We start from the raw sequence: 144179 nt of genomic DNA, 5'->3' as shown, positions 1-144179 counted from the left end.
TAAATATCTATTTAAAATAAATTTTTAACATATATTGCTATACATATATATATATATAAAAATTATAAGTAGAAAATCGAACTATTTAATGTTTGTAGATAAATATTGTGTATAACTATGTTTGAGTCCGTGTGCATAAGTAAAAAATAGTTATTATTTTGACAACAGTTTTTTTGAGAATACTAGGATTAAATGGAGAATATATCACACAAATTACTAGTCGAATAAAAAAAGCCAGGTCATTGAACCTTTGAAGTCGAATTGACCCAGTGAAGTGGAATCATTAATTTAGATCATTAATTATAATTTGGTTGTATAAAAATGTCAATAAATTTTATTCTCTTATCAACAGAATTATTTTACTTTGTTTATTTTTTAATTTATTTATTTAGTTTTTTTCTTAGAGTGGTTGTGTCCAGCTGTTTTTCAGTGGTATTAGAAAACAGTTCAATCGGTTACCTGATCCTACAGTAATCTGGTAACAGGTGACAAATGTTCCTAGACACTAAACTGTCTGTCTACTTGTACGACAAATGTTTCTCCTTTTGTTCCTTCCGTGTAATAGATCTTTCTTGTCATCAAATCGTTGATTAATCGTTCCGATTGTGTCTGTCAGTCATTCTTTTGTTTTGGTTTTCTTTAAGTTAACCAGAAAAGGGTAATTTATTGTGTTGTTATCAAATGTATTATGATATTATTACGGGGCTCGCTTATCTGATATTATTACGTTTTTAACTTTATTAAAACTAACAGTAGTGAAATTTGTTTTAAAACATTAGAAATATTACAGTTCAATGATAAGTCCCAAACAAGATACCTGAATTTTTAAAATAATATTTTGCATACAAATTTTATTGACTTTTGGCTCTTAGGCACTAATTAAAATTTTTAGTTTTGAAGTAACTAAAAAGTAAGTAAGTTTTAGTTTTTTAGTAACTTGAAAAGCTACAAAACACAAAAAAATTTAGATTTCTGTGATTAAAAATATTTAAATATGTTCAAATTATGACTACTGTCGATATTTGAAAAGCAATTCTTGATACCTAAAGCTGAACAAGATGAACTGTCGATTATAATCGACTTACAGTTTGTTGCAAGAACTACATTCCGGACGAAAAAAAAATTATATATGATGTTAATTGCTTTATTAGCAAATCAAAAACAATTAAAACAAATATTACATTACTTTCCCAGCCAATATAGCAAATATATTAAAGGGGAGAGTATGGTGATCGTGTCAAAAATTGCGTATCGAGTTTTTTGCAAATCTTCACGTTTTTGAATCCAATTATTTCATCTAAACTAAACATACGTACATATCTATATGCGTACGTTATACGTACAGAGATTTGTTTTTAAATTTTGAGAATTTAAATTCGTTTTTTTTGAGATTTTTTAAATCTCAAAACGATTTTCTTCAAATAAGGTTCAAATATTTCTATGTATAGGCCATTAATCATATTAATTTTTTTCAGAATTCGTTAAGGGAGGATATCGTGAAAAAACCAATTTCAATTTTCTTTAGAGGCAATTTAGAGAAAACTTTACTAAATTAAATTTGTTACCTACATTGAATATATAAATATTCCAAAAAACTGTTTTTTTTTTTCAAAAAACAACCACCACCAGTTAAAACTGAAAGATATGTTTCTTGTTCTTTTGCTCTACTCCCTACGCTTTAATTTTTTTTTAAGTTTATCCTTTATATATATAGACAGAGAAAGAGCTATCAAGAAATGTTAATTTCTTTTACTATAGACTCCGAACCTAAAATTCAAAAAACATTTTTTTTTAAGAATTATCTTTTTCTTATTTTAGCCTTTGTTGAAGGGGAATTAGATTTGGATAAAAATTTACTTAGCAACTTTGTTAAGCTTATCCTGTATATGAATATACTGATTTTTTTTATGAAAAAATCACAAAAAAAAATTTCATTAGTGAAAGTCGGGAAAGTCATGCAATAAGAGTGCCAGTTTATATATATATATATATATATATATATATAGGACAGCCCTGACTCACTCATAACTAATTATCCTCTTTTATTCCGAAATAATTAGGGTTCTGAAATTCTAATTACTTCTAACAATGACTTACTTTTCAGTCTTAAAAATTTGATTTTCTCGAAAAAATTTCTTTAAAACAATTGTTTTAAAACTTTTTTTTTTCTAACTTATAAATTTACATCTTTCTTTGTTTTTAGTTTCTAGATTTTTTATGACGCCTATTAATACTTATAGAAAAAAGATCTTAATTGAAGTAATTTTACAGATCTTTAAATTCAAATTGGTGAATGAAAAATAATTAATCAAATGTCTTTTTATGAATATTTCTATGAAAAAAATTTAGTCAAAATTTACTTGATAATCTTTTAAAAGTAATAACTAACTCCATTTCAAAAATTGGATTTATCGACTTATTTTTCAAATGGAATAAAATATAATTTTAATTTTTTGTTTTATATATTTGTTTTATAAATTCACGATATTTCTCTCATTTTGTTTAAAAATTACGTATTTAAAAAAAAAATTATATCTGATTTGACATTTTGTGAAACATTTTTGTCATCTTTAAAGTTAATACTATATCTTTTATCAACTTTAAAAAAAAAAAACGAAAAACAATAAATAAAACAATACTTCTCTCCATATATCAACATTTATAAAAAAAATAAGTTACTAAAAAAATCATTAAGAAAAAAATAAATCAAATGTCTGAAGCGTGACATACATAACTCACCTCCCACCTATTATATAACACAGAAATCATCATTCCACTGATGATCTCCTAACTCCACCCTTAGTAGCATAGCATGACGTAATTTCTGAATAGTAATCTACCAGGGGTGCATACAAACCCCCCAATACAGCATCCACTTACACAAGAACTGAACTAAGATAACTTTGACATACTGTACCCTCAATTCGTTGTCATGGTTACATATTAGTTACACTAATATTACAAGCTAATATTAATCACACTAATGACCACGAATATTACAGTTATAGCTCTCGTAAAGTGATTGACCTAAATCACAAATCACTACCTATTTTTTTATTAATTTTTGAACTATTATGTTCTTAAAATTTATATTATTACCTACTCCCAAGTAAGAACTTTAGACCACAAATTTCACACAATAAAACAATTCTACGTTCAGTAGAACATTAAACTTGATTATTGCACTTGAGTTAAAGTGAAAGGATTTTATTATAATTAGATCATTGTTTATGGACCATTTTTAAGTTTTTAATCTGTGGTTTGTTATGTACAGAGGATTAAAATGAAAAAGTTTTATTAATTGAAAGAAAACATTTCATATGGATCTACTACTTTATATGACAAGCCAGTTGGTCTATATTTAAAACATGACATCATCAATTTTCCCAGGGGTGTTATCCTCGTACAAATTTCTATGATTTACATTTTGAGCTCGATATAATGAAGAATAGAAAATAATTGTTTGTCACGCATGCAGCTCTTTTTAAATGTTTAGTCTTATCTTCTAGTGTTGCGAGTATCCATAATGCTTATAATCAGACAAGTTAAGTTTTGTTTGCAGGTAATGAAATATTATGTAATGAACGTTAACTTCTAAGGTATGCCAGACTTCAAGCGATGTAGAATGATCATTTTTTTATAATGGGCATTAAAGAAAATGCCTTAGAATAATGAGATTTAATTTGTTAAGTAATACAACACTAAAAATATTTTAACAAATGATGCGGCGTATTGAGTGATCAACATTCATTTATGTCCTCAAAGAAAGATACTTGAATAACTTTTATTTTTTTAACTAAAAATTTCTCATGTTTAAATTTTTTAATGTGCTAAACATTTTTCTTGTTATTAGCACTTTTTTTTTGTTATAGATGAGTCTGAGAAATGCCATTTACGCACCCCCTATAAATGGGGGAGTGTCGGACTCGCACGGGTTCGGCTAGATGCTAATAAGAGCCTATGTGTACCCGCACCCTACCGACTAAAACTCCTATCTCACCGTTTCTCCTCCTCCGGGGTCAGTCCTGCAGTTTAAGCATTGCGCGGGCCCAGGAGGTGCCTTTAGGGTCCAGGGATCCAAAGTCCCCGTGCTTCATTACCGTCGCCCATCAGCACTTAAATTTATGTTTCCTGGATATCAGATTGTTTCCAAGGACTCTTAAATTTTCTTTACTTGATGCTTAAACTCTGCAGCTCCTTTCTGTAAAAGATGAAAGATGTAAAATAAAAATTATAACTTTAGTATTTATTTTAAAATAAAAATCAGGTTCTTAATAATAATATAAAAATTAATAATATATAAAATTTTTAATTATTATTATTAATTAATATATAAAATTAATAATAATATTTAGTTCTTCATTGTAGAACTGAGCAATATAAAACTGGGCCAGTAATTATTTTGACAGCCTACTCATAAATTTAGTGATTTATTTCTACATAAATACATGTAAATACATGAAAAGTATATAAAATTTTCTCAATAATTATGGATTTTTTTTTTTTTTGTCTTCAGTCATTTGACTGGTTTGATGCAGCTCTCCAAGATTCCCTATCTAGTGCTAGTCGTTTCATTTCAGTATAACCTCTACATCCTACATCCCCAACAATTTGTTTTACATACTCCAAACGTGGCCTGCCTACACAATTTTTCCCTTCTACCTGTCCTTCCAATATTAAAGCGACTATTCCAGGATACCTTAGTATGTGGTCTATAAGTCTGTCTCTTCTTTTAACTATATTTTTCCAAATGCTTCTTTCTTCATCTGTTTGCCGCAATACCTCTTCATTTGTCACTTTATCCACCCATCTGATTTTTAACATTCTCCTATAGCACCACATTTCAAAAGCTTCTAATCTTTTCTTCTCAGATACTCCGATTGTCCAAGTTTCACTTCCATATAAAGCGACACTCCAAACATACACTTTCAAAAATCTTTTCCTGACATTTAAATTCATTTTTGATGTAAACAAATTATATTTCTTACTGAAGGCTCGTTTAGCTTGTGCTATTCGGAATTTTCACCATTATTGCTATGTGAAAATGCAGAGAGCCACATTTTCTTGGAAAAAAAGCAGCTGTAGTTTTCCATTGCTTTCAGCTGCGCAGTACTCAGAGGACTGAGTGATGTTGATACGGCCGTTTAAGTCGTCCTGACTCACGCCCCTAACAACTACTGAAAGAGCTGCTGCCCTCTTTCAGGAATCATTCCTTAGTCTGGCTCTCAACAGATACCTCTCCGATATGGTTGCACCTTCGGTCCAGCTACTCTGTATCCCTGAGCACTCAAGCCCCCTCACCAACGGCAAGGTCTCATGATTCATAGAGGAGGTTTATGGATTTAGGTAAATTTAATTAAGAGTAAAAACATAAAACATGGGTAAAAAGAGAAATTGGCTGATTGATCACAAATTTTATGTAAAAAAACTAAATCAAAAATCTAAATCAATTTCGCTGAAAAAACGGTCACATCTGAGAAAAAGATTGGTCTACCTTTCCAAAACTAATTTTTTATATTACATATATTTTTTTATTCCTTATTTTATACTACTGATAAAATAATTTAAAAAACTTGAAGTTTAATAATGTCAATAACTGTATTTATTTCTTTAAAAATACACTAAATTCCTTATAGTAAAAAAAAACATAAAATCCACATAAATAATTAAACTGAATAATTATTTTGTGTTATAATTAATTTGGTCAAAAATCACAATTTTTTAAAGGCTTTCTTTCCAAAAACATTTTATCTGATTATATAAATCTGAAAACGGCTGACTGTATGAGTATTATATGTAAATTCATTTATTATTTTAATATATTCTATATATGCTATTCTATATTGAGGTTAATTATGATTTTAGAGTATTACAATTTTGTGTGATCGTCTCATACTCTTCAACAACATTTTTATTTTTTTTTATATTAGGTTTTTATACCCTTTGAATTTTAAAAATTTCCCTTGAAAATTTTTCTGTGACAAGTTTCATGTTTTTAGAAATAATTATACTTATACGACACAACCTTATAGAAATCAGATTACTTTTATCGGTTATGATATTTTAAACCATTTGTTTTTATTAAAATACAGTCAAACATCCCTAAATCGAACCTCCTTATTCGAATAACTTCCTAAATCGAATATTTACTTTGTCTCCTTGAAAAATATTCATTAAATCGAATTAAATCATCTCATTTATTCGAAAATTTCGAGGACTTGATATACATATTATTTCTTTGATGAAAACGTTTTTTATACGTTTTCGATAAAGAATTTACCTTCTGTACACGATTTCCAAAGAAGCATAGATAGCAGTAAATTCAGTTTAATAGTGTATAGCGATCATTAGTGTCGACTGTGAATTTTATCCGGTACTGTATGCCTAATGTTAATCGAGTTCCGAATTTTTTATTTCCTCGCCGGTCGCCTAGTCGATAACAAAATTACGTGCACGGTGCCACTGTATGATGAGTCGGGTCTTATTCCTTACACCAGGCTATGCATAATATGAGTCAGATTTTACTACAGTATGCGTTTTGATTTTACGTAGTTAACGTTAAAATTGTTACTAATATGTTTTACAATTTACATTTACACAGTGCATTAAATTTTCTCGCGGAATTAAAGGTTTGTTTCATTTTAAAATTTACGATTCGATTACGTACATTTTTTGTCTTCTCGGTCCTTTTTGTTTAAACTTTGATAGGAAGGACGTGGTCCAACTGTACATTTTTAATAGTCGCATTTTATAATGAGCGTACAGCGGAAACATAAAGCATTATCTATTGGTGATAAAATAAAGATTAAAAAGGGTAAAAAAAAGACATTTCTCACAAATTTGGAATAACTTTATCGACATAAAGTTAATTTATTGACAGTAAAATCTCTACCTTCCAAACACAACATGTATGTTATAAAAAAAATAAAAAATTTGCTGATCGGACTCATATTAACCGCTCGATTCGTTTCTTAGTTCCAAAACTGTCTTTCTAAAGTTTCATAATTTTTTTGCAAATGTATTTATAAGTAAAAAAAAATAATAAAACCCATTTGTTTTGGTTAGAAGAAACAGAACACTGATGTAAATTATATCCAAACGGTTCATCCAAGATCCGCCTACCAGTCGATTCCTTATTTTTCGTTTCATAAAAGTGTTTGTAAAGTCACGACTGAATATAAAATATTAATAAAACAACTAATATTAATAAATAAAACTGTAATATTTTCTATTCACTCCCAACTTTAAAAAAAAATAATATAACTAATGTACATACCTTTTATTTGTGAAATAAAACATTTAAATACTACTAATTTGATTTAGTCATAATCTCACCTTTTATCGGTTTATATATCATTCTTCGTTGATTAAAATATTACAATTTTGCCATTGTAATACCCAGATAATACGTTTGTAATAATTGTATTTAAAAGTAATAAATATTTTATTTGATTTGAATAAATAATATATTAGATTAATATTTACGTCTAGAAAATCCTCTGTTCACCGTTCATTCCATTCTGTTAAGCATTAAAAATTGTTACAGACAATAAATTTTAATTACGATCACTTATTTTTAATATAATTAATGTTCTATCAGTTTTATATAGTATTTGAGGTAACGAGTTTGCTTAGTTACTACAATAAAACTTTTCTCTTATAGTTTGATTAAAACAATTGGAATAATATTGTGACAAAGTTACAACTCATTATAAATAATCCTTAACAGTTTTGTAATGGAATATTAAGCTTCATAAATGTTTTGTTTTATGTATGTCTATATTTCCGTGCTAACGATTTCTGAAATTTCATAGCTTTTGATCGAATGAATATTATTATTGCAAGTAACATTTATATTGTATTTTAGTTACTAATTGCTGAAATTATGGTCCTTTTTATTTCAAATAATTTTCCTTTTAGAAAACAGGCGGAAAAATTTCATAGCTTGAACCATTATATATTTAATTTAATTATTATTATTTTAATAATTATAACAAGCTCTACTATTGATTAATATGTTTCAAATCGAAACAATAACCATTAATCTTCTTGGAACCAAAACCAATTTGATCATCCCCTGATGATATTTAAGTTTTTACTTTTATGTTGATATTATAATTCACTGTTTTATTATATTTATGAATTTGATTTTTTTGACTTAAGATAAATAAGAAGATTAAACGGGTGTAATGATTTGTTAAACGTTTTATACATTCTGAATAGTATGTGTGGAATACTCAACCTGTTTTCCCAACATAAAACTAAAAATAATCATTAAATTTTGTATTCTTGTTTTCCTATAATAATTATGATGATTGTTTTTTATGTTAGATTTCATTTCTTTTTAGTTTTTTTTTTTTTTTTATTGTTGTATTATTAACTATAATTGGTATCTTTATTTTATTTTAGTTTATAGAACCAAACCAACCGGGTGGTCTAGCGGTGAACGTGTCTTCTCAAATCAGCTGATTTGGAAGTCGAGAATTCCAGTGTTCAGTTCTAACAAAGGCAGTTACTTTTACACGGATTTGAATACTAGGTCGTGGGTACTGGTGTTCTTTGGTGGTTGGGTTTCAATTAACCACACATTTCAGAAATGGTCGACCTGAAACTGTACAAGACTATACTTCACTTACACTCATACATATCATCCTCATTCATCCTCTGAAGTAATACCTGACGGTAATTCTCGGAGGCTATACAGGAAAAAGAAAGGAAGTTTATAGAACCAAAGCTTACAATAAAATCAAATCCCACAGTTTGTGACGATGTGAATAATGTACTAAATTTTTGATATTATAATTCGACGATTTGTAATTGTTTTTTTCTAATCAACGTGTGAAGAGGTTTATTATTCCTTTAATTAGTTGTAGTTAATTTTTTTTCAGGTTTTGACACCAGCTTGCCTCCGTGGCGCGAGTGGTAGCATCTCGGCCGTTAATCCGGAGGTCTCGAGTTCGAATCCCGGTCAGGCATGGCATTTTTACACACGCTATAAATCATTCATCTCATCCTCTGAAGTAATACTTAGTGATGATCCCGGAGGTTAAAAAACGGAAAAAAAAGGTTTAGACACCAACAAATCACAAAAATACATGAAAATATATTTTTTTTTTGTTGCTTTCAGATAAAATAACTTTTAAAATACCAGTTTTTAATAATTAAAAAAATTAATTATTTTACAGGGAAATAAAAATTAGATTCAACCTAAAATTATTACTATTTACTAGCTATAATTTCTAGATAATAGTATTAATTAGTGAAAATAATAGTTTATGAACAAAATAAAGTTGGGATTTGAAGAATTTATTCTCTATTTAACATTTATAAGTAATTTATTAGTATTTAAATTATTTAAACAATATGTTTATAATTAATTTTTTTCTTTAAGAAACACGTAACTCTAAAAGGTCTTATTAATGCTTCTAAAAGAACCTTAACCTAACACAACTTAAACCCAAAACTTAATTTTTTTGCTTAATAGAAAAGATTGATATGTTTTGATATGAAAATTTCATGAACATTAATAAGATCATTATAGTTTATTAGTCTTTATTTCATTTTTATAAATGTCAGCTAATAATATTTGAATTCAGATATTGTTTTTTGCTGTCATGATTTATATTCTTTTTCTGAATTATATTTTATAGTGATTAAGGTTCCGGTATCATGGATGCTGTTGTTCTTTGGTGGTTGGATTTCAATTAACCACACATCTCATGAATGGTAGACCTTCATAAATTTCTTATTAAGCAGAACTTAATGTTAAAGGAGTCGGTAAACAACATAATGAGTGTGGGGATCAGAAAAGCAACACGAATCGGTGGAATTCATACGCAAATGTCTGAATTTGAATGACTGGTGTGGTATCATGGATAATCAAATTTTTGGGTGATTTTTACTTCCTTATTCGAAGTAAAGGAAGTATTGTGATCGCGAACAATTTTGGTTTTCAGATTTCAACAGAAATATCCATTTTGACCATCCCTGAATCCATTTTGACTAGTTTCAGCGTTACGTTTGTAAGTACTTACTATCTCGCATAACTCAAAACGATTAGTCGTAGGATGTTGAAATTATGGATTTAGGACTGCTGTAACATCTAATTGTGCACCTCCCCTTTTGAATGCAATCGACTGAACCAAAAGCGTCCAACAATGCCCAAAATCCAAACAAATTTGGATTTTAGACTTTTTCTTAACTGCAGTATTAAGCACTCATTGAGAGCTTTTCAAAAATATATCATGTGGTACTTATTTTCATTGGTTCCAGAGTTACAGCAAAATAAAATTTTATGCGTAATTAATGAAATATTTGGATCATAAAGGAAGACACATCGGTTCGAATCAGACTTCATCTCCTTTTTTTTAACTTTTTTTTTTAATTTACATATATTGATTTATTAATAAACATTAACCTCTGATTGTAAAAAAAAAATTAGGATGAATAATAATTCAATAAAACAAAAAAAAATAAATGAAAAATATCAGAAGTTGTAAATGAAATAAAATTTTATGTACTTGTCACTTTAAAAAAATATGATGTTGACAACACATAACTTCCTTGTTCGCCTATTGAATTACATTTACACATTTTTTTTTTTTTTTTTAAATAAAAAGTACATAAAATTTTATGTCATTAAATACTTCTGATATTTTTTATTTTTTTCTTATTGAATTATTCATCGTAAATTTTTTTTACAAGGAGGTGTTAATAATTATTAATAAATCAATACATATAAATTATAAAAAAAGGAGATGAAGTCTGATTCGAACCGATGTTCCTTCTCCAAATATTTCATTATTACTCACAAAACTTTATTTGGCTGTAACTCTGGAACCAATGAAAATAAGTACCACTTATGATCGTTGAAAAGCTCTCAATGAGAGCTTATTACTACAGTTAAGAAAACGTCCAAAATCCAAAAAGAAATTGGATTTTGGTTTTTTTTTTGGACATTTTGGTTCAGTCAATTGCAATTAAAAGGGGAGGTGCACAACTAGTTGTTACAAAAGTTCTAAATATCCTTCAGTTCTAAATTCCAACATCCTACGCCTAATCTTTTTATAGTTATTCGAGATACATACGTACATACTTACATGCGTACGTACAGACGTCACGCCGAAACTAGCCAAAATGAATTCAGGGATGGTCAAAATGGATATTTCCGTTGAATTCTATATAGCTGAATTTTTTCACCATCACAATACTTCCTTTACTTTATATAAGGAAGTAAAAATGTATACATGTAATTTAATAGGTGTACAAGTAAGGCATGTGGTGTCGACATCAGATTTGGTGAAACATCTGATTTTTCATTTTGTTGATGGTAACATCACAATAATTTTAAAAACATCGTATTAGGTAGAAGACTTACATTTATTTAAAGAGTAATAAAAAGACTTTTACTTTATCCTAATATTTCAGGTAAGATTGTCGAATTAATAATTATATATATATTCGATGTTAGTAACTAATATTTTAGCAATTGTGTAACTGTCCACTTTATTAGAAAATTGGAGGATCGTATCTCACTTTCAAATAAGTTTAAATGAAGTGCAGAAAAAATGTATGTATGAAATTTAACAGGCGTACAAGGAAGTCATGTGGTGTCCACTTCAGTTTTTTTTTTCTATGAGCAAACTCATTTTTATTCTTTTTTTTAAAGAGGTGGAGGAACCCCATTTACAGGCGCCTAAGCAATGTCAGGCTCGCTAACAGGTTCCGCCAGTTATAACCAAGGGCGTATGTATACCTGCGCACTACCGACTAAATCTCCACCTCTGGCTTCCTCATTCTGGGACTGCTTATAAAAACATTTCATCAGAAGAAGGGGGAACCGCCCACACACACACACACACACACAGTCATAACAATCCAACAATGTCACACACCACACAAACAACACTAATAGAAGTAACACATACAGCACGTCACACACCGACAACAACACACAAGAACTTGCAGAAAACAGAACACGCTACTAACATCCACAATACCCACGCGTTACACACCCACAAAGCCGTCAACACAGAAATCTTAAATAGTCACACCACTTACCAGTAGCCACCATCAGACGCACGTGCCGAGTGTCTCCAGCCTCATCGCACCCAGGCACTCCCCCCCCCACACTTACGGAGGACCCCCTAGGCACTCAGCCGAAGACCTGTCCGCCCCCGCGCCCACCGATGCCATTCTCCTTTGCGGGATTGCTCATATAACTGCAGTTTCCTCATGATCGTCCTCATGAATCTTTCCACAGTCTTCACTGTGCTTCACCTTGTAATAGGACTCATAGGGTATCTTTAGAGCGAAACATGTGCTCACGTCCTCAGGTTGCCGAACATCTCTCTACGCTCTACGGCAAATCGCGGACACAAAATGAAAACATGTTGGGGGGACCTCATCCACCTCGCACTCCAGACAATTTTCAGATTGATCGAGCCCGAATCTATACATATAAGACCTGAATCCCCCATGACCCGCCAGGAATTGCGTTAATTCAAAACTCAGAGTGCCATGGGTCCTCCGGCGCCACACCCTGATGTTCCCAATAAGGTGGTGGGGTTTCCTACCCTTCGTGGCCCGATCCCACCGCTCCTACCATGTTTGTGCAATCTCTTCTTCTAGTTCTTCAGCAGAACGCTTCCTTTCCTCTAATGGGAGTGTTCTCAGTTCCCTAGTTCTGCTACGCCGCATTATCATCAAGTCTACTGGCGGGAATCCAGCAATCACCTCAACCGCCTCCCTGGACAACGTCCAATAGGCGGTCGCTACTCTGATGCAACACCTCCTATGAATGGATTCCAATTTACTCCTGTACTTGGTAAATCTAACAACGCCCGCCCACAACTCGGCGCCATGTAGCAGAGCTGAATAGACTACACCAGTAAGCAATTACCTCCTATGTTGGGAGGGCCCTCTTGTATTCAGGAGTAGGCTAGTAATAAGCCTCCTTGTTTTCTCCGCCTTCTCACAAGCCTGGAGTACGTGAGTACTCCTATGAGCATAATGTGCTCAGAAATATTAGAGAACTTTGTGTTTCAACAGATTAAAAATATGAAGGGCCTAACTTTCCAATAGGATGGAGCCGCTCTACATCATGCAGAAGTAGTGAGGACTGCTTTCAACAAGCTATCAGAATGTCGGATAGGCAGAGAAGCTCCAGAAGTAACGTTCCGTTTTGATGCAATTGAATTTCTTCTTTATGGCTATATATACCAAGAAGAAAAACAGTCACTTGACCAACTGTGCAAAAGAGTAACATCAGTCATGGAAGCGATTCCTGTAAACATGCTTACCAGAGTATGGAATGAAGTGGATTATTGGTTTGACGTCTTAAGAGCTGTAAACGGTGCTCATATTGATTTTCATTAACTGGTAAAAAACCGTTAAATTAGACTTTGTACTTCCATATAATAAAACACATATATTTGTATTCAGACACCGTTCTCTATACATACTGGTTTTAATTTTTACAAATTAAAACATTTTTGTGTTAAATTTTGTTTTGCTTTGTTTTTAGTAATAAAAGTTGATTTTCTTTTGTTTTTCATAAACAAAACTTTTCTCAGAATTAAATTCTCTACAAGTTTTGATGTTAAAATCTATTTAATTATTAGGCATTTAAAAAATGTATTGTATTTCAGATTTAAAAATCATGTTTTTCGTCACTCATATATATATTATAGTACTCGTATTTATTGTGATATTTGTATTTTATTTAGAGTAAAATATGTCTTAAAGTATGCTATTTTATTTTTCTTAGATTAATCTTTTAGTTAATTGCCAGTGAGACATTTTTTTTTTAAACAGTAGTTACTGAATCTGAAAACAATTTTTTTACTGAAAGTTGTATGTATCAATTGATACATACAATTATACAATACAAGCTATTGATACATTGTATGTATCATTTATAAAATATATAATGAACTGGTAAAATTGTATGTAGTGGCCGAATTTGTTAATGTATGAAAATACCTTGAACAAAATTATTTTAATAAAGAATTATACTTGTAGTAGGAACAATTTTTTTCTTAAGTGAATTATATTACGTTATTAATATAATCTAACTATCTTCTTTTCAAAAAGAAGATTTTTTTGAAAGTATTAATCTATATAAAATAAATTCAACAAATAAAGATGTATATATATATATATATATATATATATATATATATAACTGATGGGAAAGTAACAGGAAAGAGAGAGTGCGTGAGAAAAATAAAAAAAGAGAAAGAATAAGATAGGGGCGAACGAGGATAAAAGTCAGCGATGTCAGTAACAGTACTACTTGGCAAGTTGGTGATGCCCGTCTCCATGCTTCCGTTTTCTCAATCCTTGTAGTAAGTTATCTTCAACTTTCCCATCCCTTTATGAACTTTGGCTGCAACTTTTTCAGATAAAAACTGCTATCATACCACTATATATTGCCTTATTGATTTATCCATTTTAACCTCTGCCACTCACCCTTATTCTATCTCATTCTTTGCCTTCATCTCTCTCGTCCTATCACTTTCTATCCGTCTTATTTTCTCTTTCTTTTTTTTTGTATTCCTTCCAAAACGTGAAGAGATTAAGCTCAACAAACCAAGGGTAATTTGTTCTGTGGTTCATATACTAACATAGTATTACTCTGAGTGCTTGTGGTTTGTTACAAATACCATATTATATATATATATTAGTATTCTATAAACAGTAATCATTCAACAACAAAAATAAGATCCTTTATGTAACATAATATTATCATTGAGTTCAACTTAGTTTTTGTTATTTTCAATATTGTTTATCTTGTTATGTCTTTAATTATTTCTTTGGGGTTTAATAATTAGCTTCCCTGTAACAATAAAAAACTGAAGGCCATTAATTTTATATTTCATTCTTTTTTCTGTTAACAGATGTAATTTAATTTCATTACTGATGTTTTTTTTTTATGTAATAAAGGAAATTTAAAAAAATTACTTTTTTTTAATATTACTCGAAATTATGCCTATATAAAACACACAAAAGTATTCTAAAATATTCCTTATCTGCCTTTGTATGTTATTTTTTAGTATCTTCTAACCTTAATTTGTTATTTCAGTTTTCTCTTATTATATATCTGTACAACTGTTATCTACTCTTCCGCTGATATGTAGACTTCCTGATGGAATATTTCAGATAAATATTTAAATTGTAACAATAGATCCAGATTAGCAAAAATTAAAAAAAAATATAGTATTTGTTTAGACCTATTGAAAATAAAGCAAAAATAAAAAACAAAATGTTTTAACTAGATAAATGTTTTAAATTAATATAATATTACGTTCTATTGGAAAAAATTATCTTATTTTTGAATGAAATTTAGTCAAAAAAATCTCTATTTACTCTTAAGAAAATGTTAACAAATTCAGTATTAACTGTAGTGATGAATTAATACTGCAGTAATTGATATCCTGTGTTACCTGACCCATCCGCATATATTACGTACTTTTGCTCTATTATACAATTGTGTGTAGTCAAGTAAGTGTGTAATAAAACGATGTTAATCAAGGGACAACTTTATATACGTTTTTATTCAGTGAAAAATTACTTCATAATCTTATTTAAAAAATCACATACATATTTGATACTTAAATCTTTATTATTTGTCAGGAGAGTAGTTACGTTGAGTTGGCAATACTAGAATGATAAGTAAGAACTTATGTTTAATTCTCTTGGATTGTATGTCTGTAACCTGCTCTCAGTAAACATATATGAGGATATTAAAATCAAATCTAACAGTAACTTTTATAATTAATTTTTTAGAACCTTCTCTTCACAAGTGACCTTTTTTAAAAAAAATGTAAACAAAGAGAATTACAATAATGAGATATGCTGAAAAGTAATTCTGACATATTTAATTTTTCCTGAAATTCTAGTTACATATTTGGAGATTATACGTTTTGATTTCATAATGTTAACTTTTTTTCCTTACAGAACAATAAATCTTTGAAACAAATTTCCTGTTATGTGGACAGAATGATGCATTGCCACATAACAATAAATAGCAACCAATTATACTTGTAGATGTTATAAAATATTATCAAGTTAATGAATGCTTTTCTATTATAAAATTTATTAATAAAATAATTGTATCAGCAGAATTTAAAAATAAGAAAAAAATATAAACTTAAGTATCTTAAGAGTAATTTAAGTATTATGTATTGGAGAGTTAACTTAACCATTAAATTACTATTTTTTTAATTATGTATAAATATATATATATTTTTTTTTTAAATGACTACGATATGTTGTCTATTCCCGATTCAATTTCAAATTGATTGGTATACTTGTAGTCATTAAGTGTTAGTGATCGTTTGCATAAAATATGTTGGGTGATGGCCTACTACAGAAAAAAAGATCAGCTTCTGAAATGAAACATATGAACTACTGAAAGACACATTCAATGAAAAGAATTTGTAACACATTTCACTGGCAAGCTGCATTTTTGACTGGTCGAGAGAGGGTGAAAAACGGGGCGAGAACTCGTTGCAGAATAAGTCGATTACAATGTTGTGGCAAACATAGCAAACGATAAGATTGTCATATTGAGGTTCGCATTTGGAAGAACTCCTATATATCTCAAAAAGCAGTACACACAATATTCTGAGCGAGTGAATGCATATGAAACGCATGTAGTGCCATTGGGTTTGGATCTCTCAACGCCTGACATATGGAATAACACGTATTCATCTGTAAAGAATTATTGGTTCACAACAAGAGCTACAAAGAATTGGTTCACTACACTTTCTACATAGCATGGTAGTCATTGAGAAGTTCTGGATATTTCATTATAATCCTGAGAACAAACAACAAAGCTCCAAATGGAAGTCAATTTCTTCACCACCTCCGAATAAAGCAAAAGCTGCATGCAATGCAGGTAAAGTCATGTTGATCATCTTCTTTTATCATGAATAATTCATCTATTAACATTAGGTACCCACAGAGATGACTGTAAATATAAGTCAATGTACTGAAAATAATACTACCTCAGTTGAGAAAAAAAAACCTGGAAAAAATTAACCATTTCTAGTTGCATCACATTAATTTGCACCCCCATGACACTCAGATAGTCTGCAAAGTTTTGAATGGAAAAAGATTAAAATGGCTCCTCATCCATCATGCAGCCCAGATGTAGCTCTGTACGACTGTTACCAGAAATAAAAAACTGAAATGGTGAAAATTTGAGTAGAATCTTGAGGTCGTAAAAGTTGTGGAGGTGAAATGAAAAGTGCTTTCGAAAGATGGCTTGAATTTCCCATTTAAAAAGTGGATCAAGCACTGAAAGCAGGGTTTTGCATTTAATGGAAACTATTCTGAAAAGGAACATGTAAATATAGATTAAAATGAAATTTTTATTGCCTCATTACTTTTTGGATCACTCTCTTATTTAAATTTTATATATAATCTTATTAAATGTTCTTTTGTATATCAAAAAGAAAGAAATGGACGTACATTTAAAACCATCTCAACATAATTATTAAAGGTCATATTCTTACATTTTAAGTAGTAAAACAAAATTGTATAGTAAAATTTGTATAACACATATTGTATCTTTTTTACATAGTAAAAGAAAAAGGCAATAAAAATTATGTTATGATAACAATAAAGGTTCTGTTGGTGGTTGCTAAATTTAATTCCAATTGCCGGCCTCCGTGGCACGAGTGGTAGCGTCTCGGCCTTTCACCCGGAGGTCCTGGGTTCGAATCCCGGTCAGGCATGGCATTTTTCACACACGCTACAAATCATTCATCTCATCCTCTGCGAAATTAAATGCTTGAGTGCGGACCCGGAGGTAAAAAAAAAAAAAAATTTAATTCCAAATTAAAAAAATTAAGATAGTTATGTTTGAAGTAATTTTTTTTCATTAAAAACTATTAATTTAGTTATATTTGTTTTTGGTAAACATAATAAACTATTGTCTATTTAATTGTTGTAATTAAATTCATTCATATAAGCACTTGAATCTGAAAAAAATTTGAAGTTACCAGGTATGATATTACCTGCATTTACATTAATTTTGTCACTTCATCTGTAGAACACCATTTTGTATATTAATAATTCATTTTTATAGAAAGTATATATTTATTGATTTTAATCCAAGTAGATGCAAAAACTATACCAGTTAGTTTTTTGTTTATCTTTTTTTGTTTATAATCAGTTTTTATCTAGCTATTTACTTTGATGGTAAATAGAATGCACATGAACGTTAGCAAGCATAATACTATAAGATAACGACATTGAGAATCACATAGAGGACATTACACGCTGTAAAGCATGCTGAATCGAATTCCATGAGATTGGATCAGAACTAAACGGGTGGGCAGGAGAAAAACATTTTGTCCGCTCTTTCCCCAACCTCTCCTGCTTTTCCCCTTACTCCTGTTCTTTCCTTGCTATCATTCTTTCACTCTAATACCATTAAATGTTGAAAGGAACGCAGAACGCTGAGTAAATATCTGCGAACACATGGAACTGAAGTTCAGAATTGCCGGAACAAATTGATTACCTTAAATTCGAAACCCTAAAGGAAATTGTATAAAAAAAAGTAGATTGTAGGTGTAATATACAACAATTTTACTTTAACCGTAATTGTAATTTATTTTTATATTATTTACATGATTTATTTATGTAATGAAATAAAGTAACTTGTTTGATTCACCATTTTAATTAAGACTTCTTGCTATGTTAACATATTTCATATCAAAACTTGTTAAATTAAATTAAATGAAAATTACAATTAAAATAACATCTGGTTATTTTTCATTAATTCATTGTTAAATTGTATTCATAGTTTCAAGTAATTTAACTTATTTTGTTGATCTTCATACCTTATTTCTGTGATAACAAATAATTATAAGATATTGTATGTTTTCTGAAATACACTCCTTTCTTCCATTTATATTATTTTATTTGTGGTTTACAACTGTAAAATATTAGAATTTTAATAATCAATTTCATACATTTGTTCGATTAAATTGCTACTAATCATGCGTCTTCTAGTTTCTTTAGGTTAAAGGAATAATACACACCTTTGGTTGTGTTCTAATGGGAATGAAATGCACTTAAACTTAATGACAGATAAGATCACAAGCTTGGATGAAACACATATACAGTGGATGTAAACAATACAGACAGATAATTTTCTCATTCTCAGTTGGATTATTAGGTAATCATTCTGAGATTGTGTTGGGGAACAAATAAATCCCACTTTAGTTCAATTGTATAATAATTTGTATAACAATTTATTCAAAAACATCTTGTCTTAACTTAATTGAACTGAATTTTGTATTGTATTAACTATTTTAACCTCATTATGTATTATGTTCACTATATGAATTACATCTGAACTGGCCCGTCAGCTGTACGTGTTATTTCATCAATTGTCCACAGGGCAACACTCAACAACACACAGATTGATCTATGAAAAGATGAGTTAATGAAGTGCAATTGTCATGGTATTGGAACAAAGAAATGCATACATTATTCGCCCTTCACCTTTCACAATCAAAATACACCTTTCATAATTGAAATTATACGTTAAGTTCAATTAACATTAAACTTCAGTTAGTTGTATCTTGAGGAAGAATTAATTAAAATATGTTCATTAATATACATAATTCTCTATTATTGTTCCTTTTTCTATTTTATCCCAATATTTCTGTAAAGTTTTATGTTATCAAGTTTTTTTTTACTACACAATTGTGTGGTATTAATAGTCTGTTTCTGTTTTATTAATGCCATTTGTTTTGTATATGTAAGTATTCTTTAGTTTATTGAACTCTACTGTGTATATCCATTCCAATCTTTTGTAGTACTTCTTTTGTAATTGTGTCTAGTCCTAATCTGAATATTGCTATGTATTTTATGTTATATGTTGGTCTGCAATGTTTTAGATATTTTAGTGTTAATTCTATTGGTTCTCTGTCAAATTTTGCTATTATTAAATTTTGGACTGTTTCAAAGTCATACGAGTATGTGTAATAGTTTTTTGATCCCCCTGTAAGAGTCTTTGTCTACATATTGTGTAACTCAATTTTTATTTCTCCCTTTAACCAAGATATATACCTGTATTTATTTCATTTATTTTTTTCTTAATATTGTTATTCTATTTTTTTTTTTTTTTTTGCTATTTCTGTTTCTTTCCAATTTCTACCTAGAAGTTTCGTGTATCATATGGTATTGGTATTGATCCTTGAACTGAACTGAAGTCTCTATCTAAATATATGCTTGTTTTTACTATGTGGTTTATCTATTATCCTCCTTTATTCCAAATGTTCTCACTTGTAGGAACAAATGAATTTATTGGTATATTATTATGTAAATCTAACCCTGAAATAAGAAATAAAATGTTACTATTTTGTGAAATAGAATTTTCATTTTTGTAATATAGTAATTATGTATTTGTATCTACTTTCATTTCTGTGATGTTATGCCCACATCCACCTCCTGCTGCTTCTCCTGGTTCTTTGGTTGATCTGATTCCTCCTGCTGTTTCTTTTTTTGTTTATTTCTGTTTTCTTTTGATAGATCTGTTTCCATTGGCTTAGCATTTCTTTTTCAATTTTGTTGTTTTTTCTTGATCTATTTTGTTATTTAAATTTTATTTTCACTAACCCCGATGGGGAATCTTACTTTTAAGACTTTGGGGGTTGGCATCCTTACAGCCCTAACCTCTACAGCTTTTCTTCCCTCTACAAACCAAGCTGCTGAACCTTTATACCATACTCATATACCACACAACAAACACTATACCAGTTACATCAAAACCCTTACACAACAAAAAAAAACATTTTACTCTCTTTCTTCTTACACTTACATTCAATGCTTTTGTGACATCTTACAAAACGCAACTGCATTTTGCTGGAATTGTCTGTTAAATTGACGATACTCATGGGAGCTGTATGACAGTTCCAAATAATAATCTTTCTGTGGTTGTTGGTCCACTTAAAAAACCAACAAACTGGGGAGTTTGAAAAGACTTTGACCAACATTGTCAGTCAAAGTTGTGTCAGGAGATTTGGATAAAAGAATTGTAACAAGCGATGCTAAATTATCTGTCTACGGTTTTATATAGTCAAGTATAATGAGGAAGGTAAATCTATCTCTAAGGTTTCTCCATTCCTAATAAACGAATGTAATAAACGAATGGTTTGCAGCTCTCCTTAATGTTTTAAAAAACTTAGGAGCGGTGCCCTGATGATTGATGATGAACAGAGACGAATCTCGTACCCCTTAGGAACATAGGGAAAGACGAGGTAATAGTAGAACCCCACAGTACACTAAATTCCAGCAAGAGAGTGACCATTTGCCATGATTTGGCTGGTATTTAATTAACAGAAAAGCTATCACCGAAGTCAGTCACTTCTGTGCAGAGGATAATGAGGAAGGAGAATATTGTTGATGTACCTACATCATTACTTACGCTAACCTTTTCTACTCCCACTGTCCTTGAGAGAATAAAAATTGGCTACCTCTCTGTCCATGTGCAACCATATACACCAAATCCAATATATCAAGACATTGCATATCAAAACAAACCATATAAACTAAGGTAATGCTTTCATTGTCAGGGATTTGTTCACAACAAAATTGATTGCTCAAAGGAAGAAGTTTGTGTACAGGCGTATGGGTCATGTTGTAAGAACATGCACTGAGGTAGAAAAAATGTATTAATTGTAATGGTCTACACAGCAAGGTGTCAAGAAAGCCCTCTTTATGAGGAAGAAAAGGCTATATTGAAGATATGTACTGAGCAGAAAGTATACTTTCTTATGGCTCGTTGGGAATACAGAAAATCCCTCAACATGAAAAAAAAACCAAAACATAGCGGGCCTATCCTGTACAGCCTGGTGTTAAGTGTTTTCCAGGAGTTCGGATATAGGTTTCTTTAATTTTTAAATAGTCTTTACATATTTATAGTTTAAATGTTTGAGTTTTAATGTATTTAACAAAATTTTTAAATTAAGTATCTTCGGCTTCCGTCGGTTTCATTCGGATATTTACAGTACACTCGGCTCCTTTCGTATGAATTCGACTGCTGACGATTCAGCGGCTCCTTACACGTCACTCGGCTCCTTTCAGATACACTCGGCTTCTGACGAGGCAACGGCATTACAACATTATTTAATCACGTCCATCGTCATTGTTGTGATCATTCAGTATTCATTGTTAAGTCGTCACTCTTTTTCAGTTCCATCCAGTCGTCTACAAACGGCAATCGCATTATTCTTGTACAATCGCATTCAGTAACAGTACCAGTTCATAATTCAATTATAATAAATATTTAATAATATATAAATAATTCATTTAATATTTCAAATATATTAAGCAATCAATTTATACATACAAAAGTATTTTTAAATATAATAAATAACTGATAATAACATCAAATTGTGACTTTAATTATTTAAGAATCAGCGCCGAACTTCATCTTTTTGTACACCAGGCACTTTCTAACTATATGCAAAACCAGAACGAGTGCGCATCGTGTAAAGAACTGATCAGATTGGTGCAGGCTTTTTCAGATCAGGTAAAATCCCTCATTTTTGCTATTGCAACGTTGAGAACTGGCTAGAAGGGTACATTTGTTGCCGCAAAGTGATTTACCGAAAGCCACTCCAATTGGTATCGCCAAATAAAAATCCTGCTGCAACAACAACGCAGTAAACTACTAAGATCCTAATGAAGAGATCGACCAAAAATATCTCCTGATACGGTGTCTCCGGCTTCCCAGTCTTTACCACTATCTCGAGACCTCTTCAAGGATGTAGAGGCCAATGATATGTCATTAAGGAAAATGCAAAGCATTTTCTTAAAGTTATCAATATCAAAAAGAAAAACCGAATTATATTTGACAAATAATCTGCATGCAGTTTTGTATATAAAAGAAAAAGAATATTTTTATGGGATATTATTCAATGGATGTTTACGGTCTTCATTCTCGCGGTAGGATTGAAATCCTACTAAAGGAAAAAATCCTGATACTGTGTCTGCAGGAGACTCGCCTCCGTCTTCAGGATGATGTGCTCTTTCGCGGTTACGACTGCGAGAGATGCGACTGTCAAACTGAAGGCAGAACAAGTGAAGGTGTTTTCCTGAAATAAATCGTATTAGCCGCCCGTACTCCATTAGCAACAAATATCTCTGCAGTCACAGCGAAGATATTGGCGCCATTCAAAATGAATATCTGCAACTTAAACTTTCCCCTAAATTCCGATAGCGGTAAGGATGATCTGTAGAGTCTGTTTTCACCGATTTCTTTACCTTGCCTAATTATTGGTAATTTCAACGCCCATCATTATTTATGGGGCTCATCATCATGTTCTTCTCAAGTTATTGCAGTAAATCAACTGCAGAACTTGGATTTCTGCTTATGGAACGGTGGGTCGTACACGTTTTTATCATCTTCATCAGGTACGTTTTCGTACATCGATCGGTCCTTTTGTTCAGCGTCCCTACTCCCGTCTTGCCTGGTGCATCTCCAAAAACTTCCTTGGAAGCGATCACAGACCAGTGGGTAATAGTAATTTGCCTCAGAGTTAGCCATGCAGATGGGTGGTTTGGAAAGCGAACTGGATTGGATACAAGGATTCCTTTGGCCAATACGACAAGAGTGGTAACGTGATCCACCAACTTTACCACAAAGTTTACACACCACAATCCACCAAATTTAACATCTGATAACTCGGTAGCGTAAATGAATCTATCTCTGTTATATCTGGAAACCCAAGGCGGCCTGCTGTTTCATAGTGGGATGAGGGCTGCAGAAGTGAACTAAGGGATCGGCGCAGGGCTTTACGTAATTTCAATCGAAGAGCTACGACTGACTTGCTCTACGCCTTCCGCCAACGCGATGGCTGTTTGCCGTCGAATGTTTCAGTCTGCTAAACGAAAATCATGGTTGGTACCATTTCTTGAGCAACTCCATCATCATCGGTTGCGTGGAGAAACTTTCGGGCCATGTGTAGATCAGGAGTCACCGCAGCCGATTGGACTGAATAACAACGGCATCCTCGCAACGACGCCAGTAGATATGGTGAACACATTTGGAAATATGTTTATGTCAGTTTCACTTACATCATCATATTGTCATGAGATTATCAGGAATAAATTGCAGATAGAAAGTGTTCAATTTGTTAATCGGAAGTTTGAAAAATGAATTAAACGTTCCTTTTTCTTTTGATGAGCTAAGTGCCTTAGATAATTCCTGTGCCACTTCCCCTGGAAATTATAATGTCAGGCTTAGTATGTTATCTCACTTTCAGGATACTGCATTAGAACATCTTTTGTTTATTTACAATAAAATATTCTCTAACCAGGTGTTTCCCGATTCTTGGTCAGTAGCACTGATTTCTGTACTGAAACCTGTTAAAGATAAATCATGTTCCTCAAGTTATAGTCCTATTTCCTTGACTAATACCCTGTGCAAGTTGATGGAACAAATGTAAACTGTCATCTAGTGTAATACCTTGAGAGAAACATCCTTATTGCCTTTAAACAATGCAGTTTCTGCCAAGGTAGATTGTCTAGTAATCATGCATTTACTCTTGAATTTGTTATTCAAAACCACCTTCCTACTTCACCAATGCCTCATTGCTGTATTTTTCGATATGCAAAAGGAGTATGACATGGCTACACAGATTGGAGGAAAGAATTCCTAAATAAACTGCATGAGTTGGATATATAAGGCAATCCTTGCATTTATTTATTTATTTTGAGGTTTCCTTAGTAATCGGCCCTTTTGAGTTCAAGTTGGAACAAAGATATCTGAAAACTTTACACTATTGAAAACGGAATACCACAGGGAAGTGTCCTAAGTGTTACCTTGGTTGCATTAGATATAAATGCTGTAACAAACTGCGTGTGAAAACCAGTTATGTGTTTGTGTTCTTTATTTGTAGATGATTTTTCTGCTTACAACATTTAGAACTTTAGCTACTGGTGAGATGTTGCTTCAAAACACAATAACTCATTTAGAATCGTGGTGTAAAATGACTGGATTCTTACTGAATGAAAAAAAAATAAAAAATAAAAATATTTTCATTCACTGTATAATGTTTATCATTTCTTCTAGCGTTTTTTATTATGTCTGAAAATGTAACATATAGTATTGAAAAATATATTGGGTTTATTACCTGGTGCTATTTTTTTTAATTTTTGTGCGATTGGTTTTATTTCTTTTTCCAGTGTATGATTGTTTACTTTTTTGAATTTGAAAACTTTTTTCTTGCTGTTCATATTTTCTCTCTTTTTGTCTATCTGGTTTGTTATTAACATTCCTGTGCTAGATATATGGACACTGGTCCTATTCCCTCTTTATCTCTGTATTTAATATCTGTTTATTGTTTTTCCTTCTAGTAATAATTGCCATGTTACTACATTTACTGATGTTATCATTGGTTTTTATCACACATCAGTTGTGGCTGCTTTTACATGAGTAAATTATGTGAGTTCAAAATCATAAATAGAACGGTTGTTATTGCTGGACTAAGTATTATTTTTTCAGTTTACTCTCTTATAAACAAACCAAGCACATACCTAGTCATGAAAAACACTACCCAATAACATACAAGACTGCCCAATAACATACAATTTCTTCTTCTTTTTTTTTTTTTTGGTTGATATTGTCACATAAAATTGAAGCTTGTGTGTGAGATATGGAAATGGAATTTTGTTGCATATGAAAAATGCCATGCCTGACTGGAATTTGAACCAGGACCTCTGGATGAAAGGCCGAGACACTACCACTCTACCATGAGGAGTGACTATACTCACCCTTTGCAATCTATCACACAATACCAGAGAAAGTAAAAATTAAATAATTATGCATTCACTTGTCCTTGTGTATTCAAATAAAATATTAAAGAAAAAATCATCATATAAAATTTATTTTTCAAGCTTTCAGTAATTTCATGAAATTTTTCAGTTCTTTGTATTGCATACTAATCTGTTAATCACAAAATATTCATTATAACTTTACATCACCATTTATTTGTTTCACTTTTTTATCTTCGTCTTCTCTTAAACAATTTACTACTAAAATTAACAAATCACAAATGCCTGAAAATGGGCTAGCATTACCTTAATATAAAGAGATTTAGTTCAAACTACATCTTTATTTCGAATAAGGTGATGTAAACCATGATCAGTTTTGTAGGAATTAGATATTGTTCTTCGTATGAAGTTTATAAATATAGATACTTATGACTGAATATTTCTCACTTTCAATAAAAAAGAGACTATTAAGAAGTTGGCTAAATAATAAGAAACAGTTGTGCTTGGAAAAAGGCTAGGAGTACTACTCTTAACTACAATCACTCTTGAGTTAAAAGCATGATTGGTTAGGTTGTTATTTTTTAACATCCTACAGAAAAATATCTTTATTTTAAACATTAACATGTTACTAACTCATTTTCTTTTAAATTCTTTTATTTCAGGCTACACATTTTTCATAAATCTCAACATTTCCTAAAAAATCTTTTATGGTTTATAATTGGTGCCAAAAAGTAATACACTCCATACAAATATTTTTAAGTATTTCTTTTCAAAGGAATTTTTCCTTTTAAGAATTGCTAAATATATGTAATGTAATAGCAGTATACTTCTTTTCTGCATGTCAATATACATTTTTTTTAATTGTGGTAACATGTCTTCAATATTAAACTCTTCCATTCTTTTAAATTTTATTTCCAAATAATAATATTTATACTTCTGATATATTGGGTAATTTTTTATTAGCTCCATCATTCCAGTAGATTATTCTGCATGAAATTACAATTTTTGGGAATAGAAATGATACAAAGATCTGCATAAAAAGTCAGTCGGTTGCATCATCTTCTCATGATTTATCACTTTCATATTAATAGAATTTATCTAAATAAAATTATTAAATATTGTTAATGTGTTGTATTTTGTCAGTTTCCATGTAGAAACACTGTAAATGTTAAAGCACTGGAATGCTGTAAACATACCCATCTTATTATCATCATTATACTTACCATGTACAGGACCATGAACTACATTCTTCTCTACCACAAACTAAAATTTTAACATCTTAAAAGTTTCAATTCCATTTTAGATTGTCTATAATCTTTACTCTTTTCAACCTGCCTTTTTTTGTACCTTCTATTAATATTTTTTTTTATAATTGCAGAAAATTAATGGAAATAAATACTATTCACTAATTAATGCTTTAAACTCAACCTCTTCGCTTAGCTGACTTGTAAAATTATGAATCGCAATCAGAACCAGACTCTTACAACACCAACCTCTAATTGGCCATAATATGCTACCTAATAGACGATCAGTATTATTGTATGCTATCATTATCACAGCTATAATCAATAATATGTCTAAAGATTGCATTGGATGGCAGAAGTTATTACTCTTCATTATTTGCAGTATATTTTCTTTTCTTTATGTGAGTATTACAATTATATACACTGTATGTGTATATAATTGTAATATACACATATAGTAGCAGTACATAGATTTCAAAGTCGAAAGTTCTAATGTTCAATTCCACTAGATCGTGGATACCGGTGTTCTTTGATGTTGGGTTTCAATTAACCACACATCTTAGGAATGGTTGACCTGAGACTGTACAAGACTACACCTCATTTACATTCATACATATCATCCTCTGAAGTAATACCTTATGGTGGTTCCAGAAGTTAAACAGAAAAAGAAAGGAAAGAAAGATTTGATTAAGGTTCAAATAGTTGCAAGTTTGTTTTTCATCTATTCATAAATGCTGCAATTATCAACAGGAAAAAACTTTTAATAATTCATTGTAATCTATCAGTTTTCATGATGTAACTCACAAGCAAAATAATATTAAAATACAAGCTTCTTTTAGTAACCAATGATTAATAATCATTGTAATCTTTTAGTAATCTTGTATGATTAATTTGTTTTTCTTATTTTTAACATAATGCAGCATTATAAAGAAAAATGTTAACGTTAACTCTTCATCCATTCCTGTTAATTCCAAGGAAAAGTACTGAAATTGCAGAAAAGATGACAAGTGAAACATTAAATGCTTATGAGAGGCTTTGTTTACGTTTTACCTCACAGCTTCAAGTGGTCAGAAAAATGTTAGGACATGGACTTTACAATGATCTCAAAAATTATTCAGATTTTTATGCTGGTTTATTCAAGTATCAAAGAATGAGAATCAAGACATTAGACACAATCTGCAGTATTGATTCAGTGTTCACAGGTAGCAGAATTAGTCTATAAGAGATTTTGTTATTTGTAAATTATTCAAAGAGCTTAGGTGATTAAGGGAAAATAAAACATAATGTAATTAAATAATTTAACAAATACCAATAATAATTTAACAGTAGGGTATATTAATCTATTAAAATTAATGAAAAATGAATTTCTTATTACTTTCTTCTTCTTTTCTTTGTTGAATAAACCAATCTGAGGAAAAAGAGATCTCTTTGAGATCGCTCCTTCCTCAGACTGGGTTATTTTTAAATAATCTAGAGAATAATTCATTCTATTTTAATGATTGTGGTATTAAAAATGTCTCAGTAGTTTAAAAAATTGTCTATGTTTTAGTTCTGTCTAAGTAGAAATCTTTGCAAGGATGCTTGAAGGAAAAAAAAGGAAAAAGTGATAAGTGGCAAATATTTAATTAATTTGATAATAATCACATGAGTAGTTGTTGTTGTTACTATCTGCCTAATCTTAATAAAGACAACATAAAAAATAAGTTTAAAATAATAATAGTGAAATAAAGCTTGTTTAGTTTGGATAACCTAATTTAAATCCATAGGTAAAATGTTACATTATTTAAAGAGACTGGAAGAGTTTTTAAGCCATAAAATTTTGTTGTTTTGTCTTAACTTGAATAGATCTATTTTAAACAGTTATGCTTTATTACATACTACAATTTAGAATGTTCATACCAAACGCATTCAACTGAAATAGCACTACAGATTTTGAACTAAGGGTTGGGTCTAAATCTGATTTATAGCCTTCAGTTACCTCATTCAGGGATGTGAGTAGTGCAAAAATAAAAAAAACTGATGAGGGCACCATATGACTTTCTTGTACGGTTGTTAAATTACATATACATATTTTTTTAAATGCAAAGAATATAAAATTTTATTTTACTAATAACTAAAAATATTTTAAAGCCAATTTGCTTGTCAAAATCAAAGGTCCCATTAGAAGATCAAGTATAATAACAGGATGGCTCTTTGATGGCTCTTTGATATTCTTCTCACTAGGAGGTTGTCATTAAATTATGATTGTTTTACCCTTAAGCTTTTCAGAAAATATTAAAAAACTTTCTTGATACTTAAAAATTATTATACCTTTATAATGTCTTAAATTAACTACTATTTATTTATAATAACGTGGGGTAAAGCAAGATTTAATAGGGTATAGAATTAAAATTTCCTGTCAGGTGATTACAAAGAACAAATTCCACCAAAAAAAAGCTTTTTTTCTGTGAGGACTACAACATTACCGTTTGTATACATCTCAACCCTGTAGGGGAAGATGCCTAGTGACATTCTGGTCATCACAACCCCCCCTGAATCTGGCACTGTTGGGCTTTAACAGGAACCGTTTGTATACAGTAGGTTTTTTGTAATTTGAAATATTCCATTAAATTTTTTGGTACTCCACCCATGAGGATTAATTTTTAAAATATAGTCTAACTAGCTGAAATTTTTGAGATGAATAACTGATAACTGGTAAATAACTTATAACTCACTGGTTCTTTGATTACACTGAAAACATATTTTTCTTGGATTTTTTTTATGTTAGTAAAGAAAAATATATTTTAATATTTATCTTTTGATATATTATAAAAATATTCAGCATAATATTATTTTATCAAACTAAAATAATCTTTATACGGTGAGATTCTGTGGTGAAATATTGTGATCTCCTTCAAATGTAATGATGACTGTAGTCAGGTGCACTTGAAGATAAGTTTTTTTTTTTTTATTTGTGTGCAAGTTTGTAAATACTTTTTGCATTTTTTTTTAAATGCTTACTAGTATGTTGTGCATTTAGTTTCTCCAGGATGATAATTGTTATATATTCAAAATTACTTTTGCTTTCAATACAAATCATTATCCTTGGTATTCGTAATAATGAGCATAAAATAAAATAAATGTTTTAAGTGCTTAAACAGCTAATCTAATTCATCTTTTATTATTAAAACCTTTTTTTTATATATTATACAAAGTACTATCATTGTTTAAAACATAATAAAATATCTATTATGAAAATTATAAAATAATCCTCAACATATTTTTTTAAATCTTATTTTTTGTAAGTCTGCCTGAAATCTTCAGTTTTTTACTTAAATTATTGTTCATTATTATTTTTTTAACTATAATTTAAAATGCGTTCTCTCCATATTATTATTAATTGATAAATATATTTTTTTTTAAACTTTTTTTTCAATTTTTTTGTATAACTGAAGATTGCTGCTTAATACGTTAAAAAAAAATGCATTTGATATGCTGTTTTTTAATGGCTCAGTACTAAGTCACAATGATCATAAAGATTAATTAATACTTGTGAAAGTGATAATTTCTTATTAACTTTCACTATACATGACATATTGAAATCAAGAGTTCTAAGGTTCAAATCCTAGTAAAGTTAGTTACTTTTTTATGCACTTGAATACTAGATCGTGGATCCAGTGTTCTTTGGGTTTCAATTAACCACACATCTCAGAAATGATCAACCTGAGACTGAACAAGACTACACTTTATTTACGTTCATACATATCATCTGCATTCATCCTTTGAAGTCATATCTTACTGAATTCTGAAGGCTAAACAAAAAAGAAAGAATATTGTACATGACATAATCAAATTGTATCATTGTTTACGCCATTCTGGCATAAAGTTTCCGTTATTTTCTACGAATTCCAAGCTAGGGTGGGTCCCGTTGTATTATTACTGGAATGTTAAACTTCGCTTTGTTTCGAATTTTTGTGTCTGTCAAATCTATCTGTTTTTATTATTTGTTCTTGTGTTCGACCCTCCCTCCGTCATACTTAGCGACTGCGTCCATTCTTCTATAGAGTTATTTCTGACTACCCCTTTTCATACACCCGTTATTCTTTCGTCCCCTTACTAATACATGCATACATCTCTTGTCTTTTACACACACTCTCTCCTGTCCACTACCTGGATCTGGTTTCCCCCTTTTTCTTTCGCCATCTTTTCGGCAGAGTAGATCCAACATCTCACCAGTGCAGTCGCCTATGGCCATACTCTCCTGCAAACTTTGGGGTAATATTCTCATTCAAGCAGAATCTCCAAACTCGTCACTACACATCTGAGATTCTACGCATCATTCTACCACCAAACCACATCACACCTCTGTATTCCTGATACACCGTGCGGACTACGCCCAGGATTACTTAGGTATTCATCTGTACTTGCTTTTACGAGTTCATCTCTGGCTAATATTTGTGTGTGATACAGGCAAGTGTAAATTATTCATTATTATTCATATTAAACGTTTATGTTATCCTTGTTCATGTGTAGCCCATTTTATGGGTTATTAAATGCAAACTATCGTTCTTATCAAATCTACTTTTAATTTAAACACTACTTCAGAATTATAAAACTTATGTGCGATATATTTCATATATTATTATTGATAACAATTATTATATTTCGTGTTGTTCATCAAAAGTTCGTGTTCAAACGTCAGTTACTCAGAGCAAATTACCTTTACTTGAAAGGTTTATTGCAACCAACTCTCTCATTTAATCTAATTTAACTTGTTAATCGCTGAGATTAATTCTTACCTATTCATGCACTGAATTCATATTCTCTTAAATTAATCTAAAGAGAATTACTCCGGATATGAAGTCATGTTTTTGTGCTTCTTTGTAACTTAATACTTTCAAGAAAACTTACTATTAGAATAAATTCTATTTATGTTATTATTTATTTTAATGTGTTTATATTGTGATTTAACGCCTTCTATACTGAAATTATTGTAAACAACTCTCTTATTTTTCGACTCTGTTACACTGTGTATTTATAAAGGTTTATTCATGTATTTTTGTATTTAACAGCATTATTCATTTGTTAATTCAGCTGATATATTAAGTAGTATTAAGTCTAATTTCACAATTTCCTGTTATGTTTTAAGATTATAATTATAACATAAGTTCATTTGTTACACTAATAAAGTCCAATTTCTTTTGGCAAATACTAGCTGTGTGTTTTTTGTTAACTTTACCCAACAATCATTCTGTGGACTTCTATATATGTACTTCTTCCAGTTCTTGTTATTTAATAATGAAAATTTAAATTTATTTTAACATCTTTCTGTTGCTTTAACTATTGATCGTTGGTTAAATAACGAAGAGAAAAACCAAAAAGAATTCTACATCTGTTGTGTAACAAATAATATTGTGTTATATAATATGTTTAATTATTCATATTTTAAGAGAATATTTACTGAGTTCATACTTCCTTAAAATATGAAATTTCTTACATAGCTTAGATTAGCTTACATTTCTTACATTAGCTTATAGTGGTTTTCTTACATAGCTTATAAACTCCTTCTAAATTCTGTTTAAATGACAATATCCTCAAATCAGTCATCATGTTTTACCTAGATTATAATATATGATAAATTGCTTTCAAAAATTTACCATCACCAAGCCTAGATATTAGTGTAACAGTAAAAATATGTGAGCTTATTCCATTGCAAATATAATGTACATCTTAATCCAAGAGTGGTTAGTCAATAATTACACTTAATTAGTACTGTTACTTAACATTAGAATACTGTTATTTTATTTTTCCCCTATTTACGTTTTTAAGTTTATAAGGATTATTTGTCATCAGTTTACAATTACTTTTCTTTTGTAATAAATAAAATTAATTCTTTTTTTAATATTTATAATCCATTTGGTTAAATATCTGTTAATAATATTTGTATTCAACTTATGAGAACCATTTTATTTAGGATATTATGACTATTATAAGTCTTTATTACATAAAACAATTAAGTAAAAAGTAACTTATTTTTCAAAATGCAATATTTTCATTTATGTAAGTTTTGAAATGTATTTTATTTTTAATATAAAATATTTTTCTTAACTGTTCGTGTCCCTTTAAAATTTTGTTAATTATTTTATGTTAAGTTCCTTTATTTATGTATCTTAACATTCACAATGAGTTTTTAAATTTTTAATTTATATCACTTTTTTTCTTAATTATTTTGCTTTGTTAGATAAATTTGGTTTATTGTTTTACCACGCTCTGTCCATAACACTCACAATATGTTCTTATTCAATTGATTGTTTGTTCTATGCACAACTTTATGCAGTCATAAAAATTACATTTCATTCTCTCTCTCTTTCTTTCTCTCTCTCTCTCTCTCTCTCTTTTGATTTCTGAATTATAAATAAATATCTTTATTTTTCTCAAGAATTTATTTATATATTTTTTGGAATTATTATTTGTTTTGAATGCTTTATATATATATATTTTTTTTTTTATTTTAAATATTTTTATCACTGAAATTGAACAACAAATTTTAATTATATTAAAAATTATTAAGAAAAAAATAGTAAAAATTGTCCATACATGTGCGCACGTGTTTGTGTGTGTTGTGTGTGTGCATGCATGCATGTGTGTGATAAGATGATTTGACTGCATCCTACAAACATATACATGTTCTGTATATGTGTGTACAGAATATATATTATAAAGTTTACATAAGACTTTCATAACCTATTCTATTTGTGAAAATAATGGAAAAAGTTCATATAAAGAAATGTCCTAAGATGCTTCATTTACAAGTAATGGTTAGTGAAAGATTTCACTCGAATTTCAGCTACCCTGGTGAAATGAGGTCATACTGAAATTTTTAGGTAGTTAATTATGGGGCCAAATTAGTGATTTCTTATGGTTTTAGACTTGAAAAATCTAATAAAATAGATCCCAGAATCATATCTACAGTAGTTTTTGAGAAATCTTTGGTGAAACCCTTAAATTAGGGTAAAAAATCCAGTTTTTTATGTTTGACATATAATATCTTTGTTAAATGGGTAATAAACACATAATAGAATGGGTAATAAAATTTTTTTAATCATATTTTTTAAATTCCTTTATAAATATAATCTGAAATTGTGGATTTATCCATTTTATCTATCCATTTTATATTTTTCAAGATTAAATTGACATTTATTAATTTATTTATGTCCTTTATATTGCAACCATTTTTGATTGTTGTAATATTTTATTAAATTAAATTTTCCATTTAACTCAACATTATCATCTGTATTGTTTAGTGCTCTATTAGTCACACTGTACTAAGTCGTTATTTTTTGGTGGTATGGGTGTATTGATTTACTGTTAATTTTTGTTACTGGCATTGCAATATTGGTTTTCAATAAATAAAAAAGTTATTAATAGTTAGTTTTAATTTAATTTTATCCTCTTCTGTGTTACCAAGTTATTTTTTTTTAAATACCTAGGTATTTATATGTTGGAAAAATCTTTTTAAAAAAACAATATTAATTTATGTATTCTCCGTTGTCATAAATACACTTTCCCACATTAAAAATACATATTAATTTGTTTTTTTACGCAATCTGCACAATCTGTCATGTCTCTCTTGTGACTGTGAGACATGTGAAGCACCTGAGATATGAGAACATAATCCAGAGTTGCTTTCTCTGAGAATAAAGTTCATAATATAGCCACATTTTGTGATAAATAGTGAAGCTGTAACTTTTACGGCTGAATATCATATGTATTTTAGAGGGCTCAACTTGTTGATGCATATATAATTCCAATGAATGAATTGCTTTACTAAAAACAACACAATTCATATATCCTTTCATTAATAAGGCTAGCATGAGTACTAATTATGGGGGATGATCATACTATTTTTGGGGGTGATTTTGTATTGTGTCAGTTAACCTTGAGCCCAGAATAGCTGTACATAAGAACTCAGTCAGAAAAACTTATTAAACTGTTACAGGAACTTTTTCTAAGTAGAGTTTTCAAAAAAAATATGGAAAACTACCATGGTTTTTCCTTCTGTTACTATTTATTCTTTTGATAGATTCTGGTTCAGACAAAAATTTAATGCGGGATTTAGAATTTTTTAATATATGAAGTAAATAGGTTTCACTTAGTATTCAGTGTGAAGAAAATTAGGTGTATTAAACAAAAATTATACTGAGTAATACCTATAATACAAATAACAGTGCAATGCAGTTGTTATAATACAGTAGATGAACTATATAACACACTTTCTCTATTACAAGAGCAGTTCAAATCCCCCAAATACAAAATAGCTTTGTTTTTAATAAATAATTAAGGACAATTTTTTTGTTTATGCAAATTTTTAATAAATACTAACTTATTTCTTTGAATTTTACTATGTTGTTTATTTATAATTAAATTATTTATATTAAAAATAATATACTTATTTAAAAAAATTATGATAGTTTAAAAATTAAATATAAAATACATTGTTAAATTTAAGAAATAAAAATGATTTGCGTGTTTCCTGTTATATAATAGCTTTATATAGTTATTGGTGCTATTACAACACTATTAAACTTTATTTGCCAAAGAGAATAAAGGAAATGTGATATAAATTATTTTATTAGAGAATTAAAACATAATATTCTGATAAATCGTTTTATGATGTTGAAAAATGTTATACTTTATCTTTATAATATATAGTGAATGATTTTTTAACGTAGGCCTACTTATAAATTTGAGATAAATAGTTTAGATGTAATTTGCAATTTAGAATGATCGTAACAGTTCAAATTTAGGTAAGATTCTAATTTAAATGTAACTTTTTCTGACAATTCATTTTCATTTTGAAATCTGTAGAAACGAAAATTTTAAAATCAGAAACAAACAGACAGTTAGTTGGTGTAGCAGTTTTGAATCTGACTTCTAGATCTTAAATATTGCTTTTTGGTTTGATCTCCAGCAAGGATCTAGGATTATTATTTTATTCATCCCATCTTCCTTGTTAAAATTAATGCGGACCATCAAAACTAAACCTTAGTACACAAGACTTTCACTTAATCCAGACTTGTTCAGGATAATTGTATGAAATTTTTCACAATAGCTTCAAGAAAAAATAACAAATTTAAGTACAAAAAAACTCTGAATTAATTTTTTCATAATAAATTTTTTAAATCTAAGACAACTAACTTACTCATTTACTTCTCAGTAAATGTTCTAGTGCTGTGCTTGGATCAAAATAATGTAGTGACAGTAAACAAATATAATTTTTTATACAGCTAAATGTTTAATAAACTAATGAACTTTAACACTAAAGAAGAAAAATTTAACTTGTAAAGAATATTTGTACTTAGGAAGCATGCTAATAGAAGATTGCAAAAGTGAAAAGGAAATAAAACCAGAATTTTAATGGCTAAAGAACCATATAATAGAAAGAGTTATTACGTAGTAAGATGGAGTTAACTAAAAATCTTGTGAAATGTTATGTTTAGAGTATACTTCTTCATGGGTCCAATAAAATGATTTAAGAAAAGGAAAAAAAACTGGAGGCATATGAGATATAAGTAGAAAAGAAATTAGAAAAAATTAAGTGGATTAACCGAGTGAAAAATGAAGAGAGCATTGAGATTAGAAGAATTTTAGCCATAATAATTGAGAATAGGAAACCAGCTAGCTAGGACATAACATGAGAGGAGAAGAGTTAATTAAAAAGTGCTTGAAGGATTAATAGAAAATTCAAAAAGAAAGGATAAAAAAAAATTTTAAATTATGGATGATTTTAAAGGAATGGGTGTCATTAGAAACTCAGACGTTCAAGTGGAATTAGTAGAGAATGGCGATGGATATGTTTCATCAGGGCAAATAATCAAATGATATGAAACAAATGGTAACGAATAAAGAAAATGAAAAGTGATCCAAAAACTTTAGTGCAAAAGAGTAGTCAAAGATAATTATTGTTAAAAATACAGTAAAATAAGTCATAATTTTTCCTTTAGTGTATGCTTACTGCACACAGTTTATTTTTTGACAGATTATTTTAAGTAATATCTTTTAGTTTTAGTCAAAATTTTGTATAACTAGTCCTATAAAAAGTAATTTTTGGATAATCTACAAAAAAAAACTTTATTAATTAGCATCAAATGCAGCTTGTGAATTCAAGATTAGTGAGTTTCTACTATAGATCATTTAATCCATAGTTTCTTTTTTTTCTAACAGGTAGAAATGAAGTATACACCATTTATTTTATTTTATTTTTTATTAATAATTAAAATTATTTATTTATTCGCAAAAGACTAGGGATCTTTTTATTTTGTATATGATACATACTTTATCCATACAAACATAAGTGTTGCATGCAATCAAGAAAAGAACAGAAATAATAAACACAGACCTAAAAATTGCAAATAATAACCAAGTATGAAAAGGAAAATTACATTATTTATATACATTATAGATTAGTTTATTGTTAATATCTTTGGTTTTGCTAGAATGTTAAAAAAAGATTATAATTAAATATAATGTAAATTATAAGCTACTTTTGTTTATGATGTAAAAGAAACAGGATCAGCGGCTTTATTATGTAATAAACAATAGCAATCATGACTTTTCATCCAGTTATCAATTTTATCCCTCATTTTTTTCCATGCAACTTTTTTGTACATTTGTTTCAAAACAATTGCTGTATTTTTGTTTGAACATTCACAATGATTTTCAAAATCATCAAAACTAGTAACATTTTCAATTAATGCTATTTCAGTATTAATCTCTTGAATTGCTGGAGGTTTTGCATAATAACTAGAATTTCCTAAAGCGAATGGTGGTATATTATTTGTTCTTAGATAAAATTTTCCTCGAGCACTGTTCAAAACAAAATACAAATCAATTAATAACAATAAGAAAACTAAGATATAGACCTACACACATTGTTAAACATCTTAAATCTGCTATTAAAATGTATACAAACATAACAAGATGTATTTATATACAAATTTATTAGGTTATCATAAATGAAATTTGAAAAAAATTCAAAGCAAGTGCAATCGTATAAAGTTCACATAATTTATAACTAATATTGCAATTATTTTAACATTGTATTGCAGATGACATTATTTCTAATTGTTTTTATTTGTCACTAAGACATACTTGGGATGTGATTAAAGAAAGTGAAAGCATATACAAATTTAAGATGCAGTTACAATCCTATGTTCATTAGGATTGTATTGGATATGTTTACTTCGTATTATATTATTTGAAATGTTGTATTTTAGTGGACTTCTTACTTCATCCTTTTTAAGATAAAAATTTTTTGTTTGTATAAAATCATCAGAAAATTCAGCTGAAACTACAATAAAACAATAACAGCAACCCAAGCACTAATGAACATATATTTGACCTAAGTTATAAGATTTTTTTTTTTGTGAAAGAGCTATGAACACTGGCCCAGTGAAAATTGGTAGCATATGAAAAGATGACATGCCTGACTGGGATTCAAACTCAGGATTTCCACATGAAATGTCAAGATGCTACCTACTCAACCACAGAGGTCAGAAAAATCTTCTTTTTTTCTTTTAATATAATATTAGAAATAAAATTAAAATAAATGTAAGATACTACTTATATAAAAACATTACATTGTTTCAGGAGAACATTAGTTATGTACTCCACACGCCCTGTTGTCTGTGACATACAACCTGTTATCTCTGAAATGACTCAGCGTAACACAACAACCAATTACCAATGTCAGCTTTGACTAGATCCCTAGTCATATTGGAATTTCAGTCAATGAGTGCACTGATCATGCGGTAAAAAAGGTTTGTATGCGACCTCCTTTCATTAATCACATTTTTTCAAACAACCTTGTCTGTTTTCTGAAGAGGATGGTTCTTGTTGAGTGCCAGAGTGAATAGAGTGCTACCATCAATAATAAACTTCATTCAGTTAAGAACACTATGTCATCAATGAGTTCAACAAGAGGAAGAATAAGAAACAAGAGGAGATTATTATTTGCTGTTTACGAGTAAGGTACAATAAACTTACTCATGGACACCTAATGAATTAGATCAATCAACCTGTTTGTGTTTGCTGTGACTAACGATACACAACTAATGATACACTACATCCTTGTGGACTGTGTGGTATTACATCAGAAATTTAAAATAGGAGCTAACATCCGAGGTATTTTAGGAAACAATATGATGATGTTATTGAATATCTTGTTGTTTCTTAAGGTCATCTACCTGTCTTTGAATATTTAATAATTATTGTAATATGTTTTTTTTTAGTTTATTACTGTTTTCCCGTGTTGTTGTGCATTTTGTTTGTTAATTTTATTTTTATATTACTATTAATTTATTTATATATTTGTGATATTTATTTTTTATTACTGAATTTGCTTATTTATTGTAGAAGTATTGCTTCTGGGCACTAATAATGAACCTTCATTGTACGCCCCAAAAAATAAAAAAAAGGAGATCATTACAGCAACTAATAATCCAAACATGCTGTTCCATACATAATATTGTAACAATAGAGATCATTACTTTTAAGAATTTAATAGGGGGTGAAGGAACAGTAGCAATATGTAAAACATATTCATACGGCCTCTTCTATTTTGTTACATGGATACCTTTTATCTGGCTCTATCATATCAAAATGTATATAAATATTGAAAAAATATTATGCATAACTGCCAGCTCAAATGTAATTGGCAGTATTAGTTAATAATAGTTTTACTTTATTAAATCAGAATAAAATAAGCTAAAATAAGAGAAATTAAACTGTCAATATTAGAGATATATCAATTTTATAATTAAAATCAATTTTCACATCAGTAATAAAAAATGTATATGTCTGAAAAATTACACTTAAAGAAAACTATAACAAAAATTCAGTAAATAAATAAGTGAAATATGATGATTTTCATTTGATCAGTAGAATTACATATTTTATTTAATTATTCATTTCAAGTTTAATCATGTTTAAATAAATTACCAAAATAATTCTAACGTCATAATAGTTTGCAATACTAGCACTACTAAATAAAACTCTCTATCTTCCAATCAAAATGACTGGAATGATATTAACTGGAAGGAAAATGACAGGAAGGATATTAGTAGTATTATACGATTTTAGATATTCCCCAATAAAATTTCCATAAAATTCCCAATAAATTTTTTGTAAATAATTTTTTTTTCATTTTGATTAAAACTCTATGTTGGCAGAAATGTATGAACTGCTTAATATCACAAAATGTTTAAAGTTAGTAAGAAATTTAACGAAACGTAACACAGAACCAAAATAAGTTAATAAATACTTAAATAATAATCACTTTCTCTACTTTCTTATTTTAATCAAATCAGTCAGATGACTGATAACAGTATTTTTTCTTTCAATTATTTCAAATAAATTTTTGAGACTTTCCATATATTTAACATATATTGTTTAATCATTTGATAAAGAAATATTGTATTACAAAAGTGCTTACAATAAAACACATGGCAGTAAAAATGAGATTATATTTAAACAATGAAATTATTTCTCTTTAACTTTGTAAACCAAGATCACTGTTTACAATGCAATTGAACTAAGAATATGATGTTAGCTGATTCCTTGGGTGGAAGCAGAGAGTAGAATACCTCTGCTTATTGTAGAAGGAACTAAAACAAACTTAACCACAAGGTCCTATTAGTGTCAACAGGTTGTCAGTCCCATTTGAAAGTGCTTCTAGAATATCAAGTGACATATTTAGCTTTTCCTGTGTTTACAAGACTGTAATAAGAATGGCTGTTTTATTTCTTAGATTATTATGGAATAATATAAAAGAGCAATTAAGTATTGTACTGACATTAAGAAGGCAGTGAATTTTCATTTTTGTAAGAAGCTATCTTCAAAGAGAGAAAATCTTTCCTAAATTTTTAGGTTGGCTATCTTTCCTTTATATTAACCCAGATCATGTTAATCTGTAAATGATAATTTTACAGTAATTTATTCAGTTAAGAGGGAAGACAGTAACAGAACTGAGCTGGCAATAAGGCATCATGTCAAAGCCAATTCACTCCTCAGATTAGCAAAATAAGCTTAGAATGTACCAGCTGTCAAAAGCCCACCAATCTTATCTTCCTAAATTAATTTTTTATTTGCATGAGAAGGAAACTCCTCTATTATTTATCTTAGAAGGAGAGGTAATTAAGTTAGATCTACAACAAAAGCTAATCACATGTGTGGTCATTTACTCTTACTAGGTAGCAAAAAATAAAGAAATAATTTAAAAACTCTGGCCAGTTTTATGGGCAAACATTAAGGTAGCAAAACTAAAACTGTGAAGTGTTTTTACAATAAAGGATCCAGATCTAGCTGCCATCATGAGGGGAAGTTTTAGTGCCTATATGAATATATTAATGTTAGACTAATTATAGTTTACAATTACTTTTTCATAAATAAATAAAAAATTCACAGTTTACTCACTTTCTGTCAACATATTCTCCCATTAGAATTTCATGATCACAATCTAAGTGTTTGTAATGGCTCCAACTATTACAGCTTGTTGCTAAGAAAGGCCTTTCATTTAATATTGACTCTGCATACAGCCAGTATGATCGTTGATGACTACAGCGACCTAAAATTTGATAAAGAAAAATTTACTCTAACTTAAACAAAAAATTTATGACCAAAAATAGATTAGTAACTGTCAGAAAAGATTAATATTCCTTAATTTAAAAAAAATGGATCAAAGCAAAGAAATACTTTTAACAGTCTATTGAGATTAGACTATAATTTCGGAATTAATGAGATAAGAGTGATAATCAGTGACCATTTACTTCTGCCTAGGATAAAAAATTAATAATTTTTTTTAATTTTTTACAAAAATAATAAATCATTTACTTTGTAATAAATTAACTAAATTTTAAAGTGTTATTGCAAGAAAATAGTTTATCATACATATATCTCATTATTTGTGTCCAGGAAGAGGATTATCGCCAGGTCTCAATTAATTTGTCACTTATCTGACATATTACTAACTTTGCAAGTTGTAATTCTTAATGTGTTGAAAACTCTATCAGTTTTTTTTATTTGTTGTGTTCTAAGTTTTGATAGGTTAAATAATATAAAGTAACTTTTGCAGTAATTTAATTTATAAATACACACGTAAACCCGCACTGGTAATGTAGTAATGCCCTTAATTACATGAGTCACACCGTTATTAGGATTATCTCATATTATTAAGACAATGATTTTAAATTAATTATAAACTTAAATCTAATATTAGAAGTGTTAAAAAATGTATAACCTTTTTCTTCATTTTGAAATTAAAATTTTACAAAAGCTTTACAAAGAAGACAGGAAAAATGTTTTCCAAGTTACATTTTTATGTTCAGAGGAAAGGAGTTCCATACATTAGAAAATCAAAAATCAATAAATGAAAATACATTACTGCCTCATATATATATATATATATATATCAATCAGTTAAATATCCCCAGAAAAAAATATTTTGATGTTGCTTCACATTTGAAGGGCATGTTCATTATTTCCAGTGTATAGTATTTGAAAAATGATTGATAAATCAAGATTCTGAAGGAAAGAGTTGACACAATTTCAAAACAAATTCCCACAAAGCAATAGAGTGTTCCAACAAAATTTGGTACCAAGCTACTGCCAAAAAAGTGAAAAGGTTTTTGAACAAAACAAAGTGCTCCCATGGCCAGGAAACTTTGCAGGCTTAAACCCAATTGAAAATTTTTGGGTAATAGTCAAAAAACTACTCTCAAAAATGAATTGTTCCACAAAAATTGACCTCATTAAAGCAAAAATATACTTGTTGAACTTATGCCAAATCGTGCTCATGATGTGATTAAGAATAAAGGAGGATCTATTAATTACTAGATATTCACAAATTGTACAGATATGATTTTTTTCTAAATAAAGTTACTTTTTATTAAATAACATCTGTGTTGGATTAATTTGCATGCTGTTGTATATAAAAATATAACTAATATATTTAAGAAAAGAAGACATGTTAATAGAAAAACTGCAAATTAAGAGCTTAAGATTGTGTTGTAATGAAATGTGTGTTAAATTATGTTCAGAAAAATATGGATTCTCTGGAAAAAACTTACACAGTAACAAATAAATTAGCAACCAACCTATTAACCACAGTGTAGTGTAGAGGTAAAAATCCATTATTTATCAAGTTCAGAAGAATTCCTTAGTCATAGATTTTTCTCACCAACAGTAAATCACATTCCGCAATAGTTTCAAAACATTTATACAAACACTTTCTTGCATAATAAAATTGTAATTTACTAGCTAAAACAGTCAATGCACTGACCAGTGGTTCTCAAACTTTTTCGAGTTGTGGCACCCTTTTTCAATTAAAATTTTTCCATAGTGCCCTACCCTAAGTAAAAGTACAACTACTCTTAAATAAGAGATAAAAATAAATAAAACTTGTGTATCTTAATTATCTTTTTACTTTATTAACATTAAATTAATAATAAATGTATTGGTTCAATTAATTATGAGGCTTTTACAATATTTTGCAGTGCCCTGTGAAGAGGCCATGGCTCTCCGGGTCACTGTGGCGCACAGTTTGGGAATCACTGCACTAGACATTTACATTCAGATCCATATTTAATTTTATTAAACCAAATAACTAAAAGGATTACAAGATTTTTCACATGAAGACATTTGTGTAAAATTTGCCATAGAGTTGTTGTTTTGTGAAATAATTATAAGAAGAACTGAATAAAAATTTCACAACATTGATTCATAATTATTTGAAATGACTATAGGAGTTCCATAAAAAAATACCAATCCTGGCCGTGAAATTATGTATTGATCAGATTCAGAATGTGATATACACAATGGATTGATCTCTGTATTCAATAGAATGCTTAGACTAAGAAAATAATAGAAGATTTTTATACATATTGCATAGATTTAAAATTCTGCAGTACGCATTTTTAATCAGGCTAATGCATCACATATTAGTTACTAATATACTTTTTTTAGAAGGAATAAAATTTGTCAATATGTCAACTCACAGGTGAAGATACTTCTCTAGAGCTGTTTCAAAACTGTGCAGCAGATAATAGTTACAGAGATTACACTAAAGCAGCTTTTGAGTTGGTGGCCATGCATAAATTAACAGGTTTTTAGTTTTGTAAATGAATTGAAAAGGTAAACTTTAGCAATTTTCAAAAATACAATAAATATTATTTATTTGTAAACATTTTATAATTTGTAAAGAAAATTGTTTCATTACCAATAACATCAAGCCCACATCCTGGTTGTACTGGAATACCTCTGTTTGGATAAAAGTCAACATGACCTACTGGAGCAAAGTACCCAAGACATAGTCCACTAGTATGTATCACATCTACAAACTGAGCATCTGATTCATCAAGTCGTCCCTCATTATTGGAGTAAAATAATGGTCCAGCCGGGTCCAATCCTGCACATCACTCGTTAAAACTAAGTACAATTCAAATTACATCGAAAAATACATGATTTCTTAAAGTAACTATGCAGAAACAAAATGGACATCCTTAATTTATGAACTATGATTTTAAGACAAATAGTATAAACAGTTATTATTTTAAACATATAGTGACTAATAGTAAAGTAAATGAAATTTATTTATTATTGATTGCCATTATCAAATCATCTAAAATATTAAGTTGAAATAAAATCAGATTTAGTATAATTTATTAAATTTCTTGTTAACATATTAGCTGTCTGCCTGATTTTATATTGTTGTCTGCTAAGTCACAACAAACATATTTCTATTGAAACAGTACTACAATTTTTTTTATTCATAGTGATGTTTTGCCCAGCTATCTAACTGAATTATTCACCCCATATTTTTCTTTAATTGAAATGTTTTATTAAATGTGTGATATTGTGGATTACCCAGTTTATCTCTTTATTACTGATATTTAAAATAACATCTATTAAATTAATAGAAATGATGAAACTAAACCATTTCCATCTTTATTTGTAGCTACAGTTTTAAATTTACTTTCTTGCTGGTTATATGACCATCACTTTTTAAGTCCTACATTTTCAGTTGTTCAATCTCATTTCACTTTAATAATACTTATGTTTTAATAGTTCTATAATTAAATTTTATGTTCTAAGAATTCTATATCCATCTTTGTTACATTGCCAATCTCCCCTCTAATATTAATTATACCAGAATAATTGGTATAATTTTTAAAACTAATTGTTATAAAAAACTTATTTGTAAAAGATTTTTATTAATTTTCTTTATAATTTTCATATATTTGTTTTTCTGAATATTTTGTAATAAGTTTATACATAATAATGTTTTTCCCATTTTCAAATATACATATAATACTCCTGCATATTCATGACATATTATTTCAGCAGGAAAATAAATCAAGATAGAAATTACAGTCATAAACAAATAAAACCCTAAATTAATTTTATTAAAGTAAAAAATACATATATCTTGGGGTTTATGTATTATATAAGAGTATTTATCAAAATACTTATTGAATAATTTCAAAAAATCCAGTTTTTTATTAAAATATCTTTTTTTTAATAAAAACAAATTAATAATATTATTGCAGTGGAATAATGAGATTAATGTATTCAATCAATTACCCACTAACAAAAAAATAAATATCTGAAATGTTTTAGAATAAATATCTAAAACATTATATACATAATGTTTTAAAATTGACATATTGGAAATAAGATGTGTACTTCTAGCATCGAGTATTTAAGTTTAATTTAAATCTTAAAACTTTTGTAGTATATAATTCTCATGCATATACAAAAAACATTAACAATAACTTGCTTTAAAAATATTTGGTTTCGCTTCCTGGAATCTTTTTGAAATTTGACTTCTTTATAAGTGTTACAAAGCTCATTTATCAGTTGATTTTTAGGTAGTAGTATTGACAGTGGCACCTCTTTTAAAGTGGTTAGTTCATGATGGCATTATTAACTACATTTCTGGAATCCCATTGTCAAAGAAGCCATGCAGTATGAAAAGATCTGAGTATGAATCCACGAGTTATATTCATATATATGTTTTTGAAAAAGTGTTTTTGAATTTGACGTAAGTAGCTGTTTATCTTTGAAAAGTAAATTTTTATGCTTCGTTTCTAAGTATGATTTTGCAAAAGTTGATTTTGTTTTGTATATAGCTTATATATAAAGCCAAAAGTTTGTTTGTTTGTTTATTCTCACATCATGCGAGAACCAGCCGACTGATGCCTCTCAAATTTGCAGGATGTTGTCAATTAAAGATATTCATTAAAAAACAAAAAAATTAATAATTAAAAATTTCATTCATTTCTGTCACCAAGGCAACAGAAATAGATGTGACGTTTTTCTAATCAAAGGTCTGTCTACTTTTGTTACCATAGTTGCTACTATTTTGTCTTCATAATTTAGTTTCTTTTTTATGTTTCTATTTAGTCTGAATATTTAATTGATGTTATCAATATTATTCTTGTAATCATGAGGGTAATCACTGCAGGGATCCTGGCTAGATGGGAATGGGAAATGAAGCGAGCTCTGCAGCCCTGGGGTCAGCTCTGTGACCCTGGGGCTTGTCTGTGCTGACCTGGGCCTTGGGGACCAGGAGTTGTGGAGCCCTCTGGCTAGACAGTCAGGCAAGCAAACAGAGCCCTGACCAGCTAGTGTATATAAGTATATACATGTATAGAGTTTTTTGTGTCAGTGGGTAGGTTTTGTCTATTTCGTTTAGGTAGTTCAGTTCCTTCATTACAGTGTAGTCCATTCAGTCTTATTTAAGATTTGGCATGATGTGTTTTGTTTGAGTTCATGATTGTTAGTAGTACAACGATAGGAATGTAACTTGTGGCATTCGCATCAGTGGCATCCTGGCTGAGGCTAGACTGAAAGAATATCAATGTTGAGGTGTTGAAGCTGACCTCTGTTAAAGACCGTAAGGGCTAGGTATGGAGTGGGAGGTGTGGCGACTGAAACCGTCACATGGAAGATGTCTTCCCTACAGGGTCAGGATGTATCAGTGAGTAAATATGACAATCTACCCAATGCAGTAATTATAACAGTCTCTGCCATTTAATCTGTACAATCCAACTATGTTAGTATGTATGAATGCTTTGCAATGTTAGTCAGAGTATGTTGGTTAGTTTATTGTATGATCTTGTACATTTTTGTTGTTTTCAAAAGTAGCAAAGTAATCTTTCCTGAAAATGTTGCTAATTTTATATGAGTATTAGTCATATATTTTAGTGTACTTTCATCATTTATTATGTTTTTTATTTTATCTTTCTTACACTGTAACAGTTGATTCTGACAACCTTATCATGTTGTCTGTAATTGTGGATGGGTAACCTATGATAAATTTATATTGTATTGAGTTGAATGTACTTTGTAGCTAACAAAGTTATGTGAATTGATGATGTATCATATGTGAGAAAGCTCTGCATATTAATAGTGTATGGAAAGATTTGTTATTATATGTTAGATATAAGTTATGGATATGATTAAGTATATTAGCTGAGGGTTTTTTGTACATTATAAAAGTAAACATGATATTTATTTTGAATACTATACGGTTAAGAAATCTGAGTGACGTGATGTTTATCTATTCTCTACTCTAAGTTGGATTATAATTTGTTGCTGAATATTAGGTATATCACGCTGCAACTTTGTCTTATGTTAGCATGTACAGAATTAGACCACAGTAATGCCATTAGAATATTTTGTATCTTTCATATTGTTTAATATGGTAGTATTTTTGAAGGAATGTAAAAATATTTTAAGCAATAGTTCACAAATAAACTAACCGATTGATGCATGACTGAATCTAATGTATATTTGTTATTTATGAAGTAGTTTTGTTCTGTTGTAGTTTTTATTAAGGGTATGACTTTGGTTATAAGTACTATGAAATTTGTTTTTTAGTGATTTTAGTAGGATATTAATGGTTTCTTTTGCAAGTACGTTAATCCAGAGATTGGTTACATTAAAGGATATCGATGTACAGTTGCCTGGGGTGTATATATCTTTAAATTTGTTGATAAGTTGTGCTACATTCTTTATGTATTATCTGTTTTTAGTTAAGGAAAACCTAATGTTTCATCCATAACCTAATTATTCTTCCATAATATTTATAGCTACCTTGTGTGAAAGAATTGCTGTGTGGTTAATAAAGGATCTAATAACTATTCCTTGTTAAGTTTGGGTTGTACTTTTAATGTACTTGTTTAAGGGGACATTTGTTTCTGATATAATTGTACATTCTTTAACTATTTAATTTTTGTTTACTAATCTGGTTTTTTTCTTTACATTCTATGATTTTGTTATGGAATTTATCAAAATGTAAAAGTTTCTTTTGCAGGTCGAAAAATGTTAGTTTTTATAAAAGGTCTTTGTTTCAGTTTATTGGAAATTATTAAACCATTTTGTTTGTGAAATTTTTTTTTTGTGTAATGATCCTTAACTTCATGTGTAAAATGTATGGAACGTAGATTTTTGAATTTCATTGATGTTGACACTGCTGGTTTTTTTAAAATTAATTATAAGTTCCATGATTTTCAAACTATAAAAATCCTATTCAAATGAATAATTAAAAATATATTCTTTTTTTTAATAAAAATTAATTTAAACAATCTAACATATAAGTTAATTTGTTTTAAAACCTTATGGTACTTAAATTAATGATATAATTTGCTTAAATCAATTTACCTGGTAGTACTAGCATCATAGTATTAGTACAAGATGCCATATAAAAAATTTTACCTCATATTAATATTAATGTTTCATATATCTGAAAAGTAAATTATTTAAAAATTTCTTTAGAGTAAGATTTTCAACTTTATAACCTTGGCCATTCATTTAATCATTTATATTAGAAATAAGATAAATATTAAACACGCGTAAGGCAACCATTATGTATTATGAGCTGTAAATTATATGGTAAAACATTTGATGACAGTTTATATTCAGCAGAAAATTTTACAATAATATCAAAGTAAGAATAATTTGAAATTTTTTAGAAATTATGGAAAGTTTAAATGGAAGGATATTATCTACATTACATTGTTAGGTCTACATAGATTGTTAGATATATAAAAATGGAAAATGTATTGCAGCAATCATAAAAAGAGTTATAAACTCTTAAAATAGCTGTGAAGATTTTTTTTGTAATCTGTTTTTTAAGGAATCATGGAATCAAAGGTTGGCTACTCTGGTTCTAATGTATTTTAGGATGAAAAGAATTAAAAATGTATTTCAAGAATAAATTTCTACAAAGTACTTGTTTAAAGCTAATTACATTTATAAAACTTGAACTCAATTACATTTATCAAGTAATTGATATTTCTTGCACTATTTAAAAAAAAATAAACATTATAAGGAAAATATGACCCTGTATTACTTATCAGTGATGAGTCATTAGCATGTCAGAATATATCATTTTGTTTGGTTGCATGCAGTCATCTATAAATAAATTAATATTTTATTTAGATGGCTTCACAATTATTACACATTATATAGGTCATGGAAATGAAAAGAAAGAAAGGTTGGGTGTGCTACATCATGGGAACTGCCACCACTGCTTATAGGAACTGCCCATCACTTGCCTGGATAAATAAAAAAATATTGTGTTAAAACTTTGATCAAAGCAGCATCATAAATTGGAATTAGTAACTGAAATAAAAACAAAATAAAAAAGGTAAAAAAAAATGGCAAAGTATTGCATGACTTTCTGGGCTATGTCAGTCAAAAAGTAAAATGGTAAAATCATAAAAAAATTATAAAATAAATAAATTCTAGGCAAATCTGAAAAATAATAGTAAAATAAAAAAGTAAAATTGCAAAGAAATAAAATCAGAAAAAATTCTACAAGATTATAAAATAAAAGTTTCTTAAAAAATCGTTATATATATTTTTGCACAATTTTGTCATGTTAAAAAAGACCCTTTTCAAAGATATTTTCCCATTTTAATATGATGAATTATATTCACCAAAATTAATTTTTTAAGCACTAAGATCAGAAAAATAAAAAAGTTTCTGAACCTTTAAAAATTTAGGAGACCAAAAATTAAAGGAACTTTTTCATTGAGAGTAATGAGAACCAAAATAAGTTTTAAGCATCAAAATTCCCAAATTTTTAATATTTTTTTTTTTTGTTTTAGGGACTTCCTTACTCTGTGGGGGAAATTTATGATACCTAAAAGAAAAAATTAATTTAAAAAAGAATTGTTCAAAAACATTGAAAAATAAATTAACTTTTATGAAAGTAATGAAAAAATTGCCTTTAATTTTGGGTTTGGAATATAATATAGGTACCAAAGCTACTTTAATTTTAATAGCCCTTTAAGTTATAAAGAAAATACAAAATAATATTAATAATACAAATTAAAAAGAATTTGAATTAAAATCGAAGATGGGTATATATTAGAGTTAAGGATAAATTATATGAAAGACGTTTCTAAAAACACTCATATAAGTTAAGCCTAACAAATTTGCTTAAGTAAAGTTTTCTCTAAATCTAACAATTCCTTCAATAAAATCTAAAAATAAGAAAATTTTTACATTTGCATTAAAAAAGATTTTAAAAAATTTTAAATTTAAAAAAATTGTAAACATTTCTTGACATCTGTATATGAAGTATAACCTTTCAAATTAAAAAAAAAATATATTTAAACCAAATGGATCAAAAGAACAAAATATTTCAATTTAAGAGGGAGGAATTGATTTTTTGAATTTTGTTTATTACTTATATATGCATTGTGGGTAAAAGATTTGCTTTAATAAAGTTTTTTTCTAAAATACCTCTGAAGAAAATCAAAATTGGTTTTTCAAGAACCCATCCTATTAACAAAGTTTGAAAAATCAATACCTTATATGTTGAAATATTTGAGCCAAATTTGAAGAAAATTGGTTCGTTCAATCCTGAGATATAAAGCCACTGCTTGGCACTGCGACACACATACCTACAAACTAAATATGTGCATACGTACAATAACATGTGCATATGTATGCACATACAGACATATGCTTTTTTGGTGTAGATTAACCAGATGGACCCTAAAATGTAAAGATTTGAAAAAACCTGATATTCCATTTATAAAATGAGTACTATACTCTTTTAGCTAATCTAACTATATTCACCTGAAAAATAAAAGTAGAAGATATTAATGAAAATTATTTGAAATTGTATTATTTATGAACTTAAACAGATATGCTATTTTTAGTTAATGTTATATAAAAATTCATTTACAGAATAATATTGGATCTATAGAAAAATCATCTTATTTAATTTTAAACAAATTGGTGGGAAGATCTTTTGAATGGGTTGGTAATTTATTAAAAATTTCAAAGGAAGTATAAATAAGGTCTTGCTCATACAACACATTATTGTGCTATTTGTTTATGTCCGGTGTGACATAAATAATCATTGTTAAAACCATTTTTTTCTTTTCTTTTTTTTTACAAATGTTTTTATAAAATAAAATGATCGATCTACTAGGATGATTGTATTAATTACATTTTTTCCAAGTTCTAAAATAGGTTTAAAAAAATTAAACCCAGAAACTAACCTTTATTAAAAGAAAGGTTTCTGGTTAAAAAATCAAATATTTGACCACACAATAAAGCAGTTGCCTAAGTACTGCAAAATGGATACCATAAAAACCAATTTTAGATCCCAGATAAGATGGTAAACCTACATATTTTATAACCTGATGGTTCCATAAAACCTAAAATTTCAAGTAATACAGTAATGTTAAAGGATGTGAAGTAAGGTAATATGCCAGTGGTCAATGTTAAGTTTTATAAATTAGTTTCTGTAGGTCATCAGTTAAACAATGTTAGGCACAATTCAGTGCATGCTGTTGACATTTATTAATAACCTCATAAACTACAAAAAAGATTTGTGGAAATAAATTTTTATGTACCATGTTTAGAAGGTGACTTTCAAAAGTTTATCCATTTAATTTTTAATAAAAAAAAAAAATGAACAATTCTATTGCTATTGATCAATGAAAAATATAAAACCATTTAAAACAATTGTTGAACATTTAATTAAATTACTACTAATGTGGTTTATAGATGCAGTAGTCACCAAATTAGTCAAAGTTTAAACTATAATGGTTGGCAGTACTCAAATGTTTATCCTCAAATTAAAAATTGTGCTCACCACTGATTACTAACATCTCATTTCCATTCAACTGATCAAAGTTTATAATTTGTTTTAAATTTGGAAGGAAAATTTTTATAAGAAATCATATGAACTTCAATTTTCTGCAGCTTGTTTAACATATGAAACTTATGTAACTCAAGTTACATATGTAACTTTCTTTAGACTTATGTAACTTATTTCCAAATAACCAAAATTTGGGCTTAATTTACTCCTGAAAAAACCATTGAAGAATAGAAGTTATGAAGTCATACATGGAATTTTCATTGCTTATTTTGTAATAAATTCATTTCATAATACTGTTTCAGAAAATTCATCCCTTATTTTAAATATAGTTAAAAATAATAGTTTTTTATTTTTTTTTACATTTTGAACCAAAATCATCAGTTAATAATCTGGCAGAAAATAAATATCTGTAATGATTGAATTATTGATGTTAGGAATTCAAATATTCAAAATTTGTTTAAAAATAAAAATCTTAAACTAGATGCTCATTTTAACTACTAACAATCATGCTAAGTAGCTGTAGACAAATAATTAAAATTAAATATTTATAAAAATAAAAAAAAAACTTAAAAAATAGATTAACAATATGAATAAAACAAAAACCTAACACTTGAGAATACTACAGAAAAAAAGGATTTATAAATTAAAAATATTTAGGAGTAAATAGTTTATCGGTATTTGTAAAAACCTTCTATAATACATCATTATTTATTTTATTCATCTATTTAAAAGAATCATAACACTTTTTATCAAAAACAAAGTCTTTTTCTTTCTTTTCTTGTTTAGTCTCCGGGAATTACCATTCAGGTATTACTTCAGAGGATGACCTAAGTGAGGATGATATGTATGAGTGTAAATGAAGTGTAGTTTTGTACGGTCTCAGTTCGACCATTCCTGAGATGTGTGGTTAATTGAAACCAACCACCAAAGAACACCGGTACCCATTATCTAGTATACAAATCTGTATAAAAGTAACTGCCTTGACTAGGACTTGAATGTTGGAATTCTCGACTTCCAAATCAGCTGATTTGGGAAGACATGTTCACCACTAGACCAACCCGGTGGGTATCAAAAACAAAGCCACCGTGGATAATCTGTACTGTGAGTTAACAGTTTTAGACTATATTAAGGCCAACTAACACTTAAGACATGGATTGTGCAAGGCAACATTTTATTATTTTTTAATTAAACATTTTTATATTTTTATGAGTACAGGTAGAATTACACATTTTAATTCTTCATTTAAGTAACTTCTAGATCATTATCAGGCCTGATTGAGGTCTAAAAGTAACCCCAAAATTATTTAGTATAAAAACTAACTTAAATTTTTTTAAAAATGCAGATTTTGTAATAATGATCATCATTTGATGATGTCAATATTGCCTGCCATATTGATTGATTATCCATTTAGCAAACAGCTCATTCAGTGTACATTAAGTACCCAGTACAACCACAAAATTAAAATTTGAAAGTAAATTAACAAGATTTATGAACTTGGTTTATTATCATTATAATTAATAAGTTATAAAGAAAAAATACTTTGTTTTATTAAATGATAGTGTATTAAAAAAATTATACATACATTTATACACTCTGTGTGTGTGTGTGTGTGTGTGTATATATATATATATATATTTTTTTTTTTTTAAAAGCAATTTTTTTAATAACCATATTCCTCTGCACCAGTACAAATTAATTTATATTTAATAGATCAATCCTAAGTACAGAACAATTGAAATAGGATGACTTACCTTATTTCATTACATAACAGAAGCACTATCACGAATTTTATTCGCATCATCAGCTGCAAACATTTTATATATATATATATTACAAAACCATTAAAAACTTGCAATCCATGGCACCACACTGCCAATTCCCTTATAATTTTATGCTAAAAATATTTAATTAAAAATTAACAAAGTCAAAATTAAAATGTAAAAATGTAATTAAAATAAAGATAAAAATTAAATAATTAAAACTTTTAAAATATGATTGGGAATAAGCATATCCAGTATCCACAATCATATTTTAAAAGTTTTAATTTTTATCTTTGTTTTAACTACATTTTAATTTTGACTTGGTTAATTTTAATTAATTGATCTTTGTAATTTTAAACAACTTCTATATTTTATGATTTTATCTCTTGTTAGGATTATAATTTAAAATTTTTAATTTTAAAAGGTTTTAATTATTTTGTGGTTTTAAAGTACGATATGTTAAATTTAATTAATTTTTTTTTAAATTGAATTAATTTTAAAAATATTTTTAACATAAATTATAAGTGAATGGGCGTTGTGGTGTCATGGATTGCAAGTTTTTAATTGTTTTGTTATATGTATATATATATATCCCTCTATGAATTATGAGACCTTGTCGATGGTGAGGGGGCTTGAGTGCTCAGTGATACAGAGTAGCTGGATCGAAGGTGTAACCATATCGGAAATTATCTGTTGAAAGCCAGACTAAAGAATGATTCCTGAAAGGGGACAGCAACTCTTTCAGTAGTTTTTAAGGGCATAGGTCAGGAGGACTTAAACGGCCATATCTTTATCACTCAATCTTCTGAGTACTGTGCAGCTGAAAGCAATGGAAAACTACAGCTGCTTTTTTCCAAGAAAATTTAACTCTCTGCATTTTCATATAATAAAGATGGAGGCACCTTCCTTGTTAAAATATTCTGGAGGTAAACTAGTCCCCTGTTCGGATCTCCAGATGGGGACTACTAAGGAAGGGGTCACCAAAAAATTAAAAACTAACATTCTACAAGTTGGAGTGTGGAATGTTAGAAGTCCAAAAAAGGTTGGTAGGTTACAAATTTAAAGAGGGAAATGGATAAATTAAATGTAGATGTAGTAGGAATTAGCGATGGGAAGAGGAAAACAACTTTTGGTCAGGTGATTTTAGAATAATTAACACAGCTTTAAATAAAAGGCAGGCAGGAGTAGGTTTCATAATGAACAAGAAGATAGGGAAGAGAGTAGAGTATTTCAAAATGCATAGCGACAGAATTATTGTAATAAGGATTAAATCAAAACTTAAGCCAACAGTTGTTAACGTCTATATTCCTACAAGTGCCCATGATGATGATGATGAGGTAGTGTGTTTATGAAGAATGACAAAACAATAAAATACATAAAAGGGGATGAAACTTTAATAATAGTTGAAGATTGGAATGCAACCATTGGAAGAGGCAAGGAAGGAAATATAGTGGGTGAATACGGGCTGGGCAAAAGGAATGAAAGAGGGGACCAACTTATAGGGGACCGTCTAAAACCTTGGGTTTCAGACGATATATTGCAGCTGATGGATGAACGTAGAAAATATAAGAATGCTAGTGATGAACAAAGTAAAAGGAACTATCGACAATTAAGAAATACTATAAACAGAAAGTGTAAACTAGCGAAAGAAGACTGGATTAAAGAAAAGTGTTCAGAAGTGGAAAGAGAAATGAACATTGGTAAAATAGACAGAGCATACAGGAAAGTTAAGGAAAATTTTGGGGTACATAAATTAAAATCCAATAAGGTGTTAAACAAAGATGGTACAGCGATTTATAATACGAAAGGTAAAGTCGATAGGTGGGTGGAATATATTGAAGAATTATATGGAGGAAATTAATTAGAAAATGGTGTTATAGAGGAAGAAGAGGAAGTTGAAGAGGATGAAATGAGAGAAACAATACTGAGACCTGAATTTAAGAGAGCATTAAAAGATTTGAATGGCAGAAAGGCTCCTGGAATATACAGAATACCTGTAGAATTACTGCGCAGTGCAGGTGAGGAAGTGATTGATCGATTACAAACTGGTGTGTAATACTTATGAAAAAGGAGAAGTTCCGTCAGACTTCAAAAAATGTGTCATGATACCAAAGAAAGCAGGAGCAGATAAATGTGAAGAATAGAGAACAATTAGCTTAACTAGTCATGCATAAAAAATCATAACTAGAATTCTGTACAGAAGAATTGAGAGGAAAGTGGAAGTAGTGCTAGGAAAAGACTAATTTGGTTTCAAGAAGAGAATAGGGACAAGGGGAGCAATTTTAGCATTCAGATTAGTAGTAAAAGGAAGATTAAAGAAAAGCAAACCAACATACTTGGCATTTATAGACCTAGAAAAGGCATTCGATAACGTAGACTGGAATAAAATGTTCAGCATTTAAAAAAAATTAGGGTTCAAATATAGAGATAGAAGAACAATTGTTAACACTTACAGAAACCAAAAAGCAACAGTAATAATTGAAGAACATAAGAAAGAAGCTGTAATAAAAAAGGGAGTCTGACAAGGATGTTCGCTATCTCCGATACTTTTTAATCATAGAACTAGCATTTAATGATGTTAAAGAACAATTTAAATTCGGAGTAACAGTACAAGGTGAAAAGATAAAGATGCTACGATTTGCTGATGATATAGTAATTCTAGTTGTACACAAGACAACTGCATGAAAATAAACAAGAACAAAATAAAAGTAATGAAATATAATAGAAATAATGAAGATGGACCACTGAATGTAAAAATAGGAAGAGAAAAGATTAAGAAGAATTTTGTTATTTGGGAAGTAGAATTACCAAAGATGGATATAATAATATATAGCAGGAGCGATATAATATACCGAATAGCACAGGTGAAACTAGCCTTCAGTTACATATATAATTTGTTTACATTAAAAACTAATTTAAACATCAGGAAAACATTTTTGAAAGTATATGTTTGGAGCGTAAAGCTTTATATGGAAGTGAACCTTGGATGATCGGAGTACCTGAGAAGAAAAGATTAGAAGCTTCTGAAATGTGGTGCTACAGGAGAATGTTAAAAATCAGATGGCTGAATAAAGTGACAAATGAAGACCTTTTGCGGCAAATTGATGAAGAAAGAAGCATTTGGAAAAATATAGTTAAAAGAAGAGACAGACTTATAGGCTACATGTTAAGGCATCCTGGAATAGCCGCTTTAATATTGGTGGGACAGGTAGAAGGAAAAAATTGTGCAGGCAGGCAATGTTTGGAATATGTAAAACAAATTTTTAGGTATATAGATTGTAGGGGGTATACTGAAATGAAACGACTAGCACTAGATAGGGAATCTTGGAGAGCTCCATCAAACCAGTCAAATAACTGAAGACAAAAAAAATATATTTACATATAATGTGTGTAGTTGATGATGCAAATCAAATTCACTAAAGCGCTTCTGTTATGTAATAAAATAAGGTAAGTCATCCTATTTCAATTGTTCTGTACTTAGGGTTGATCTATTAAATATAAATTACTATATATATATATATATTTTAACACACACAATTAACATATATATATATATATATATATGTTAATTGTGTTAGCATGTGTGCGCGCACGCACGGGTGTGTGTGTGTGTGTATGCATATGTGTGAGTGTGTTTATTATTATTTTTTAAATTTATTCATTTTATTTTAACAGACCTGTTATTCTTGATAAATTGCCAGTTAGTATCTTCTGTCCAGCAATACCAGCAATATGTGCACCAAGGCTATGGCCAATTAAATGTATATTTTGCAAAGGAACACCTAATTTAACAAAGAAATCAACCATTCTAGCGATTTTGTCTCCAAGATTTCTAACTAAAAGACGAGCCACTGGATAAGGTTTTCTAGATAACTGTTCCCAATCAACTGAGATTACATTCACATCACTTACTGTCAAATAAGCTGTAAATAAAACATATAATTTATTTTATGAGAATGTACTTTATGGTTGTTGTTATTATTATTATTATTATTATTATTATTATTATTATTATTATTATTATTATTATTATTATTATTTTCAATATTGTTTACCTTAAAATATTAAAAATTACAAGATATCATAAAATAAGAAATAACACCTATATTTTTTCTTTTTAATTAAAGAAATAACATTAAATTCAATTACTTAACCATTCCTAGTACTATTTTACTGTCTTTGTCATACTACTGACTTCAATCTGTTTAATAATTGTCACTGTTTTGGTTGACTTTTTGCTAGTTTTAATACTGTTGACGTTTTGCTGGTTGTTGTTTTGCTAGCTTTGTCATGCAAGTTAATGAGTTATATTAGTGACTAATGCAACTTGTATTTTGATATTTTTGTGTGAAAGGTCTTTTGTAGATCTGTGAAACCAAGTTTTAAGAAAGTAATATACAAATACAATTTATAAAACCTGATTTCAGTAATATTTGTTGCAACAAATTTAAAATAACTGCCACTAGTCTCTAAAGTTGGATGCGTCTATTCAACTAACTACTAATTTTTTCATGCACTGATAAAATTCAGTAGCCAGTATCTCTTCTTATTCTAGACTTCATCATGATAAATAATCACATTCAAGTTGTGATTAATCAAGTAACCCAGGCTGTGATCTTGTGATAACTAAAACTACATTCTCTCTTAAATCTTTTATTTTGTTTCGTAAACTTTTACATTTCTTTATTATTTAATTGTTACTTTCTCTTCAGGATTCTTCTTTATAAACATGCTAGCTTGAAATTAATTATATGAATTAAATTTTTTTACCATTTATAAATTAACACCATTATAAATTTAATTAATAATTCATATACATCAACATTATACCATTTACAAGAGCTAAAAATATATTCTAACAAATAGTGACACTCAATATTTACAGCAGACCAAAAAGCAAGCAAATCTGATCCTTTGACAATAACACATCAGAATTTGAATCATATTCCTTCAGTACACATTATTAGTTTTTAAGAACAAAGAGATAGAATACAAACAGAATGAAAGAAAATGATGTGAAGTTAAAATACAAACAACATTCAGGCCAGTTACTACTGTTCAAGTAAATTCAAATCTAGAAAAGCTAGGATAATGATAAATATATTAGATGAATGAATGAAGGAAAACAATTAACGTAGAAAGCTGTATCAACATACAAGAAATGTAATCAATAAAAAGGGCAAAGCTGCAAAGCAAAACTGTTTGAAGTGGAGATGAAATGTTAATAATTATCTAAACATAAATATGACATATTGAAAAATGAGAAAAACATTATGATGAAATAAAAATAAAATGTAATAATAGTAGAAATTTAGATGGAAGACCATTGTTAAGGGGAGAAGAGAGAACTAGTAGTTGGCAAAAGTATATATATATATATATATATATATATATATATACATACATAGTATATATAGTATATTTGTACATTTAGTATATTTTATATATGTACATATATTTTTAGTACATATATTTTTGAATTAATGCATGTATATATATATATATATATATATATATACATGCATTAATTCAATCAACCAAGTACAGAATTAATAAAATAAAATAGGATGATATCTAACTTATTTCATAATCCAAGCAAGAGCACTTTTGCGAATACCTCACATCAGTTGCTCTATAATTGTTTTTTTTGCTAACGTGGCTACAGGGATTTCTATTTTATTTTTATTATTAATATTTTAATTTTGACTTTTATTTTAATTTTTTTATTAATAACTTCATATTTTGTATACATGCAATTTTTATATATGCAATTTATATATTTGTATATATATGCAATTTATATATATGCAATATATATATTTATATATATATATATATATATATATATATATAAATATATATATAAGGACTGTATAGCATTTCTGATTAAGTGCTAAAAGAGGAAAGAGAAATTGTTAATGATTTTAAAAAAAATCTATACTATGATTTGAATTTGGGATAGTCTTGAAAGATTTTGAACAAAAATAATGCAGTAGAAATTGTTGATTTACCGTCTAAATTATTAAGTTGCCTGGGAAAAGTAGTACAAAAGGTATTGCACACATCGATATATAAAATTTATGAGACACATATATAGCTACAAACAAATTGTACACACCGATTTATAAAATTTATGAAAATTGTAAAAATATCTATCTGTGTCTGAGCTAATCTCACTCTACATTAAACTGCTCATTCAGTAAGCTTCATATATAAAGGTAGGATATAACTTAATGCAGATGCTTAAAAACGCAATAGTAAAAAAATACTAAAATCCTTTAATTTTAAAGCATAAGTCATAGATATAAATATTTTAACCTTTAAACTGGATTACTTTTATCATACTTAAAAAAAAAAGAAGGAACTGATAAATATTTAGCACAGCTACACTACAACTTTAACATTTCATGCTTATGTATTATTGAATAGAATAGTTTATAGAAGAATAAGATAAGAGATGAAAGGTTAATATCAAATTAGTTTCAAACAAAATCTTGAGTGTAGAAAAAACAATTTTTGGCATTTCAGAGGCAGCTGAAATAATGTAAAAGATTTTTATAAAAATATGACTGAAATATAAAAAGTAAACTACAATATTTACTAGTAGTACAAGAATTGGATAACTATAATGGGAGGAAAAGGCAAGGTGAATTATAGAAAATAATAACATAAGGATTTAGTCCATCTCCTTTGTTTTTAATCATTTATTCAGAAGGAACAATAAAGGAATTAATAATAATAATAATTTTATTTCAAATTAAATAAAACTTCATAAACTAATTATAATTCTATTTTACCATCAAAATAGATTTAGTTTATTAATAATACGGTTTAGACAACACTCCAAATTCAAAATTATTGGAAATTAGGTATCTCTAGAGGCAAGCCTGTTTCAGATATTACCAGCAATATAATTAATTAATTAATATAATAAGAGCAGAAATAAAACATCAATTTAATACAAATTTAAAATAGGTGAAAAGTAGCATTCACCATAAACTAATTGTATAACTTATTTTCCATTAAAAAACAGAAATGTCACTCAATTGACATACTGACACTTACTGTAATCAAATTTGAACATTCAAATATAGAAGACAAATATCATATCACAATTAATATCATCACATCAGTTATATATCAGATATATTGAACAACATGAAAGGCCAGAGCGATTAACATATATTTGTCAAAAACTCAAGTAATGAGTTGATTGGTTGGTGTAATAGTCCAATCAATCAACCTCATAAGAATGGCAATTGGTCAGTCGACAGGAAGGAACGTTCTGGATTATCAATCTCAATTATTTTATTCAAAAGGGATCTTTTTCTCATGGAATAAGTTTCAGCTTCCCTGATATCATCAGGGAGTTAGAAATCTTAGGAGCAATATAATAATACGATCTTTTGAAATATTCTGGAAAGAGTAATACTTTTTCCCTTATTTCTGCCGGACTGTATGATATTATGACCTCCTTGCAATGCATCCTCTTCTTAAATAGAAGTATTTCATTAATTTAAGGATGTATAATTGTCTTATAGGTAATATTTTTAATTCCTAGAAATAGGTAACAATAAATTTAATATAGGTTTATTAGCAATCAACTTCAACTTAGGTTTTTGGATTATAATTTATCTAAAAACCAACTCAATAACTATTTATGTTATGTACCTCCCCAACTTGTTATTATATAATTGCACAAGAGAAAAGTACAACATTTTCATAATACAATTTGAACACAAGTTTTTTATGTAATAGAACTTTCTTATAGAAACCCCAATAAAATACTACTATGACAAGAATATAGTAATAGAACAATTTTGAGAGAAAAGAAACAGTCTTAGAGCAGTAAATAAAAATATTAGAATTTACTAATTAAATTATTGTTTAGAGTGAACTAGTTAAGAATTAGAAGAAATAATGAACAGTTTGATTTTACTGCTGGGGAGTAATTCAGTCAGAAATTAAGCAAGATAAAAAGAAAAGTGACCGAAAAAAAAGAGAATGTAACAGAAGAAAGCATAATAAGAACTATAATATTAAAATCATTGTATGCAATGTACCAAAAGTTGCAGAATTTTATTATTTAGGTAGTAGATTATCAAGTATGAGCAAAAACAGTCTTGTATTTACCAAATTTTTTTTTATGCAGAAAATACATCAGTTTGGATAGCAAACTTATTTTAGAGCTGTAAAGACATTCTTAAAATATTTGTAATGAACGTGCAGTAGCGAAATAAATAAATTGGGAAGCCAGTAGAATAAAGATAATGTTTTTTTTTAAATTTGGTATAACAGAAAAATTTTGAAAATTAACTGAGTTTGTAGAGTGTAAATTGAAGAAAGAATTTATAGCAATTGGTGGACCATATGTGAACACATCCAGGGTTAGTGAATTTGACTAACCATTTTCATAAGAAGGAAGTTCAGAGGGTAAGTATAGCTTAAAAAAGTCAAAGAATAGAATGCTTGAAACAGACTGTTTAACATTAGGATGTAAAATGTATGTTGTTGCTAAGAGATAATTACATAAAAAGGAATGTAGAAGTGCCTCAATCCAATCAATCAAGTGAATAATGAAACAGAAATATAAAAAAATTAAAAATTATGAATTTTAAATTGATTTATTTCTTCATAGTATCTTGATCAAGTTATCATCAGCATCTTTCTCAGTGAAATTCATGTTTCCACTGTTGTTAATAGTACCAGTTTAAAAAAATTTAGGTACCTTTTAATTATGTAGATGAATAATATAATCAAGCTGCATTGTGTTTATTAAATAAACAATATATTAAATTTTAATATACTGTTTTATTAAAAATAGTGTATTTGTAAATTTCATATTATTCAACTGTGTTGAGATTTTTATTTCTATGTGCTATTTGTAAAATTTGCATGTTAGGGTTAATGCCTTAGTATTAGATTCCTGATTCTTTGAGATAATTTAGGAAAGTTGAGTCTGTTTTATGAACCTACATGTCTTCCTTGCACCTATAAATGAATGCATGTCTACCGTCCATCTAATGTAGTATTTAGTGTAATTACTACAGTTTAATTTATATACTTTCAGGTCCCTATGTTTATTAATGTGTGGTTTTTAGTTTGTTTATTGCTACATTGTTTTCAAAATAATAAACAAAATATGCAAGGTCATTAGCCAATTAATAAAAAACATAGAATCCAGAAATATACAAATTAAACAGCAATGATTATTGTACTACATATTACCTTGCAAAGACTGAGTGCATATTCATCCACAGATACATGAAATACAAACAGACCTAGACATAATAGAATTAACTTTTGTTTATCACTCTTAGAAACAGGATACACATATAAAGACATTAATTACAACATGTAAATTTTTACATGTAGAACATAAAAACAAAGATTTCACATTTGAATGTTATGAAATTTACAAACACATTAAATTTGGCAAAAACAAACCAACAATGCATAAATAGAATATATTCCTCAACTAACATACTTAAGGAATTTCCTCACCTTTTAAAATAGAGGTCATGAACAACAGAGTTACCAGCAATTCTGACAAGGAAGTTAATGATATTTAACTCAGAAAAGTCTTCAGAACAATAGGTCCATTAATTTGAAAATGTGTTCTTAATTACTTTAATGTTATCACATTTCATGCTGTTCAAAAAAAATTATTTTCTTTTTTATGTTTAACAGCATTGATCTTGCTGATCAACAGAGTTTTATGTAACAAACTTCAAGATGCTTAGGTAGGGATCAAAGTAAGTTTTCAAGAGCAATACCAGCAGCTGCTATGAAATACAATACATTAATTCAAAATTTGAAATAAAAAATAAAATAAAAACTAGGACATTTTTTTAGATTGTGATAATTATCACAATTAAAAAAATTATGTAATAAAAAATATACCATTCTCTAAGAGATATTGTAGAATGTAACAATGAAATCAACCAGTCACCTTCTAATGATCATTTATCATGGTTTACTTACCTCCTACCTTTTTTTTGTTTGTTTTTGTTTAACCTCCGGGTCACTTATCTCCTACCTTAATTCTTCCTACTTACCTCACAAATTCCTTTTACATCTACTTCTAACAAACCCATTTCTAATTTTAAATAATTTAGCCCACAATATTAATTTAAATTATTAATATTCTATAATCTGAATTACAGAAATTCATTGTTTTTTCACCTTTGAATCATCTTCACCAAGGTCCAGGTCCCTATTCAGAAATCCAACAGGAGGTATTCCATATCAATTACATAAGAACATTACAACAAATTTTTGGCAAATGTGTTTTTTAGCTTACTAATTAAATATTGAAATCAAACAATTAGAAGGTACAACAATTCTACAATAATTCACAAACAGAAAAAAGATAAGTAAATAGTTTACTAATACATTTAGTTCAAAATTCAAAAAACTGTGTAAGTATGTAAATTGATGGACAAACTATAAAGTAGCCACTTTGTGCTTAATACACAAAATATGTATGCCTCAAGTGGAAGAATTTTTAGTGTGTACCTCATCATATTAAACTAAATTAAAAAAAAATATTATTAGGAAATAAAACTTTCCTTATATTTTCTTTCTTAATTACCCCTGGCAATTTTTCCCTTTCCTAAATATTACTTAATATTAGGTTTCTGGTCCCCCTTTCTCAAGGTGGAATCATTCCATTCCACCTTGAGTTATGTCAAGATTCCCATTAAAATGTGCTGTACAAGATCACAAGTACAGGAAAGTTTGGAAAAAAGTTTGTTATTATGCAACTGATGAACAATATGTAGTTTATTTACTTATATTCATAATTTATTTATTATTAATTTTTCCACTAATAGGAGTAAAATAGTATATTTGATTTTTTGGTTTTAGTACTCATAATGATTCATCAAAAAACAAGTTGTCAGTGAAAAGTCTTGTAAGTTTTCCTAAATGAACACATTATTGTTCTCTCAATTATTAATTCATTTCCAACAAAGTTATTATCTCTAACTTCTATTTAACTCTGATAATTACATATTGTTTACGCCATTGCGTAAAGCAGTTTTTAAGTTATTTCAACTGATTTGGTATTTGACTTATTTTCATCTAATATTTAACAGTATTTTGATGTAATGAATATTTTAATTATAAATAAGAAATTTTTTCATACACTGAAATTAATGCATTCCATTCAACATACATATAAATATATGCTCAGTTGATTTTTATTTATGACTTTTGTATTGATTCTTTATTAAGATTTAATTCTGTATTATTTCATGTGTATAATGTTTAAAAAAAAAATAATAAAATAAAAAAAAAGGAAGAAGAACTAAACGTAGACATGTTAGATTCGCTCAGCTCCTTTCAGATGCACTCGGCTCCTGACGATTTAGCGGCTCTTCATCATTCACACAGCTCCTTTCGGATGGACTCGGCTTCTATCGACAGCAGTCGGCTCTTTACAGTTCACTCGGCTCCACCTACCCTATATAAGCCGGCTCACCACTAGAGTCAGGTCACTTTTCACTTCTTCTTCATCACTCTCACTTCTGCTTCGACAGTCTCTCGTTGTGGTCACTCTCTTCTCTTCTTGTGTGTCGTCTCTTCGACCATCGTCTCTCTCCATCCTCTCACTCTGTCTCTCTCTGATCACGGTCTGCAACCATCATTCGAGTGATCATTGGTGCGTCTTGTAACTCTGGTATTGTTTGGTCAAGCTTCACACTTCGTGCGGTTGACATGTTCTGCAACAATGAATCTTTTTATTCTGTGTTAAGGATCCTTTAAACGTTGTGTTTGTGCTTTTTCTTCTCTATAACTGCATTATAAAATATTAACTTGAAGGAACTTATGTAGACGTATATAGGGTCCACGATTGTGAGATTAGGTTTTGTGCGACTGAATATCAACATATTGGTGTTTTTCGTCTGTTGAACTCTTTGTTGTTATAATCCAGATTGCATCCTGTGCCGATGAGTGTCAAGATATTTGTTTTTCACTAACAAAAAAACAGTAACCGTCTACCAAATATTAAGGTAATCCTCTGTTAAACAATAAGATACTATTATTATACTCTGTATTGTTATTACGCACTGTGTTTATGTAAAAGAAATATTTAATGTAATAAGTTTGCCTATACTTTACTTAAGGATTGTTGTATATAAATATCGCACAAGGAGATTTTGTGCAAAGCATTTGCCTTAACAAAATAATAATATGTAATAGTGTTTTTTTGCATTTTTTTGTTTTTATAAACATGGTTATATAATTCTGTTTTTCATTCTGTTAAAAATAAAGTCCAATATTCTTTTGGCAAAAACGAGCTATTTGTAATTTTATTTTTGTAACTTTCCCCAACACATACTACATGTTTTTAAAGTATATTCTTGCATGAGTACTATTGTTTGATTTAATGTAACTGCTATTATAAATTTTGTATAAATGATTCTTTTACAGTTCCCTTAGATCATATAATCATTACTTGAGACTAATCAAATCAGTACTCACATATTATATTAATCATACTAAGTCTTATATGACATTCAGTATCCGATATGATTAAAAAGTTACACATTTTTTTAATTTTAAATAAAAATTTTATTGTTAAATCTGCAGGAGACGTGAATGAGTTTGTTATGGTTTTAATAAATCTCTATTGGGGGTTCTATATATATACTAAGTTAATATTAATTATTTATCTTGTTTTGGCAGACTTATTGCATTTTTTTTTTTTTTTTTTTTTTTATTTATTAAAAAGTTAGTTTTTCTGCCATGTTGGGGGTCTTACACTTGATTTACAAATTTGATATTTATATATTTTATTCATTTTCATAAACCTTACAGTAGTACATTTGAAACACCTTGATAACTTACACCATTATGGCACAAAAATAATTACAAAATTTTAATTTTGGGAGTCAATTTGAGGTGAACCTTAAGGCTGATTGTGGTCATTTATGTATTTTTGTAATCTTCTAACTTTGCTTAACTGAAATCCAAAATCAAAATCTAAGACAAAATGTGTTCACATACACACATCCATATTGAATATGGATAATGGAATAACTAACTGTTCTTTCGTTGAAAATGCTGTCAGTATAATATACAGATTAAAGTGGTATATTAAGTAAATAATCTAATAATGTGACTTTTTTAAAGATAATTTTTTTCTGAATTTATTCAGGTGTAGTACACCGTAAAAATAATTTTTACTGCTGTTAATAAAGGAATAGCTGAACAAAACCTAATTATAGTCCACATTTCAAGTTCTTCTTGAGATGTGCAAGTGAAATTTTTAACATAAAAAATCTCTTTTTCACATAGGTTTTTGAATTTTCCCAAGTTTCTGCTTCTTCTATAAAGAATTAGAAGATACAGCAGATAAAGAAAATTATTAAAACATATTTTAATGTAATTTGTAGAGTAATTGTCTCTTTGCATATTGATTCTTATAAGATTACTAGAAATAAAATATAAACATATCACCATAAAAGATTAATCATTTGAAACAAAATTAAAAGTACTCAGTATATATACTTACCATTTCTTATACTTCTGTTTAATGTAGAATTTCCATGATTTCGCCAACCATGTATAATTATTTTTATTTCTTTAAAAATATCTAAATGTGAGTTTATGATGCTATCAATATCATCTATCCTAAGCTGGTCATATACGTCTGTGTTTCTCCTGGAAAAAGAAGTAAATTAAATTAAAGATTATTATTCTCAGATAAAAAGAAAATAATATATTTATAAAAGAATGTTTATAAACATACCAAGTCTTTTCTAAAAGAATTCAGTTCCTGTCGATTCAGAGCACATTGCTCAACTTTTAAGACAATTTGATTTAGAGATTTAATTTAAAATACTGACCCTGCTTTATTAAAATGAAGCTTCCTTAATGTAACAATATATTATTTATTTCACAGTATAGGAAAACAAAGGAGGAAAGAAAGTAGTATATTTGTGTAATGAGATTTATGAGAAAGGTAAATGGCTAAGAAATTTCTTATCAGTTGTAATGGTACCAATTGGGTGAAAAAAAATCCAATGGTTCCAATTGGGAAGAAAACAATTCAATCAAGTGCGAGGAGTTCATAATAACTATAGGTTTGTTGTCACTTGCAGCTAAAGTGCTCCTGAGAATTATGAACAGAGGGATATCTAGCAGACTTTCTGAATCAATTGCTGAAGAACACTTTAGTTTTCAGAAGGGAAGGGGTATACGAGATGTTATTGGATTACTGAAAACTATTGGTGAAAAGGTATATTGAGAAAGGAAGAAGTGTGTGTTTATAGTTTTCTTAGATATTGAAAAAGCTTTTGACCAAATACAGTGGGATAAGCTACTTACCGTTCTAAAAAATAAAGTGTTGACTGGAAGGTAAGAAAGCTAATAAGTAGTTTGTACCTTGAACAAGAAGTGAAAGTTTGAGTAGGTAATGACTTAACAGAGAGGTGTTAGACAGGGATGATCTCTTTCACCTACCCTATTTAACATTTACCTTGAGGAGATCATAGGAAAGTGCACAAAAGGAAAGGGAAGTATGTGTTTTGGTAGGAAGAACATAGAATACATCAGATTTGCTGATGACATGGTACTGCTAGCAGCAAATATCAAGCCACTTACAGGATTGCTGACGAACTTAGATGGACTGTGTAAGGACTTTTATGAAAATAATAGTAAGAAAACTGAATTCACGGTGATAAAAAAAGAAGGATAAGAAAAGAAGGTTAGTTAACTAAGTAAAGTCCCTTATCTTGGAAGCATTATCTGTGATGAAGCACAAAGGAAATAAAAATTAGAATTGCAATGACAAAAGAACCTTTCATAACAAAAAAAAGCTTGTCGTGTAATATGCTTGATAACATCTGAGGAAAAGACTTGCCAAATGTTTTAAGTGGATTGTAGAAGGAAAGTGTTTTATATGGTGCAGAGATTTGGGTTTTATGCAAGGAAGATGAAAAAAGATTAGAAGCTTTCAAAATGTGTTTCATGGAAAAGAGGATGGAAAAGATAAAGTGGACAGACAGAATTAATAATGATGAGGTTTTAGATAGAGTAGGAGAGTGTAGATCACTACTGCGGACTTTGAGAGATAGAAAAAGAAACTGTATTAGACATGTGTTACGAAAGGACTGTTTGTTAAAGGTTGTTGTAAAGAGTACAATGGCAAAAAAGGGAGATAAAGATGAAAATGGAAACTGCTCGGTTAAGGTAAAAAGAAGTTATGTTCATACAGAATAGTTAGTTGAAAATAGAAAAGAATGGAGAGCCAATTCTGTATGAGGACCTGCAAAATAACAGAATATTGACGTTGATTACAGTATGATTCTGAACCAATTCTTGATGTTAAACTTTTCAAATCGTGTTTGATAGAGTTAGTCAGTATTTTACTGTTCTTAATTACTCCATTAAAATTTGTTAAGAAAACTACAATTTAAAACTATTTTAATTTTGATAAAGAATGAAAGACAAAGAAAATTTCATTATATGCTGAGCCTATGTTTCCAAAATTTCTCTCTCAGAATTTCTCCAAAATGACATAAGAAATTGCCTATGTTGCTTCATCTCAATATAGCCCTAATTTTGCACAGTTTTAGGATGTAAAAAGAGAAATTCATAATTTTTCATTGGCTTTAAGTCATTGATTTTGCATATTTTCATCAGTTAAATAATCATAAATTTGTCAAAACTCTTCTTTTAATAATACAGAATCAATTTAATAAAAGATATTGCAATATTATTATTACTGTTGTAAAATGGCAGTAACTGATAGGTCTGTTGAAATGGCTTCAGATAATTACGATTCATTGATTACAGTAGTTGTGTTTAAATAGAAATTGATTAGAATCCACTACTGCTGATAATGAATGATACTACACAGGTGCTGTTTTCAAACTAATTAATTAAAACCTATTAACCTAATAAACCTAAACATACATTAAGCATAACTACTGTTTAGAAATTTTTCATTGAAATTATTGATATAGCAAAATTATTTTTCTAAATCTGGCTGGTTTTGTAAACAGCATCTCAAATTCACAATTGACTTAGTGACATTTGTAGTAGTAAAATTATTATAAGTAAGAGCATATCAGTACAGTAAAAATAATCATGGCCAAAGTCGTAATGATATTGGCAATCTCCTTGATAGTCTTTGTATTACAAAGAACAAAATTCCAAGTGAGAATTGTGAGCATGTTCAAATGAATATTGTATACAAAGAAAAATGAATTTTTGATTTAGAAATATAATTTTCAGTAAAAATGTGTAAACATATGATATATGACTTTTTTAATGGTAATTTTTTTCTGAATTTATTTGTGTATAATACACTGGACAAAAATGGTTTGTAAATGTTACTGCTCTTAATAAAGGAAAAGCTGGACGAAACCTTAATAATAGTCCACATTTCAAGTTCTTCTTGCAATGTGGAAGTAAAATTTTTAATGTAAAAAATCTCTTTTTCACATAAGTTTTTTGAATTTTCCCAAGTTTCTGCTTCTGCTGTAAAAATTAGGAGATAAAGCAGTTAAAAAAAATCTTATTTCCTACATCACTTCGTAAAAAATTTTGAAGGCTGTCTTTTTTTATTTATCTGACCTAGGGACAACAGGATGTAATTTTCAATTACAGTTGCCCTACTTGTTTTACTTCCTTGTACGAAGTAAAGGAAGTATTGTGATCGCAAAAAATTTCGGTTTTCAGATTTCAACAGAAATATCCATTTTGACCATCCCTGAATCCATTTTGAATAGTTTCAGCATGACATCTGTACGTACGTATGAATGTACATACCTCGCATATCTCAAAAATGAGTAGTTCTAGGATGTTGAAATTTTGGATTTGGGATTGTACTAACATCTAGTTGTGTACCTCCTCCTTTTGATTGCAATTGAATGAGCCATGTCCAATTGAATGTCAAAAAAAGGCCAAAATCCAAAAAAAATTGGATTTTGGACTTTTTCTTAACTTCAGTAATAAGCCCTCGTTGAGAGCTCTACAACGATATATCATAAATGGTACTTATTATCATTGGTTCCAAAGTTATAGCCAAATTAAATTTTAATTAATGAAATATTTGGATCTTACAAGGGGAAGAAACATCGGTTCAAATCAGACTTCATCTCCTTTTTTATTTTTTTTTATTTATTTTTTTAAACATTTTTATTTTTTTAAATTAAATATATTGATTTATTAATAACTACTAACCCTTGATTTATTAATAACTACTAACCCATGGTTATAAAAAAAAATTACAATAAGTAATTATTCAATAATAACACAATAAAAAAAAATATGAAAAAAAAATCAGAAGTTATTAGTGAAATAAAATTTTATGTACTTCTAAAATGTGTAAATGTAATTTAGTAGGCATTATTACATATGTATGTATGTATGTAATAGAGTTGATGAAACATCTGATTATTTAATACTAATTGAAAATTATAATTTAGAATCTTATTATTTTTGGATTTTCTAGTTTAATTTCTGTTTAATTTTATTTAATTATTCTGGAATTTCTGTTTAATTTTATCTTCATTAAATTTAACTACAGAGTGACTGAAAAGGAAACCCTTACAAGAACAACATATACACTGAGACATACATGCCCCAATCTTTAATAAATTACAAAAATTCTTATCTTTTAATTCATTACTCCTCTGATATTGTCGGACAATATTCTCCCCAAGTTGAAGTAGATCATCATTTCGTTTATTCGTTTTTTAATTTAATTTAATAGGGGTACAAGGAAGTCATGTGGTGTCCACATCATTTTTTTAGAATAAGATGAATTTCAAAACAAATTAAAAATGCAATATCTGACAGAGATTCAAACCAAAAACCTTCCAGATGAAAGCCAGAGACACTCTACTATTTCATCATGAAGGCTTTAACGAATAACTTAAGTGAATGTAAAAGCTTTTTCTGTAATCAGAAATAAAATAATGTTAAAAAATAATAAAAGTATATTCTTTTTTTTAGAAGAGGAGTTTATCATAAAATCTTCCAATGGCTAATATGCCATTTGAATGAATAACTACTTATAAACACAGAAAACAAATGATCTCTTTTTTAAGTGTTTAAAATAAAACTAAAAAATTTATTTATTTAGATTATATTTAATTGTAGTTTACTTAGAATATTTATTTGTATTATTATACTGTTGACAAATCTATAGAAATTCATGTGCATATATATATATATCTATATATATATATGTGTGTGTGTGTGTACATACTATATGTATATACACTCACATACATATATATATATATATATATATATATATATATGTATATATATATATATATATATGTGTGTGTGTGTTTGTGTGAATGTATGTATGTATGTATGTATGTATGTAAGAAGAGTTTAGATCAGGAGTAACAGTAAAAGGTGAAAAGATAAAGATGTTACAATTTGCTGATGATGTAATAATTCTAGTTGACAGTAAAAAAGATTTTGAAGAAACAATGAATGGCACAGATGAAGTCGTACGCAAGAACTACTGCATGAAAATAAACAAGAACAAAATGAAAGTAATGAAATGTAGTAAAGATAAAGTAGATGGACTACTGAATACAAAAATAGGATGAGAAAAGACTATGGAGGTAGAAGAATTTTAATATTTGGAAAGTAGAATTATTAAAGATGGTTGAAGCAGGAGCTATATAAAATGCCAAATAGCACAGGCGAAATGAGTCTTCAGTCAGATATATAATTTGTCAGGAAAACATTTTTGAAAGTATAAGTTTGAGCATAGCTTTATATGGAAGTGAAACTTGGATGATAAGAGTACCTAAGTAGAAAAGATTAGAAGCTTTTGAAATGCGGTGCTATAGGAGAACGTTAAAAATCAGATGAGTGGATAAAGTGACAAATGAAGAGCTGTTGCGGCAAATAGATGAAGAAAGAAGCATTTGGAAAAATATAGTTAAAAGAAGAGAGAGACTTATAGCCCATATATTAAGACATCCTGGAATAGTCGCTTTAATATTGGAGGGACAGGTAGAAGAGAAAAATTGTGCAGGCAGGCAACGTTTGAAATATGTATAACAAATTGTTAGAGATGTAGGATGTAGGGGGGTATACCGAAATGAAACGACTAGCACTAGATAGGAAATCTTGGAGAGTTCCATCAAACCAGTCAAATGACTGGAGACAAAAAAAAAATATATATATATATATAATTGTTAATATGTGTAAGTAAGAATAATAATTCCATAGGCTTTATTATGTCCATAACATATACCTAAACATAATACAACTATCTCAGGACAACATTTGAGATGTTCAGGTAAACTATAAAATGTATTTTTGGGATTGTGTGCTAAAAAGTTATTCTAAACTTGTTTTATTTCTTTCACTCACTTGCAGGGTAGATGTACTACAATTTCTTTCTGATGAGTTTGAGCTAATAAAACGTGATTGATGAACTTGTTCATTTATAGTTTTATGCAGAAGTTATTAATAAGCATAATATGTCTTCAAAAACTGTTGTGGATAATTTTGGACCTTATATTCTACTTAGTATTCATTGAACAGAACATCAAGCTTGATTTTGAATGTAATATGTATATTATTCAACAAAATTATAGAAATATTTAGATTAGCTCTTCTTCTCTACATCAGCCAGTTAAAAACTGACTTATGTTATGGATGTTTTAAAATAATGAGCACTACTTGCATCACACACACACACACACACACATACACACCTTCATTTTAAAAACACTTTAATTCTAACTACTTACTTTTATAATAAACAAGCTTTTTGTTACAAAAAAAAAATAATGATAAACAGACATTACCTGGTGTATAAAAGAAATTGTACATCATCATCTTTTACTAAAGTCCAACTGAACTGTGTCATCCCTTTGATTTTTTGCCCTGGATGTAAAAGAAATATGTGAGAACTAATTAAAATTATAGTGATACAATTTTATCAAAGACTTAAAAATATTTATTAATAGGAATAACATTAAGGACTACCAACTGAACTTTTAAATCATAATAGCTGTATAGAATTTTAATGTTGTTGAAAACATAGGATTCCTGCCTGTTTGAAAAGATTTTCCCTAGACCATGTAAGAAGGTTATTATAAATTGACTTCTGATTGGTTGTTGTAAATAATCTGTTTGCAACAGCAATAGCCAATAGTATCTGCAATCTCTTAACATACCCATCTGTTTCTTCTCACAATTGTGAGATATATGCTATGATTAGTATTTTATTAACGGAAGTATACATTGTAGTAGAGATTCATCAACAGTTGTGTTGTATTTAGAATAATAACTTTATTAGTAAAAGTATTGTGCGACGGATTAATATCAGAAATTCAGAAAATGATTGAGGTGCGCATAACAAGGCAGCATATACAAGTAGACACAATCAAACCCAAAAAAATGAATGTTACATTATATTAGTGCTACAATGGAACTTATAGAGATTATGGGAACACAGTACTGTAAAATATTTATTGTAAAACATTGAAGAAGCTTTGGAGATCAATCCAAAACAACAGACGCGAAATGCTTGTAAAGTGTATTGTTCTTCTGCATGTCTATTCATGACCCACTCTCTAGATTGAAGAAAGGATTTATTTGAGTAATTCAAATAGGAGATTGTTCACCTTAGTGACTAAACTTGTTATCAAGTGAACATTTTTACCAAGAAGGTATGATTAGCTATCCATGAAACCAATGAGGAGTTACTGAACGAAATTAATAATTTGGTTTTAATAAGGTTTGGTGCCTTGCTGGTAGAGGACAGTGTCACAGTAATTAATTGCTTGAATATGAGTGCAATTATGTAGGAACCGATTTATATCTGTAGGTAAGTTATATATATCTATAGAATAAAAACATTACTAGTGAATCTTTATTTTCTTGACTAGGGTTTTCCTGCTGCAGCAGGGTAACTTATAAAAATTTCTAGTAGATGTATGTTCATACATGTGTGTGGGCCTGTATTTTGATTATTATCTTTTGATGGATCAACATAAATTATTTAAAAATGGTTCAAAAGATTTCTACATAAAGACCATTGATGGCATTAAATTTTGGTCAAAATTAAACAAAAAATGAGACGGTAATACCATTTTTAAGTTTTTGAATTTTTGTCTGGAGGACATAGAAATTGAGCTTTGGTATCATGAAGTATTTATTGAGTTATTTAAAATTCCACAGTTTTAAGTCAATCAGATTTAGGGGAGGGAATATATTCACCATTATTTCTAAACAGTTTCTCTCTCATATTCAAAACCCATTGTTAAAAAAAGATGAAATTTAGTACAAATATTGGGATATATATATATTTTTTTTTATGCTATTTAAGTATGGAAACAGATTTATACTGGATATCTGAGAGGTATTTGGAGGCAGAAAGAAATTGGGTTATACATGTTAAAAAAAATCTACATTATGGTGGGTTTATAATTTTTATCCGCCATATTCAATCAAACTTAATTTTTTTTAAATTAGGAATGTGGATATATGACACATGATTTCGATTTAAAATTTTACAAGAAAAACAATACTGAAACCCGATTTTCTGTTAATGCCTTGATTATCGAGTTAGAAGCATTCAAATTGCAATGACAGAAATATCGTGTTAACAATAAAACGGGTAAAACGCACTGCATGAACAGTTTTATTGCATTTTAAATTCATAATGCATACAATAACAAATTTAATCAGTGGTATAACATTGATAATAATAAATAACAATAAATAATAATTGACTACAGCACAACAAATTAAATGGCTGTATCAACTGATATTATTTTATAAATAAAGATTAACTTCCTGTGTTAATATCAGCTGATATTTGTTACTTGTCAGCTGTTAATTTACTACAATGCAGTTTGTATTACGTTAAAACAAAGCAACTTATTAACTCCTCATTTTACAGTTTTAATTCAACTTACTTGGTAAAATTTGATAGTGCTAGTAAAATCTAAATTGTAGGCCTAATGGTTCAAATTTGTTTTTTGGTGAAAGTTTTATTATTCGTCTCCTCTTTCTTTTATTTAGTTTTCTTAAATTAAAGGTAAAATAACAATGCCTTCTTTAAGGAAAACCAAAAAAATAACTCTGTTTATGATGTACGGGTATGGTAACAGAGTTCAGCCTACACAAGAGGTATGTGATTTATTTAATAATAAATTTCCAAACAAAGAACCAATAAATAAGTAGATCGACTGTGATCAAGACCGCACGGCGATTTAAAGAAACCGGTACTCTAAAGAATCGTCCTCGCACAGATAAACCATAAACTGTCACAACTAATGCAAAGTCATTATATGTATTGCAGATCTTTGTTGAAGACCCTCATTCATCGATTTGGAAAGCTGTTGTCCAACATGAAATCAGTTATTTTTCAGTTCAAAAATTTCTGAAAATAAATAAATTTCACTCATATAAGCTAGACCTGGTGCAAAAAGTTTCGGAAAATGATTTTGACCGCCGAGTTGAGTATTGTAATATTATAATGTAAAATTCAGACGTAGACGCAAATTTTTCTAATTCAATACTGCTGCTGATTAAGACTTATGTTAAATGGCCATGTGAACAAGCAAATCTGTTGATATTGGAGTGATAATAATCCCAAATGGATGTTAGAAGCTCATACACAGTACCCTTGGAAAGTGAACGTTTGGGCGGGAATCATTGGTCATTGTATTGTAGGGCCTTTTATTTTAGATGACAATCTTACAGAAAATGCTTACTGCAACTTGTTAGGAAATAGGATTTTACCAAATATCCGGGAAAAGTTGGGCAAGAATTAAATAATAAGGTATGGTTTAAGCAAGATGGGGAACCACTTCATTATTGTCTAAGGGCTCGGAAAATCTTAAATGAACAATTTCCAAATCGCTGAGTAGGTCGTAGAGAAGCCAAGAATGGCCTGCCAGGTCCCCAGATCTGTCTCCTCAAAAAATCCTTTTTTAGGGGGTATCTGAAACATAATGTTTAAAAAACAAAACCTGCAGACATTTACGAATCGAAAAGAAGAATAATTGACGAATCTGCTCGTGTACCACCAGACGTAAGTTATAAACGGATATTGTTTGAGCTTAGCACACAGCGAAGCTGTAGAGACTATTCTACAATAAATATTAAACATGATATTTTTAATATTTATTGTAGAATAGTATACTTTCAAAATTTATTTCATTAGAAATTTATGATTGAAAATATTAATTAAACATGTTTAAATAAATATTGAAAGATTTAAAGTACTCTAAATAATATCAGTTGATGTAGTCGTTTAATTTGTTGTTGTGCTATTAATTATTATTGGTTATTGTTTATTATTATCAATGTTATATCACTGATTAAAGTTTGCTATTATATGCATTATGAATTTAAAATGCAATGAAATTGTTCATGCAGCGAGTTTACCTCGTTTTATTGTTAACACAAGTTTTTCCGTCGTTGCAAATTTGAATGCTTATATCTCGATAATGAAGGCATTAACAGAAAAACGGGTTTCACCATTGTTTTTCTTGAAAAATTTTAAATCGAAATCATGTGTCATATATTATCCTTACTAATTAAAAAAATTAAGTTTGATTGAATATGCCGGACCAAAATGGCGGACAAAAATTAAAAAACCACCATAATATAGATTTTTTTTTAACTATGTAGAATCCCATTTCTTTCTGCCTCCCTCAGATATGACTTATAAATCTGTCTCCATATTTAAATATCACCCGGTACGCCAAGTGTATGATTTTCAATCTATTCAGACAAGGAAGGCATCATATTTTTTTTTTCTTTTTATTTTGTCTTTAATGAATAATATTGCATCAAATCGGGTGACGAATTGCCGAACTAATAATTACTCCCTCTTATAAATAAACTTTTAACCCCCAAAAAACAAGAAAGGGTTGGATGAAACCTGTACTTAAAATACACATATTTTTTTTTTTTACTTAACTATCAAGATTGAAAATCCAGTTTGTACTCATGGGACATGACAAGAATTTTAGAAATTAAAAAAAAAATTACTTTTTTTTACTTATGGGACATGAGTCATGGAATTTTAAAAATCTGTTTTATTTAATTATTTTTGATACTGTATTTGTTTTTCAAGATGTGGATATTGTATAAGGTATTATTAAGCAAGGGGTTAAATAGGACCTTTTCAACAAAAATTTTAATTTTTTTTCTAGCATTACATTATAAAAGCAGTATAATGTTGATCTAAATAAAAACATCATTTGATCCTGAGGTCAACTGGAATTCAGCTTTGTTAAAAATCTTTTTTCCAGTTTTATTCTAAATATTGCATAATTAAATTAATATTTAAAAATCCTATGGCGTATTTTAAATAAACATTTGTCACGTGCAAAGTTTGGAAAACTATGTAACTCTTTGTCAGATTTTTTAAAGTGTATCTTCAATTCAAAGTTTTAATAGATTTTTTGCAGTGATTTCTAATCTTTTAAAAGACGTCTGCTTAAAAAAATGTGTGTTGTTAATTAAGAAAAGCGCTTGAAGGTGAATAACAAAGAGTGTGATAATAATGCTCTATGGAGGTTGCTAGGTAAGATAAAAGCAATAAATCCCTACTACCTGATCATTCCACAGTACCAAGAAAATTCAAGAAGTAATATCTTGGAAATTGTAGGCTACAAAGCGAGATAAAATGTTAGGGCAAAGTCATGTTCAATCAACTGATTCCTGTAAATCACATAATTTAATTGTCAGATGTAGCTCAGATTCCTTTTGGTAGTAAATTACAAAAGCTGTCATTGCTATCTAAAAAAAATTCTACTGTTTAAATTATTGAAAGTTATGACTAATTTGACTTGTCTTTTGATTTATTATTCCATCAAAATATCATAAAACTGTGAAATTATTGAAGATTCACATGTACAGATTTGTAATATTATTTTAAGTTCAAATTGGATATGTCAATTTCATACTGCTTCCCTAAACACATGTGCATGCATGAGGTCACGCGCACACACACATACATATGAGAGAGAGAGAGAGAGAGAGTCCTTTTACAGAAAAATCTTTGCTGAATATTAAAGATAATTACAATGGCCTTGACAAATAATAATTGGTTATGTAAAAAAAATACGAGTATAATAAGTATAATTGCTAATTCTATTTTCTTGTAAATCATTTCAACATTTAAATATGTTAATAACAAAACTGAAGCTGTATTGAAATGTTAATTAAGCAGTGAAGCAGCAAACATTTTGATTACTTTCAATCAAAAATATTGAATACACATTTTGAGATATTTTCAGTATATTTCATGAAAAAATATTAGCAAGCAATTGTTTTACTACATTACATAATAAATTCCCTAATTTCTCTATGTTTAGTTCATTTTTTTTTTTTTTAAATTAAATCAGTAATAAAAATTTTCATCTTATCTGTATAGGATGGCTTTTCTTCTCAACTAGTTTTTTTTAAAATCGAATTTAATAAATCATAATTATACATTATCCAGAATTTATTAAATAGCAATTAAAACAAAGAGTCTACAAGAGATAATGATTTAATAATGAAGAGAAGTTTATTCATTTAAATCACTCGAACTTGACAAAAATTATATACTTCACAAGTCTTTTAAAAATTGTTAAAAGTTCCTGTGACAATTTTTCTTTTTTATTTTCAAATAGATTTTTTTTAACCAAGAGGAAGCAATTATGAACAAGTGCATAAAAGGATTTTTTTTATAGGGAGGACCGAAAACATGATTCCCATTTTTATAAATATACTAGCAGACCCACCAATGCTTCGCTATTGCTATATTTGAGCATATATATATATATATATATATATATAGAGATAGATTAAATGAACAAAATTGAAAGTTTGATAAAACATTAAAAATTGAACATTACAGATCTTCACAAAATTTAATCTTTCACTTTTCCTTTTTCCCCTTCCTCGTTTTTCCCCTATTCCTTTTCCCTTTATCTCCTTTTCCCTTTATCTCCTTTTCCATTTCTCCTCCCCTTTCACCATCCCATCTCCTTTTCCCATTTCCGCCTTTTCCCTTTTTCTATTATCCCTGTTTCCAATTTCCCCCTATCCCATTTTCCCCGCGCGTAAATCAGTCAAGTAGTTTTTTCTATAGCGAACATTAAAAAACATTGACTTTTATATACATAGAAGAAGAAAGACAGTTTATATATTTGTTTCGTAATTATCTCGACACCAGTGCCACCTAGTGAGTCCATTTTTCAAATCAGACCATAAATGCAATTTTTCCAAATATCTCAACCCCAGCGCCACCTAGCGGGTCCAGACTAATTCAGAAACCTTTGCGGGCGTGCGCACAACAACTCACCAAATTTCATCGCAATCGGATGAGCAGTTTAGGAAGGCATAAGAGACACACAGACAGACAAACATTCATTTTTATAAATATAGATGTAGAGCCCACTTCAAAAATTATGAATACAATTTTTTATAAAATAATTTTTTGTGGTAGCACTTACATGAAAAGTTTATAAACAGCTGATGAACATTGCTAAAACTACTATAAACAATTAGAAACTATGAAATCAGAATTATCAGACTGGAAGGAAAAATTTGTCAGCAGTTAACCCTGCAATACTATGAAAGTCGGTAAATCTTGTATCTAATTACAGTTATTTGCTGTATAGTAACAGTATTTTTTTAACTAAAGCTGTAATAATTTAGTAATCTAATACAAATTTAAACATTTTGTTTCAGATTTTCAATTAATTTTTTTTACTAAGTAATGTGTAACAGTTGTACAGTTTTATGGACTAGAAGCTTGCACTTCTTTTGCACTTCTGCATCTCACATACTGAAAGAAAATCTCCAGATAGAAAAAATAGAATGAAAGAGTAAAATAGTAAGTGTTTAACTAAATGATAATTAATTAAAAAACAGAAAACCATACGTTTTTGTAGATATGCAAAAAGTTAGAAATGTAAAAAGGAAAATAAACACATTTTACAATAATCCTTTGTATTTAAGTCAGTAAATTGATTTAAAATTTTCTAAGATTAATGTATTTGCTAATAACTTCTCATTAAAATCATATTCAGTCCTGTGACAAATTTTTACAACTGCTTCTGAGAGAATGAGTTTTTATGGCAGCCATCATATTTATGTGGGTTCTACAGTCATGTTTTTTTCCTTTTCTATAAAGAAACTGCCGAACATTGGTCCTGATGTTCTGTATAGGTTAAGTATAATTTTGTTATAGTGAGGGAAAGTGTGTCTTGGTTGTCTTTTATAGAATTTGTAGTGTTACTGCAATTTAAATTTATCCTTGTGTTACACTATGTTTGTTCTGGTACCACATATATTATCATTCATTATTGAATCAGCAATAAACTTCTTTTATAAAAAATTAGGTAATTCTGAGCATTTATTCTTCCAACCTCAATTTTTCCCATATTGCTATCCCATATTTTTCCCATATATGTTATGTTAGAAGTCAACAAGAAGGGAAAAAATTTGCCAGAACGTTTGTAGATAACAAGAAAAAGCAGTTGAAGATTACGAAAAGGGCAATGCTCAAAATTACCTCCTAAACTATCTATTTTATTTACAACAGATAAAAAGTATAGGTAACTTATGTTAAAAGTCATTAAGATTGATATCAGAATCTGTATCTGATGATGTGTTATGCTAAACATGTGGACTTTTGCTGTTATAAACATTTCCTATAGCGCGAAACATGATGTATGTGTTCTCTGTAAATCGAATACTGCCGCTTCAACATAAACTTTGCCAAATGTCCAATCAGCTGGTGTTTCGTGTTTCCAAATCTAGATATTTTCCCCCTAACTTCATGCCACAACCGTTCAATGTGTTGCATATGCGCGCCTGTATCCAGGTCAACAAAATTGTAGCTGTGATTAACAATCACATGATTAAAACCTTCAAACTGAAGACAGTTGTACGTCCGCCAGCAGTCACTTTATGGTTGTACCTGACAAAATGTATTTCTTTATTATAGGCAAAAAAGTCTTGTGGCCTCGAATTGGGACAGCTACTAAAAAACATTTCTTTGTGTGACGCTCTATCCCACCAAACACCCAGCTCCCTATAATAATGACCTAATAATAAGACCCCCTATACTTCCTTTTCCCTATTTTCACTTCATCAGTTTCCATGATTTTACCAATTCCTCCAGCTGTTTACGACTGTTTACAAATTACAACTGAACATACTTCCCTCAAATAACTACTCCAGTCAACAATGGCGTGGTGGGACAAGTCTAACTCATTAAGTAGCAGATTATATCTAGGAGGTAAAAGTAAACACCAATAATCCACAAAGCGAGAAATAGTTTTTTTTAGTTAGATTGTAGTTTTCAAAAAACGTTAATTACTCTTGTGTTACAAATTTAGCACATTTAACTCTTATCCTCTTTCTGTTTCTATCGGTTTTTCCTACCTGATTGTGACATCGAAAGCCACCTTTATCTTTGTCAATAGTCATAGAGTTCCCACAATCTGGACAAGTTTTAGAACATGGAACACATTGTGATTGAACAAAAACTTTTCTTCTGACAAAATAATGAAACTAGTTATACCTTACTCACAATTCCACAAAGAAAAGGATTCACATCAGAACATGACTCCAGCACTACACAGACTGATTACAGCATCTCTCATTATCTCATAACCGAACATGGACATTGCCCTTTTTGTTATCTACAACTGCTCATTCATGTTATATATGAATATTCCTGCAAATTTTTTCTCTTGTTTTTTCTTCATGTTGAGCTCTAACATAACATATTACAGTAGGGGAAAAATTGAGGTTGGGAGAATAATTGCTAAGAATTACCAAAAATTTTACCAATTTTGTATAAATGACGGTTGTACAGGTAGTAGCATTACCTATTTTTATATCAATAAATATGATTTTAGTTGTTATTATCTGAATTTTATGTAATATATTGTCTTTAAGACAAATAGATAGTCAGTAAAATGGGTTAAGTATTTTTTTATGTTGCATAGTTTTCTAATTTCATGAATTCTGATATGTGTTTTTAACGCTGGTGCTACAGAGGGCAATTTTATACAAGGTGATGTTTGTATTCATAATTATAGGTTTTATAACATCTAATAAAGGTATTTTTGTTTAAACTTCTGCTTTTGGGTCAGATTTAAAATTTGATTGTGCTGTTTTTGTGACTATTTCGGAGTTAGTTATGTAGAATGTTTACAGAATTTCTTTTGCCAACTTTGTAGTAAGTTGTTAACCTACATCTTGCAAATCCTGAATAAGATATTAAGCTTAATTTTAAGATATTAAAGCCTTCTTTCCTGAATTAGCATCATACATTTAGATCAGCTACTGCCATAGATCCATCTGTGGCATCATATTGGCATCTTCCGTAGCTGGCAGGAAGGTGCTTCTTTACTATGGTTACTAGAGGTGGTAATACTCTGTGCTTATGAAACTGCAAAGGAATATGAGTATTTCCTACACAAAGAGTTACAGAAAAAGTGAAACGAGCAGCTGAAATGTCTATTTTTAAAGCCAGATCTCCTATTTTACATAACATATAAAAAAAATCTCAGTTTGGTTTTTAAATGATTTGAAATTATGTTCTTGTGAGGCAAAATTTGGTATTTCTGTTCTTATATGGGTTATATAAATTGTGTTAGAATTGTCTAACAAGTTGAGTGCTTGTGTTTCAAAGTGGACATTAATATTATATAAGGATAAAATGGATGAGGAAACCTTTTGTGCATTTGCTGTTAACTTCAATGAGCAAGTTTCTTAGTGTGTGGCTTGTGATTAATTACTAAATTTTATTTCTATGTTTTTCAGCCACAGTCATCCTTTTGCATATATTTTAAGACAACTTGCTAACCACTACAGCTGTTACATATCAAGGTTAGTTTACTTTCATATAAATCATGACAGCGCCCACTCTAGGGGCAGGCAATCCGAACATTTGTCCAGGCCACCAAAATTTTGGGACGGCATTTTGGCTGTAAGTATGAGAAAAATATTGATGTGTTAAATACCCAATTAATAGAAAATTTCACATATCAATTTTTTTGTTCGCTAAAAATTTATTGTGTGTAGCATATTTATACTGTTTATGTCTAAAAGCTAAAAATATTTACATTATTAACAAAAAATTAACGCAGAATTTGTAGAGGATGTTGTTTGAATATGCATATACTTCTCTGAACAGAATAGCATTAGCACCCCAGCAGAGCGTTGCTTCAACTTGCATTTTGAACATGCATAGACATAAAGCAGGAGTGCAGTTCAGAATTAAACAATATAATTCACAAGCATTCTACAGTAGCCACTCTGCGAGATCGGCTACCGTGTAGTAGCCACTCTCTCAATCTTGTTGTTAATGATGTGGCAAAAGCATTTTGAAAATTTCAGTATTAACTGCACCTTTGGCAAAAAAGAAAGCTTAAACAATGTACTGAGCTTAATTACAAAGTTAAATTTTGCCCCAAATCTTACTATTGCTTTAAGAATATCGCTAATGATACCAATAACTGTAGCAAGTGGTGAAAGGAGTTTCTCTAAGTTAAAATTAATTAAGAACTATTTACATTCAACTACTACACAAAATCGTCTTAATGGGTTGGCCATTTTAGCAATTGAGCATGAAATTACTGATCAAGTAAATTTAAAAGATGAAATAAAAAGGTTTGCAGAACTGAAAGTGAGAAAAATTTTTTTTGTGATTTCAGTGTAGTTGATGTTACCTGTTTATTTTCAAAATAATGTCATTTTGATTGTTTGTGCAATAATAAACATTTTAATAGCATTTAAAAATGTAAAAAATTATATGGTTAACAATTTGTGGCTAGGTGCTGTTCTTAATTAATTTCTACTTTTTTGTATTGCTTGGTTATCAATATTATGTTATGTTACATGTTTCTAAATATATGCTTTTATTAAAATATAAATGAAATGATTTGATTTTTATTGAAAATAAAAAATGTGTACCTTTATTTAAAATATATGTATTGTTAAGGGGCGGCAATTTGTCTTTTTGTCCGGGGCGATGTAACTGCTAGAGCGGATGCCGATCATGATTATCAAGTTGTAAACATTTCTGTATTCTCAATCTAGAATTTCCCTTTGATTAATGGACACTGAATTTCTGTTATAGTGCAGTAACTAAATTTGAGTACCTGTGTTACCATATTGATCATTTGAGTTCAGTTAATAACACTATTCAGTAATAGTCAGTCTGAGTCTGAAGTAGACTAACTACTAATTGTGATACAGTTTATAACTTACTCTGAAGCATAGTAATATACATAACAAATTATAAACATCAACATCTTAAAATAATAATAAGATTAATAGCAAAATAATATAATTACTATAATTATTAATAATAATTTATTTTTTTTTTATTTTTTTTATTCAGTGTATTAGAACAACTACTAAAGCTATTGTATATTGTACATTCAACACAAAATATTTACGTACATGTAACATTAACATTTACAAAAAAACAATAACAAGTTAACATATACACAAGAACAATAAACTTAAACAACAACAGCCTATGCAGAACATGATAATAATAATAACAATAATAATCCAAGACACAAATATAAATTCAACACAAAACACTTATGTACATATAATGTTATAATACACAACACAAACAATAACTTGTGTTAACATATACGCAATTAACAATAAATTTTATTCGTTATAATACAATAAACATTGTTATTATTATAATAAAAACTGTTACCATGTTATACCACATGATAACTGTTTAACATCAAAAATGTAATTTAATTCACTTAAATTAGCAACATATAGTATTATTGATATTTTATATAAATATATATTTACATAAATCTACTATACTGTATATATTAATTACAGCCTATATACATAAATAATGTAAATTACATTTTCTTTGTAAAATGTAAGGTAAGATTGTTTTTTCAGAATACTGTAATAGTCCATAAAACAATTCCTAGCTGACAACTATAATAGCCGACAACTCAGGATCAAAAAGAATTGCAAAGTCCTTAACCTTATTAACTAATTCAATTGAGACCCTGTCTAGTTTGTAATTGAAGAATGATGTAGCTGTTTTACTAGAAAAGGAAAGTACTTTTGTTTTTTTCACATTTAATGGCATTAAAATAGGTTTTATTTGAGAATTATACTATCTATATTCCTCTGAAGAAGATGATCACTGTTATTAAAAATGACACCATATATTTTCAGATCATCAGCACACTACAAATGATTACAATCGATATATATATATATCATTTATAAATAATAAAAATAATAAAGGGCAAAAGTTGGGGAACCCTAGAAGACATATTAAAGGTTTAGATATTGTGATGCCATTACATACTGAAAATAGGAATAATGTGGGTTGACTTCCAGGTGGTAGGGTGGTAGGGAAGAGCGACTTGCAAGACTCCAGGAATAAATTAATGAGAGAATAGGAATTATAATGTCTCTTAAACCGTTCATTATAAAGGACAGACTACCACTTGTGCCAATTGATTAATTTTCCATTGATCTTATCGATCATGGATAGCACATCTTGAACAGTGATGAATGGAACTGGAAGCTCTGCAATAGACAATGAAGATTGTGAGCACTCAGGTTTGCTGTCCAAAACATCAAACTGCTGATAAACAGAATTGAAATGTGCCCAAAAGCCAGAACTTTGATGCACAATTATGCAGGTTACCTTCACATTTTAAGGCATAATTCTGTATATCCCTGCATAAGATTTGCTTTACCAAACATCTCAATTCGGAGAAATTCCAATAGTCAACAGGTGAATAAGCAGCTGTGTGCACATTTTCCTTCTTTAACAACTTGATCAGATCTCGCCGGAAACTTAGAAGATCTAGTCTTATTTTTATACAGAGGAACAGTCTTAAATGAACGGTTGCCATGGCTTGAAGAATAATCTCTTGGACTTAAACAACAGTAATAATCAGCATTTAGTAGTATATTACTCCATGAAGCTGCAGAAACATCATTATACAAATTAAGGTAATTGCCTTTCTTAAAATTTATTCTTTGGGTAGTCGGTTCATAATGGATATTATAGAAATGTTTTGTTGTAATACAAAAAGGTAGATGGAAACAATCAGGATGAATTTAAAGGATCAATATCTAAGTCAAGATTTACTGTGCAATTTGACAATATCAGGTCACAAAAAAAATAAATTTTTATCCAACCATAAATTTTTTATCCGCATATGACAAAATATCTAGGTGTGCTAAATCGACAAATTCAAAAATAACCTGCAGAACTAAAAACACTCAAAATTACAATATCATTGTCTAAGAAATTCAATAAATCCAGTATTTACTTGAAATAATCTTGAATTATACACTGTATCATAAATGAAACAAAGTAGTGATTGGTGATTAGAAGACTTTTCCTTCCTGGTCGAGGAATTTTTACCCACATAACTTCTTCCATATGAATAATTAATTGACATATAATTCTGTCAGTGACCTGAAAATATTTAATGCTTTTATTTATGGCAATCAATGTTCCACTGCCTCTCATTTTTGACCAGTGTTCTATAGGCTCGAAAAATAGCATACAAATAATAGAAAAAAATCAAAATTTTTATGCTGATCACTTAACCATGTTACTATGAGTGCAATTATCAAATTACCATAAAAAGAGAAAAGCTCATTGTATTTAGTATGAAGTCCTCTCACATTTTGGTTATAGATGGTGTGCTCCATTACCGGTTTTTCTTCAATACTCCATTCTCCATTGGAGACATCTCACTCTCAACATATTTATTTTTCTTTCCAGTTACTACAGAACCACTAGCTTCATTTTTGTGTTTATCAATGAATGTGATAACTTGATCTTCCAGAGCTATGTAGTGACTCAAATTCATACAGTAATTTGTTAAATTACTTTCATCAGAAGCACCTGTATTTCAATGTTCTAGATCAAAAGCATTTTCTGTTGTACTAAATAATACAACAGAAAATGCTTTTGAAAACAGAAAATCCATTTTCTTCAATTTTTTGATTCAGTCCTTTAGTATTATTTTTTTATTATTATTTACAATTTTTTTTTATTGCCCTATCCTTAATCTCAATAATTTCACTCTTTTTTGTGTATTGCTGACATTTTTGAGTTCCAAGAGAGAGAACTTAAATGCTTCATTTTTTCTGCTCTCAAATCACACATCTCCTTTTTCACTGTAATTAACTTACTGCAAAGAGTAGAAATTACTTGTTCAAACTTGTCAACTTGTCCACTTCAATCACTGTTTTTAATGTAAAGTTGTTCACATTACTTTTGGACTTATTTTCAACATCTGAATTATCATTGACAAAAGTATTTTCTTCAGAATTGTTAATTGTAGAGGAAACAGCAGAGCTCTTTACTGGAGTGTTATTATTTCTATTTCATCACATAGTAGAGCATGTTTGGCATTTATAGTCTTTCACAATAAAAACAGCAATCTCATCTTCAGAATATTTTAAAAATGCAGTGTAAAACCTCACCTTGTATAAGACACAATGCAGGTAATATAATATAGAACGTTGGTCATATAACATACCAGTAATATGACCAATACCATAACAGTTTTGACAGTTGTTCCTTTTTATAAATGCCTGCCATGATTGGTCACCAGTGGAAATGATATATGATAATATTAATAACAATGAAAAATAAAAATGAAATAAATAAGCAGAATATAAGTAAAAAAATTATATAAATAAAGAACAATTTTGTATAAAAAAATAAACAGAAGTAAGAGTAGGTTATGGGAAGCAAGGGATTTATTGATAATGGAGAGCCTAAACTACTTTGTGGATTTGTAGGTTAGACACAAGGCTACAGTACAACTAGGAAACTGAGAAAAGAAGCACTTCCAAGGGATGGCTGATGTCGCATAACTTATAACTACCACGTGGTGAATTAAAAGGTTAGACTGCTAGAAAATAGGGTAAAAGAAGGGAAATGAATGCTAAAGAAAGTAAAATGAGAAGAATGAATAGGAAATGGTAAAAACAACAAATTAAAATAAAAAAGAAGAAAAAAAATGACTTCATGTGGCACACCACACAAAAACCATACATACAAGATGCGAATTACTATTTACAATTCACTAAATATACTGTAACACTCACTCACCAAGCACAAAAGAAGCAACAATAAATTGAAAAACACCATTAAAAACACTCCAGGACCACTTGAAGACCATGTCAGCTTATTTTTATTATTAAAATAATAATAATAATAATATTATTTCAGCTAACTAATGATTAACAATTTCCAAAACGTTAGTTAATATTTAGATAAAAATTGACAAATTAAAATAATAATAACAATATTTATAGTAAAACAATATAATTACAATAATTATAACAATAGTATTTTGTATCAGTTATGTAGTCAGCTTGCTAACAAACTTCTCGTTTAATATTATATTTTAAGTTAAATTTGGTTAATGTTAATCTATAACTTTTACAGTATCATTTATTCATTTCCTTATTTTACAACTAAAATATAATTTATTATTCTACTTTTAATTATATTCTTCATCATTATTTATATCAGTGATAACCCTATTAAAAGAAGCATTAAGTAATAATAATAATTTATTATTAAATTATAAAGATAATATTTGATATGACTGATATAAAATGATATTAAAATTCTTTATCGATCATCTCATATGTCAGTATATTTCATTAGCCTCAACTATAAAATTAGGTTTACATTGTTGCTTTCATAGATGTTAGTATCCTATTGTCAACAAGTCTCTTTCATCTATTTATAATTCTACTGCAGTTGATTTAGTATATTATTGTTAGATTCAGTGATTAACATTTTTATTTATGTACTTCTCAATGCCAAGTTTTCCATTTTGTATGTATTATAAATTTCTGTGAGATGGATAAATAACTGACTATCCATTAAAGTACAAAAGTTTTCTTTATTTGATAATTATTAAAAGATGCTTTTATTACACTATTCTATCTATATTAAGCTGTCCAAGTTTGATACCAGATGAGAAGAATTTTTAATATGTACAAATCTCTCTCGCCCCTCACCCCTCTCGCTTCATATACAGATATATCTTGAAGTTCTCCCGGGACTTTCATAACCTATTCTACTCGTGAAAAGTATGGAAAAACTCATATAAATATCCTAAAATCGCTCGTTTGCGAATAACGGCTAGTGAAAGATTTCACTCGGATTTCACCGGTGAAGTGAGGTCTTAGCGAAATTTTTTAAATGTTAATTAAGAGGTAGAATTTGTGATTTCTTATGGTTTTTAACGTGGAAATCGAATAAAATAGGTCCCAGAACCGTATCTGCAGTAGGTTTTGAAAAATCTTGGGTGAAAATCAAATGGAGGTAAACAACCCTGTTTTTTATGTTTAGCGTTCAATAACTTTGTTAAACAGGTAATAAACATATAAAACCTTGTAGAGAATTTAATTTTGAACTAAATCGTATAAATAAATTGATTAAAAGAAAGAAAAGTTAGAAAAATTTGATTTTTATTTAGAAACAGTGCACTAGACCAAATTGCATTATACGTACCAGTTTATAATTTGAAATAATATTTTTTCAAATAGTTTATTGTATTTCTGTCAATAAAAAAATGATTATCTAAGTAATCTTTGTTTATTTATTTTTATTTTGCATTTGTTGCGTAATTTCCAGTTTTATTTGAATTGTTTAATAGCAGTTTTTAATGGTAAATTTTTTTTACAATTTTTTCACATCACCAAAAAAATAATTTGGTTTTTGTTTACATTAAAAAAGTACTTTTCTGACAAACGTAGTAATGTAGTGTTTCTAAATAAAATTCGAATTTGTCTTTTCTTTGTTTTATTCAACTTATATTACACCATTTTATTCAGAATAAATTTTCTACAAGTTTTGTTAAAAGGTTTTAGGTGTTTAACAAAGATAGTACGTTATATATATATATCGTACTATTTATTGTTGTCAGTTTTTTTTTTTGACCTTGGATTGCTGAATGCTTGGTGTAATTGTTTATTATTTAGCCATAATTATGAGTAAATTTATAATTTATTTATTTCACAACTATATGCTGATACCTAATTATAATTGTCGCACTTTTTCTTGGATGAGTAGTTTTTTTTAAATTTACAGATAACAACTTAAATAAATAATAAAAAATTGAAACAGTTTTTTTAAGAAAATATCTTTCCAAATTTTTACGGAGTAAAATATTTTTATAAGTTACTACGTGTATTGGAATAATTCTAAGTAAATAAGCTATTTCGAAATAGCTACAGCATTATTTATTAATTTCAGCAATTTTTGTTTCCATAACTTTTGTTCCCGATTTCCGTAGTAGTATGGAGCCCTACCTTTCATCCGACAGGTTTGTAAGTTCGATTCTCGGACCGGTTTGACATTTTTCACATGGTACAATATTCTCATCATAACTGTAATTGGAAGGTTATCCCTAAAATTGCAAAAATAAATGAAATAAAATAACTTTCTATTATTCTTTATTTTGAAAATTTTATTAATTTTTAAATGTTACATTCACTTGAAAAAAATTAATTTTGTTCTAGAATATTTTTACTTTCTGCTCTTGAAGATGATTTTGATGTATTTACGTGAATTCTTACTTCCTAGAATCCTACGCCAAAAAAAATTAATGAATTCTGAAATGCAATACACATAATAAATATTTTACATTAACTATCTTCAAATAAAATCTTTTCAATATTATAATTTACTGTAAAACTAATTTATTGGCATTGTACTAAGCTTTCTTATGTCGAGACCTTGGAAGTATCGGACAACTTGGAAATAATGCCAGAATATCTTTCGAGAAGGTCATATCACAATTTAAATATTCAGATATAATGTATTTTTTTAAATTATTATTATTGTTCGTTATTTTATTTTTGTTCATTTATAAAAGTCTTTCAAATTAGTCGTAAAATTTTGTTGTATTGCTTATTTGATAAGAGATTTGAGCAAATTATTACATGAAATTTAATATTTAAATGAAAATTGCAGAACGATGGTGGAAAGTTACTTATTTTACAAACTTTTAATTTCATAGATCATGTCATTTTTAATTTTAAATACTGCTTTAAGTTATACTGAAAAAAAACATCTGTTACGAAATGTCTCACCGCTTAACCGGCTGCTGGAGTCAAGAATCCTAAAAAATTAATTTACAAATAATAATTAATCGTAAAACCTTGTCGGCCATTTATGAAATCGTTAATAAAAAAAAAACCATAATATAATTCATAACTCGTCAAAATCAATGAATAAATAAATTAATTACATTTGGACACAGAATAAATTGTTCAACAAACTGATATCCAACTTATTTTTTAATTCTGTAAAATTGAAACGAGATATATCGTAGAATCTTATTGTACAAATATTCGTTCTATTAGTAATAAAATCATTATCAGAAATGTTTATCATTTATATTTAATTAGAAACAATTATTTACTTAAAATAAATCGATAAAATTTTCACTTCTTATCTGAGATTATACTGTAAACAATATCAACAATAATAATAAACTATGGTAATTTTATGAACATTTTATTAATCATTTTCAGTAATCCTATAAACCATTCAATGCTAACCGGCTACCTATTCGATTTCCCTCTTCATTCCGAATAATGGTGTAAAGATAATTTTTTTTTTGTAAAAACTGAAGAAATGTAAACGAAAGGTTTCATACATTGTTTTTATAATTTAAATCTAATTGTTTTCTTTGGCTGACAAGTTAACAATCTTCTATATCTCATTTTTAATGTTACAATTCCTGATAAAATGTCAATTTTTACTAATTTTATATTTTCTTTCCCTTTTATCTAATGTAACTTCATTTCCATACTTTTATTTTTGTGTTACACTCTTCCAGCTACTATAGCGAATGATGTATTGTTGTGCACATAGGCTGACAGCTGGTTTACCGTACTATTAACTATCCTGAACAACTCTGATAATGTACTTTTTTCTTTCTTTTTCCTGTTTAGCATCCGGGAATTACCGTTCGGGCATTACTTCAAAGGATGAATGAGAATGATATGTATGAGTGTAAGTGAAGTGTAGTCTTGTAGAGTCTCAGTTCGATCATTCCTGAGATGTGTGGTTAATTGGATTTGGGAAGACGCGTTCACCACTAGACCAACCCGGTGGGTTCTGATAATGTATACGGAGCTATACGAGATTTTTCGTAAAGGAATGACTATCTAACTTTTCCACCCGTCCTATAAGTGTATCTCTTTCGCACGCAATGTGCACAGCTACACGCTGTCCGCTGTACCTATATATTTTAAATTAAAAGTATTAATAATATTTTTTTATTAAGATGAATAACTCACTACATACGTTTAATGTTTGTTCATGGAAGTATAGTACGAAATATTTGTAACATATAAAAAATGTCATTCTAAACGGGATTCAAACCGAAAACATTCTGGATTAAAGTCGAAATAAAATGAGTTAAAAAATTGTAAAGAATATGATCTCTATTAAATAAAAATAAAATCTTCATTAAAAGTTTTTTTTGCCGTAATGTTTAATTTAAAATCTATTCCAATTTACCGGAACCATAAGTAAACTTGAATACAAAAAAGTGACATGCAGAGAGGAGTTTCCATTGAAATCCCTCAAAGACATATATATGTTGTATACGTATCTTACACAGCACACGTAAATAATAATATGTGATATTAAGTACACACAAACATGAATTATCAAAGACAATATGTAAATATATTTGATAAAGTTCAGAACGTAAATAGCAAACAAAAAACTTAAATAGTCGTATTAATCACACAAAGAATAATTAAACAAGCAAAGAAAGAGTGAAAAATGAAAGAAATCAAAGAACAAACGAGAGTAACTGGCGAAACGAAATGTAGTTTTGACGATGCACACACCCCAGAGTCGCTGATTTAACTCAAATTTCAGAGAACTTATACATCTATGTGCAGCCGTTTCAGGCATCTCACTTCTTGCTGTCATCCAGGAGGTTAACCGCGAGCCAGTTCATACGTTTTTTCAGTCTCGTTTTGAATCTTGTACAGAATCGTCGTATCTCCTCTCGAACGGTTGGCAATCTTAGATAATCGTGTATTTCAGTGTTTTTCGCAAACCACGGCGCTTTTGTTATATTTCTCAGTAGTTTTTTTTGGAATCGCTGTACGATTTCAATGTTTCTCTTACTTTTCGTGCTCTATAGTTGGATTGCATAGGTTCAAATCGGTTTCAGGACCGCTGAGTACAACAAATACTTATTAGTTAATGATAATTGCGATCCCCTGCCTAACAACCAGTACATCTCCCTGAACTTAATGTTAAGTTGCGTCCTTTATCCCTGATATGAATCCTTCACGTCAGCCAGCAATTCAGTTGCAGTCCTAGATATCCAAGGATAGCATGCGGAATGAAAACACCATTAAATTGAACTCACGGTCAGTCACCCCACCGCATCGCAAACGTAACATCTGTAGACTTAGGCGAATTAACCTTCATCTTCAGCTATCCATTCGTTTATTAGTTCCAGTACAGTTTACAGTTTAGCAAAAACTACGATAGGGTCAGCATCTACAACCAGAATCGCCGTATCAATTGCAAACGATGCAACTGTGATGTTCTCTAGAGTCGGGAAGTCCGCTGTGATGACCGGGTGGAGAACCGGCCCCAGAACTGAGCTATGAGGAACACCCGACCCAATATGAAATAATTTAGACAAAGTCTTGATTGTACCTCAGCTATGTAAAACGTTCTTCCAGTAGCTGTGTAGGATCAAGTAATACGTTTTAGAAAGGCTCATTTTCAATTTTAGAGTAGGCCAGGAGACCTCTGGACATCCAAAAAGACAGCCGAGCAATACATTTTCTCTTCTAGGCACTTGCTGATAATATTGACAATTCTGCATGTTTGTTTGATTGTTGAGTGACCACATCTGAAGCCGAATTGACGATCACAAATAACACGCTCTTCCTCGAAAATCGGCCATAACCTCAGAAGAAGTAATCTTTCAAATACCTTCGATAGAGTAGGTTGCAGGTTTATCGGCCTGTATGAAGCTACATTAAAGTTCATTAAAAGTAAATAAAGAAAAAAAAAAAATATATATATATATATATATGCGTCTTTGTTTTTCATCCGAAAGGTTCTGGATTCGAATACCAGTCAGGTTTGAATTATTTTTTTTCAAAAAGGAAATTCTAAAAAAATTTACGTCAAAATTAATTCAAAAATATAATCATAAAATAATTATTTGCAATTATCAACTTTCAAAATAGAGTTGATGACAAATCCTTTTTTACAGATTGACCGATGAAAAAAAAATTATTTCGATAAAATACTATTTGTTCCGTATTAATCATGCAGAAACTTCTATATGATAGATACGCCTTGCGAGTAAGTTAGCAATATTTGATTATGTAGATTTTTAAGAAGAGTAATTTACTTTTTTAAAAGATATTAAATTTACTTAATGTGTAGTAATTTTATAACCAATACACGTGCGTGTGTGTATAATAACCAATACACGTGCACACAGTTAAAACTGGTCTTGTTCCAGACACGATAAAATAAGTATAAAATAGCTCTGTAATTACAATTAATTTTCATTTAACTGTTAACTGTAGAGTGTAAAGCATTATTAAGGAAGTTGATATATATAGTATAAGACTCGTGCAATCGTCCTCAATTAGCAGTCTTGTTATTCAACTTTCATTAAGGAAGTAATAAGAAAAAACTATTAAAAAAATATGCGTATAATCTATTTATTAATCCAATTATTTATTTTATTTCATTTTATTTATTTTTGTTGTTTAAGTTCAATAGATTTATTCAATTTTATCTTCATAACAAATTATCGCTACTTTTAAATTTTATTTACTGAAATATGTAGTATCGTGAATTTACGTAAAAAAATAAAACCGATTTTAATTAAAACTGAATATTTTCCAATATCTAAGTCAATGTCATGGAATTATTATTACTTTTTAAATATCTTTTTGTAAGTTTCAGACTTATCCTAAAGCAATAAGGAACACCTGATTATTGTTTACTATCACAGTGATTGAGAAAGTAAGAATAATATATTTGTTATAAATTAAATTCGTAGACTTTTCCAGCGTTATAAATACATATTTATGGAAAATTATTTCGATTTTTTTTTCTAGCACCTGTTTACAAAGAAATAAGATGTAAAACTAAATGCTTATTTTGATTTTAAACAATCATCTTCACTATATTTATTCCTTAATTTTTATGTTCTTTTACCATAAAGCGTTACTCTTCATATAAATATAGAGTGAACATAAACTATTCAGCAAATTTTAGGGGTTAATAAAAATTGAACAAAGCAATTTAGCGCGTCGAGTTTTTCAAACATTAGTAGTGTAGGTACTAGATTACTGATGACCTTGAATGAACAGGCCTGTACGTTGTAATGACAATGTGGATCGTCAATTGAGCAATGGTTATCGTGCAGGAGAGAGCAATGTGCGTACTATGGCTTCATGAAAGCGGATCCTGTTTTACTATTCGTAGATGTTTTCCGGTTAAAGTACGGCCGTGATCCTCCTAATGAAGACTGTATTAAACGTTGGCACAAAGCAGATGCTGATAAGCCTCCCTTCCCTAAGGAAGTTATGGATAGAGTAAGGGAAACTTTTCAGTGAAGCCTGGGTAAATCGACTAGTCGTGCGAATTTAGAACTGGAAATACCGCAATCGACAATTGTGAAGATTCTACAAAAAGCGCCTAAAACTTCATGCATATAAAATTTGGTCGGTGCATGCATTTGAAGATGACGATAAACTACACCGTTACAATTTTTCCCTGTGCATTCTTGATAAACTGAACGAAGTAATGAAAATATTTAATATTTAGAAAAAGTAATCTTTTTTTATGAAGCTACCTTTTATGTTTCTGGTCACGTTAACCATCATAATTTTTGGATTTGGGGTAGCGTGAACCTTCATACTGTTCGAAAACACAACGTATAGACCAAAAATTAACGTTTGGCGTGCATAGACTGCTTATGAAGCGTTTGGACCATTTTTCTTCACCAAGACAACGGTTAGTAGCGCTAGTTATCTAGACATTTTACAGGAGTACGCATTACCAACAGTTAAACATAGGCCACCCAACGTTTACTTCCTAAAAAACGACGCACCACCACCCTGGGGTTTACATTTTAGGGACTACCTACATAAAAAATATCCTCAATATTGGATTGACTGTATGGACCAATTCCCTGGTCATCTCGATTCCTTGACGTTACGATTTCTTTTTTTGGGGAGGTTGTCAAAAACAGAGTGTACGCAATGAAGGTTGTCAACCATCAATGAATTAAAAAGAAAAATCAAGGATGAATGAACTCTAGATATTCTTTGTAATACGTAGTCTGAAATTAAATATCGTCTGCACATTTTACGCGCTACAAAAATTGTTCACGTGGAACTTGTTTGAAGTTAATAAGAATTGTAAACAAAATTGTTTGAAATGCTCTGTTCAACAATAAAACATTTTTATTAACACCTAAAATGTTCTGAATAATATATCATCACCTTTATATTAAACATTTTTATTTTATTCCTCAATCTAAGTTTCATACTTGCTTATTTATTTTTCCCATAAAAATTATCTTGGTTTGTGCAAATGTGCGGCTTTGTCGTTCCAAAATGTTAAAGTTAAAAAAAAAATTTTAAGACAAAAATAATAAACTAAAAAAATAGAATTTTGAATTGTTATTATCGTAATTCAGAGAGTTTTAGCCAAGCTTGGATTAGTAATGTTTATATTGTTTTTCTAAATTATTTTTCTTATATTTATCAAGAAAAGACTTATGTTTCTAGCCTGTGTATTTCTTGCAAACGACAGTTTTTTTGTAGGCCTATCTATATTTTAAATAAAAGTAAATCGAAAAAGTTGAAAGCAATATGAATTTACAAAAATAATAAAATCGACTTCAATAACGAAATAAAAGTTAATGTTATTCAGTCTTTAGATTTCTACTTTTTGAAATCGATGTCAAATTAGTCGCTTTCGGCTAGTTTTGAGGTTATTTTTGATTGCTATTAACCTCAAAATGTAGAAATTTAAGGATGAATTGAATTGTAGTATATTTTTTCGTTTGATGTAGCAAATAGTTAATAATATTTTATAAAACTTCAAAAAGCTAACTCAAATTAAAATGTTGATAATTATTTTAAATAATAATGATAATTATTAAAATAGATAAATTTTCATCTTTTTATTTTTTTTATTATTTCTTTCAGATATATGAATTATATTTTTAATTATTAATGAGAAGTACTTTATTGCTCTGATTTCTCGAAAATAAAGTCTTTATCAGCTAACTCATTGTCTCATTGTTTGTCCGTAACATTTAAAACTTATCACAAGACGTTATCTTTTGATAAAAAAAGGTACTGTGTAAATAATATAGACAGTGTTGCGTAATTTTTTTTTTTTTTTAGTAATACTAATATTAGTCGAGTTATATTGATAACTAATTTGTAATATAACATTTCGCTTCATAACTACAATAAAAAAGTTGCATTAATTTATATTGTTTAAAAATCACATCATTATGAATTTTTTTAGTTTTATTTTATTTCTAAAATTTGTGAGGAAAATAAGGAAATTCAGAGAAAATTATCCTTTTATAACAACGCTTAAACGTAACTTCTCAGTACTCAATTGTAAATTCCCACCAAAATCATTCTTAAAGTAAGCTATATTAGATGCCTAACTTTTTCCCCTTTTTCCATTGACAAAGTAAAAATATTTAGGTCAGTAGCTTTTCAGTCGGCCATTTTCTAAGTGAAGGTATTATCAGTCAAAAATATTTTAGAATAATAGTCAAGTTAATTTTATAAATGAATTTACTGTAATTTACCTATGTTTTTATTAACATCATCATCTGGTTTTCTGCCTGGCGGCAGGTTCCTTATGCCACCATTGTCTTCATCCATTTCTGTCCCAACCCTTCTCTTTTGTGTCCCCTTGTAGCTTTCAATCTTCACCTCATCTGCTTACTTCATCCTCGCTTCCTTTCTCTTTCTACTATCTCTTTTGATGAAGTTGTTAAGATTCCACTTCCTTTAACAATATGAACTAACCAGTTTCTTTTTTGTACTTCCTGCAAAAATGATCTTTTTTCTTTAATCCTGTTCATTATTTCTCAATCCCACTTTGTCTGACGATCTTTCTTTCTCCATTCCACATCTCAAAAGCCTCAATCCAGTCACTCTCCCTCTTTTTCATCATCCATGCTTCACTTTCATTACAAAAAAACACTCCGCACATAGCATTTGATGACTAGTAATTTCCATTGTTGTCCTTCCTTTTATTTCCATTATGCTCTTCCAATCCTCTGCAAACATAGTCACCATATTTTTTTACTTTTTCTTTTCTCGTCACTTATTCTTACCACTAACTCCTCTGTGTTGTTTACTTCCAGGGGTACCATTATCTGGACCTGTCATCAGAGCTCAAGCTGTGAAATTCTATAAAGAGCTTTATGGAACCGATGATTTTAATGCATCTAGTGCATGACCTTTGCGGTGGAAATCTTGTCACAGCATAAGCCAAACAAGCATTGAGGGAGAAGCTTGGTCATGTGACAATAAATCTGCAGAACATTTTCCTCAAGAATTAAATAAACTTATGATTGATAACAATTTAAACCTACATCAAGTGTACAAATAGGATGAAATTTTCAAACGCTCTGAATGTGAGAAAAACTGTATTAATAAACCAGGAATAAAAATGATCAAGGACAGAGTGACTCTCCTTTTTGCAGTAAACAAATCAGGAAGCCATAAATTTAAATCTGTCTGTATAGGACAGATTTATCCAGTCTTAGCTGGAGGTATTTAAAGAAAGGAAAAAAGGGGGTTGAGGAATTTTTTATTTTCCTCATTATTATGGTTTGGCTTCACTACCGTTCTTGTACAGACATGCAAAATGCATGGATGACTAGTTACTTTTCAAAAAATGGTTTCGTGAAGAATTTGTTTTATTAGTGAAGAAACATCTGCAGTCACTTAAATTTGAAGAGGGAGATGAGAGCTGTCCTTACTTATTACCACTTTTCAGTGCATCCACTCTGATATGCTACAGTCACGAGATGGAAACGTCATAGTTATGTTCTTGCCAAATAAAACTATGGCATTGATCCAGCATTACCTACATGAACTACTCAGTGCTCTAGTGAACTGTTACGAGGAAATGGAAACTTTCCTTAAATCATCAATCTGAAAACAGTTGCATATTCAATAGGTTTTGAGTGGCGAAGCATTACTATGGCTGCAATTCAGAACCTATGGAAGAAATGTTTCAGTGAAGAAACTGTCAAAGCGGAAATGGTTCAGGTGCAAAATTCACAAGTAGTGACATCCAATTTGTTATAATTCTGCATTATGAAATTATGATTGATGAGTTGAATGACTAGGTAGATATTGACAACAGTGCACCATTTTCAGAGCGCATATCTGATAAAGAAACAATCGATGCTGTCCACAACATAAACACAATGTAAAAGAAGATGATGACAAAGATGATAGTGTCAAAAATGATGTGGAGTCGGAAGAAAATATTCCGGATATTTGTGAAGTGATAACACATTAACAAGCTGATTTTGTGGATTTGGTAGTAAAATGAATAGAACAGCGTTCATCTCCTCCATCTTGCTACAAACAATACTCTGAGAAAAAATTTGTGCATTAGTCTGTCAAACAAAACTTACTGATTTTTTTTAAGACAGTGCAAAATTAGGCTAGTGTAAGTTGTGTGCAGTGTAATGTAAATTGAGATCAGCTAACAGGAATGGAATAAATAGCATAACTAGTGAGTAATTTTTTGAAAGTACTGATTTTTATATTACTGTATTATTATTTCAACCAGTTTTTTCAGTTGCTGCCAGATCTGAGAGTGTTGTATGTGTGTGTGTGGTCTCTCGTGTGTGTGTGTCCAGGCAAATGCAATTACTGGTACTGGCTTGCCAGGCCTGCAGCTGCAAATGTTCTGTAACAGTAAATGTACCGGCAAACATGTAGTCCTGAACAGACTCAGGTCGACCACTCCTGAGACGTGTTGTTAATTGAAACCCAATGAAACAAGAAGTCAGAGATTGTGCAGCAGCCGCAGTCTACAGTATACAAAGGTGGCTTGAAGAGAGAGGACTGACATTAGTGTCTAATGTCATTGACGGTCGTCTTAACAGGCAGGAGAAGAATCAGAGAAATACTATTCAGAGTAGGTGACATGATAATCTCCACATCTAGATGTATTAAATATTTAGGAATGTGGTTGCAAACCAGTAGACTATATATATAGAGCACTTGAAGAGGGAAACGCAGCGAGCTGAGGCTATGATTGGTAAGCTGAGCAGGCTCATGACCAGACACAAGGGACCATATTCATCGAAAAGGAGATTGATTTTGTCAGTTGCAATGACAATAATTTTATACATTGTCTCGACGTGGGCCGAGACCTTTGATAAGAAGAACCTAAATAAGGTATTTCCCTGGATAGGAGAGCTGCGATAAAAACTGTGTTTGTATGTAAGACGGTATCAAAAACGTAGTAGAAGTCACAGCGGGAATACCCCTGTCGGGCTTAGGGTTCTTCTGATGCTCCGACAAGTTAACTGTAGGATACCTAGAAGTGAAGGCAGTGGGAAACATCAAACACTGGAGGCTGGACCAGAAGGATAATTCACCAAGTCAGCATATGGATAAACAAGGGGTATGGAGTGATGGGCTTCCATCTCCCTCAACTGTTAACTGGACATGGTGAGTTTGGGGCCTACCTCCATCGTTGTGGTAGGCGAATGACCCCAGACTGCCGATACTGTAACGAAATTGATTCGGTAGAGCATTCGATATACAGATGTAATAGATGGGATGAGATTAGATACTCATTTGAGATAAGTCAGTTGCATCCGGAAAACATGCTGCAGTATATGCTAAAAAGAAAACATGAATGTGATAACATTCATGTTATTGATTCATGCCTCTTTGGTAACCAGAATAATATAATTCAAGAAGAGAGACGCTAGGGATGGGATGAGGATTGATTCTGGAGGTAGAGAAATACAAGGGCAGCCCTGCTCATGAGAGGGCGGTTAGCTGAGGTGGGCCGCTTTCCATGAGTGACCAAGGACCCCTTGAGTTCGGGGGGAAAATGAAAAGACCAGAGATCCGGGTAGATCCCCTCCTTGGAGGGGGACTGGTTTGAGGCATGGCACAAAGAAAAGACCGACCCGGCCTGGGTGAGCGACACGGCATCGCCGGATCCTGTGGGGTCCCGGGAGGTTAGAGCCCAGGTAACCGCTGAGAATGCGTAATGCGTAACTGTTGGGGCCATCCTCAGGGGTTTTGGGGAAAACCCACAAAACACCGGTATCCGCAGTCTAGTATTCAAATTCAAATAAAAGCAACTGCCTTTATAAGGACTTCAACTTAGAACTCTTGACTTCGAAAATCAGCTGATTTTGCGATGACGAGTTTAACCACTCGACTAACCTGGCGGGTTTACATTACTGTATAATACTGTAAATTAGTAGTTCATGAATGTGCACTAATAATAATGTGTGCCCTTCTCCATTAGCGGGAACGATTTCTGTCAGTTTTACGGTCACATTTCGAAACACCGCAGTAAGGTTATTACGCAAGGGTAAAGCATGTCCCCCCCCCCACAACAACCGCATTATATCCGGCTTCTGCTCTTCTTTATTCGACTCAGTAAAGAAAAGAACAGAAAATCAGTTCATTCCTCATGTTTCCTAGAAAGCCAAACACCGGATATTATTATTTGTTTGAATTTTTATGCGATTTAGTAATGACGTTTGACTTATTCTAAAACACCTGCAACTTTAATTGCCATAGAATTTAATATATAATGCATGGTAATTAATATTTTCCTCTGATTAGTTCATAATATTTAGTATATTATTTTTTAATTTTAAGTTTTAGTCTTGTTATGTCAATATTCTAGTAATCTTTTCATGGTTACTTAACAAATAAATAGACATTAATAATTTGAAAGTAATTAATGCGTTAAAAAACTTGTTATAGTTCCTGACTTTAAGGTTATATAGATTAATCGTTCTTTAATTACGTTTTAATTGATATAATTTTTTTTTTCATTTGTAATAAGAAAAAAAAATTGTGTTCCTGCATTTCACGAACAAATAAATAAATCTCTTTCACGCTAGTACGATTACTATTAATCTAGTACGTATCTCAACTCAGTTAGATGGCGACAATCTTATGTTGGAAGTAGACCAGCTTGTTTGAAATATTGTTATTATTAAATAAAAAAAAATAATAAATAGAAATTTAAATTTAACGATAAAACTAGTTCTTATAAAAGTGCACCATTCATTTTTAATAACAAACACATTTTTACACATTGTATGAAGAAATTCTATTTATTTATTTATTATTTTTTTAATATGATCGTTTAATAAATATTGTTAAACGTTATGTGATAATATTCTGAGATTAAAATAATATAAGTCTTTTACATTAATCGTTAATTTATATTTTTTTAATTACTATACATTGAATGATGAAATGTGATAAATATTCTATTTATTTATTTATTGCCAACAATAAAATACATTAAAATATAAAATTCGATACAATAAAAACCACCATACATTTTTTTAAATACAGTTTTGTTGAATTCACTTAAGCTAAAAGATTGATATTATTTTACGAATTTATTTAACAGATAAACAATTGTGTTGGATTCACCAGCAAAACGTATAAGACCTGTTCGCTAGTGAGAGCATTCATTTAACTATAGCAATATAGACCTGCAAGTTGGTACAATAAAAAGAGAAACGTTGAAAATACTATCCTAAGTTCATGAGCATAATAAAATTATAGCAGTTAATTGCAATTTTAGTAATAATTAGAGATTAGATGTTTTGACAAAAAAAAACCAAGAGAGGTAAATTAGTTAAAAATATTTAATAATAAACTATCGATATTAAAGAAAAAAACAAATTTTTAATCCTTTCCTTAATTTTTTGTTGGTTTAACTTGATCTTTCGAAAATTTATTTGGTGCAAGATTCATGGTCTTGTACTAATATAAATAAACTGTCTTAAAATGGTCAGATTTGAACGAACTCCCATTTCTTAATAAGTGACATTAACGTGACATAAGCGTGACATTTCTTAATAAGTAAATATCATAATTTGCTCTTAATTTAAATTGTTCTGTTACGTTTAATATGTCTCATTAGGGTTTTTATGTATAATTGTCTTATAGATATAACATCAAATCTCTTATTCTTTAAACAACGTCTAAGTTTATTTAATATATTTTTAATTATCATATTTTGCGTTATAAACAAGACTCAAATGAGTATCAAAGGTTCCACCCCAAACTGATAAACCGTATTGTAATACTGATTGTTCAAATGCACAGTATATCAATTTTATTTTATTTACGTATTGATTTTAGTTTATAAAATCAGTAAATCAGAAATCATTTTATAAACAGAAATCAGTTTATAAATTTTTACTAATGAAGAAAGTATTGACCTCTCATCATTAATTTTCATCTATAACTGTTCCAAAATATTTCTGGCATTTAGCATTTTTAACCACAGGGAAATTACGTGCAGAGACACTGTTACAATCCATGTGCAATTTCAGACCTAATTCATACTATTGTTCTCCTCTTAACGAAGGAGAAAAGCTAACGGTCTAGTTTTTTCTATATTTAGACTAAGGGTGTCCAATATGAGCGATTTCTGAATCATCAGCAATGCCTTTTCAGCAGTAACATAAGCCGATTCCCAGCTGTCATTTTCAAAAATTAAAATTGTGTTGTTTGTGAAGGAGATGTTACATTTTTCAATCTAGTGTTTAATCATATCATTTACATATAAAAGGAAAAGTAGGAGATAGTACAGTACCCTATGATAGACCAAAAAAATCAAAATTCAAAAAGCTAGTCTATCAGAATTTTCGCCTTTTATTTATACCTTTTGTGAACTCCCCATTAGACAGCTGCCGATAAGATTGTCATCCCCATTGAATCCGTTCTTCTCTAATTTGCATAACAAAATTTTGTGGGGAACGGTGACGAAAACGTTTTTCTAAAAAATCAACAAATTTTTTTTTCTTGTTAAATATTCAGAATTTTTTGTAGAAAATAAAATCAATGCATCTTCCTTGCTTTTATTGATTTGAAAACCGAACTGATTTGGATATAATAAGTTGATGTTTTTTTAATAAATTTATATGCTCTAATTTTAATCAATTTTTTTCCATTATTTTAGAAAAACTTTTAATCAAACTAATCAGTCTATAATTTTCAGTTTTTTTAAACCTTTTTTGAATAATGGTTTAACTATTGTTTTTTTTTTTTTAAATGACATGAAAATATCAGTTTATATATTTAATTGTACCATTAGTTATTGCATCAAAGCCCGGACTCGAGTTAATTTTTAGTATAGAAGTTACATTTTCAATTTAATTCTTAGTGATAGGACTGAGAAAAAACGAATGATTCATTCTGAAATTCAGTTTAGTGTCATTTTAAATTAGGTTTTTACGTGGTAGCAAAAAGATAGTTTGTGCTTGCAGTTTACCCACCCACATTGACAAAGAATTGTTTAATTTTGTCAGGAGTAACGTTAATATCTTGAACTGATTTTTTTTTTATCTATAAAATCTTTCTTACATTCCCAAAGTTTATTAGTATTACTAGCAGACCCGGCAATGCTTCGCTATTGCTAGATTTTAGTATATATATATATTAAATGAACACAATTTAAAGGTTGATAAAACATTAACAAAATGAACATTACAAAACTTAACAAAATTTAACCTTTCTCTTTTTTCCTTTTACCCTTTCCTTTTCCCCTTTTACCCATTTTCTTTTCCTATTTTCCTTTTACCATATCCCCTTTTCTCATTCACCCCCTCCCTTTCCTCACCACCCTTTCTACCCGTTTCCCTTTCCTCCCCTATTTCTCTTTCCGTTATTTCCCTTCCCTTAATATTTCCCCTTTCCCCTTTAATTTATTTATCTTTTCCCCTTTCCATTTCCTTTTCTCGACAACTCCCCCCAATTTTCCCCAATTACCCTTCTCCATTTCCCCCTTTCCCCTTTTTCTTTTTTCTATTTTCCCGTCTTCCCTTTTTACCTTCTTCCCTTTTACCTTTTTCGATTTTTCCTTTTTTCCCGTTTTCCCTGCCCGTAAATCGGTTCAGTATTTTTAGTTTATAGCAGATACACATATGGAAACATTGAAATGGAGTCGTAAAATATTTAATATAGCGTGTGTTGCTTTTACGTTCAAAAGATAGTGCTGTTTTTTCAAAATGAATGTTTTTACCTGTCACAGGTGTGACATCTTAGGTATATAAATAGTATGTAAATAAAATAACACGCGCGTATTCGAATGCAACATCTTGTCAAAATTTCAAAGCAGTTGGTGAAGAACTTTCGGAGATTTAAGATTTTGAACATTTACATTTTTATTTATATAGATTTTTTTGTTTGATCGCCTCTCTTAGTTTATTGAATACATTTCTTTAGTCTTTATACTTTGTTCAAATTATTATTCAATGGCTCTTTTATTAATTTTCTACTCATTTAATCTCTAACGTTAATCGATCGATGATCCAAGGTTTTAGGGCCTTTTTTGTGAGATACATAATGCATTTCTTTTGCTTGATTTATAAATCTAGTCAATTTCAGTATGAACAGTACAGCCAATCTTTAACCGAGTTGTTTCACTGTAATTAACAGACATATCAAATCAATTCTTTTGTACAAGGGAATTAATCAGTTTAGAGTAATTGGTTTAGTCATTTTTCTATTGCATTTATTATTTCTATTTAAATTTTTATCAATAGACATATTAAACTAATGGAATAATGATGTATAATTTTTTTTGTTCAAGAACTCTATCATCACAATTGTAAAATTTGTTATTTATATTTTTAAAAGATATATGACAAGACAATTCAGATATGATTCTGAATTAACCTATTTTCTTGTGTTTGCATTAATATAAGAAATGAAGCCATATCCATTGAGAAAGTATTCATAAGCAATTTTATCATTAGAAGTTATATCTATATTTATATTTCCCATAAAGAATACAAATTTAGCTTAAAGCTGATTCAGTTGGTTATTTAAACTTTCAAGGAATTTGCTTTCATCATTCGGTGAACGGTATGGAGAAATAATATTTTGTTGTCTTCTGTGATTAGTTCAATATGCAGTGGGTTACACTCCAAAATTGTTATGATTTCCCTAGTATTTCTTTCTTAACAAAAAATATATATGGATTTTAAAAAAATTATCAAAAGATTAATTTTTAAAATTACGTGAAAATAATCCTTCCAATGATCTTTTTGTAGCTAATTATAAAGCACTTTATTCTTTGGTGAAGCTATTAATGATAGTAACCCTACTAAAGAAGATGCTGCGCAATTAGCTCGGGAAAAATTTCTTGGTAGTAAGATTTCTTTTTAATTTTAAAAATGAACTAATAACTTTTATTTTTTTTTAAATTACTACTTTTTTGTAAATAAAAAAAATTTAATAATTTTCTACAATTAATCTAAAACTCTTTAATTTGAATTGGACAACATAGGTGCAATATCTTCTCATTATAAATATATCAATATTAAATTATTTTACTATATAATGTCTTATATACAATTAATTTTTTTTAAATTTAATTTGATCAATTCTTCTTTTCTGGGGGAAAAGTTTATTACCGTATTCATTTAAAATCTTTTAATTAAAAAAAAAAAATCCATGTGTCCTAGTTTTGTTATGAAATAATGATGGACAATTAACAATTTACAATAATCGGTTCAAACAAAACATTCCTGGCAGAAGAACCTATGAAGTGGGTCTCCAAAAGAAACTTGAGCCAGGTTTACAGCCCTTAAAGTGGCAGCCTCACCACTCTGAAATTACCTCAAAGGTAGCACTTCTGAGGAAAATTTTGTTTTTCAGTTTTCTCAAATAAGAAAGTCAGACAGGATTAATGGAACTCAAAATGGAAATTAAGATAATTCCAAGTATGCACAGATTATGGAAAATCTTTACAATGAAGGGGTATCAAAGAAATTCTTAATTTAACAGTGTAGAATGTTAGAGGGCATGCAAGGAAAAACTGAACTTGAGCATATTTTAAACCACAAGGAAATTAACATCATTGCTATAACAGAGACCAAAAAGAAACTGAAAGGTACAAGAGATTTGGAAAACCACACCATGTTTTATACTGGGGTACGCCAGACGGATAGAGCTAAATCAGATGTAGCGGATCTTGTGAATGCACTATGGAGATCTTGTGTTAAAAGTTATATTTTTATAAATGATAGAATTTTGACCTTACGAGTGAATGTTGAAAGAAGGTATATAACAGTAGTAGTATATAACAGAAGCTTTACACCAGAACAAGGAAAAGAGAATGCTAGTGACATTTTTAATGATTATCTACAATGAGAAGTTGATGGCATTCCTAAGACAGACGACTATATTACTATAGCTGAACACAAGTACCTGAAGTACACAAGTATCTGAACACAAGTACGTTTAGGCCTGATACAAGAGGTGGTTGGAGTACATAGAGTGGATATTGTGAAAAGCAATGGAAATAGGTTGCAAGAATTTTTTAATATTTTGAGATTAACTAACATCTTTTTCAGGAAAAGAAATAATAAATTTACTAGGAGTGCAAGAAATTTACAAAGCATGATTGATTACATTGTTGTTAATCAGGTACATTGTTCTTCACAGGTACGAGATGTACATGTATATAGAAGTCCTGATGTGGGTTAAGATCATTACTTATTGATTTCTAAGATTGAAATAATGCCCAGCTGGAAGAAACAGCATACTAGCATGAATAACAAAGGAAAGGAAGAGGAAGTTTGTGAGGCTGATCTTTTGAATCATGAAAGTGTATGATGCTTGTATCAGGAGAGGTAAATGAATCTGTTGCAAAATGTAACTATGAGAGAGAATTCAATGAATGAAATTTAGGTACCAAGATACTTAAAAAGAAAAAAAGAAGTTTAAAAATTTGGAACAAGGAAATATTGATGATACCATTAAAGAAAAGCAAAGGAAGCAAAAGCAAGTAAAGCAAGGGGGCTTTTAAGCAGAAAAAATCGAGTTTGATAGGGACATCTATAAGCGGGAAGAGTTATAAACATCTTATTCAACAGACTCATGAACAAGCATGGGAATGTTTCTGTCTGAAATAAAGAATGGCATACATGGTCATCTGGACTCTAAAATGATGAAACATCATAATAGTAGTGATAGAAATATAGCTGAAATAGATGTAATAAATTTGTAAACTTAGATTCAGCATTGCAAAGATCTTTGGTTTCATACAACAGTCAGTGAAGTAGAAGAGGCACCTTTTATAAGGCTTGAAACTGAAGTGCGGTTGATTTAATTTCATATGAGAAGTTACAAAAAAGTTTGAAGATATTAAAAAAAACATAGAAGGCATTAATACTAAATTACTGAAGTACGGTGGAACTTTTTCCAGTTTAGGTTCTTACACCTTATAAATTTATGTTGAAAATCCTAGTGAAATTCTGGAGGAATGGAATGTAGCTAAAGTTATTTCATTGTTTAAGAAAAGTAAGAGTGATAAAACTAGGAATTATAGAGGTAGATACTCTTATATGGATTTGAATACTAGATCATGGATACTGGTGTTCTTTGGTGGTTAGGTTTCAATTAGCCACACTTCTTAAGAGTGGTCGACCTAAGACTCTACAATACTACACTTCATTCACATTCATACATATCATCCTCATTCATCTTCTGAAGTAATACCTTACAGTGGTTCCGGAGGCTAAACAGAAAAAGAGAAAGAAAGAGAGAGAGAAATTCTATCATTCCTCTGTCTCTTTCTTTCTCTTTTTACAGTGTACGTCTTTTGAATACTCATATAAGATTTACAGCAAAATTTTGTATGGTTGATTTCAAAAAATTTCTGAAGTTTTATTGTTAAATGTACAAACTGGTTTCGAAAATGACATTCTTGTGTTAACATTTTCATATTACAGGTCACTGAAAAGTAATGAGATTGTTAAAGAGAAGGATCTGATTGTATGCCCAGAAATTGAGTTGGATAGCAGTTTTTTTCAACAATATCCTTTATGCGGATGATCATTTAATTATTCAGAATACTGAAGATCAGTTGCAGAGAGCATAGTTTAGATTTTACAAGATTTGGTGAATATAACATAAAAATCTCTTTGGATAAAACAAAAACAATGGCTTTTTAGGAGAGGATTCAATAACGGAAATTATGATAAATGGTAAAAGTTAAAAAAAAACTCATTTTAATTACATGGATTATGGCAGTGATAGAGATATAGAGAAGAAACTTAACAAATTCCATTCTGTGCAGTACGATAGTTGTGCTCTCAATAGGAAAGCTTTACGAGACAGCTGAAATTCTATAGTACTATGGCTGTCCCAGTACTCTTATTTGGTGCAGAAAGTTAGTCCTGCACAACAAAAGGTTTCTCCAGGATCACTTCCTCTGAAATGAGATTCCTACAAGCAGTAAGGGGTGCACTTTGAGGGATAATGATCTTTAAAACAAAAAGTGATGTTATATAATGAAGTCTTTCTTTTTTTCCTGTTTAAGCTCCGGGAATTACCATTCAGGTATAACTTCAGAGGATGAATGAGGATGATATGTATGAGTGTAAATGAAGTGTACTCTTGTACAGTCTCAGGTTGACCATTTCTGACATGAATGGTTAATTGAAACCCAATCACCAAAGAACACCGGTATCCACGATCTAGTATTCAAATCTGTATAAAAGTTAAGTCCTTTACTAGGACTTGAATGCTGGAACTCTCAACTACCAAATCAGCCGATTTGGGAAGACATGTTCACCACTAGACCAACCCGGCAGGTTAATAAATATGAAATCACCATTTAGAACGCATGGCAGATGATAATATTACGAAAATGGCAAAATATTATGCTCCATTTGGAAGAAACGAATAGAGAGACCTAAAAAGAGATGGTGAGATGATTTGAAATCGGATCAGGCAAATCTTTATCTAGTCTATGCTTAATTCTTTTGGGCAAAGAAAAACAACAAGTAACTTGCCAGTATAGATATAAATCGATTTTGGGACAAATAATATTTTTGTTTATTGTAAAAATATGGAAGTCTGTGTATATAATAATGATTAAGTAGTAATCTGGACGTACATTGAGTAAAAGTGATTGTACCACTTTACATATAAAATTACTTTTTTTGTAGTATACTATGAACAAAGCTACCTTAGAGTTCTCGTTTGTGCTACTTCAATTTCTTGGTTATGTATAACTTTTACGTATCCTGTAAATTATTTACTATCTAATATAAGAAAAACTTTTATGGCCTTTAAGGAATACCGAAAATATATCCCATTTGAGATTGTTAAGTATGCACTTTGATATTGTACTGTGCAACATACACGCGCATGCACCTAGGAGGAACTAAAAGTAAGCGCTTGGCCGGTCTCCGTGGCGCGAGTGCCTTTCATCTGGAGGTCTCGGGTTCAAATCCCAGTCAGGCATGGCTTTTCACACATGCTACAAATCATTCATCTCATTCTTTGAAGCATGCCTAACGGTGGACCCGGAGGTTAAAAAAAAAAGAAAGCGTTTAATTATGATTAACAACATACTTGTAAATCATATATAGGTTGTCAGATAATCACATATGTTGATATTTTTTTTTTATTAACCAGGTTATTTATATTTCTAACCTTCATTAAAAATTTGAGGGGATTACGTGGCGATGGATTATTGTCCTTGGTGTAATGCTCACTTTCATGATTTTATAATTGTTGTTTTTTTAAGGATTATTGCTTATAACTTGTTTTATTTGGAATGTATTAGTAATATTGTGTTTTTGTTTTTGTATGTTTTCATCTATGTGTTTTTATTATCACTCCATAGCTACCGTTTTTGAAGTTCTAATTATTTTTTGTATTTGACTTGTTAATTGTTATTGTTATTATTATTATTGTGTTTTGAATGTTGTATTTTTAATTTATATGTGGGTTGTTGACTTATGGCTGTTCTTTTGTGACTTTATGTGATATTGTGCAGCATACAAAGGTTTTGTAACTGTTCTGTTGCACAAACAAAGCAAATAAAAATATAAAAAAATAAAAATAAGAAAAAATTATTATTATTATTATTATTATTATCATTATTATTTCACTTTAAAACAAAAAAAAATTAATATGTAAATAGTGTTAATTACAGAATAATCAGTTTTTATTTAAATAATTTAACAATTGAGCATCCGTTGGAAACTACATTCTGTAATGGTTAGTATTCATTTTATTATAATTAATTAAAATTAAAACGAATAATATTATTCTTTTGATCTACATAAAATTAGTAGCGATTTTATGACTTAAAATTGAGTTAAAAAAAGAACATTATTTACCGAATATAATTTTATTTAAAAAGATAATATTTTATATTAAATAATTAATTTTATAATATTATAAATTAATATTTACTAATAATAACAAAAAAAATAATAAATAAAACCTTTATAGAGATGTGTATAATTATTACGCGTGTCTTTATTTCTACTTGTTAATCATCACTTAAAACAAAACAAAAAAAAAGTTATCTTCTTATTATATCTACCCACTGAGTAATCAATTTGACCTATCTAATACATCTCTCCAGTTCGTTAAAATATTCTCGTGGGTTTTCACATTGGCAACTAGTGCGCATCCACGACCTACTAGTTCCTGTGAAACAGTAGGACGAACAAATAATTACGTAGAAGTTTAAAAATTGATGATGTAATCCGTTAATTTAAATAAGAAAGGAAGAAGGAAAATTAACGTTTAAAAATAGTTTAATATCAAAAATAAATTAACATTAAAAATTAAAATTATTTAAAATTCAATGAACAATTTATTTTCCAAATTTTTTTACTTCTATCCCTTTTATGAGTATTCCTTAACAAATACATGGATTTTATCACATGATAATATAGGGAAACTATTTTTGTGATAATTAATTTGATTCATTTTATCATAAGTTAACAAAATGTAAATATTGCGATATACAATTCATTCTTACAAAAAAACTTAATTTAAAACATTTTATCATTTTATTTAAATACATTTTTTCGTTTATTTAATTCAGTGATTCTAACTAATGCGGGCGCGCATACCGTGTTTTATTCGCGCGCGTGAGACGGTCGGCACTAACTAAACTAATGTAATTTTACAACTTAACATAAAACAAATTTCGCTTGTACAGTCGACAGACTGGTGTAGCTGCGAGCTTAATGCACCAGGTACTCAGTAAACCGGGTGGATCCAGTTTGAAACTCAACCAGACCGAGATACCTTTTTACACTTTAAATTTTATTCATTTATTTAATTATACCGCTCACTTGTGACGTCACAACATAGCAGTAATTTAGAGTATCTTTTGAGGTGGAGGTACGATCTTGCATAATTTTTTTTTTGTTGGAAGTATTGTTATTTTTTAATTTTTAACAAATTTGCCTAAGAAAAATACGACCTTAATTAGGCGAAATTTCTGAGGGTGACCTTACTCTACAGTCTCACACTCCTTACTTTTTAAGTTGAAAATTTAATATCTTCAATGCCCCAGACATAGAAGTAATCTGACCAAGTTTGGTCAAAATCGGTCCAGCAGTTCTGAAAATACAAGTTGATTTAGAGGCCAACACCGAACACACACAAGTACATATAAACATTAACATCCGGAAAATTTCCATCCTGTTTTTTGTGTTCCTTAGGTAACAAAAGTCAAGATCCTGTGAAAAAAGCATATGCCTTAATTAGATCGATTATAGATTTTCCCATCTAGAGCTGTAGTTCTGCTATAGCGCTATCTAGACGGGAAAGTAATTAAATATTGCGATATTCGAACCGTTCTTTTTTTTAAAAAAAAACAGTCTTTTGTTTCCAGAAGCCAGTATTTCGACGCCCTTATATCTCCATTCACCGTAGACTTTCGAGTTCTTTTTAAGTAATAAACTGAGAAACAAAAGAAATATTTGAATACCATGATATTCGAATTGTATTTTTTTTAACTCTCTGTCTACAGGTTCAAGTAAAAAAAAACCGAATAGTATCAAATAGGTTCAAGCCTGCTCACTCCCCAGCCCTAAAATCCCTTAGCCCCATAATAAAAATAAATAAATATTTCGATATTTAAAACGCTTTTTTTTTTAAACGTTTTCTGGTTCCGAGCACCAGTAAAGACTCATTAATGTCATTATTTCCTTCTTGTTTCCCATGTTACTATAACTACCCTTGCTCCCTTAAATTAACAAAAAATGAAGTATTACTATATTTCTTCTTACTCAAGAGAGCGCTTAATGAAAATTACTAAATGCTTTAAGAAATAACGATACCCTTTTATCCTCCAACGCTATCTTCTGGTATTACTCGTAGTAAACGAAATGAAAATACTATGTGAACCACTAGTCACGTAACATTACGAAATGGTATTGCGATAATTCATACATAAACGATAAAACTACTGAAATATCCGATCGGCATTTCAGTAGCCATTTTTCGTTTACGATATTTTTTTTTAATTTCATTTAATCATTTTTTATATTACAGATTTATTAGCCGTCGAATTAGTATTAATCGGAATTTTATCTAATCAAGATAAGCTATCGAGTTAGTCAACCTACTACCATAATCTCTTCACCGAAATCCAAATGTAGGTAATTTTTTAGATCTACACATCCAATTTCATCCGAATGAATTTGAATTTAACTAATTAAACCGTTTCAATTTACAGTGATTTGTATTGGTTTTAAACGATTGGGTAAACAATTACAAAGATTTTTTAATAACAAACAAATTTTCGCAACTACCTTGAAAAAAAAATCTTCCATAGAACAGCGCAAGAAAACCGACTTTCATGACTTTATTTTTTATAATTATTTTGTACCGCTTTTTTGCGAAAGAAATATGTAAAACATAAATTAAATGAGAAAACTAAAAGTATAATTTTTTTTTTAATATTAAAATATATTTTTGATTTATAAACAAAATTAAATTATTATAATCGTAATTTTATGAGATAATTCAAAATAACGAGCAGACCCTACCCACAAGTATCAAGTTTAAACTCACTCACCGTGACTCACAGCATAAGCGCGATTGAAAAATACATCAATACAGTCAATATATCCTCAAAAACTTTGTACAGCATAATATATTGCGGATAATATAAAGATTTTAAATGGAAATGGAAACTACCTCTTAAATACCTGCTCATCAGTGAAAAATAAAAATAAAACATTTATCATTTGCTCCTACCTTAAAGCTTCATATCTAATTAGCTCTAAATTTTCTACGATCTATTTATTTCCACAAAAGCATTTATTTTTCAATAAGAGACCACTTCTTGGAGAGTACTGTAAGCCACTTAAATAAGAGAAAATAAGGGAAATAAGCTGCGAATGAGATGGCCACCATTTTGATTAGTTTTCTTTAACCCGTAATTTTTTAAGTCAATTTTTTTTTTTTAATGCTCTTTAAAACAATGTGTCGCAACCCTATCCGTTCCATTTAAAATATTTGTGTTACCTTCTCCAAGGGACATAAATAAATATATGCAGACGTGTTTGTATACCTTCCTTGGTGGAACCTCGCCGAACTTGGGTACCACTCGCACCACGGAGGCCGGCAACAAATATCATTTAGGAATTAGAAAACGTCTTCTAATCTACTTTTTAAGACTAATCTGAGAAATAAAATCGATTCTTTCCTTCTTTATTCATAAATGTCAAAATTCAATGATGACAAAATCTATTTTTTTACAACCTTTCGAATACGGGTTGTCTCGACACAAAAACTTTAAATGTAGTGTAACACATTAAAAGACATTATAAGTGTTTAGAATTTTTATATGATTAAAATTGGTATTTAATAATTTTATAAGTAATATTAAACAGGCTATCATTGAAACAAATATTTTGTAAACTTGAAAATATGAGTTACTTTTAGTTTTTCCTTTTTTTTATTTAAAAAATAAATCAGTAAAACACACAGAATCTTTAAACTTCATTTCAAATCATTTAAGTGAGAATATTTATGCTTAATATTTTATAATAATATTTGTGTACTAATTCATTTTTAATCAGGATTTACAATATTTCTCTAATCATTTAAGAAATTGATACATTTTTTTTAGTAAACAAAACTTTTCAAGGCTAAACAAACAAATCTTCAATAAACTCTGGAATTATAAAAGTCAAGGCGGCTATGCTAAATAGATGAGAAAAAAGCTGAAGAAATTCAACATTACAAAAAATTACTGCATAGATCGAAAAAACACAGAAAGAAATTTCTTGGATTAAAGATTCCTGTAGGTGAAAAGAAAAACTCAACAGAACAGAATGGACTGAAGAAAGAAGAGCTAAATAGTGTGAAATAATGAATTTTTAGAAGAGAAATAAACAAACTACATAAATGATATTTGCGTGGCCCTTGAAGGCCTATCCGCGTAAAAAATAAACTCAAATTTTTTTCTTATTCCAGTTTATTAAAGTACTTTTTTCGTGATAGTTATTATTAATAGATTGTTACATCAAATAACTTGTTTAACTCTAAATAATTCTATAATTCGTTCAATGTAAATTAAAATCAAAAATTAAACTGAAACAACAAATTTAAAGCAGGTTGTTTTTGTTATTGTTTATAGTCGACACGTATGACGAGTAGAAAAAAAAAATAGGTGATTTATTCATTTTATTCGTTTACTGGATTTTATTCTATTCACAGCTCTCTTTCAATGTGTGTATGTATGTATATATATTTTATATATATATATATATATATATATATATATATATATTTTATATATATATATATAAAATTATCGTGAGCGGATGCTGGCTATTTTACATTAGTAGGAAATAAAACTGGAAACATTTTATTCGTTGCTTTCCGTTAGACCTTTTTTTCGCCTGGATGTTAATATTCAGCTGCACAGCGTTAATAGTAATTCGTTACGACTGATAGATTTACAACAGTTTTAATATGACAAAAAAGTACACATTTTTAATACTATAAATGTTAATATTTATTATTATCGTGTTATATATTATTTAATTATTTTGATATAAATTAAAATTTATCTCTTTTTACGTTTAAAAAACTAATTAAAATAATTTGATTAATGTATTTGATTCATTATTTAATTACACAGAAACCGGTTTAAAAGATGACTTAATGTAATTTTTTGAATGAATTTGTAACCAAACCAAACTTTAATTTTATGATAATTTAAAATATTTAAATTTATAATTTTTTTTGTGTGTTAAAACGGCCCATGCAACTTTTAACTATTGTTGTTTTTTTTTTGTCTTCAGTCATTTGACTGGTTTGATGCAGCTCTCAAAGATTCCCTATCTAGTGCTAGTCGTTTCATTTCAGTATACCCGCTACATCCTACATCCCTAACAATTTGTTTTACATATTCCAAACGTGGCCTACCTACACAATTTTTCCCTTCTACCTGTCCTTCCAATATTAAAGCGACTATTCCAGGATGCGTTAGTATGTGGCCTATAAGTCTGTCTCTTCTTTTAACTATATTTTTCCAAATGCTTCTTTCTTCATCTATTTGCCGCAATACCTCTTCATTTGTCACTTTATCCACCCATCTGATTTTTAACATTCTCCTATAGCACTACATTTCAAAAGCTTCTAATCTTTTCTTCTCAGATACTCCGATCGTCCAAGTTTCACTTCCATATAAAGCGACACTCCAAACATACACTTTCAAAAATCTTTTCCTGAGATTTAAATTAATTTTTGATGTAAACAAATTATATTTCTTACTGAAGGCTCGTTTAGCTTGTGCTATTCGGCATTTTATATCGCTCCTGCTTTGTCCATCTTTAGTAACTCTACTTCCCAAATAACAAAATTAACTATCTACAACTATTGTTGTAGACGTTAATATTAATAAATTTGTTACCTACTTGCCTAATTTATTTTAATAAAAACATAACCGATTAAAAGTATAGTCCTTCTGGTAGGCTAACTAATTTTAAGAAGAAATCTAAATAACCTACAGTTTTCTAATAATATTGGGGTATTATCAAGCAGTAATTTAATCTCTATTATCTGATCTGAAAATGGACAATAACATAAATCTTAAAATTAAAATTTCTTAAACAAAACTCACGGTGAATAAATGGACACAAAATTCCAGTAATGTAATTTAAACCAGAATCATTAAATAAATAATTACATACATATACGTGGTAAATTAACAGAATAGCTAATTTAATCCCATATCGCGGAATAAAATTAGCTTGAGGATACCTAAAAACAAAATTTGTAAATCAAAGATGTCGTTTGTCTGCATCCTTGAGAGTAGTATTTTTTACCAGTATTAGTATATGGATTTAAAATATGAACTCTTAAAAGCTAAGAATTATTCAAACTGCTATAAAGAGATCCTTGTTAAATTTAACTTATTAAAGCTGGAGAAAGAACGGATAATATAATATGTATAAACCAAGTATGTGACTTCTTCCGGCGTTTTCAATCCCTAAAATTTGCCGGAACCAAGCCAGACGAAATGATGAAAGAAAAGTGTCTAAAATTTATACAGTAATAAGATATCGGCTATACGAATAGGAAAACCTTCGGATAGATGAAGCAAGAATATTTGTAGTAATCGAGGCTTATTGAACAAAATCTTACGTAAGATGATAATGGTGAAGAAATACATCGACTTGAAGAGAGACTAAGTCCCTTAAGAATTAAAAATGCTTCCATCATAACACTAATAATAATAATTTATTTATTTATTTGTATTTTTTGCGCAATAGGACAGCTACCTGTAGGCTTTGTGTGTTACACAATAGTACATACAAAATGTATACAATAAATATAAATTAAAGATTTCGATATAAATTAAAAATACAAAATTTAAAATTTATACAGTCGTAATAATTTTATAATCGTTAATTCATAAAAATGATAGTAATATTGGTGTTTTAATTAAGTTACACAATTTATATTATTATATGCCTTTGCATAAATACAAGATTACAGATAATCATGTACACATAATTTAGAAAACAAATTTAAATAATACAGATTAATAACAATAATAACAGTAATATAAATATTACAGGATTATTATGACTTTTTTTTATGAATAACAGCCATATATTCATATATATAGTTATATATATATACATTATTAGAACTTTTTTCTATTTTTTTTTATCTGCTGTTTTTCTGTATCAAAATTCAAATATTCGTTATTATTATTATTCCATTGTTACGTAATATTTATTGTGAAAATATGTTTAGGCCTATTGCTTAGATTAAGCTCATTAACTAAATTATTTTATATTAAAACTTTTAAAGTGCAGCTCAATTAATTGATATGAAAAGATAAATTAAAAAATAATTTATTTTACATGGAGGCTAATATATATTGTCTCTCTCTCTCTATATATATATAGTATTTCGATATATATATTGGAATAAACTTGTACACCAAATCCAAGAATTAGAACGTTTGAACTTGATTTTAATTATTTTGTTACTTTAAATTTTGCTATAGCGTTGAATTTTTAAATTCAGCAAAAACTGAGCGAGCTCTGTTGTTTACAAAACTGCAACAGTGTACATAGTAACTACGATCAGCGATCAGTGTAAAACTTTATTCATAAGGATAAATTAAATTAAACGAGTGATTTTTTTTTTTTACTATAATTTTTAACCCAAAAAAAGCAATACAATTTCTTTATAGAATATAATGATTTGTAAAAATATTTCTGGATTCTGAAGATTTTTTCCATGAATCATTAGAAACACGGAATTCCAAGTTAGCGTTCTTAAATTTGGTTTAAAATTTTTCGTAATTACGTTACTTACATTTCATTTAAACAAAGAAACAATATTCTTAATTTGTTCATTCCGGTTTGTAAATTTAGATGGTTTTATTATAATTAAACAGTGTAACCATGTTTATATCTAATATTATGGTATAATGCACACTCTTACACGCACACACGCCAACAAAAGTTACGTATTTTAAACACTTAAGCACTTATAATTTGTACAAAAATATATGTGGTCTTGAATAAAAATACCACTTTTATTGCAACAGTAAAAAAAAAACTTTTTTGTAGTAAATTATATTGAATATACAAGATAATGTCATTTCAATGTTAAGAGCTTAATGTTATTTTAATGTATAAGTTAATGTTGAAGTTAAATTTAATGAAAATATAATTCGATAATTTTATTTATTTCCTATTTAATTCCTTATTTTAATTTAAAATATTAATTTATAATTTATACACTTCCTATGTGATTTTTAAACTTATCTTTTCTTTTAATATTTTTGTTAATTTGTCATAATTATTTTTAATTTTTAATTTCGGATCATTCATTACATCAAACTAAGTTTAGTTCTATAAAATTTTATTATCAGAATGCTCAACAAAGAAACTAAATAAACAAGTTTTCCGTAAAATCCTTACACTTAATAAAAAAATAAAACCAAAATTATTAAGGTCGATTTAAATCAGTTTGTAAGCCTCATCGACCCAGGCTAAGCTTTGTATATCTATTGATTGCAGCATTGCAATCCGATGGCCGGTCATTCGATATATTCATCAACTTGCTGATTTTCCATTTAATTGTTCTTGTAATTGTTTTAATAATTTCATATTCGTAATTACAAATAAAAACAGCGATCTCTCATAACAGTTGTATGCTTATTGAAATAAATATTTTTTGTTATATACCAAGAAAAATAGAATAGTAGGCTAGTTCCTTTCTTCATTATAAATATATTAGAAATCTGAATATTTTTATCAGTGGAAAAACTTAGATTAATAAAAGACTGAGTCTTCCTCCTTATTTTAGATAGTGATGTACAGTAACTCCTCGAAGATTGGTGTACAGTTGATATTATTTGGCAAATTGCCTGCTTACTTAATTTTTTTAATTAGAATTTTTTTAAATATTTTTTTATTTGGTTAATAATGTTACCGTCTTATGGTATTCTAAACGAATTGAAATGGTTTTAAACGGAAATTTAATTTAAATAAGTTTTCATCACTAACTAGTAATAATGTTATATTAAATAACGATTTTTTTTTTTAGTTATTTAATGAATTCTCTATTATATTTATGTCAAAATACAATCAATTTTTTTTCATAACGATTTTGTTATGAAATATTTGATAAGATTAGGATAATGAAATTATTATTATTCCCTAGAAATAAAACTAATATGCACTCAAGGGCACACACACGCGCACATTTTAAGAATTAATTATGTATCATCTTCTTTGCTTGTTTTTAGGTTTATATGTGCTTGCACATTAACATGTGTGTTAATATTTTATTCATTTAGATTAGTATTAATTATTTAATTAATACTAATAATATTAGTATTAATATTATTATATTATAATTAATTAGTATTAATTATTCATTTGTATAAGTATTTTATTTCTTGTAATATGTTGTTTAGCTATGGAAAGCTTATTCTGGTTCTAAATGTAGTCATGTTATGTATTACCGATCATTTAAAGAGAATGCAATCATAAAATTGTTAATAATAGGTAAAAATAAGTTTAAATTTCCCTAATTGAATAATCAGGATACGCATGAATTTTTAAACTGACGTTTAAAAAGGTTTACCGATTAAATTTAAAAAAATCTGACTATATTTATTTGGAAAATGTTAATATTTTAAAACTTCATGGATATAATTATTAGAAAAATAAAAAATCAAATCATTTCATCAAAGAAAAATTTTAACAAAATAATAAGCGAGTTATTAAAACATAACAGTATAATAAATTATAACTGAAACATTAAAACATTATTTTTCGTTGACCGAAGTATGATGTTTTATAAAGTAAAAGTAGGTTTGATGTCTAGTTTTGTACATATTGGCTATTTTTTTATAATTTTTTTCATGTTTGTCTTTTTACCATAGGTAATATAATCTTAAACATATTTAATTTATTAAATATCCGTATAATGGTTCGTATTTATTGGTTAAAAGATCTATCGTCAGCCCATGTTTTAATCTTGAAATTTTGTTTTATAATTCTGATGTAGCCCCTACATTTAATATTAATATTTAGATGGACATATAAATGCGAATAATAAATATTTAATAATAAAAATAAATACAAGATAACAATGCGACAAATGATCAAAGTAAAAGAATATTATGTAATCTTGTTACAAAATAATCAGTTTGAACATCTAAAAAGACGTACACAGATTTAGGCTATGGGCTATAGAAATAAGTTTTTTATTAGTATGAATTGGCAGCGGTATGTCTACTTCAGAAGCTCGTTAATTGAATACAGTTTTAGAACCGTAACATTCACAAAAAAAGGCTTCTAGTATGTAAATAAATTTGAATCAAAATTCACGTGCTGTGAAGTTACGATGTTAAAAATTCAAGAATTAACAAGGCTAATCTAAAAAAAAACTTGGTTTAAAAACAATAAACTTAATTGGATTTAAATTGACATTTAACATTTTTTTATTTATAATATTAGTTTATAAATACAGTTTTTTTATATTTATCTTTAATTTTTAATCATAATATGTAACTTAAAATAAAATTAATAATAAAAATAAATTGTTTTAAACTCACCGGCAAACGCTAACGAAATTATCAGTAAAAGAAAAAAATCCAGAAACATTTTGATGTTAAACAAAACAATTTTTATTAATCATATATCTACACATAAGTATGTAACTGTTTTTATCAAATTGTGTTTCTTATCAATCACTTTTTTTTTCCATAACTTATAAATTGATATGAAAGAAACTTACGTTATGCCATGACTAAATAATATTTGTGAACGAACGGGTGTAACGAACGTTTAAAAAAGTGGTAAAATCATAAACCATCCAGTAGATATCCAGTTAAGAACAACTAAGGCGGGATTCCTATTTGTAGAAGGGATAGAAGCATTTGACGTCATAGCTCTATAAAAATTACGTCATTCATAATAAAATACAGTGTCAAGGTTTTAAATACTACTTCCGTTCATCTTTTCGATTTGTTCATTTTTTAATTTCGTTTCATCATTTATTATTTAAACATATACCAAAATTGACAAATTGATCCATGTTTTAAAACCTTAGGTTTTGCTTCATCTATCCAGGCAAATAAGGGGACAGTTTTTTTAATAATAAATGATTTATTTATTTGTCAAGAAAACATCATTTGGAGAAATTAATGTTATTAAACTCATTGTCGTAAATCAGCTGATTTCAAAGTTCTCAGGTTCAAATCCTAATAAAACTAAATTTATTCGGATATACTTTTATTCGGATTTGAATATTACGATCTACTCTTGTAGAATGTTCTAATACCAGTGTTCTTTGTTGGTTGGGTTTCAATTAACCACACGTCTCAGGAGTAGTCAATCTAAGTTTGTTCAAGACTACAAATTTACTGGTACAGTTACATTAGATTGATAGTCGTTAATGACTTTAATTGTTGATGCGACTATAAATAAAAGTATTAAAAAAAAAGAAAAAAGAAGATTATTCTGACTATTTTGAAAATTCTAAACTTTGTTCACCTCTAAGTATAAAAGGTGTATACCTCTTTGTTCACCTAATCCAGTTTTTCTTTAAGCTCTCAAATAAAAATATTGAATGTGTATTGAGAGGAATCAATGTGAAATGAAAAGTTTACATAGACAGTTGCTGTTAATCATCAGTGATAATTGACTGATAGCAAATTATTGAAAAATATTTTGCACTCACCCGTATTACCAAACTTCTTCCAAAAGTGACTTCTGATTGTCTTTTACAGATAATGTAATGATAATGTAACAGTAACCTCTGGTTGAAATTTGCGGCTCTGAACATAATATTTGGCTCCACTCCACAGTTCACACAGAGTCTTTACTGAGTAGTTTAATTGTGTAGGTCAACTTTTTCTATTTACATCTGCTTTTATACAATTAATTTACAACTCTTTACCAATATGAAGATAAAACTAGCTACTTAATGCTTTGAAACCAATAACACGCATGGTATTGGCTTGAGTACTTCAAAAAAGGTTTTTAAAAAACTAGTGCCTGGATTTAGGCAACTACACGGAGAATTATTGTAAATATGCAGGTAACTAATACCTAAATAAAATTCTCTTTTTATTGAGATATCGACTTTGGAATAGCTCTTGAATTTTCTCTTTGTACAAATATGGTGTCCCAGTTCAGTAAAAATGATAACTGTATGGAGTTTTGTCTATAGTCTGATTATTTCAGCACATTATCTTACTTGCTTTTACTTTTTATTTATTCTTCTCGATTTATTTTTAATAATTTTTGTGAAAAAAGTGAATAAGTATTTTGGATTTTTTGTTACATTAAATTTTTATTTAAAATTTTTTATTAATATATCTTAATCATTAACATTAAGCATTTATTGATCGAGCTGATTTTAAGTGTTAACTGAAGTATTTTTAAAACAATAAAAAGCTTACTTCAATATCTATGAGACTCATATACATGTCAAATATTTTTTAATAAAATAATCTATCATTTATCTCTTTCAACAAACCATCCAAAAGGCATCCGTAAAAAAACCAACTTAAATCCATCTAAAATTTTATTTCAGTTAGTTTGTGTATGATCAGCTAACAAATTTACATTTCAATCTTTTTCATTTTTCTTTTCAAGTTGTTTAAAACATTTTTAAATGTAACATGAAGACATTGTAAATCTTCAATGTACAGAATCAAGTTTTAAAAAATTAGCAAAAGTTGAAAAAGCGCTAGGGATTTTTAAGTATAAGTATTACCTCTAGTACAGCCTCTATTACCTCTATTGCATTTTACAGGATTAGTAGTGTATAGGATAACATTATAATACCGATTGTGAGCTTAAGTATTTGTCTTGCTCCATGTCAAGCAACTATTAAATTTTACAAATCCCACATGTTCATAAGATTAACTAATGTTAACATTTATGTTATCATAAAACATAACATTAAAAATATAAAATAATTTCAAACATAAATCTGCACAGCGATGATTTAATACAAACTTTATTTTAATAATGATGAATTCAGCATATAGAACTCAGAACTCAGAATATAGTAATCTCAATTATATTTTTACTATGGATGTAGTTATTAATAGTAAAGAAGAAGCATTTATGAGTGTTTTAATCAAGTATGTTTCAATTTCTTAATTTTATTGAGAGACTGTTACCTGAGACTTTCTTTTTCCTGTTTAGCCTCCGGTAACTACCGTTCAGACACTACTTCAGAGGATGAATGAGGATGATATGTATGAGTGTAAATGATGAGTCTTGTATATTCTCAGTTCAACCATTCCTGAGATGTGTGGTTAATTGAAACCCAACTACCAAAGAACATTGGTATCCACGATCTAGTATTCAAATCCGTGTAAAAGTAACTGGCTTTACTAGGAGTTGAATGCTGGAACTCTCGACTGTTACCTGATGACTGACCATCTTAGAGTTTTAAGGTATTGTAATTTACAGAACTTATATAAATACAGTAATACAGGGTTTCCTACTTAAAATGATAAGCCATGAATCAATTAATATTTAATTTTTGTTACACTGATTTTTTCTCATTTATCATTTTTTTTTTTGAATTCCATGAAGAATCCAAGGAAACAGTAAATCTAACAGTGCTTCATCAACTGACAGTTCTTCTATTCCTTCTGCATGTACATCACAACATTTTCAACTTTTTCGGCATTGTTAAACCGTTTCATTAAGTTCATAAATTCTTTTTTATTTATTTCACTTCCATATACCTGAGACACAAATACAAACTGATAAATTTAATATTTATATTAGGTTCATTATCTCTATGGCTATCAATCAATTAATTATATTATTACTGAATATTATTTACTATAACATTTTTCTTAGTGTAATATATTAGAATAGTTGTTTCACAACTTTAAACTGGCAAATTTGTCAACTTTAATAACCTTTTATGACTGACATAGATTCTTTATAACTAGTGGAGATAAGTAAAATCAAAATTTATAAAACACACATGTATTTAACAAGACTGATTATGTTGAAGTGAAATAAGTGTGTGAAAGTGTTTACACAATGTAACTAGAATAGTTGTGATCAAAAAACAACAACCAAAACCATACATTTGCAAAGAGCTTAATTCTGAATGCTGTGCAATTCAATATCTTAGTCAAAAATTAATGTTGGTGGTAATTTATAGATTTCTTTCTGTTTCTTTTGAAAGTTTTCTACGTAGATTATCAGAAAGAATTTTTTTAGATTGCTAATAAATTCATGGTCATAGTGTATGGTGATTTTAATGTTAACTTTCTAGATATAATAATCCTGTTATAAATTAACTATTAAAACTCTGAGTATGCAGGAATAAATATTTTTATCTCCCAGCCAACTAGAATTACAAGATTCCCTTCCTTAAGAAAGTTCAGAACTTAATTTACAAAATTAGTGGATGATTTCATTACTGTCCATATTTTCTAATGAAAAAAAAACAAAAAAGAGACCATTATCTTTTGAAAAACATAACTTACTGAAAAACTGGAAGCATGTTTTTTAAAAAAATTGTCTAACAACAAATGCATTTCCCATATTTTTCATTTTATTATTTTTAACAGGGTAGTTAAAAAAAGGTTCTATTCTCAATTTTATTGTAATTTCAGTAAAGCATTAAAATTAATTCCACATTTTTTACTGATGAAAAGATATGGTATCAGGGTACTTGCTTACAGCTTCTTGAAGTCATACCTTACTAACTGTAAACAAGTAATTAAAATTTCAACTTTTGATAAGAATAAACATGTAAATGTAGGTGTTCATTTTGATGAAATCTTACTGGAAAACCTTTAAAGACAACGTATATTCATATAAAAAAAATCTTACATACTCAACCCTCATCAAACTAAACAAATAATTATTAATGCAAAAAATCAGACAAAAGAATTAGGCAACTAATTTGAACCTATTTGAATTACTTCAATAAAAATGCAATTTGGTGAAATATTTGCAAGTAAATAAACTCAATAGTAGCAGTATTAACATAGAAGATTTTTTGTAACTTACCATAATATTTTCAGCATCAATAAGATTCATGTCTGTAGGACGGCTTTCAACTTCTGTTACCAAAATTGCAGCTATTATATATTGCAGCAACCAACAAACAGTTGTTGCTAGTACATCAATGTTGGCCAGGTTATTTGCTGTTATACTTCTTTCACCTCAGCTAACTAGTTTAACATAGGAGAAAAATGTTCTAAATAAAATTATGACAAAAATGGTTTTATGGTAATCACTTAGTCATTTTTGCATAAAAAATAAGTAAATTTATTAAACTCAGAATAACATACAATGATTACAGTTTATTTGAAGAACTATTTATAAGTAAAATATTATATATATAATACTTATACATGATCTCCAACATTTCTTGGCTTTTCAAATGTACTGTAAAGACTTGCAAATATAGAATTTTTTTTGAAAATTAAATATGTTGACTGCTGGTTTATTCCATTGTCTTTGCATGTCCTTATGCTGTCACTTAAAAACTGTGTTGTGGATATAGGGAAGCTTTAAAGTGTATTTGGGACAAACCAGATTATGTTCACAATGTATTTTAATAGTAAGCTTCTGGGTTATATAAAAAATATTTGAAAGCCTGTATTATTCAAAAATCCACTAATTCCATAAATTACAAAGTTCTGTCAAAATTTTGTACAGTCATTTTGTAGAAAAGATTTTGCTAGGTTTATGTAGAAGAAATGGGAAAAGACTTTTCCTAATTTTCCTAGTAATTTCAGCAAGTCACAAAATCTGATTTTTTATTTATATATAAATACAAGTTCATTCACTCAGTTTATATATGTATAAACATTTTGCATAATAATTTAATATTAAGATTTACTGTGATAACACTAAATTTATAAAAATGATATACAGTTGACTCAGATTACAAGATAATTCTTTTCCATTGACATCTGAAGTTAATTAATTTCTGTGCTAATTAAGGTTTCTGCAGATAACTTTTTTAATGGAGTTACTAGAGGCATTGATTTTATTACAGGCCATCTTAAGAAGGATATGAAACTTATTTAGTATAATCAAATAATATATTCTACCCACACTGTGTTTGTTGATTTTATATGTTTATTTAGCCAAAAATTAGATAGTTTATAAATTTCATATTATTCAAGTTCTAAGGTTGAAATACTAGTAAAGGCAGTTGATATGGATTTGAATACTAGATTATGGATACAGTTTTTCTTTGGAGATTGGGTTTCAATTTACCACATATCTTAAGAACAGTTAACTTGAGATGGTACACACTTCATTTACATTCATACAACTGAAAAAACATAAAAACAGAAGTGGTGTTTTGTTGCTCTAAAATCTGGATTGCAAAAAAATTTAACTGCATGAAATCAGAAACTTATCAAATTTTTCAAATATAATATATTAACTGAACACACCCAATGTAGATCAATTTTATTTCTAATACCTCCATTATGCGTCTGCATATATTTTAAACGAGGAAGATGAGGTAGATCAAATGATATATGTAAATGATATCATTTGTAATGACATTATATGTAAGTGATATTTGTAAATGTTTCCTGGAAACAGATACACAATGCTACAATTTGAAATAAAATACACTGCTAAATAAAATATCATTAACAAATTTCAACAAAATTGATCAAATCCTGTATGCAGTAGTCTAACAATAATATCATGTAATATTTACATAATTTATTTGGAGTAGTACTAACATATATAAAAATAATTAGTATCTAATTAATAATATATATATGCATCAGATAATAAATTCATGTATTACACGAACCTGTTCATTTATTTACTTTTTTTTACATATTTTATATAAAATACATTTACGTTTTATTCATATTTATCGTCAATGTAATATAAACTTCACTTGTTGCTTAATGATAATAAATTTTACGAAGCATGAACATTATAATACAAGCATGCAAAAAAAATACAATGTATTTAAAATTTTATTTCAACTGGTTATTTGAACAGAAGTTTCAAGCATTCAGGAGACTGCTAAAATGTCTCCAGTCAGTCTCCATAATTATCATGACCTGATCTTATTCAGTCAGATAAAATTAATTTTTAAAATTAGTAGAAATTCTTTGCAGCTTCACCATAGAGAATTGTGACAAAAAATTATAAAGAACAACAGATGATGGAACGTTTTAGTATGGAGTAAATGGGAAATTAAATGTCAAAGAAAAGACTGATCAAATTTAAACAACTAAAGGATTTGGATTAGGTTATTTTTTGGAAGAAAATATGACTGAAGCACCTAATTAAGGGAAAGCAAAAAACGAAAGAAAGGAAGCGACAAAGCATAATGGAATATTGTAAAGTACCTGCCAGGAATTAAACAGCTCATGATATTGCAAATTACAACATTTACAAATTAAATTAAAGTAACAAAAATTGTAAACTACAATGTATTCATTTATTCTGTTTAAGAACTTACTGTCTATCTTGCATCATTTCAGGCAACCTTTCATTTTCATAAAATGTTACAAAATTTATAAAATGTCTAATGCTACATATGAAAATAAAATTCAATAAAGTTAATATTTGTTTGCTTGGCATTGCTCCCGCCACCACCCCATTCAATTGCCCTAAAGCATGCAACAAAATGTCTGTGCCATAAACAGCTACTGAGCCTCAAACAGTTATCCTAAATAGCTCCTAAAGCTTATCTAACAGTGTGAGCAGACTAAGCACGGTGCCATACACCACTGGCTTATTTGTCCCAACCGCTCACTTTCATATATTTGCTAAAACGGGTAGATGCACCCTGTCAACTACAAAAAATATATATGACATCCATAAATTAAGATTTATTTCATTGAGATACCAATTCGCTGCCACACCTAGGGCGCTGAATGCCAGCAAGTACCTGACCACCATATTAAAGTGCTTGAAGCCTTAATTGGCTGGTGGTCAGCCATATATATCTCTAGATTATATGCATATAATATTTATATTCTAGCAGTGCAGTAGGAGTCTTTTCCTTTAGGTAAACTACTGATGTCGGTTGAACAAAGACACCGCATCAAGAAACTTCCACACGGTCCGAAAATGCGGCTCTCGCCAAATTGACTCGCGAATTGACTTGTGAGTGGCCAATTTTCCCCTTGACCTCTAAGTTCCAGGGTGGCCGGGTCTCTGTCCCCCTCCCAAGACAAGGGCAGGGCAGTCAAACATCAGGTGTTCATTTGACTGGCCTTCCCGCACACGCGCAGTTCATCAGATGCCAGAAGGAACAGAAACAGATATTGGTTTAAATTAACAGGGCTGGTGAGCACCTGAGCATTCGTTGCCCTTAAAAACGAGCTCGAGGCATATCATACCCCTCAGATCCTATATAAATTTAAACAAGAATTTTCCCTTATTCGTAGTGTGCCATTCCAGCTGTCATGCATCCATCACGAGGCTCTGCAGCCTCTTCCGAAGGCAGGAGATGGGCAAATGAACGAAATTTTGATCCGGTGCATTGTGATCACCGTTCCGCTCCGGCACAGGCCCGGCTCGAAACGGCATCCCAAATACCTCGGCCTCTCGACCTCTTCGCAATTTCCACATCCCGAACTTTGACCACTAAATCGATTGAGAGAGCCTTTCGCAATACGATGATAGTCTCGTAGGAGTCTCGTAGGTGGTGTTAAAAACACCAGTGCATACAAGTAAGACTCTGCGCTGGGCACTCCTTAAATTTTGGAGAAGTGCTCTATTCATATCCAACCTAAAGCCGGCTGCTCTCGATATTCTAGCTGCCGTCGTGAGTTACCACGAACTAATAGGAGACAGTCATCGGCAAAAGCCTGAGCCGTGATCCCTTCTTGGAATGTCAGTCCCAGAAATCCGTCAAAGACCAGGTTCCACAGCAAGGGATTGAGAACGGAAGCTTGCGGGGTTCCCCTGGTGACGGATGTTTCCACAACTAGCTGCGCATCTTTAAATAGAGCCTTGTGGTTAGACAAGTAGTCACGTACTACGGCCTGTAGGGCTACGGGAACATGGAGGCGTTCCAACTCATAGAGGACAGAACTCCAACACAAGGAAGAAAATGCTGCCTCTATGTCAATAAACATTGCCAAAACATATTACAATCTGTTAAGCATGAATCATAATTCATTCAATTCCGGTTATTGGTAACACTAAATAAAGTTAATATGTACATTGTTGCCAAAAAGTAGAATAACATAAAACACTTGAACGCACAATTTGGCTGATACAATGACAGCTCACTAATGTACTATGCCAGAAATAAATAAATGTTATACTAACGATGAATTCAGGATCATTCACAATTTAGTAAACTTAACTTTAATTGTTTTAATACTGGAGGTAATTATTTATAGTATAAACAGATAAGAATTGTTTTAATCAGTATGTTTCCGTTTTTAATCATAGGGAGAGAGTAGGTATAATTACTCTCTCCTTATAATTAATGTCTGACCATTTCAAAATTGTTCATATACAACCAGAATATACATTCATGTTTATGGGTTTGGATTATTTATTGGGGAAAAAATGAAATCAGTTAATATTTAATTAATAACACAACCAGATAAAATATTACATCCTAGCATACGAGTAAATTTCACTGATTATTGTTCATTTACATAACAACCACAATAATATGTGAAAATGTAACGTATATGTACATTCGTGATGTACAATTAAAGTAATGTGACAAGTATACCTATTAAATTCAAAATAAAGACTGCATTTATAAGGAATGAGCGAAATCATCTATTTACAGAAAAATTACGAAAAATGATTTCACTAAAACAGTAAAAAGATGATAAATGTATTTTGTTCTGAATTTTTTTGTTGAAGTGGAGGCACAAATCGTTTCATAGGTGGTGGAATTGGTCGCTGTATCGGTTAGATTTGTCGCTGGATCGGTGCAGTTTGTCGCTGTTGTGCCGTTATCGGTTTGATTTGTCGCTGGGTCGGTGCAGTTTAGCGGTGTTATGCCGTTATCCGTTGTATTTGTCGTTGAATCGGTGCAGTTTAGCGGTGTTGTGCCGTTGTCCGTTGTATTTGTCGCTGGGTCGGTGCAGTTTAGCGGTGTTGTGCCGTTGTCCGTTGTATTTTTCGCTGGATCGGTGCACTTTAGCAGTGTTGTGCCATTATCGGTTGTATTTGTCGCTGGATCGGTGCAGTTTAGCGGTGTTGTGCCGTTATCCGTTGTATTTGTCGCTGAATCGGTGCAGTTTAGCGGTGTTGTGCCGTTGTCCGTTGTATTTGTCGCTGGATCGGTGCAGTTTCGCGGTGTTGTTCCGTTATCGGTTGTGTTTGGCGCTGGGTCGGTGCAGTTTATCGGTGTTGTGCCGTTGTCAGTTGTATTTGTCGCTGGGTCGGTGCAGTTTAACGCTGCTGTGCCGTTATCGGTTGTGTTTGTCGCTGGGTCGGTGCAGTTTAGCGGTGTTGTGCCGTTGTCCGTTCGATTTGTCGCTGGATCGGTGCAATTTGTCGCTGTAGTGCCGTTTTCGGTTCCATTTGTCGCTGGATCGGTGCAATTTGTCGCTCTTGTGCCGTTTTCGGTTTGATTTGTCACTGGATCGGTGTAATTAGTCTTTGTATCGCTGTGTCCATTCATTGTAGTGGTGATATTGTGAATAAAAGAAGAAATTACTTTCAAAACATCAGGGGTAATATTTTTAATATGAGGATGTTGCAAGATTATAATAAGTCTATTTAGAATTTTACTTTCTGATATCTGAAACAAGAATACGTAATTTTTTTTAACTCAATAATAATTATTTGTTACATTTTACAGATACATTTTTTTAGGATAATTTTTGCTATTTATTTTATACTTTTTCTAATGTTATATATTTAATTGTATTTCAACATTCAACGTGTGGGTAAGATAATTAATATAATAAGTTATCAACCCAATACATGATTCTCTTCTATTCCGACTTTCACAATCTTTAAACACAAGGATCAACTACAGTATTCAGAGTGATCATTTGTTTTAAGATTTAAAAAAAAAATAAATTATGTTGTCATAGAAAATGTAGGTATAATATGTTATTATAGTTGTGTTATTTTTATAGTTATCTTTTGAAAAAAAAATCAAAATATCTAAGAAATTATTAAAAACTATAGTTACTGTTTTTTAGATAGAAACTGTAATTTTTATAATTTATTAATTTACTATGGAATAAATACTATATAAGTAAAGTATGTAAATTTGGATAATAATAATTTTTGGTTAAGTTATGAGCTTTCTCAGTTGTGTGTGTGTGTATTTGTGTTTCTTTTATTTTAGTTAATATCTTGCTACAGGTGAACAAATTATCATAAATTTTGTTATGGTGGGTCCTTTTTATGGGGAAATTGTTACTATTAAAATAATTAAGAAAATTGTTCAACAGAATAGAATAGTTACTGTTTAATCCACTATTGCTATAACAATGAAGATTCAAAAATAGGTTCATGTTGGTGAAAATTTTCAAAAACTACCTATAGTACTGAAAAACTTATTATTCACATCACTAAAGCAATAAATGAATCTATTTAAAAAATTGAACCAATGAATAAGACAATGTCTTAGAACATAAACACATATAACACAATAGCTTTTCTAATGTAATGAACGTGAAATTTTATGAAATGTTTCCTGAAAGACTTATAATATTTTTTTATGACTTACTGAATGATGTTCATGAACATGATTATTGATATGCTTGCCCCCAGAACTACTTGCAACTTCTGTTATCATAATTACAGCAATACTAATAATCATAAAGTTGGCCATACTGCTTGTTAAATTTTTTTCTCTTCCACTAATAACAGAAATATAACAGAGTTAATTTAATAAAATGATGCAACATAAGTGATTTTAGTAAGTCATTTGAAATACACTGTCTGTTAAAAGTGTTAATTCAAATAAAGATTTTGATTTTTTTTGTCACAAAAAAGTTGCAGCAATGTAACTTGATATAAAGCAGCAAGTTTAAAAGAAAAAAACAGAATTGATTATAAAGTATGATTTACTTTTTCTAATAAATAATACTTGTTGTGCATTCTTTCCTAGTTATGTACACAGCAATAGTGTAACTTATACTGCTGAATATCATTTTAATTTTGGTATGCTTGGATATAGAGACCAGTTGTAAAGATTATTTTTAGTTCAATTTAGATGTAACGGGAAAACAGTTTTCCTAACTTCAGCAAAAGATAAAAAATTTGATTTTCTATTTATACATAAATAAATATTTATATTTATTCACACTTACACTGGGTGTACAGTATTAACACTTAAACATTTTACACAATAATTTAATATTAAAGATTCATTGAGCATATAATGTGATAAGATTAAAATTATTATAAATGATGAACAATTTACTATCAAATTACATGGCACACTTTAACTATAGACATTCTGGAATTAATTACTGGTTCCTTCAGTGAATTTACTAGAGGCATTGATTTTAATGGAACCATGTTAAGTAGATAATGAAAATAATTTAATATCCAAACAATTAATATACTCCGTCTGTGTGGTTTTATTCATTTCACATATCAATTTAGCCAAAGTCATGAGGTTTATTGTTTCCATATTACTCAGGTTTTTTATATGCAACATGTAACATTTACAAATCTTATTTAATATAAAGATTTACTTGCAAACATGCTTGCAAGCGTGAACATTCATTATACAGAGTGATTCAGGAGGATAGGGCAATACTTTGACAACTCATTCTAGAGGCTAAAAATAAGAAAAAAGTTCATATAAACATATGTCCGAAAACGCTTCGTTAGCAAGTTATACAGAGTGAAAGATTTCGCCCGAGTTTCAGTTCTTCCGGGTAAATTAAGGCTTTCTGAAATTCTGGGAAGGTCAATTAAGGAGCAAATTCAATTGTTTCTTATGGGTTTTGAGCTGGAAAATCGAAAAAAATATGTCCCATAACTATATCTCTCTTAGTTTCTAAGATATCCCATGTAAAACGCCAAAAATAGGGTCAAAAAACACATTTTTTTTGTTTGACGTACAATAACGTTGTTAAATTGGCAATAAATCATACATTTTTTAAACATAAATTGTAGAGAATTTAATTATAAGAAGATTGGTGTAAATAATGTCAACAAAAAAGAAATAAAATTTTAAACATGACGACTTTTATTAACAACAATTAACTAAATTCTCTACAATTTATGTTTAAAAAATGTATGATTTATTGCCAATTTAACAACGTTATTGTACGTCAAACGTAAAAAAATGTGTTTTTTGACCCTATTTTTGGCGTTTTACATGGGATATCTTAGAAACTAAGAGAGATATAGTTCTGGGACCTATTTTTTTCGATTTCCCACCTCAAAAATCATAAGAAACAATTGAATTTGCCCCTTAATTGACCTTCCCAGAATTTCAGAAAGCCTTAATTTACCCGAAGGAACTGAAACTCGGGCGAAATCTTTCACTCTATATAACTCGCTAACGAATCGTTTTCGGACCTATGTTTATATGAACATTTTTCTTATTTTTAGCTTCTAGATTGAGTTGTCAAAGTATTGCCCTACCCTCCTGAATCACTCTGTATGTGATTTAATGCATCCAGTTTGTCAAATATAATATTTAGATAATTACTACAGTTTTATTTACACACTAACAGGTTGTGGTTGTATATATACATTTTCCAACTTAATTGTATGATCTTAGGAATTTTGTTTTTAATTTTGTAAGTAATATATTATTTTTCGATATCTTTCCCAAAAATGTTGGCCTTTCATGACTTATTGTTTTTTGTTTTTTTTTTTAACAATATGTTTTTCTATCGCTAGTTTCACTTTTAAGTTTACAAAACTTTAAACTGTGCCTGATGTTTTACTTTGCATAAAAACCAATATCTCAAAAAATATTAAAATCATACTAAATCTGATGATAATAATAATTAAATCATTAGATTACCAATTAGATCCATTTTAGTATTAATAATTATTTTAATATTATGACTTAAGGTATGCTTTTTCATACATTTTAATAAATTAGATGAACTAGATCAAATAACATAAAAAAATGCCAGCCATCAATCAAATCAAACCAAATATACAAGTATACCATTCTTTGTATGAGATTGCCTAAGTTGTTAAAACTGTTGTCATTTGCAGTGCTACTACTGATTTCATTTAATAATATACTGCAAATTAGCTTCGAAAACTCCTTTGGAGGAAAAATCACTTATAAATTAATTCACTATTTTAAAAAATATTTTATTTTAGCTATAATAAACATGTATAAAAATACTTTCATGAACACAGTTTTTAACATCATTAATTTGAATTAAAGAAACAGAAATAATGTTAAATGGATAGAAATAAGTTTAATATCAAAGTAATTGATTTAATAAAAAAAGTTTTTAAACTTACCATAGTATTTAGTACTGTAGATAAAAGTGAATATCTGCATACAAAAGTTTACATTTATATATTTCTTACTGCGTGCTTTATCTTTTTTCGAACACATAACTTTCAGACTCCCATCCGTAAATAGTATTTTCATTTGAAACATGTTAATTACTGTAGTTTAGGATAAATTGCACATTTTACACCCACATTATTACATTTTACAAAAATATTTTTATTTGTAAATATATAATAATACCAACAAAAAAAATTTACACACCTTTTAAATTAAAATTATAAAAATGTATAACTGCATTAAATGTTTATAAATAATGTCATTGAACAATACAAAATGTCATATGTGTTAATTCTTAGCTGAATTAATTTGTAAAATAGCATGAATAATGTATTCAAGATTACGTATTTATTGAAAATAAAGATATGGTTGTAAATGATTAATATCCAATCAGTATCATTACTTTTTATTATTGAAAATAAGAGGAATTTTATTTTAATAATCAGGTTTAATCTTTTTTTTCTAAAATAAAATAAATAATAAATACTTATTATATACTTATTCCTACTATATACTTATTATTTATTCTTATTCCTACTTTTACTTTACTTTTTACTTATTTCCTTAATTGTCCCTCAAAAAACATTTTTTTGTGACTAAATAAATTTTAAGCAGTACTTTTAACTAGAGTATTCCTTAAATAACGAAGTGTTGCTTGTTAAGTGTGAAACTAGACCATCTAAGCTTAAGATTTTATAGAAATTTACTGTCCTAATAAAAACCCTACTCCACTAAAAAGAAAAGTAGTTTATTAGTTTATTTCTTAAGGTAAGCATCCTGCTTATTTTATTTTTTATTTTATTTAGCATGTTAAAATATGCATAAATACGTATGCTTCTAATTTAAAAAAATTAGATGCATATGCCAAATATATTATATATATATATTTGTCCAGTCTTGACACCATGCCTCAAATGAGGAACCCCAAAGGAATCCCCCGCCAGGAAAATGGTCTTACTTTGCCTCCCTCATCAAAATTTGATCGAAACACTAAGGGAGTCCCTGTCCAATCACCGGTAGCGGGACACCTAAGCAGCCCACCCCTCCTGGACAGGACTGACCCAACCCAAGTCTTCCCCAAAACACAGGAATAGACCTCATTATTTGGACTTGGTTCTGCATCCGCGTCCCCCGAGAATTGCAAAGGGTACATTTGGCCTCCGTTGGGCAATCCTTAGTTAAAACAATCTACAGTTAAAACAATGTCCTCGCCTATCGAGACCGCCGCAGGACACAGCTCGGTGCCCAATCCCCCAACATCTATAGCAACGCTCCTCAGCTGACTCCTTGAAAACCGGCAAGACAACCACCCAATGTGAATACGGCCATCCTTCAGCAGTTTATCCGCGAGCAGAGGCGGAACTGCCACTGTTGCCATTTTGTATCCTTAAATAAGGGCCGCAGGGAGAGGACACCTATCATCAATTAGTCTCCAGCCGTCTTGTGGATATCACGAACTAAATCCACCACAAAGATAAGGGCGTCTACGTCCTTTATGAGCAAGTGAACACGTCGAACTCCCCTACAAGCCGTTAACTGTCATGTCCTCCACCTTGTCCAAAATTTGCCGGCGTAGCTGATCAGCAACATCTCCATTGACCGTAACTCTAATGTGAAGGTCGTCTCACTGACCTCCACGCGGCAAGAGTATACCTGCTTCGCCCAACGACATGGAGTCCTCGGCCGTACAAAGGAGATCCGCATATGGAAGAGACCGCCTTCCCCACCACTGACGCGGATGGGGACCAGCCGATTTTTTCATCGAAACCCTACCCACTGTGGTACCCAGTGATGACATATCTGTATGCAACCGGAGTTTGCAAGAGCGCCTCCGAGCCACATACTCAGCAGTCACACGATACAAAAGAAGCCCCACCCTCCCGTTAGCCCCACAAAAACAAGCAATGGCATTCTCACCCAACACCATCCGACCTGATTCTATCAAGCGATTGACCAAACGTTCCTTACTCTCCAATGAGTCCACTAACATCAAATAATTCAGTCCGCCTACGTTCACTGACCAACTGGCCCAATCCAATGCACATTTATTGCCAGCAAAAACTTGACCAGCCCGCAGTGAGCCCGATTGAAACATAGGACCCACCCAAGGCATCTCTCCCAACAACCCCGAAGTGGGCCAATAATCTATCCCCCCGTGCCAGGTGGACCACCCACGAAAGGCCATCAGCTCCACTGACATTCTCCAGTACCACAGTGGACGGAAATACTTCTTTGGGCCACCTCTAAAGGATCACCCGGGGCAATTCGCTGTCAACTACCCCATTCTCCAGTCACCTCCTCCAGATGTGTGCCTTCCAGACATCTATCCCAGGAGTACCTCCATCCATCCGTCATTTGAGTAGCCATATCAGAAACAATAAAATAAAATTGTGTAGCTTCATCCACTAAGTCCAACTGAGTCGACCGTGCCCTTTTTGGCTCCTCAGATGTATCCTCCAACACGTCTCGGAACAGTTCCACTATCCGAGCAATACCATTCATATTATGAGAACACCTAATCTCTACATTCATATTTACATCTCCGCTAACCAGAGAACTAAACTGCCTAACATAATGGAGAAGAATATTATTAGCGAGACACCACCTCCGCTTGCCAGGATCAGAAGTCACACCAATCGTCACCCGCGCCTGCTTCAGCTCACCCCTTCCCTCGGGAAGCCATACTCCCGATTCAGATCAGAGGGTTTCTCCCATGAGGAGAAGAAACTCCTACTGACCGCTTTTGCTTTCTTTTTTCCTCCGTAACCGAGAGAAAAAGACGCAGACGTCGTTTCCCGGTCGACTTCAAAAATTTCGGTTCAACACTCCCAACAGTACGAGAGCTCGCTGCAGGAGGCTGAACATCTCCCTTAAGCGGCTTGCCACCAAATCGTCTTCAGAGACTAAAACCGGCACACCCGCAGCCCTCTGCTGCCGCCGGATCGATGGCTTCCTTTCTCTAGATTTACTCAGTAACCGCTCTGATCTCCTCCATTATACATAAGAGCTACTGCGTAAATAGTACGTTTAGCTGCCGCTAGGAGCGCTAGGGTCACAGCCACCTTCTTGGATCCACCATGTTGTGACGTCGCAAGATAAGAAAATTGTCTTGAGAAAATTATCTTCAGAAAAATGTCTTGAGGAGAACGTCTTAAAATATATATGTTAAAAATAAAGTATAGACGTACCTCGAGAGCAATCCTGATGGTTGTGACCACCGCACCGGGAGGCGTCACTGTGAGTACGCGAGGATCCCGTCGTCATCGTCGTGGGTCGAGCACCGGGAGGCGATGGTTGCGTATGTGTTCCCGTGCGTGCGTCGACGTAGCACCGTGGAGATGTTGAAAATGTGAGGTCTGACGTGTGACTGAAGAACAGCTGACGAACACGGTCTAAGACTGAGCGTCTTTTTTTTAACGGCCGTTACAATGGTATGCACGAAAGGCGCCACGCCCTACCGACCAATCACAGCGCTCTGATTCAAAGCGTCACGTATGCGCAACATCGGGACCGTTACGGCTGCCGCTGCTGCTGCTGCCGTTATACTAGTGTGCGTACGTGTGACCTCCAACCTCGTCAGTTAGACTGTTGTCACTTTCATCCATTCCACGCCTTCATGATTGCATCTCCTAATTGAAACACTAAGAAACAGTCCGTTAAAATTCAAACGTATCAAACCAACGCTTCCTTTCCGTTACATTATTAAAAGCCTACCAACTTTATAATCATTCGTGAGCTAGCATTCAAAGGGTAAACAATAGTGTTGTACTACTGTCTATAACGATTAATTATTATTATTCCGGCGTCATAAAATAATAGTCATACATTACTGTATGGGGGTCTAGAGTGTTTTTGTTTTTATTCATTGTGTGTGTAACTTTTTGTTGTATGTGTAAGGTGTTGTAGTCCTGAAAAGGAAATTTTTTTAGATTTCCTGCTCCTGTCCTCCTCCTCTTCCTCATACTAGAGATGATCTGAAACAAACAAAACAAACACATATAGTATTAGTTGCTAAATAAAAAAACTATGTATTAAAATATTTGTGTGTGTGTGTGTGTGTGTGTGTGTGTGTGTGTGTGTGTGTGTGTGTGTGTGTGTGTGTGTGTGTGTGTGTGTGTGTGTGTGTGTGTGTGCGTGTGTGAGCTTGAAACTGTCCGGAGTAGTATTATAAAGTATAATGTTTTCGTATGTTCCAGTTAATACAAAAAAGAAAGCCATCTCCACAAGTTGTACGTCCCATTAACAACAACATGATCCTCTTCAGGTTGGATTTAATGGGTTTCAACTTCATTGACGTATTAACAGTCTTTGACCAGCAAAAGACACCCGTGCTGGACCATCTAGCTTCCGATTTGATTGCAACGTTAAATGGTGGGTACATAAATATATTTCTAGTAATAATTCTCATACGAAACATGAACTAATATCCTTCTTTTTTTCACTACAGATACGTGGTTGTGAACTTGGAGATTGCAAAGAGAGTAACAATAAAAAAAAGGATAAAAAAGGAAAGGATAGAGATTAGCTTCCTCAGTCCACAATTTGCTTAAAACGCTTTTCCATAACTTCATTTATTCCTTGCGAAATAACGCGATGTTTTCTTTTAATAGAATTTCATATTCTATCGATTTCAATTACCAACGTTGCCGCTGTAAACGGCGACAACAGATCAACCTCGTACTTGTTCGACATCGTAGTTACAACTGACCGAAAACCGTTCGCGTTGTTACCATCATCTTAATTTGACCGACTTGAAGAACACTGCGTGTTTTTTGGTTCTCCGTAAGAATCGAATCACGTCTATTAACGAACTATTCATCTTAGCCGGTCGTCTACTGGTATTGCACAACTCGCAACAATATTGCGTCACACGCCTGATTAATCGACGGTGTGGACAGTTTTGTGCTCGTGTCTTTAAACACCACAGATCTTTTTACATTGTCTACCCATAACGGAATATCTGCGATTGTCGAGTGGTCGCGTTGCGGTACGTTTGTCAAGAACCGTTCCGAAAGCCGTCTGATCGGATGACGATCGCCTTGCGAATAATTGCAATAGATCGCTGTTCAACAACCAAAATTCGCGCTGGAATACTCGCACCACTTTCGCAGTAAATCTTCGTTTTGGATTTCAAACAGGTCACGTCGGTCGTTGTATTTCAATATGAATACTTCGGTCGTGCGTATGCAACGTAGGTAGCGCCTCGTCCAGAAACTGGCGAGAAAAAAGGACTTGAAGCTCTATTCACAATTCGGAACGGTAATCCATTACCTCGTCTGATCGGTAAGGTTTCCGGCACATCATCGGTAAATTGCACTCCGATGTGCGAGGGTCTAAATCTTGAGATAAAATTCTATCCGTGTCGTACCGTCGTGTTGAACATGTTTTTATCGTAAATCACTAGTTCGATGGATAGCTCGTACTTGTCGCATTCTTCCAAAAACTTTATCCATACCAGTTGGTTGAAGATCTTTCCTTCGCTGATGATCATCAAGACCAGTATCGGACAACCGCGGTTCATTCGTTTCACATGACGCCAACATTGGCGGTGTTTGTTTTCGCAATAGTTGACTTTACGACAGAAGTAATTGCCGCAACATTTTTCGCGATCGCCAAAATATTTGGAACACAAGTTGTTTTGCGGTTTTTGTTTAAAGTGTTCCGCTTTCGCATGAGGTATTCCGTCCTCATAGGTTTGTATGGACGCCATCATCGCTATCAACTGATCTCTTTCACAAAGATATCGAACTTATTCGATACCGCCCGTCGTCGATGTCGCTCTCCTTATTCACGACCACGAAACCGTGTTTTTTTACCAGGCTAAACCGCACAGGCTTTTAAACCGATCGAATTTCATATCGGTGTTTACGAGATCTTGATGTATATGACGTAAATTGAAATCATTCTGTTTGAATACGAGAAGAAAGTTGGGGTTGTCCCGTACGAGGTGCTTCCCGGTGTTGGAATATGTCTGTATAAGATAAAAGCTATCAACGTTGTTGTGACGACCCATTGAAAAGTACATGTGAATGTTATTTTGCTTTTCGCAAGCTATGTCATTGAAGATCATTATGGAATTCGGTTCAGCCTCGTCAGGGGTCATTACATGGTCGTTTTCAGAGTAGGCAAAATAACCGATCTCCGGTATACCGGTCATGACTCGTTCTAATTATTTATATTTCAGTTGGGGTACAGCGATTTAGAAAACACGTAAATATTTCTGAACCTTAATCCGTCGGGTGAAAACAAGTTGAGTAGAACGTTTGTTTTTCCGCAATTAGACGGTCCGCAAATAATAATAATCTGGTCGTGTTCGGTAAAAGAGGCCCGTGTCGCTTTTTCCGTTGTCACCACCTCCGCCGCCTGTATATTCGTCGAAATATAGTAGCGTAATATTACCGACTGTTGACGTTCCAACCTCATGTTTACGACTGACACGTTCAGGGTACAAAATCCGCCTTATTTATCCAACTGTTGTGTCGTTTATCGAATCCTTGCCACTATACAAACTTTATGACTTACTATATTATTTCAAACTTCAATAAGATTCTTGGATATAGATTAACTTGCAACTTCTGTTAGTGTAATTGTTAAAGTTATTATAGCAATAATGATGATCTTAAAGTTGGCCATATTATATGTTGTATTTCTTTGACTTCCACTAATAAGAGAAATATATAAGTTAATTTAATGAAATGATAACTAACCATAAGTGATTTTATTTAAATCACATGAAACCAAATTTACCATAAAAAAACAAAAATCTAAAACTAAGAAAAAATATGCATTGAATACAGTTGAATTGTGAAGTGATTTTTATGTGTTTGTTTGTTGCAAGTGTTAAGGCCGAAAAACATATATTTTTTTTGACTTTTCTGTAAAGTGTTTCTTTTTATAAAGGGACTCATAAACTTGCTGCATTCCAGTAAGTTTAAAATAAATTTAAAAAAATATATTTTCAAGTAAGCTTCACTTTCTCTACCTAATAATATTTTTATTCAGTTATTCCTAGTTATGAAGATAGCAGTAGTCTCACTTTTATAGCTGAATATCATTTAAATTTAGTGTGCTGGTCTATAGAATTTGGTAATAGAATTTTATGTTGAACCAGAAATATACTTGTTTTTTTTTTGTTCAATGGGAAAATGGGAAATAATAGGAAAATACTTCTCCTTACTTTCCCTAGAAAGTCCACCAAATTCACAATATTAGATTTTTCCATATTATTGAATGTAAATTTATTCACACTTACTCTGATTTCAGGTGTACAGTACAGTCACATAAATATTCTGCACAAAAATTCAATATTAAAGATTCATTGAGAATCATGATAAAATACGATAACACTAAACTTATTTCATATGATAAACAATTAACTACCAAATTATACGGCAAACATTTCTCAGTAGCAATTCTGGAGTAAATTGCTAGTAACTTCTTCAATCATTAATAGAAGCATTGATTTTAATAGAGCCCATCTTAAGTGCCATATGAAAGTAGTTAAATAGGTAATCAAATAATATTCTCAGTCTATATTGTCTTTGATCATTTAACAAGTCAATTTAGCCAAAGTCATGAGGTTTATTAATTCCATATTATTAAAGTTTATAGTGATCTTTGTTATTATATACAGCATGAAACATTTAC

The 144179-nt window shown here is 29.6% G+C and overlaps 1 protein-coding gene across 1 annotated transcript; it reads right to left on the bottom strand.

Moving 5' to 3' along the window:
* Positions 1–37268: 37268 nt before the first annotated feature.
* On the bottom strand, positions 37269–123042 carry LOC142327097 (pancreatic triacylglycerol lipase-like). Its single transcript, XM_075369947.1, has 7 exons — positions 122668–123042; positions 73769–73847; positions 67489–67637; positions 57644–57889; positions 44296–44484; positions 41496–41646; positions 37269–37889 (listed from the first exon to the last, which is right to left on the bottom strand). Exons 1-7 carry the CDS (start codon positions 122714–122716, stop codon positions 37574–37576), a joined length of 1179 nt encoding a protein of 392 aa, XP_075226062.1. The 5' UTR covers positions 122717–123042; the 3' UTR covers positions 37269–37573.
* Between the last annotated feature and the right edge of the window lie 21137 nt (positions 123043–144179).

The sequence above is a fragment of the Lycorma delicatula genome, chromosome 6 (genome assembly GCF_047948215.1).
Source record: "Lycorma delicatula isolate Av1 chromosome 6, ASM4794821v1, whole genome shotgun sequence".
NCBI lineage: Eukaryota > Metazoa > Arthropoda > Insecta > Hemiptera > Fulgoridae > Lycorma > Lycorma delicatula.
The sequence above is the reverse complement of the archived record's forward strand: the minus strand, read 5'-3'. Positions and strand labels throughout refer to the sequence as shown.

Excerpts from the sequence above, each read along its gene's own strand:
- LOC142327097 (XM_075369947.1), bottom strand. The coding sequence starts at position 122,716 with ATGTTTCTGGATTTTTTTCTTTTACTGATAATTTCGTTAGCGTTTGCC. Across the intron at positions 57,890-67,488 it reads AAACAGAAGTATAAGAAATG|CTTATTTGACAGTAAGTGAT; the intron begins GTAAGTATATAT and ends TTTTATTTACAG. Across the intron at positions 44,485-57,643 it reads CAATTTATCAAGAATAACAG|GATTGGACCCGGCTGGACCA; the intron begins GTCTGTTAAAAT and ends AGTGATGTGCAG.